The sequence below is a fragment of the Schistocerca piceifrons genome, chromosome 3 (genome assembly GCF_021461385.2).
Source record: "Schistocerca piceifrons isolate TAMUIC-IGC-003096 chromosome 3, iqSchPice1.1, whole genome shotgun sequence".
NCBI lineage: Eukaryota > Metazoa > Arthropoda > Insecta > Orthoptera > Acrididae > Schistocerca > Schistocerca piceifrons.
The window spans coordinates 850,377,787-850,521,965 of NC_060140.1; the positions used below are offsets into that span (position 1 = coordinate 850,377,787).

The 144,179-nt window shown below is 41.5% G+C and overlaps 1 protein-coding gene across 1 annotated transcript; it reads left to right on the forward strand.

Moving 5' to 3' along the window:
* Window positions 1-21,736: 21,736 nt before the first annotated feature.
* LOC124788115 (purine nucleoside phosphorylase-like) lies at window positions 21,737-85,028 on the forward strand. The gene is made up of 6 exons (XM_047255239.1): window positions 21,737-21,925; window positions 60,024-60,118; window positions 71,449-71,627; window positions 73,666-73,841; window positions 76,495-76,685; window positions 83,117-85,028. Exons 1-6 carry the CDS (start codon window positions 21,783-21,785, stop codon window positions 83,332-83,334), a joined length of 1,002 nt encoding a protein of 333 aa, XP_047111195.1. The 5' UTR covers window positions 21,737-21,782; the 3' UTR covers window positions 83,335-85,028.
* Window positions 85,029-144,179: the final 59,151 nt, after the last annotated feature.

Sequence of the window (144,179 nt, forward strand, 5' to 3'; positions counted from 1 at the left end):
TATTGTCCACAAGACTCTTCGATGGTGATTGTGCACTGGCACATTTGCAACAGATGGCTGCTGGCCGTCTCTACAAAGACTACAGTGGGTCTGCGTCTTTGCTGACTCACCAGTACCATTATTTCTATAAGGACTGCAGTGGGTCTGCGCCTCTGGTGGCCCACCAATTTCGTAATCTCTACCAGGACTACAGTGGGTCTGCTCTGTCATGACCTACCAATACTCTTCGAAACTTCGATTCACTCTGCTGTGGGTTTGCTCTGTTGTGGACCATTACTTGTCTGCACGTCAAGAGTCAGCACTGTCTTTCCATTGGAAGGACAACACTACTTCTTCAAGACAGCATGGAAATCCACTACTTCTGTGTGCATTTTCTTTTACTGTTTAGACTTTGAGTAAAACACTGCTATTTTACTGTGATGAACGATCAGGACTGTCTTTATGGACTGTGGGAAAATTTTAGCTTTTGAACAACAGTGTATCAATAAGTGTGTGCATTTGATATCTTTGTTATTGTAATTATGAAAAATTTTATCAAATCATTATTGGCCACTGCCCAAAACAATTTGTAAAATTTTTTGTGGGGAGCATGGTGGCTATGTAAGTAGGCTGTTTATGTTTTCTTATTGGCAACGTTACGTAGCGCTCTGTATGAAAATCACTGGCTGTGCTGTGTGCAGTCTGTGGCTAGTTTGCATTGTTGTCTGCCATTGTAGTGTTGGGCAGCGGCAGCTGGATGTTAACAGCGCGTAGCGTTGCGCAGTTGGAGGTGAGCCGCCAGCAGTGATGGATGTGGGGAGAGAGATGGCGGAGTTTTGAAATTTGTAAGACTGTCATGAACTGCTATATATAATATGACTATTAAGGTAAATACAGTGTTCGTTCTCTATTAAAATCTTTCATTTGCTAACTACGCCTATCAGTAGTTAGTGCCTTCCTTAGTTTGAATCTTTTATTTAGCTGGCAGTAGTGGCGCTCGCTGTATTGCAGTAGTTCGAGTAACGAAGATTTTTGTGAGGTAAGTGATTTTGGAAACGTATAGGTTAATATTAGACAGGGCCATTCTTTTGTAGGGATTATTGAAAGTCAGATTGCGTTGCGCTAAAAAATATTGTGTGTCAGTTAAAGCACAGTCTTGTATAATTCTTCAAAAAGGGGACGTTTCAGTTGTACATAAAGCACCCTCTGCCACGCACCGTTAAGTGGCTTGCGGAGTATAAGGCAGATGTAGATATTTTCGTAATACGAGCAGCCAAACTAAAAAATGTGAATTACAGACAGTACGATTTCGGTATTCACGAATGGAACCTCGATCTGAGTGATTTGGATGAAACACTTTTACAAATTTCCGTCTTATTGAAGACGTAAGTGATGGTTAACGCTTGTTTTGAGAGTAGGTAATTTCCGGCACGATTACACACAAGAAATTACCGCTTTCGGCCGTCATCTGCTCTTACAACAGAGATACAGCCAAGATGCTGGGTGCATCTGACTTTTATTGTGTTTTTGAAACTATGGCAGGTACTTCAGTTGCGATTAAAGATACTGAATACACCAGTGAGTGAGAAGCTGGTGAGGTAAACAGAGTGTGTGAAAATCACGTTGCCTGTCCAGTCACTTCCACTCTTACTAGAGCGCAGCAGCTGGTGTGGTCGAACAACGAGGCGTTACCCGCAAATCTTACGGTAGGGTTCATGGCTACCTCGATTCATGTGGAGTTTTCACTAGCTATATCATTTTGAACTACATCCCATCAGTGAACAATCGGCGGTACTAAAAAATTGACTAGTTTTTAATACCATGCAGGCAACAGACAGATCTCCTGCTTGCTGTGGCAGTTTGTTCGTTCCCGTTCTGGTGTTCATGGAAGGTTATTAACATCTTTTTTTCTTGATTGGGTTACTAGATACCATCAAGAGTTATACAGAGTGCGTCAGAACTATACCGACCAACTTTCAGAGGTTGTAAGAGGTATGCGCTGTCTGCGATATGAGAATCGCTGACCAGAGAGCAGTGTTGACTGCAGTACGAACTGTGTAACTGTAGCAGTTAGTTGTTGCTAGTCGCTAGTCTGAGGTAGTCTGCGCTTGTCAGTCCCATCTGGTGTATCATGTTGGGTGGGGCGGTCGCGGTGCAGCGATGCCGGAGCCTGAGTATTATTGTATAAGGTAAAAAGCAGCCTCGCGCATATCTAGTAATGTATCTGAACTGTCATCCAAATGTTTTAAAAAAATGTCCTAATAATAATTTTTGCAATATAAAGTAAGTTTTTTTAAAAAAAGCATTCATTTAAAAAAAAATTAGTTGCTTACTTTCACAAATCACAAATGTATAGGCCAACATTGCACGGAGCTGTGCCGGAAAAATGTTAAGTAAGAGCAGATATATTCGCCGTTTTTATTGAGGTAAGAATTTTTTCTTTTTATTCAGAATGATCTTACAGGGCCACGACGCAGCACTGCTGTCGTCCAAATTTTACCAGGTTACTGAATTTATTTACGAAGTTTAGGAATTTTTCTGTTTCGAGCTTACATTAAATGAGAAAAGAATTTTGTGGGTACATGAAATATGAAAGCATTTGTGCACGGAGGTTTTAAATGGGAACCAATTTTGTTCTGAGGTCACACAAAAAATTAGAATCATCAACCAAATAATAATAGATAAAATTTTGTGGGGAGGTTACACTTGGCGACAACCTGACAGGATCGTATTTCTTTGTGAATCTCTGAGAAGTAGTCATATAGCTGCTCTTATTTACTTAAACGTAGTTTGCATCTGCGCAACGCATTTACTAATTTGTCACTCTTGCTTTCACAGATCATCAGCAATTTATTGCTCTTTGTTGTAATTGTGTTTGTTCCATTTTTGCTTTGTCTTTGTTTCATTTTGTGCTTATTTTTGATTTGTGAAAAATGCCACGAAAAACTGTTAACAGTACATCGCGATGTGCAATGAGTGAAATAGCCGACTCGAATAGCTTGACCGATAATATTTGCGACACTCAGTGTAATAGTGATAATCCACTAATTACAGATAATCAGTGCGTACCGACCACTAATAATGATTTTAATGCTAATGATGAGCAAACAAACTCAACTATGTCCACCATAAATGTAACAATTGATGACGCGGCATGTTCCGATACAATGAACGCTGTGCAGTTTGACACACACGGTTTGCAAAATTTGAATTGTGAACAGATAAATGTTTTTCACGAAGATGAACAATGTAGTCAAAATATATCAGATTTATATGATTCCGAGATAGGGACCAACAGTTCACATCCGATTGGCAAACCTTTTTGTGAATCAGAGAATGACCTAGTGGTTGCACAAAGTGTGACAAATGCAGATACACCACCACACAGCTTAGAGAAAAGAGTCGCTAATTTTGGCTTGGATCAAATTATGGCATTATTGCTACAAATTAATGAAAACAATAAAAAACAAGACAACAATTACAAACAACTTAATAAAAAAATAGACAACAATTACAAACAGTCTAAGAAAGAACAAGACGACAATTTTAAACAACCTAATGAAAATTCCAAACAGTTGAATGAAAAACACGACCACCTAAAAGAACAGAACAAACAACTTAGTGAACAGATTACAGCCGTTGCCGTGCAATGTCATGATACTAAAGAACAATTACATGAAGAAATTAAGGCTTGTGCTAGGATCAGTAGTGAAGAAATTACATCTGTGGCACAAGAATTAAGTAATACACATGCAGCCACAACTAAATTACTTAGAGACGAAATTAGTGCAGTCGCTAAACAATGCTCTGAAAACGCAAAACAGTTACACGACGAGTTTAAATTAATGTCAGCAGAACTTTCGCGCACCCTGGATGCAAAAGTAGACGCGAAATTCGACCAACAGAACAGCCAAATTGACGAACGTTTTAATCACCACCTACAAAACAGTGAAACGTGTTACCGTAAATTTATACAGGAACAGAATAAAGTAAAGCGACAAGTCATGGAAACAATTACTACACAGAGACAGGAAGATAAGCGTAAACTGTTTACGAAAGCAAAAACATACGTAGACAACAATATTGCTACAGTATCAGACGAAATTAATGCTATCAAACAGTTGAACACCGAATTACATGATGAAATCTCTGATCTTAAAACAAAAACAGACACACACACAGTAGACTTTCAGACAGTGACCGACAGACTTGAACAATTAGAACTAATACAGGATCCCGATGCCATCAAAGCAGACATTAAGAAATTGAACAAAACCACACGTAAAATACAAGAACAAATTAATGCTTGCGATATTAAAAACGATGATCAGGTAAAAATACTGACTGAAAAATATGATGAATTGGCCAGTCGTATTGATGTTATGGAAAATAATAATGACACCAAATCAGACGATACTTCACCGGTTTCGTTGAATGAAACACCTGAATTCCTAAATTTACAGCAGACAATCAGTGAGATAGGTTCTTCCAATAATACATTGCGTAGAAAATTGTCAATTTTACAGCAAGAAGTGACAGAAATGAAAAATGTTTCAGCCTTTAACACATCACAGCATACGCCACTTTGCGAACATTTGTCAGACTCACACAGCCAGTATAATTTAGGTAATTTACAGAGAGTACTTGAGTTAGATTCCGAACAGTCACAGACAAATAGATTCTCATACAATCCTGAACCTGTTCAGACATACAGAGACGATAATTTTGATTACAAGCACTTTTTATCCGTGAGAAAATTTAAAGTATTTAAAAATGACAGAACACAGATCCACCTCTTGGATTGGATACAACAATTTAGCTTTGCTTTTCCAACGACTTGGCCCTTAACACATAAACTTGAATTTATTTGCAGTTTTTTGGAAGGCGAACCGGCAACTCGTATGAGACCGATCGCGAGACAATGCTATTCGGTAGAAGAATTTCAGAATGCTTTTCTGTCAGCATATTGGTCGAAGATGACACAGAGTGGAATCAAGGATCAGTTAATTAGCTTACCGAATTATGAGAACTCAAATTTTTCCACTGTCACGCAGTTTTTTGAACACATGGTGCAACAAAACCAGTACTTAAGTGAACCATACAGTGAATCTGCACTTATCCAATTACGTATTTCTAAATTACCACGATCGTTAAGAGTATCACTTTTAACAGGTCAGCAGAAAGAAAATATTTCGGCATTCAGAGATCTGTTACAGCTTTTGGAAGTTCAGCAATCAGATTATTCCTTCATAAACAAAAATTTTTCACATAATAACCAAGGTCAACAAGGATACAGCAATTACGACCAGTCACGCTATTTCAATAGCAAAGCTAATAGACGCTTCAGGAACGACAACCACCAGAATTTTAATAACAGACAAAATTTTAATTATCAGTATCGTCAAAATTATCAGCAACAGGAACCACATTTTGGTAACAATAGACGTTTTTCACCGCAACAGCCTGAAAGCCAGCCGGTTAGCATACCTAACCAACAATGCAGTCTGCAAGGTCAACCAAACTTTAATGTTTCGCCGCCTACACGTATAGCGTCAGCTCAACAAATAGTAACGCACAGCAACAAGGAAATCAGTACGTACAGAAAACACACCATTTCAATTCCTATCGCAATGCACCGTATAGAAATGACTATCATGACAGACGTAAAAGAATTTAGCACAATTTTCAGCGTAAGTTTAATAACAGTCGGTCTTACCAGCAGCAAAATCATCCGCAACAACAAATTATCATGAATGAACCAGACAGTAGATATCATCCCGAACGTAATATGTCAGTAAGAAATAACAGAACAGTACAAATAGTGGAAATGCCACAGCATCCTCCCGAAAACAATAGCACGTCAGATAGAATTTGACTAGATACAGTACAGGTTGCATCTTCCAGCAACGCAAGCAATGCTTTTGACACGCAGAATCTTGTTCACGAAAATGTTATTACTTTTGACGACATCCGAGACACTCTTTTGCAGGAAAGACCGGTTATTCAAAAAACCATTTCACACCCTGTCATTGAAGTAAAGATTGGATCATCCAAATTTTCAGCAGTAATCGATTCTGGATCACCTATGTCAGTTATAAATGAGGAAACTTTCAACGAATGTAATAAAGAGAATACCTATCCTACGTTACCATTAGGCAAAACTAAAGTAAAAGGAGCAGTATCTGGTAAAGGAGTAGATGTAAAATTACAGACACATTTATCATTTTGTATTGCAGGTCATACATGTCACTCAAATGTTTGGATTGTTCCCTTATTGACGACAGACGTTATTTTAGGTACGAATTTTCTGGTACAACACGACGCAATTATTGACTTTCAGAACTCCTATTTAATGTTAAAGGATGAAAATGTACAACTGGCATTAGAATTTCAGCACTCTTTATCTGCAGAAGAACAAACAATTAATTGTACAGAGGTTATTTCCGCATCACTTAACATAGACTGTCATTCTACATTGTTCACAGATACGTACGTACGTAACTATAATACTGCAGTTGAAGCCGACTATGACATTATGCAAATGATTTCTGATAAAATTAAACAGAGCAATGCAAATACAGACGACGAACGCACGCAACTACGCAAAATTCTTTTACAGCAAGCTCCAGTTTTTGACAACTTCCCTGGTACTATGTCCGGTTTTATGTATGAATTTCAAGTTAAACAGCACGACACGTTTAAAGCCAAACATTATCCCATTCCGTATATTCGCAGAGAACAAGTTAAGAAAGAATTGCAAGCTATGCTTGACCAAGGAATTATTGAACCGGCAGTTAGTCCGTACATAAATCCACTCCTTATTGTTAAGAAAAAGGATGGTTCACTTCGTCTCGTACTTGATTCGCGTCACATCAACGACATTATTATTAATGAAACAGATCGCCCACAGACACTAGAAGAACTTCTACAGAAATTTCATGGTACTGCTGTTTATTCCACATTAGATTTGAAATCGGGATTTTGTCAAATTCAACTCCATCCGGACTGCAGAAAGTACACGGCTTTTCTCTGTTTTGGTGACTGTTATCAATTTTGTAAATTACCGTTCGGTTTAACTATTTCTTCAGCAGCATTTATTCGCGGTTTGAATACTATACTTCCGACAGAACTTAAAGACAGAATCACAACGTACGTTGACGACATTCTTATTGCAGAAGCTAACTAGTCTGAACACAATCTGATTCTTGAACAACTGTTACGAACTTTTAGTGCACAAGGACTCACAGTTCATGTCAGTAAATCGCACTTTGGCAAAACTTCAATAAAATTTCTTGGACATGTGATTTCAGCAGAAGGCATTGCGCCTGACCCGGAAAAACTTCAAGCTTTACGTGACATTACTGTTCCTACGGCGAAGAAACAACTACGCAGCTTTTTGGGTTTAATTAACTTTTTTCGTAAATTTATTCATTACTCTGCTTTAGACACCCCTAGATTATGTCAATTGACAGGTAAAAACACTATTTGGTCCTGGGATAGGCAAGCACATTCTGAATTTATGAACCTGAAAGAAGCTTTGTTGAATGCACCACTTTTATCACATCCAAATCTTACTAGAAATATTTCCATTGCCACCGACAGTTCTAAAACCGCTTTAGGCGTACACATTTTTCAGGAAATTGAAGAAGATGGCACTACAGTCATTAAAAACATCGCCTTTGCAAGTCGCATTCTGTCACCTGCTGAACGCAATTATTCTGTTACAGAACTTGAAACATTATGTGTTGTTTGGGCATTTACGAGATTACGGCATTTTCTTTATGGAAGACACACTACCGTTTACACAGATCATAGAGCTATACAGTTTTTACTTTCCGCTAAATTAACACACGACAGATTAAGCAGATGGAAATTTTATTTACAGGAATTTAATTTTAGAATTGTTCACATTCTCGGCACACAAAATATTGTAGCAGACGCACTATCCCGTTCTCTCAGCAACAATCAGCAAGACATTGCAACCAACTTCTGCGAAGCAAATTTCAGCGTCATGTACATTCAACAAGTTGCATTTGAAAATTTCATTTCGTCGTCATTACAAGACATAGCACAAGATCAGAGTAAAGACAACATATGGAAAAAAATTAAACACCTTTGGCAAGATAGGAATAATGTTACCATTAGAAACCATTACACTGTACGGAATAATATTCTGTTTCGCCGCTCTCACCCTGACAGCAACAATTGGTTATTATGTATTCCTGACGAGCTTGTTAACAAATTAATTTGGTATACTCATTTAAGTTATGCAAATTTTGAAGCCAGAAAATGCTTTCTTATACTGAGACAAAACTGTTATTTTACCAACATGGAGAAACGTATTCGACGAGTTTTAGCGTCATGTAAAATCTGCCAGAAAGCCAAGTCAGATACGACTCCACATATTCCTCCGTTACATCCCATTGTACCTGTTAAATTGAGACACATGGCTGCTGTAGATATTTTTGGTCCGATTCCCAGAACTAATAGAGGTTTTTGCTACATCTTTGTCGCTGTTGAACTCACTTCAAAATTCGTTACCTTCACTCCGTTACGCAAAGCTACTGCTAAATCTGTTTCGAAAGCATTTGTAAAACATTTTCTATTTCATGTAGGGCATGTATTGAAAGTAAGTTCCGATAATGGTTCACAGTTTCGATCTGCTATATGGACACGTATGTTACGAGCTAGAAACATTTCTCCGATCTATATATCCAGGTACCATGCTTCTTCGAACCCTTGTGAACGACTAATGAAAGAAATTGGTAAACTATGTAGAATATACTGCCATGAAAAACATATTGATTGGGACTCACACATACTCTCATTCCAAGATGTAATTAACTCCATACCAAATGAATCTACTACGCTATCTCCGACTGTTATACTGAAAAATGTTGAATCACCTAACAAAATTAAAGAATTAGTAACCTTTTCTACATCTCGTCGACTACGACACCATGAAATAATTGACGTTGCGCTGAACAACATCGAACGTGCCGCAGAGCGCCGGAGAAGACAGCAAAAAAAGGTTTGTACACACCGTGACTTTCACATTGGACAGAAGATATTAGTACGTACACACTATTTATCCAACAGTGGAAAGAATAGGTGTAGTAAATTTGAGCTTCTATACGCAGGTCCATATCGAATTCGCAGCATTCCTCACCCCAATGTAGTACACGTCGAAACTTTGAGAACCAGGAAAAGCAAATGCAATCACCATGTCTCCAATATTAGAACCTTTATTAAATGAATATACTTTATGATTTATCACACTGTAATGCCATTTCCTGATTTTTATATGACCAATGATGCAATTACATTTATGTGACTACTTACTGATGATTATCGTATTTTTTCTTGGCAAGTGCCCGGCAAGGTGAGGTTAGCAGGTCGCTTTTCTTGTCGTTACACATCAGACCGTGCACATTTCTCCAGATAAACTTACATATTTTATGACTACTTATGCAATTATATTTATATGAACACTTACTGATGATTATCGTATTTTTTCTTGGCAAGTGCCCGGCAAGGTAAGGTTAGCAGGTCGCTTTTCTTGTCGTTACACATCAGACCGTGCACATTTTCCATTCTTCACGTATGTATGATTGTTTTCCTGTTTTGTTTGTATGCACTATGAAATATTTAAGATATAACAAACACCAGTTAACTTTGACATTTTGCCTTATGATATCTCAACATCGTGACTATTTTGCATTTTTTTAGCTGGTACATTATGATACTCTGTGCACATTTTTGCACCTGCACACTGTCTGTGTTTTTGACATAATATGTTTTCTGTCATGCTATGCTGTATGCTCAATTATATCACTAGAAACCAGTTTTTATTTGATGGGTATATGATTTAAATGCAAGACATTAATCATTGTTCAACATTTTCAGAAAGCAATAACGTGTAAAAGAAATAAATTAAACAAACCACAGTGGATTACTATGAAATGGGAATTTCACCTTCGGAATGAACGAAAGAAGATGCAATACCTCGTCACGAAGAGTAAATGGATCAGAATTAACAAGCATTAACAAGAATCGCGCGCCAAAACCAAGACAACCAATCAGAGACTGTGCTCGACATCTATTGAGCAGCCCACAGAGCATCCCAGGGTGCCCCAGAGAGCATCCCAGAGTGCCCCAGGGTGCTAAAACACCAAGAAGAATCGCTTCTCGGCTTTTGGCAAGATCAATGTGTAGTATTTGTGGCCCTTAAAAGGGCCGATTTGAGAACTGCTTTCAATGATTATATAAAGTACAATCACCCACAATACGACAATCTTCCAAAGAAGCAGGACCACTAGCCTTCACCCATAAGTGAATACTACAATCGGAATTTATCTTACAACGTCTACGACAAGACAAAGACAAACTCCCGTGCGGTAAAAGGTAGGAACCCTCACTATACACATCGTATGATAGCAGTCTTAACTAATTTTTTCTTTCAGAATACGAGGCGATTGATGCAGGCTGTCAGACAGAACTGCACATCTTAGTTTTAGTGATGAAATATGCTAGAAATAAGAAACTCTATACTGTGAATAGTTGTTTGAAGTAAATGGTAATATGAATACTGAATAATGAAGTGTCCTTTTGCAGATGATAATGAATGGTGATGAATAGTGATGAAGGATATGGTAATATGAATAATGAAGTTTTTCTTTGTAGGTGATGATAATAATGAAGTTATGGTGATATGAATAATGAAGTTTTTGTTTACAGGTGATGATAGTGACAAATTTTATATGGCCACTAAACGCACCATTTTTAAGTTTTTCTTTGCAGATGAGGATAATGATGTTTATATATTTACTGTTAGTTAAGAAATGCTATGTAGTTATTTAAGTATTTGTTGCAGTTCGTTTTGACAGTATGTCTTATGTCGCATGGTATGATGACTGAAGGTTTTGGAAAGGACAGCTAGAGAACATATATATTTAATACACATTTCATTACCTGTTAATTCGAAGTTCACTACTTTTCAGCATATGCGTTTCTTCTTTCAGCTTAATAGTCCATTTTGTATTTTTTTTTCCAGGAGAAGCTATTCATGAAATTAATGTGCTATAAGCAGTTGGTCATTAAACCTGTTCTAGTACTTGCATTTTTTTACCCATTTGTGTGTGTTATTCATGAATATGATCACATATACTCTATTTGTTTCATAACCTTGCTACAGCTGACTCATGACGAATGACGTTACCTATCCTCATTTGCAGCAATAAGTCAAGATTAAATATTTTTATGTCCCAGCAATTAATTATCGATCCCAACGCAATGCATTGCTAGCATAATTAAAAAAAAATCTGTTACCAGTCCCAAATAATGCTACCAGTTTAAGAGAGTTCTGAGTAATACTGAATGATGTTTTCTAATCACAAACCTTGAGTAATAGTTACAGTGTATTACATTTTAAATATGTCGTATGTCGCTTGAATGCCCGTTTGAATGATGACTTCTGATGATTTGTAACTGGCCAATGAGTGCCAATAATTACGTAAATATGTCGTATGTCACTTGAATGATGAAAAATGTTTTGTAATATTCAATACTTGCTGCATGTTTAGTAACTGGCCAATGAATGCCACTGTTTCTTATATTTGTATTATGTCACTTACATGCTATATATATGAATACTAGTAGCTTGATGCTACACTCTTTAGCTCCTGTTTTGAAGGATGACTTCTGATGTTTTGTAACTGGCCAATGAGTGCCAATGATTACTATAACTAGCTGAATTATGTAAATAGTATGCCATTAATTAACTCTTGTTGAATGATCACTTTTGAATAATGCATAAAATGGTTTGTAACTGGGCAATGAGTGCCAATGTTCACTATAATCAGATGACTTATGAACATTATTCTGTAATACTTCATACATAGTACAGAAACGTTCAGTAACTAGGCGATGAGTGCCACCAATTACTCAAATCAGTTGATAGACTAGTGTAATTCTCAATGATGACTGGCATAAGACTTAATGTCCTTCACCTTCTGACCTAATTACATCAAATTACTGCAATATCCGTTTGTCCTGTGTATCCTCATGATCATGGAGCACTATATTTGGTTTTTGCACTAATTCTACGTTGGTGTACCTTACAAGAACGTGGTGTTGACACGACATGCTGTCCACCACCTTGAGCGATGGAGATGTTATTATGGTCCCACTGTTTGGTGTACCTAATGTACTACCAAAATGATAACATTGAATATTAATACAACATTTCAGTGTCTTGGCTACAATGATTAATACTTTGGGGAAGAGAACTTCAGATTGTCTCCCTTGGTGTTGCGCTTCTGTAGAAAGATATGGACTTTCAGTGGAGCTACGTGCAACCTACTGTGCTACAACCATGATGCAATCCTTCTCTTTCCTATCCTAGTTCTTGTAAAATGGTAAAAAAATACTACAGTGCGTATGCACTTTATGTCATTTATTAATATGTTTTGTACTCATTGCGTATACATTTTGTCATTACCTGATATGTTCGGTACTACAGTGCGTGTGCACTTTATGTCATTTGTTAATATGATTTGTACTCATTGTGTATACATTTTGTGATTTCTTGATATGTTCTGTACTCAGTGCATGTGCACTATATTTTATTTCATGTTCTGCACTTATATATATATGTATATATTCTGTGACTGTAAACTTAGTTAATTAAGAAAAATTTGTTGCTCATGGCAAGTCCAGTTGACTCACCATCGCTGCCAAATTTTTGCCCCCCCCCCCCCCAAGTGGAGGGTTATGTAAGAGGTATGCACTGTCTGCGATATGAGAATCGCTGACCAGAGAGCAGTGTTGACTGCAGTACGAACTGTGTAACTGTAGCAGTTAGTTGCTGCTAGTCGCTTGTCTGAGGTGGTCTGCGCTTGTCAGTCCCGTCTGGTGTATCATGTTGGGTGGGGCGGTCGCAGTGCACCGATGCCGGAGCCTGAGTATTATTGTATAAGGTAAAAAGCAGCCTCGCGCATATCTAGTAATGTATCTGAACTGTCATCCAAATGTTTTAAAAAATGTCCTAATAATAATTTTTGCAATATTAAGTAATTTTTTTTAAAAAAAGCATTCATTTAAAAAAAATTGGTTGCTTCCTTTCACAAATCACAAATGTATGGGCCAACATTGCACGGAGCTGTGCCGGAAAAATGTTAAGTAAGAGCAGATATATTCGCCGTTTTTATTGAGGTAAGAATTTTTGCTTTTTATTCAGAATGATCTTACAGGGCCACGACGCAGCACTGCTGTCGTCCAAATTTTACCAGGTTACTGAATTTATTTACGAAGTTTAGGAATTTTTCTGTTTCGAGCTTACATTAAATGAGAAAAGAATTTTGTGGGTACATTAAATGTGAATGCATTTGTGCACGGAGGTTTTAAATGGGAACCAATTTTATTCCTAGGTCACACAAAAAATTAGAATCATCAACCAAATAATAATAGATAAAATTTTGTGGGAAGGTTACAAGGTTCTGTAACGGACCAAAACAGGAAAAAAGTGTAGTAAACACGGACTCTAAAATGCTCATCTTGAGAGCTACACTATCAGCACTTGTTCATTTTTGCTACTCTGAGAGACATCATATTTTGGGACATGGTACTATGGGACAAAAAAAGGTAAACGTCGGCTCTAAACTGCATGCCCTAAGTACTATGAACTAGTTGTACGTCTTTGCCATTGTGAAACACATGTCTTATTCTGAAGAAGTGCTCATTCATTTTAGAGCTCGGGGTTACTGAGAATATTTTTTTCAGGATTTGGTCCATACTACAACTTCTGGACGGTTATCGGTCGAGTTTTGGTTCTTCCTACACAAGGAAATGTTTCACAAAACTGTTCGCTGATCAACGTTCGGTGTTGTATCAGGATAACCTGCGATTTCTTACGGCTATGTCTACCACACAAGCTTTGTGCCAGTCATGATACTGAACAGAGTTCGTCATTCATACCTGTACCGCCGAGGCAATGTCCTTAGGCCTGGCACTGCAGCTAAATGCCTTCAGAATATAAGTGATAGTTATCGTCGCTGTGGTCTTCAGTCCGAAGACTGTTCTGATGCAGCTCTCCAAGTTACTCCATCCTCTCCATCTCCGAATAACTATTACAACCTACACCTTTCCAAACCTGCTTACTGTATTCATCACTTGATCTACAATTTATTCCCCCACACACCTCTCTCCACCACTAAGTTGATGATCCCTTGACGTCTCTGAACGTGTCTTGTCAACCACTGCCACCTTTTAGTCAAGTTATACCACAAACTTCTTTTCTTCCCAGTTCTATTCAGTACTTCTTGGTTAGTTACGCAATCTATCCCTCTAATCTTCAGCATTCCTCTACAGCACCATATTGTATTTCAAAGCCTTGTAGCCGGCCGCACCGAGCGGTTCTAGGCGCTTCAGTCAAGAACCACGCGCCCGCTACGGTCGCAGATTCGAATCCTGCTTCGGGCATGGATGTGTGTGATGCCCTTAGGTTAGTTAGGTTTAAATAGTTCTAAGTTCTAGGGGACTAATAACCTGAGATGTAAAGTCCCATAGTGCTCAGGCCATTTGAACCACTTAAAAGCCTTGTATTCTCTTATTGTGTGAACTGCTTATCATCCACATTACACTTCAGTACACCGCTACACTTCGGAAAAACACCTTCTGAAAAGACTTCCTAGCACTTAAATCTATATTCGATGCTAACAGATTTCTCTTCTTCAGCAACGCTTTTCTTGCCGTTGCCAGTCTACATTTTACATTCTCTCCACTTTGGGCATCATCATTTATTTTACTAGCCAAAGAGCAAAATTCGTCTACTACTTTTAGTGTCTCGTTTCCTAATCCAATTTCCTCAGCATCACCTGATTTAACTAGACCACGTAACGTTACAATTGTTTTGCTTGTGTTGATGTTCATCTTACGTCCTCTTTCTAGACGCTGTTAATTCCGTTCAACACTTCATCCAAATCCTCTGCCGTCATCGACAAACCTCAAATTTTTTATTTCTTCTCCCTGAGCTTTAATTTCTTCACCAAATTTTTGTTTAGTTTGGCTTCCCTTTTTTGCTCCTCGACTTCATAACTGCCGTCTGGTTTCTCTACAAGCTGTAAATGGCCTTTTGCTCCCTGTTCTTTACCCCTGCTACCTTCAGAATTTAAAAGTGATAGTTATGGGAACGTAATACAGAGGGAATAAACTGAGGTGACAGAGGTCATGCGATAGCGATAGGCACATATACAGATGGCGGCAGTATCGCGTACACAAGTTATAAAAGGGCGGTGCGTTGGTAGAACTGTCATTTGTATTCAGGTGACTCACGTGAATGGGTTTCCGACGTGATTAAGGCCGCACGACGAAAATTAGCAGACTCTGAACGCGGAATGGTAGTTGCAGCTAGACGCATGGGACATTCCACTTCGGAGATCGTTAAGGAATTCAATATTCCGAGACGCACTATGTCAAGAATGTGCAGAGAATACCGAATTTCAGTTATTACTCCCGCCACGGACTATGCAGTGTCCAACGGACTTCACTTAACGACCGACAGCAGCTGCGTTTGCTTAGAGTTGTCAGTGCTAACAGACAAGCAACACTGCGGTGAAATAACCACATGTCAAAGAAAAAATGGTTCAAATGGCTCTGAGCACTATGGGACTTAACTACTGTGGTCATCAGTCCCCTAGAACTTAGAACTACTTAAACCTAACTAACCTAAGGACATCACACACATCCATGCCCGAGGCAGGATTCGAACCTGCGACCGTAGCAGTCGCGCGGTTCCGGACTGCGCGCCTAGAACCGCTAGACCACCGTGGCCGGCCAGGTCAAAGAACGTATCCGTTAGGACGGTGCGGCGAAATTTGGAATTAATGGGCTATGGCAGCAGACGACCGATGCTAGTGCCTTTGCTAACAGCAGGACATCGCCTGTATCGCCTGCCCTGGACTCTTGACCATATCGGTTGGACCCTAGACTACTGGAAAACGGAGGCCTGGTCAGATGCGTCCCCATTTCAGCTGGTAAAAGCTGATGGAAGTGTGGCACATACCCCCCCTCCCCCCTCCCGAAACGAAGTTGTCACGTAGTGGTGAGGGGTGTGTTTACATGAAATGGACTGGGTCCTCTGGTCCAACGGTGCCGATGATTGACTGGAAATGGTTATGTTCGGCTACTTGGAGACGATTTGCTGGCAGCCATTCATGGACTTAATGTTTCCACGACAATGCACCATGTCACCGGCCCAAAGTTGTCTGCAATTGGTCTGAAGAACATTCTGGACAATTCGAACGAACGATCGCCCGACTTGAATCCCATCGAACATTTATTTGATATAATCGAGAGGTCAGTTCGTGCACATACTCCTTCACCGGCAACACTTTTGCAGTTATTGATGGATATAGAAACGGAATGGCTCAGTATTTCTGCAGGGGATTTCCAATGACTTGTTGAGTGCGTGTCACGTCGAGTTGTTGCACTAGGCCGGGCAACAAGAGGTCCGACAGGGCGTTAGGAGGTATTCCAGCACTTTTGTCACGTTAGTGTGCAGTATTGTTGATGGGGTAGGGAGAAAAGCAGCGGACCGAGAACGGAGCCCTGAGGGACTCGACAACGCACATGTTTCCTTGACTGCTTCTCTGATCCACAGACAAATGCATTGATATCTGTTTTCAAGATAGCTACCTAATGATGGCATTGTACTGTCTGACAAATTCTACTTGTTCCTTCTTCGTAAGCGATATATTGAAAGCTTCAGTACCGAAAAAGCAGAATCAGAATTGTCATTTAATTCTGTCAATATGTTTTTTACCAGCGTCTCAGGGACTTTGGTTAATAATTTTGTATAACATTGTTGGAGAACAGCTATCTTATTGTGATAAAATTATTTAAAAGAAGTCTTGATCGCGACCGATGTTAACGTCTGACCGGTCTCCGCCTTTTAATTACGAGCTATCATCAGAGTTTGCACTGTCATATTAAAAGTAACAGTGCTATGCTACATAGATAAGACAATTAAGTGAAAGTATACTCTAAAACAATGCATCACTATCCATCTGGATGACGGCGATGGCGCCTGACCGCTGTGGATGCCTAAGTCACTGTAACTGATGCTAATACCTTACCAGCCGCGAGTTATAAATAGGGTAGTGAGAGGGCGCTCTAGAGCATAAGGCATCGCCGTCAGCCAATGCGGAACGACTTACATACCGTTTGAGTTTTCATTCTTAAACATTTATCTTTTAAATTTAACTAATCAAGAAACGAGTTTATATTCATTTATGGTTCATAACTTATATTACAGCCAGCCTCATAAAATGCATGACAATCTGGTGTAAATCGTTAACTGAGGTCCAGAGCGTCGTTTGCATGAAATAAGTAGCACTATAAGATCTTTAGTTCTATAGCTGCTGCTGTTTATTCGTAATGAAACCAAATGTATGGCGTATTAATATCAAAATTATACATATTGACTTATTTGTATTAGTAGTCAGTTATTTAAAGTCTTAAAAGACACTAGAAATAACTAAACGCATCGTTGTTTATGTCAGCCATCTCTTCGTTCCTGTAATAACGTATTAGGACCCCGTTTCCATGGAGACATACAGGTTGATATGTCTGTCAGTTATCAAAGATATACTTGACGCTTGTATAACTCTGGAGGTCGGTGGTCTATCACTCACCAAAGATAAAAGGGGCGTTGTTTACGGAAGTGGCGCCAGTTTAGACACATAATGTTATTGTGGATAATCTGTGATACATCACTGTTCACAAGAGGAAACGATTTGTTACAAGTAATTTAGAAACACTTGGAGCTTAGAATAAAAATATGTCTTAAGAAGAGCAGTAAAAATGTGGAAATTATGTACACATTTCATTTGCGAAATCGTTGACGTTACTGGTATTATAAATTAACATTTCTGCGACTGTCCCGTGTTTTATACAAGGAGGTATTCACAACTATTAAAATAACGAGGTAAATTTGAAAGATTTGTTGTCTATTTGATGCCTTATATAGGGAAAGTACAGCCAACTTGCCAATGGCCGCCATGTTGGGGCCCTGCGCCGCTGGTGATACGCTGACTTCTGCAGCATTATTAAAGAAGTGCACTCAGCCGTCTAATGCACTGCTAAAACTGATCAGTGGCTTCAAACTGAACATGTCGGGTACTTAACAACAAAAAATCTCAACAAATTTAAGCTAAACGAGTTGTAAAGCACTTGTTGTGGTGAGCATGAAACACAGTTTCTTAGGATAGGTTAGGTTAGGTTAGCCCTGCTATCCTTTATCAATAGCGAAAGCAGATTTCGCAGTTCTTGTTGCGGTATCGAGTTTTAACACCTGTTGTTGTAATTAGCGTTGAACTGGATTGTTCAATTTTCAGCAGGACAAGAGGGAACCAATATTAGTTAACAAGTGCAAGGAAAAATACATCACTAATTTAAAGCTCTATATCGACTTACTTCTTGTTCCTGCTACTCGGTATTACGAAAATTAGCCCAATGGCTCTTTTGTTATTCGAAATAAAGCATTGTAATCAGATATATATGGGCGGTACCTTAGTAAACAGAATTGATAAAAGTGCGTATATGGTTACACATGCTTTATCTTTTTGTCAGATTTATTCCATAGCTGTGGCGCTGTAGTCACGGACTGTGCGGCTGGTCTCGGCAGAGGTTCGAGTCCTCCCTCGGGCATGATTGTGTGTGTTTGTCCTTAGGATAATTTTGGTTAAGTAGTGTGTAAGCTTAGGGACATGACCTTAGCAGTTAAATCCCATAAGATTTCACACACATTTGAACATTTTTTTTTCTATTCCATAAAATTTTGTCTGCAAATTGTTCTATGACATTAGAAGAATGATTTCGAAAGTACAATAGAATACAATATTTTTGAAATGTGTTCAAATAAAACTAGGCCTACGATCAAATGTAGGCCGTAGGAAACAGTAACAACTGTACTGATATTACTATACTGTGGGTAAGCGGACAGGTTGCAACAGTAATAATAGTTTGCTGGTAACATTTATGGTTACTGAATGAAAGGTCGTAGATTCGGTACTTTAATAGTGCAATTTTTTTCTTTTTGCACATTATATTGTGTGGAACAAAGTACAATTTATTATTGTGAGCATCCTAAATATAAGTTTAAACCATACTGTACAGTTAAGCTGTACCGTCTTCCTCCATTTTCGCCTCGAAACGAACAGCCAAAAATACAGCATTGAGGCATTATTCTACTTAAAACTTCTAAAATTTACAACAGTTCGTAGCGCTTGGGCCCACAATGGCTGCTAATGTTACGTGACGCGGTTACAGCCACTCCTGAACTGAGGACGGCGCCAGGGGACTAGGATGGCCATACTTTCCTTTTGTACAGAGCTTTAATGCCTTAGGCTCTGGAGCGCCCTCTCTCTACCCAATATATATGCCGTGGCTGCTTAGCCATCACAGCCGATGCGGATCATGGGAGGCCCCACTACATGGACTCTCACCGCGAAGTACCTCGGGGTCCCCCTGGACAGCACCTCACGTGGGGGCCACACATAAGGGATATTAGGGGTAAAGCCTATGGCAGATTGAGAGCACTGTACCCAACCTTGAACCCGAAGACAACCCTACCCACACGCTGCGGTATTACGCTGTTTCTCGCCCTTATAAGGCCGGTAATGGGATATGCGGCAGTAGTGTGGGGCAGCGCGACAGACTGCCACATCTGAAGATTGCAAGGCCTCCACGGTAGAATACTTAGGATGGCCCGACATGCTAAGGCACAGCAATGATTATTAACCACCATAAAATGCTCATCACACAATAGGACCAACACAAACAATAGGCCTGCCTAAAAAAACACATTAGGAAGCGCAGGAATAGTGCAAAGCACTTAACTTGCACAACTATCCAATTAGGTAAAGAGAGAGCCATCAGCATCAGTTAACAGTGGCTGAGGCATCCACAGGGGTTCAGGCGTCGTCGCCCTCATACAGTGGGTAGTGGTACATCGTTTTAGAGTGTACTTTTACATCATTAGCTTCTCTATGTAGTATAGCACTGTTACTTTTGTTAGTACACTCAGATGATGGCCCGTAATTGAAAGGCGGAAGCCTGTCAGAAGTTAACGTCGGCTGAGATCTAGACTGCTTTTAAATAACTTTGGTTAATGTGGTCGGTTAGCTATGGTCTACGGTAGTACCTGAATACAATGAGCACGCCATTAAGGGCGGCAGGATGTCAAACGGGCCGATTTGGAGAAGGGAGGCACCACAGGACATTTTAATTTCCACTGTTTATACTTTTACAAATAAATTCATAAAACTTTGTCAGCGCGACCAGGAAGGATTCAGGATTCATACTCATGGCAATGGAAGTACAAAAACATAATAAAATAATTATTTTTTACATGTGAAATTCCATCATTTGTTTCACTTACTATTGGCTGCGTTGTTTGCTATAGATACACTTTTCTTCATAACTAAGAGAGATTCTTCGATGAATTTTGGACAGCATAAAAGCCATACTTACAAGTGTATGAAACTCTAGAGTTTATTTAATTTATGAAAAAATGAATGAGCTGTTACATTTTAAACTTCATGTTTAGAAAAAACTTACAGTTAATTATTTCAATTTTCACTACAGTTTATAATAGACTTGGAAATTTGTAGAGTTTTGCATTAAGGAGTTTGTGTTTGATAAGCATACCAAGTTTGAAAGTAATAGGATATTTTCTTTGGGTGTTACATGTAACTAAGTACAGAAATTTGTGTTTTGCGGAAAATTGCCGTAAAAGTTTCTGCTTGCATTTGGAATGCTCTTAGAACTCTCCAGCACCATAAGTGTGTTCTTTTTCATTTTCTAAATCAGTTTTCTTCTTTTCACATTCCCATGATGCACTCTTCTTGATTTTATCACCTCCAAAAATGATTTATCTGCTTTCTCTACACGCTCTCTGTCTATCACATATGAAGCTTTGATGCGGTTCATTCTGGGCTTGGTTCCCATTTTGTCTGAAACATATTTCCTGTGTTGCACACCATCACTAAAATATGAAACTGCGTCATAAACGTCAATAGCAAGTGCATTTCTTCCCACAAAAATGGTTTTTGGCAATCTTTCCCATACACATTGGTTAAAACTTTCATTTGTATTTTCGTCGATAGCAGCAGAGAAAGTATCGATATCAACAGTCCTTTGTTTCGCGTATGACAATCTCTGGCGCAAATATAAACATTCTAATTCTACAGAGCAAAATGCACTTACATATGAGAGAAGAATGTTGTGCAAAGGAGTGTGGCACTGCATCTTGGCGCACTTAAAACCAAACAACGTGCCTTATTATCGCTCAAATATTTATGTTTTATACATCAAACGATTCAGGAAGATGTGCACTACAAAATAGGCATATTTTAGAAAAATCGAATTTTTTAAAATTTTTGACGTCCTGCCCCTCTTAATTGAGGCGATAACCGATAGTTATATTCGGCCGTTTCCGTGGCACGCTGGTAAAATTCGTGACATCTGCCCGGTGACGTGAGCAGCCAAGCAGAGTTCAGGGACTGCACAGTCGCCCGATGGGAGGGAGGTCTGGTCGTATCTCCCGTCCAGCTGAGACCGATTACGTAACAGCCCGCACTTATCAGGCAGATAGGCAGGCAGCCGCTGGGGACTTCGCGCTTCCGTAGTTGGCAGCGCTGCGGCGCGGTCAGCCCGAGTTTATATATAAACGCCGGCTGGCCCTCCATGTGGCCAGTTGGCTCTGCGATCAGCCCGCTAGCACCACTTCAGCAAAAGAGAAAGACATGAGCGGCGCGGTGGGCAACGGCGTGGTCGCCAACGGCTGCGACACGTGCAAGGCGAGAAAAGCCCGGACCCAGCTGCAGAACGGACACGGCAAGCACGACGCCATCAACGGCGGGCCCTACAACACGGACGAGAGGGAGAGGTGAGCAGCGTACCATAGCGTAGCTTAGTACCCGTTCACCCCATAACCTCTCTGCTTCGAGGAATCACGTGCACAATTACCGAAGAAATACCGCAATTTTCTGTACACTGACGTGTTTTAGAGGACTCGTCCGTAATACTGATTCGCGCAAAAGCCAGGAAAGTTAACATCTTTTAAATTTACTTCCTAAACGAATATAATACAGCGAAATGCCACAGTGCTTCGTCACGCAAGTTAGTTAGATGTTTCGTACAACAATTAAGCGATTTTTTTTCGACATACGTGAAACAAGTCACCTTACAGAATATGTACACGTCATACATGTCAACATCAGTCTACTTATTTTTTAGCCCTAATCTTGTAACTACCCTTAAAAATTATTTTCCTTTTTTACGGGCTAAATGTTTTTAAATAAAAATTCTTCCGTGGTATAGGAGTTGTCTGAGAGAAATGATCTTGCGTTGGAGTCATTTTGCTACCTGTCATTTTGTGGTACTGGGCAAAACATGATAAATTTTTGTTGCTCCCTGTTGAACTCCTTTCTGAACCACTGACAACTGAAACAATGGGTACTAAAGGTCCATTTCTTTTCCCTTTAGTGTTATAGCTAGACGCCTATCAATTAGGGGTGGATTATTTGTGACGAACTTCATTAGTGAATATGTCAATTGTGATGGTGCAGTTAAAATGCCTAACTTCTTGAAGAGGTTCCTATATATTACCCTTACTGCTCGCCTTCTTTCAATCAATACTTCCTTTATAAATGGTGAGTTACCCCAGAAAATCGTTCTATAGATCTGTGGGGATATGCAGAACATGTGAGGAGGTTGTCTGTCTACAGACTCATGTTCGTGTAGTGCGCCAGCTGTTTGTAAGACTGTTCGTTGTGCAGAACTGAATATAGGCTGTTTTCTAAAAATTTAGTGAGAGTACATTTTCAGAAAGACACTTAATACCTATTTTAAAAAAAAAATCGTTAAGAATCTTCTCTCATTTTCTGTAATGGGATTTATTATAACTCTAATAGCGTGTACAAAGAAGTACCGATACTTCTTGATCCATGTTAAGTGGAAGGTCATTCACGTATTAGGGAATAGGAGTGGGCCCGTAACTGAACCTTCTGGGACCGCTGATTTCTCCCGAGTTACTAAAATTTTCTCCTCACATTGTTTTGAAATATTCAAGACAGCTTTTTTTTCTTTAAGTACGATTCAAACCTGTCGTTGCAAATACGAGAACCAGAAAACAATTTTTCCTCTAAAAGCAATATGGTGTACGCAATGAAACGCCTTAGGAAAATCAAATACCAATGCGCCGTACAAGGAACGCCATTGTATATTCTGTTTCCCTGTACTCGCTTTATGCCTGCTGTGAGACAAAAGTGTGCAACGATTTTCGGGTAGAGAGGCTATGGCTGGAATGGCAAGTAGAGACGCGCTCACACGCACGCATACAGGCAGGAGAGAGCGCGACCACAGTGGGAAGACGCTGGAGTCGTACTCGAGAGAATTGGTGTCCAAATTCCCATCTGATTAAACAGATAGAAATTCTGGGATTTCCTTTGATCACTTAAGGCAAATGCCGGGATGATTCCTCTTCGAAAAGACACGTTCGCTTTCTTTGACCATCCGTCCCCTATCGGGGTTAGTGCCCGGCCTCTAATGTTCGCGTCGTCGACGTGACGTTAAAGCCTTACACTGCTTTCATCACAGCACGTTTCTGCAGGGGGGCAAAATTATTTGCAGAACTGGAGTGTACACGGTCTCGACACTTAGCTATAAGTTTGAAATTATACAAACCAGAAAGAGTAGTTGCGTGGTCGTACATCTTAATAATGTGATATCACGATGATTTCAGCTTCATTTTTGTGCACGGAAAGGGCCAACTAAACACTGTGTCGGCAGTTACACCTAAAGTTGTGACTAGAGACAGCAAATAGTGTGGCGCTGCAGTAATTTTCTGTAGAGACGGCTGGTTTTGCCAGGTGTCGCAACCTCGCAAGAACACGCGCGACCGTTACTGAAGTGTTGAAATGTCTGGAGTGTTGTAGAGCCCCTATTAATATGTATTGAAACTTCCTGGCAGATTAAAAAGGTTTACAGGTCTGGTACTCAAACCCCGGGCTTTTGCCTTTTGTGTCAACGTGTTTAACCGACTGACGTGTCCAAAGTAGACTCAGAAACAGACCTCGCAACTTTACTTTCTCCGACACCTCTCCTCCTACCTTCCAACTCCACAGAAATCCTCTTGCACACCTTGAGGGGCTAGCACTCTAGGTTGTGGATGAGTCGTTTCTGCACAATCTCGTTCCTTTTAGGAGTGCTAGTCGCACAAGTATGTTGGAGAATTCCTGTGATGTTTGGAAGGTAGGAAACGAGGTACTGGCGGAAGTAAGGCTGTGAGATCGGGTCGTGAGTCGTGCTCGGACACCTCAGTCCGTACACCACTCAAAGGCAATAGGTCTCAGTCCTGCTCCGACACCCTATTCCAAATCGGCGCACACTCCATTGCAGTCCGCCCCGATAGCTGAGCGGTCAGCGTGACGAATTGCCGTCCTACTGGCCCGGGTTCGATTCCCGGCTGGGTCGGAGATTTTCTCTGCTCAGAGACTGGGTGTTGTGCTGTCTTCATCATCATTTCATCCCCATCCGGCTCGCAGGTCGCCCAGTGTGGCGTCGAATGTAATAAGACCTGCACCAAGGCGGCCTGACTTGCCCCGCAAGGGGCTTCCCGCCAATGACCCCAAACGCTCATTTCCATTTTCACTCAACTGCAGAATGAAAAATTCATTCTGCCATACTGATATCATTTGAGACTGAGTTCTACATCAGTAGAAAGACGAGAGGGAAGAGACTGGGCCAAAGAACCGTCACAACATTTTCCGAAGCGATTTAGAGGAATCACACAACACTTGACGATAAGGATAATCAAGGGAGCGGAGTGGACTGGATCTCACACTGCCGAAAGAGAGACCGATACCTTAATCATTACGTCGTTTCGTCGAGTCGTCATCCTGAGATCTTCGGAACTATTCCTACGGAGGTAAATTAAAATTTACACGTTTGACTTCAGAATTGTGTGTTGTAACCTCCTTTATAATTTACAGCGCAAATGAAGCCCTTACTTCCGAATTACGTGCCAACTAAAAAGCTCTTACAATTAATTTCAAATCAGTTTTTGCATATATCTGTCTGACAATTGTATACAGGCATTCCCCACCCATTTAAGGTTCTCCTGTTACGTCCTTAACCTGTTTGCGAAGGACATCATAAGATCTTCTCCCAGTGGGAACAAGTTACATAAGGAACAGGTATCTTGCGTAACTAGGGACAGGGGCCTGTACAGGAACAGTTACTGGTTAACCAACATTAGCTCCACTTATCGACATTATCCCCGATTCTCGCACAGTTATCGTCGTGTGTCCAGTACATAAGTCTACTGCTCAGCAAAATAACTAAAGATTTTGCTGTTTGTCAAACTGCCTTTGTGTTACTGGAATACACATAAAAGTTTTAGAGATCATATATTAGAAGGTTGCAGTTCTGTTTGGAATACTGAAACGGAGAAAAGTTTTAGTTTAGAATGTATTTACTGATGTGTCACTTACCTGTTCGTATTTTGTTCTGCGTGTTCCCATGCCTTACTGCGATCAGATATGTATTAGGTAACACTACCTTTGCGTCTCCGCTACAACTTATTCATTTTTCCCTTTAAATAACTTCATTGCTTCACAAGCTTCCGGGTATATACGTATTATGCAATTGCTCAGCCGTGAAAGACTTGTTCGGGGGCGTATGATATCAAAGACAGAAACGATAAAAGGAAAATTTCCGACTTGGGAGAATAGACAGATCTCTATACTGCTCAGTCGTAACCATATAATTCTGCAGGTTTCCCTACGGGGCAGTTTAAGATGTAGCAGATATCATAAACCTAGCTGTACGAAAGGGACATTCAAAACGAAAATTTGCTGGAGAAATCCTACAACAGTGTAATTCATACAGGTTCTTATCACGTTAGAGTGCATGCAAAAGATTCAGAGAAGAGCTGCAAGATTCATTAGTGTCTTGTTTAGTCGGTGTGGGAGCCTCACAGAAATGCCCAACAATCCTTAGTGGGGTTACACCCATCCCTAAATTACATCTCGCGAAATAACCATAACGATAACAGAGATAGATTCATGCTTGAGGAAAGCTTCTCGGAATATGGGCCGAATAACAGAGTCGTCTCTTGATATAACGTTTTGACAGATCTCCGTTTTTCTCATGACGATGACGAGTAGAAAACTTGCGGAAAGGTTGCATTGAGTCATCTGTTTTATTCCGTTGATAATCCGAGAAGGTTTCATCAATGGAAGCAGAGAAAGCCTGCATTTAATTCGGGCATGTGCTAAGAGTCTGTACTGAGAGCTTATTTCGGTCTTTCCGAGCACCAGTCGCGAACGTAACAGAAAAAAGTGTGGAGGGGTAGAGAGGGAACTATACTGATACAGCGTAGCCTCGTCGAGACACCAGTGCATAGGCGTTAAGGTTAATATATCGTCGGTTGCCATCAGCCGTAACCACTAGCTGGCGAAGACTTGCCGTATCATTTCGCGAACTACATCCGTTTCCCCGAAAAGCGGTAACTTCCATATTTGGCGTGCAGGTTTCGCATTTTCGTGCTCTGCGCTTCACACAACATGACATCGCGCAGTTGACCGTTGACTCTTTAGAACTATTCAAGCATAGCAACCTTTAGGGTGTAGCCCATGTCGGCTAACTGACAAATTAGTTGTTCCCACATGAGTGACTATGACAGGACAAAGTTGAGTAATCCAAGTTTGTATGATTGTCTGCTCAAAGGAATGAAGTTGAACAGAAAAAAAGTTATAAAATGAAGTAAGAAGTGGGTTTCATATTTATCTCTTACTGCTCATTTAACCAGTGGCCCAACTTAAATCCTTTCAAAGGGACCATCCCCGCGTTTGCCTGCAGCGATTAGGGGAAATCACGGACAACTTAAAGCTGGATGGTCGGACGAGGATTTGAACCGCTTTCCTCCAGAATGCGAGTCGAGTGTGTTAACCACCACCTTAGCCACCTCGTTCGATACTGCCATTGTGGCAAACAGATTTAACGCCAGCTAGTTTCGTTACAACGTTTACTTAGAAGCAAAATGAAAGGTGCATTCCGACAGTAAAATATATTTAATTAGTAGGTTTCAACGACGTGCACGCATTTACAGCCTGTGTCGTTTCCTTTAATTTGTTAGTTCCTTGATCGATCTTAAGTCATGTCACTTCTTATATATGTATTTAACATGTGGCCGTAGTAGCCAAAATGAAATCACACATCCATTACAAGGGACAAATACAAAAGTGTCGTAACAGCTATACTTGGATTTCCTGATGGCACACGCTAGAAACTTTTCACTCATTAAACTTAAAAAGACAAGCTGCACTGGTTTTACAAATGACTTAAATATATGTGTCGGGTTTCTAAAAAAATTAGAAATGCTCATAGGGCACCACTCTCTTCTCGTAAACACATTGACATTTAGGACCTGGTGCGCTGATCCACAACTATTGTTAACCCACCTGTCGGTTGGCTAGACGCCCTTTAGGCAAGAGCAAAGCTTTCATTTACAAGGAGATTCCGAATTACTGTTGGAACATAATTTTCCAAGCGTAGCTCAGTTGTTCGTGAGAACATCATAATGTGAAAGTTCTTCTGATTCTTAAGGTTATTTTAGGCTACCAAATTTTGAGACACAATCGCGTAATCAGAAATATTCTTAATTTTTTTCCCTTACAAACGTAAATACGAGACTAAAATTAAAGCAGTGTTTTGCTGTTACACACTGACCATCTTGTCCGTCTGGAACAATGGCGCCTTGTTACTGAATGAGAAACCGTATGCTTGGAAATTTGATAACATTAAATGGAATGGCAATCGTATCAGTATGTTGACTGTTTTTTAAAGAAAATACGAACCACCTGAACGATCAACGTACTTTCCCGTCTCTTTATATCCACTTCTATAGGTGTACTCTGCAATCCACTGTGCAGAACATTATGGAGCGTACATCGTACCAGTCTTACCCCTTTTCTGTCCCATTCGCTTACTGAGCGAGCGAAAAATGCCTCCGTTCCGCTCTAATATCTGTTGTCTCATTCCCGTGATGCTTTTGCGAGGTATACGCTGGTGGCGACGGCATTGTCACGGAATATTCCTAGAATACCGGTTGTCAGATTTCACGTAACAGGCATTCGGGAGAATTGCGACGCCTTTCTTCCAGCGATTACGATTCGAGTTCGCCGATCGTCTCTGTCACACTTTAATGTGGACTATACCTACCTGATACTGCATCACGCCTCTGGTATACGTTTGATGTTACTCATCAGTCCCAGTCTGATAAGGCCTCCAATACTCGAGGACTAGGCATCTAGCGTCTTTCATCAGATTTCCTTTACAGCTTCACTCAAATTTTCCTGTATTACCACTGAATATTTAAAGTGTTTGACGTGCTCAAGACGTTCGTGTTGCGTCTTATAATCGGGTATTATTTGGCTATTTCTCACTGTTACAGATATTATCTTGCATTTATCGATATTCAAACAGATCTATCATTCATTACACAAAGTACAAACTCTGTCCACATCTTTCTGAATTTTCTTACGATCATCTTGGGACGATACTTCGAATAGGCGGTGGCAGCAGCAGCAGCATCGCCAACGAAACCTTCCTAATAAATAGTTTCTGTGCACGGGTACTATAAGAATTACAGAATCTATTGCGCTTTCTTGAGGACATCTGATGAGACGTTGTTCGTGTTGAACATTCGCCGTCATGTAGAACGTACTAGGTCCTATTAGTGAAAATTCAGAGAGCCAATATCATACACTGTATGATCATATTTCGTTACATCGGAAGACTGAACCTACCATTTACGAGGTACCCAATGGAGGAACGTAAGCGTGATCTCAATAAACCTTTTTGTGATTATGGATAAAGAGTTCGAAAGTAATTACGTTTAGACTGTGCTGTTCGGTACATACGGTGTGGCAGTGTACTCGGACACATTTTTTTCCTTACTAGAAATAGCAGCCGTAAACGGCAAGTAGAATATTCGCAACCGTCCAGTGGTAAATGTCGTCTATGGCCTCCTTGAGAGAAACCGCTCCTCACCCAATATATACTGCAAAGACGCGGTCAGCTGCCGGTTTCCACACACCAGTTGACCTTCTCTGCAGGGAACGCAGGAATTGGCTTTTTGCTACGACGCTGCCTTCAGTCGCATTGATAAAGTAATCTTAGTTATGACAGTGGTGAGCACAGTGGAAGAAAACTCTAGATTTTTTCTTTTATCTTCGGAAAAAAAGCATTCATTGTGTAAGAGTGGCTAATGCCTCCGCAAAAACTGCCATTTGGGCATTGCAAACTATCGCGAAATTTCTGTTTTCGTTTTGTTGTCATTCGACAACAGGTTTCGCGCAGAGGAAGAGTCCGGTAGTATCTAGTTACTAGTGATGAACAACAGCGAGATGCTACATCGTGTAAATACAGTGAAGAGGCAAAGAAACTGGTATACCTGCCTAATGTCGTGTAGTGTCCTCGCGAGACTAATGTCAGAAGTAGTGCTGGAGGCAATTGACACTATGAATCTTGCAGGGCTGTCCATAAATCCGTAAGAATACGGGGGACGGGGGGGGGGGGGGGGGGGGTGGAGATCTCTTCTGAAGAGCACGTTGCAAGGCATCCCAGATATGATCAATAATGTTCATGTCTGGGGAGTCTGGTCGCTAGCAGAAGTATGTAAACTCAGAAGAATGTTCCTGGAGCCACTCTGTAGCAATTCTGGACGTGTGGGGTGTCGCATTGCCCAAGTCCGTCGGAATGCACAATGGACATGAGTAGATGCAGGTGATCAGACAGGATACTAACGTACGTGTCACAGTCCTTTCTAGACGTATCAGGAGTTACATATCACTCCAACTGCACACACCCCACACCATTACAGAGCATCTACCGGCTTGAACAGTACCCTGCTGACATGCAGGGTCCATGGATTCATGAGGTTGTCTTCATACCCGTACAAGTCCGTCCGCTCAATACGACTCTAAACAAGACTCGTCCAACCAGGCAACATGTTTCCAGTCATCAACAGTCCAATATCGGTATTCACGGGCTCTGGCGAGGCGTAAAGCTTTGTGTTGCGTAGTCATCAAGGGTACGCGAGTGTTTAAAGAAGTGTTTTGCGACTGATTTTTTTTCTGTTTGTTGTTCACTTAAAGGTGAACATTCGTAAGTGTGAAACGATGTTGACGAAACATGATGGATGTGTAGAGGGGGCAAGATACTGAAATACATTTTTGTGCCCAGTTTCACTTTTAAGGATGAAACACACCCCGAAAGGTAATTTGGGATATTAGGTTTGGAGGGAATATCTTCGAAACGATGAGAAAAAAATGTTTCTCATATGAAGGTTGACATGTAAATAAAGTTATTGGCAACAATGTAATCGAATTTTCTAATAATTTGAAATTTTGCAAAACATTCCAAAACCATTAATTACTTTCGAAAAAGGAAACTTTTGTTACTTTCAAGCTACATACATCCATGTGTAATAAAGCTGGTTTCTGAAATACCATTTTTGGAAAATAAGCTGTACATAGTCTGCTGTCCGAGTATTTTCAACATACCTAATTGAAATTATCAACATTCACTATTAGTCTAATTATTTATTCTATTTATTTGTTTTACGCTTTAAATTATTTTGTGTTTTACATTTGTCTGTTATTCCTTTTTGTATTTTGTTTTTTTTAGTTTAAAATTTATACGTGTATTTTGTGTAACTAATTATTATGATAGAAAATAATTAAAATAATGATCATAGGTAAACAAATGCATAAAACATAATGTTTTATTACAATATGGACATAAAATACACGGAATTTCTTCACATGATATATACGAGAGAGAACATAAAACAAAATTCAGCAGGATTTCAAATTGTTGCGGGTGACCCTGGAAATATTCTGATTTGTGTCAGGCATATTTCAGTACATTGGTAAGCCTTGGCGAAGAGAATTGATTATGTACTAGTGACTGCAGTTTGATTACATTGTTTCTCAAGTGCTGATTGACATCCGTAATCATTCAACAGAACTAAATCTGAATATCTTCCCAGGAAGGTTTTCCAACATCTAAAGCCGTGTACATCTCACACTACTTTACCTGCCCCATCCAGCCCTTTGGGACTTTGTCTCCGCTCAGTATTCTGAGCGTAATATCTCGAAACAGCTTTTCCACGGAATTCATCATGTTCACCTTCAACGATGATTTAAGTACCTTGTGGTAATAGTGTTTCCGCATCAGAAACTGTATTCACTGTGTCTGTAGTCCACATGCTAATGTTTCCACTATCCCATTTCAACTCCATTTCACGTATTTAACAACTACATTTATCATCTGCAAATGTCTTTTCTTAAATCACCATGGGTAGTATATATATATATATATATATATATATATATATATATATATATATATATATATATATATCTTATCTGAGCCTATATATATTGTAGCCCCCCCCCTTCCCAAACACACACTTTAAAGCACTCCATTCAGATTCAGGTTATGTTCCTTGTTAAATCGCTAATGGAGGAAAACTTTCTGTTGTCTATTTTCTGGTTACGAAATGAACCTTTGTCCAGCTTTTCTAGTAAGACTGTAATGTTCCAACTTACATAAAAATGATAATAGCGGTATTTACGCTGCAAGTTATGTTGAGGCGCTCTCTGAAAACCTTTAACGACACTCCTGGCCAGTCCAATGGATGCAGTTCAACTACAGATCACTAATTTAAACTTTATCGATCACTTGTGTTTTGTAGCGTGGAATGTAGTCGCTAGCAGTGGCGTAGCTACACTAAGCGCTGCACATGTCAGTACCAGTGAAATGCCTCCAGCCGTGTGTTGCGTTTGGATGTTTCCGTTTCTCTGATAACACGTAGATTCCTATGTTTTGTAGCACTATACAGGCCGCCAGTATCTGGACATTTCGTGTAGGACCTATCTGGGCCGCAGTTACCAAGGTTAGCAGGAAACGCCAATTTGAAGCACATCCGGCGGCAAAGGTAGTGGTTAGTCACGCAACATGTGACGTCACATGGACCGCATTGAGTTCTGCGCCCGTCGCGAAGATACTGCTGCCTCGTGTCAACAGATGGCAGGTGCGTTTAGTAGGAAGGAAATGGTGCTTTTGTACATAGTTTCTTTGGTAGGAAAGTGGCGCGCTGTGCCGAAGTCATCACTTTGACAACAAATGATTGCTCGGTGTTGGTTTGTAAGCAAAGCCGCCCACGTTAACTTTGCTTTTGATGCACGGTTGTTTAGAGCTCTGTGTGCCCTCCTCTGTTGCTTCCAGATACCGTACTTCGTTGTTGTGAAAGGTTTAAGACAGTCTCTTCTATTCTGGCAATTGTTGTATAAGTGGAAGGCACACATCTGCACCTTGCTCGGATTTAGTTTGGGGCAGTTAGTATCATAAGATGTAGATAGTTTTCAACCGTTTGATAGCTTCTTGCATTAGAGACAACTGGGGTTAAAGTTCCTATCCGGTCTCGTCCAGTTTTATTTCTTCCACGGTTTTTCTAAATGTCTCAAGACGAATCCTGGGAGGGTTTCTTTGGAAGGACAAGGCTGATTTCCTTCCCCATTCCGAGCTTGTGACCCGTCTCTAATGATGCCATAGTTGTCGGGGCGTTAAATTCTGATTTTACTTCCTTCCTTTTGTCTCGAGTACCTTCCCCTTAGTCACAATTTTTTTTTCCAGCAGGGAGAGGGATGCAAGATTCTAGAATCATTTTCGATTAAGAGTTACCAGGAGTTCGACACGTGTCATGGTACAAGAAGTAGCTTCTATAGGCAACACAAAAAATGTATTACGTATTATAGAATTTAAGGTTATCCACTCAATATTTTTGGATAGATTCTGTAAGGTGGTGGTGTGACACGTCATTTTCGATGTGAATTCTGTCTTTAATTCTGGTCGTTCAAATGCGTAATGCATCTTGTGACGTACGTTCCCCAATAAGCTAAAAACAAAGTTTGTTTTGTTTCCTATGCGTGAGGATGTAACTTAGACTTCTATTTTACGCAGATTTTTTACGATAATTTGGTATACCATAGGATTGGGGCTGTTAAATAACGCTTAGACTATATGATAAGGTTACGCTGTAAGTAAGGTGAATGTACTGACGTGACAATACGTGGCACTAATTGGCATTTTTTATATTATTAATTTTGTATTTCCAGACTTGTCGACTTACTACTCTCGTTGTCTACACAATATGATTATCTTTAGCAGTCAGTGCTACTCATGATGGGTGTTACCCCGATGTGGCTCGACAAGAAAATAAGTGGTTGTGTACAGCAGCCATGGTAGATATTTTATTTAAAATGTCGTTCTACCAATCGTGGAGGCTGCGAAGCACTGCGTGTATAAGGAGTAATTAACTTGACGCTGGAAGAATCAATACAAGAGAAATATTATTGATAGAGACGAAGACTAAATTATGTAGAACAGATGTTCCAGATCTGTGTCCCGATGTGGTACTCTGTTTTAATCTGCCAGGAAGTTCCACATCAGCGAACACTCAACTGAAGAGTGAAATAGTTATACGAGTATATAATTTTGGGTGTTGCCCTAAATACAGATGAACAGATTAGCGCACTACAGCTATGGATACACAGTAGCAACAGGGAAAACTGTTAAATATTAAGAAAGAGTATTTACAAAAAGTTTGAAGTCTTGATCGTATTGCGCTAAAAACCACGTCCTTGGCAGTAATTTTCCTGTCAAAACAAACCTCGCTTCCTGAAACCCGTCCACTGCCCCTCTGCCCACACACAGGAACAGCTTCTGCCTGCATGAGCACCGGAAAAATTCTCCGCCATCCCATTAATATGCTAATTGATGCAAATAACCTCACCTGTCGGCTGTTGTTGGATCCAAGACGCTCTTAAATTTTCTGCGCAACTCGCGATGGCGTACCTCCTGGGTTCAGACTAATTTTTATTCATCGGTATCATAATCGGTCATTTTTCATACACTGCTCAGTACAGACCTGCCTTCTTATGCAAACGTCTTAACCTGGCTTCTGTACCCGCCACGCTTCCGGAACGAATATTTCACATCTCTGCAACAGTGTGTGCGCTGATTTGAAATTGCTGGCAGATCAAAACTCTGTGTCGGATTGCGACTCGAACCTGGCACCCTTTCCTTTCGCTGGCAGTGCTCTTACCGACTGAGCAGATTTTTGTTAACTAAAATTCATCTATTGTTGTGAAATACAATGAACTAAAAAGTTGTAGAAGTGCTTATGCAAAGCGTACCCACTATCAACACATCCTTTAAATTATTTACATTACGCAAGGAATTAATTAAAAAAGAATACGGAAACAGAAGAAAATATCAGTGTACGCCTATGTTTTACATCCACATGAATACGTAATTTCGTTCTCATGGCTTCACTTCCGGCAGTATCTCTTTATTTCCTGTACTTAACTGAAGTTGTCCCGCATGATATGATGAACTAGTGCTCCTGGAAGATCCTCTCGGCTGTGACTAAGCCATGTCACCCAATATCCTTCCTTAGGGGGGGGGGGGGGAGAGAGCTTGTCCAGCAAGGTGTGCAAAACAGCTTTGGTTAAGTGTAGGAAATAGGAAGGAGGTTATAAGGTTACGGCTGAACCATCGACACACTCCTGTGGATGTCACAGCGGTATATGGCAGGAGAACTTCAGTTACGTACAGGAAATACGAGGGATACTGCTGGAAGTGAAACCGTGAGAACGAAATTATATTCTAATGGATGTAAAAAGTAGGCTGATATTGTCTTCTGTTCTGTTTCCGTATTCTTTTTTAATTAACTCCTTGCTTAATGTAAATAATTTAGAGGATGTGTTGATAGTGGGTACGCTTTGCATAAGAATTTCTACAAATTTACCTGTAAACTGATCACTCCCCATACGATCACAAGAATTTCACTACAGGTGTGACGCAAATCGTAACTTAATAAACCAAGTTAAATAAACAGCGTTGGTCCCAACATGGGTGCTGTAACTGATAAAGATGACAATGACACGGAATTCAACAAACTACTGAATAAAACAATATAGAGCTCTATTTATTAAAAGTTCCTGTAGACTCCAGATTAAACACAAATACACAGACAGGGAACCGTTAAATTCATTAAATATTAACACAGGTAGCAATGGAATTAAAATATCGACACCTTGGCAAAGATGGGATAATGAGTCCGAGGTGAACACTCTGAGTCAAGACAGCATTAGGGGAACAGCTAAGTTCCGGAAGCTGCACAGTATTGCCGAATGTTAATCAAGGAGGAAAGGAGGAAGTACAGGAAGGAATACGTATGCACCTACTGTCTTGGTTGAGCACATATTGAGGTCGCGATTGCTAATAAACATGCTTGAATTAAAATATGAAAGACCTAACATCAGTCGGAAATCCTCGTGTACGTCCCATAGCTCGGTCTGTGAACGCTGCGGTTGCTCGCCATAATTGAAGCTAGCAGTGGCAGCAAGCGGCTGTGACCCAGAGCCTGGAATCGAAGTCCCTCTCTCTCGCATCGTGGCACCGAAAATGCGTTCAGAGCGCTCCCACAAGACAGAGACAGACGCTAAGACTGAGACCGAAGTTTTGTTTTGCTTCTGCAAGAGAGTGACTTATGCATGCCTCTGACCACCAACGACAGTGATTCTTCAGAGTGCCGCTCAATCAGACCCGGTCTAACAAAGCACCTATCTCCCTTCCATACTCTCAATTTTAATATAATGTCTGACAGACTTAAATTTTCCTTGAGACACTTGACGAGGATAGAAACTGCGGTAATGCATTAAAATTTGTACAAAGGCCAGGACTTGTTCCTATATTCCGACATAACTGTTGTAAGGAGTGTGACCAAAATATAACTTAAATGTTTATTTGGCACTACAGAAGTGAAACGAATCACAGCAAATAAATTTTTTTCTTGAATGTGATATAATGGGTTACTAGGCAAATGGAGCAATGTTATGTTAGCAAGTAAGTAGTGTGTTAGTCCTACATGAAAGTACGGTGAGTTTCGAGATTCTTTTTTCGAAACACAGTAAAATTATGTGCTGCATTCTATATGGAAGCTTGCTATGCTTGATACACTTAGGACTTGTGAATTTATATCAGCCATACGACCGTTATGTCGTCACAGCAGAACACTTTGCAAGAATTCTTGGCAATTTTTACCCTGGTGTAGTTTTTAGCTATTCTACATTAGGACATGGAATGAACATTTTGCAAGCATGGACATAACTTATAGTGACTTGGTTGTGCCACCATTGCCTCGGTTGCCTGGTCTCATTATTTGTCGTAATTTTTGTAAGATGTATGGTCATATTCCCATTATATATGCTCCAACTCATGGTTTACATTTGAAAATGACGACGTAGTTCGTCGAAAGTAATGTAACCCACCTTTTTTTTCTTTTTTTAATAACAATTTATGTACTGTGACTATGGCTTCACTATTGTAGTGTCAAATAAACATTTAAGCCAGGAATTGTGGTGGTTAGCACATGTGCCTCATAAGCAGACGACCTTGGTTCAAGTCCTAGCCTGACACAAATTTTAATTCCTTGCTTCAGCTTCTGTCCTTATCGAAGACAGTCGAGACTCATACGTCTCCAGGAAAACGTAATTCAATCAGATCAGTAAGTCACCTATGCCTGATGTACAGGCAGGATTTGCGCCTTACATTTAGGTGGGGTGCTATTTAAGTATAAGAGAGCCTCGGCAGTACTAAAGATTTAAGTCTGGGAAAACCGGCTGAAGGTGAAAACTGAAGTTTGTGTTAGGGAGGAAATTGGATTAGATCATCCGTGCAGGTTTCGTAACCAAAACGCCACAGTGGTGAAGTGGTTAGCACATCAGACCAGTAACCAGGAGACCTGGGTTCAATTCCCAGCCGGCCGAAGTGGCCGTGCGGTTAAAGGCGCTGCAGTCTGGAACCGCAAGACCGCTACGGTCGCAGGTTCGAATCCTGCCTCGGGCATGGATGTTTGTGATGTCCTTGGGTTGGTTAGGTTTAACTAGTTCTAAGTTCTAGGGGACTAATGACCTCAGCAGTTGAGTCCCATAGTGCTCAGAGCCATTTGAACCATTTTTTTCAATTCCCAGACTCGGCACAGATTTTAATTCATTACTTCAGCTTCTGTCTTTAATATAATTAACCAGCCGTGGGGATTTTTAGTGCTGGAGCTCAGAAACAGGCAATCTCTGACTCCCACTATCTGTCCAGTTTCGCGTTTCAGCTAATAAGGCCTTCTCCGTGTAAACACGAGCGAGTTTTGCGCTCCAACTCCAGAATTTATTTACATCAGTCAACGATAGCTGCTCTTATTGTTTCTTAGCAGAGCCAACAACCTGACAGCTGCGAATTCCATGCTGAAAAGCTCGAGAGCCGAATGGCCTCTTCACACTGTCCCGTGCCCAGAGGTGGTCAGAATAGGGACTTCTTCAGCGGAGTGGTGCATTACAATAAGTCACGCACTGTCGGGTCGATCTGGGACACAGTATCAGCGGTAGGTGAGCAAAGGGCAGCCTAAGATTCGTTGGTGGGATGCTGGTTATGAGCAGTTTACCCCCAAAAATGACTGTGTACAAAACACTTAGGTGACCAATTCTGAAATAAGACTCTTGTGTCCGGGATCTAGGTTAAACCAGATTAAAAGGAAACGTCCGGAGTATACCTAGAATAGCGGCGTGAGTAATCATAGACTTGTTGGATGACAAAAACTCTGACAAACCTTAACTGGCAGAAAACCGAAAAATGAGAACTTCCTTGGAAAATTTTACGAACCTTAGTTCAAGGCGGCAAATGGAATATTCATACACATCGTTAGGATGAAACTGATCTGATATTAGCTCACATAGATGCGTACACGCAGCCCCCCCCCCCCCCCTCCCTGCACCCATGAAGAGAACAGCGAGAAGGATGGAAGGGTGGAGTGAGACAGTATTCGGTAATAAAGGTAGGAGACGAGGTACTGGCAGAAGTAAAGCTGTGAGTACCGGGCGTGAGCCGTGCTTCGGTAGCTCAGTTGGTAGAGCACTTGCCCGCGAAAGGCAAAGGTCCCGAGTTCGAGTCTCGCTCGGGCACACAGTTTTAATCTGCCAGGAAGTTTCATATCAGCGCACACTACGCTGCAGAGTGAAAATCTCATTCTGGAAACATCCCCCAGGCTGTGGCTAAGCCATGTCTCCGCAATATCCTTTCTTTCAGGAGTGCTAGTTCTGCAAGGTTCGCAGGAGAGCTTCTGTAAAGTTTGGAAGGTAGGAGACGAGGTACTGGCAGAAGTAAAGCTGTGAGTACCGGGCGTGAGCCGTGCTTCGGTAGCTCAGTTGGTAGAGCACTTGCCCGCGAAAGGCAAAGGTCCCGAGTTCGAGTCTCGGTAGGGCACACAGTTTTAATCTGCCAGGAAGTTTCATATCAGCGCACACTCCGCTGCAGAGTGAAAGTCTCATTCTGGAAACATCCCCCAGGCTGTGGCTAAGCCATGTCTCCGCAATATCCTTTCTTTCAGGAGTGCTAGTTCTGCAAGGTCGCAGGAGAGCTTCTGTAAAGTTTGGAAGGTAGGAGACGAGGTACTGGCAGAAGTAAAGCTGTGAGTACCGGGCGTGAGTCGTGCTTCGGTTGCTCAGTTGGTAGAGCACTTGCCCGCGAAAGGCAAAGGTCCCGAGTTCGAGTCTCGGTCGGGCACACAGTTTTAATCTGCCAGGAAGTTTCATATCAGCGCACACTCCGCTGCAGAGTGAAAGTCTCATTCTGGAAACATCCCCCAGGCTGTGGCTAAGCCATGTCTCCGCAATATCCTTTCTTTCAGGAGTGCTAGTTCTGCAAGGTCGCAGGAGAGCTTCTGTAAAGTTTGGAAGGTAGGAGACGAGGTACTGGCAGAAGTAAAGCTGTGAGTACCGGGCGTGAGTCGTGCTTCGGTTGCTCAGTTGGTAGAGCACTTGCCCGCGAAAGGCAAAGGTCCCGAGTTCGAGTCTCGGTCGGGCACACAGTTTTAATCTGCCAGGAAGTTTCATATCAGCGCACACTCCGCTGCAGAGTGAAAATCTGATTCTGGAAACATCCCCCAGGCTGTGGCTAAGCCATGTCTCCGCAATATCCTTTCTTTCAGGAGTGCTAGTTCTGCAAGCCGCAGGAGAGCTTCTGTAAAGTTTGGAAGGTAGGAGACGAGGTACTGGCAGAAGTAAAGCTGTGAGTACCGGGCGTGAGTCGTGCTTCGGTTGCTCAGTTGGTAGAGCACTTGCCCGCGAAAGGCAAAGGTCCCGAGTTCGAGTCTCGGTCGGGCACACAGTTTTAATCTGCCAGGAAGTTTCATATCAGCGCACACTCCGCTGCAGAGTGAAAATCTCATTCTGGAAGTATTCGGTAATAATTAAGATATTTCAGGGAAATCACGGAAAACCTAAATCCGGATGGGCACTGGAGGATTTTAACCCATGTCCTTACGGATTCGAGTCCATATCAACCGCAGCACTACTATATTTCCTAAAATAAGTGTGAAATTTAGGATTCAAAATAAATTCCATTGTTGTTGAACCTTTGCAGAAAATCCGACAGTCATTCGTGCGTCTGCCTTGGCGACACGTCTTCGTCCATTTGACATGCGACATTCAGTGCGACTTATTGCGCTCATGCGTTATGGTAAACAGTTCAATCTCCGAGCCAGCGCGGCGGTATGAATGTGACACCAATCTATTCCCATCGACCCCGTCTGGCGGTTTCAAATTCTATTTGTCAGTCGCAAGAGCAATGGTGCATTGACGTAAGCGCGGGTCACATGTCTTCGCTCCATTGCTTGCAAACCCACTCGCAGCTGCGAGATATATTGCGCATTTGCACAACCCGACAACTCACTTCTAATTTAGAGGAAAAGAGTTGTCGTATAACTTTATACGAAGCCTGTTAAGCAAAGAAGCAATCTTTACGAGATGTTGAGCTACGCTCTCTTCGTACCGGTCACCAGGGCTCATCTACATACATACACGACAAGCCCCTGTACAGGAAACAAATTCGTGACAATGATTTTCCAATTTAATAACAGACAGAGGTCGCCTGTAGATGAATACGTTATGAAACTACCTGGTTGACTGAAATTTCTGAGCCGGAAAGTCGGCCTTTACCGGCTGTGATCTTGGCAGCTTCATTTTTTGACAAACTTCTTTATTAATTCTAGTCTTAGAAAAAGGCAGTTACGATTTTTATAGGCTGTTCTTATGAGTAATTGTTTGAATAATATTACATTAATATTTTTACAGAATACAATAACAAAAAGTACCTGTTGGTTACAGTGGGAAGGCACGTACAAGGAATTTGATAATTACAGTCGGTAGCTGTAGCAGTCATAGAACGACCTATTTACAATTTTCAAAAACATGGAATGAAATTTATATGTACTTCTTCTGCTGTAACTGGCAGATATCTTCACCATCACTCTTTGAGTAGTAGCATTTCCGTATTCCGCATTGTAGTGACCTCCTTCGTGAGTACCCAGAAGCTAATGAAACAGTGTGCATTTGTTGGTGCTTTCCTCTGTGATCTGTCTGCAGTAATTGCCTCTAATGGCAATTTTCAGTCTTCTCTTTCTTACCCGCTTCAGCCTCTGTAGTCGCCTTCCCAATACACATATGAATCGGATTTCCCTCCCTGTTTTCAGTGGTATGTTTTATTCCTTTTTATTTTTTTGGATTATCAACACTTTCGTACTTCTGACACTGAAAAAATATGAGCTGAAATAAATGGTGAGCAGCGACTGAAGTCAACTGTTCTACGCAACGTAAACTTCAGCTGAAGTTGCTGTCTGAAGATGGCCAAGTATAGTCCGAAACCGGCCATTTTAATAAAGTACCAATCACGATATAGGCTGTTTTTTCACTGATTTTAACGCTGATTCGCGAAGATAATAGTACATATTTAAGAGCGGAATGATAAATAAAGCAGAACGCCATGGAATCTAACTTTTTTCGCTCATGTTTTATAATTTTTTTGCTCGTTTTCCGGTAAGAAATTAATGAACAAAAACCAGCTCTTAATTAAGGATTTAATTATGAAATAAGTGTTCGTAATTAAGTACATACCTTCTGGAATAACTTCCATTTAAAAACAAATTCGGCCTAATTTCGATGAGCAAAAATATTTCATCCGAACGAAATTCGAGCTTAGGAAGAAACAGCTGACCGATTCCAAGACCGGGATTCAAGAGTCGCATCATTACTCTAGCCAATCTATTAAACGAGAATTCTTCACCCTCGACTTTTTATATGTTTATGGCCACTTTTTTCGGGATTCTGAACCAATGTGGGCTGTACTTGTTGTGACGCAGAGAATTCTGCTGGATATATCCAACTGCCGCCCAAGGAGTACCTAAAACAAATGTTTACACTTCCACGTAATATAATTAGGTAGAAAAATGCGTAACTCAAGTGTATATTATTTAAAATGCGTATACAGTAATGTAACGTTAATTAACAACTCGTTTACTCATTTACAGACGACGAGGGTAAAGAAAACTTCGCACCGCTAACTTCTTAGGGAAAAATCCCGAATGTAATTCCGCAAAAATTCTGTACTCTCACACTACAAAAATGCTGGGATATACGAGTATTCAAAACCTATGTCCCACTTGGAACAGAAAAACCTTCTCCACGGAAATTAGTATTGGTCTCAAAAATACCAGTTATGCGAAACTGAACTCCCGCTGATCACAAATGATTTCTTCAGAGGGTGGACGTAGCCAGGTTGATTCGGCGTTGCTGGACTTCCAAAAAGCTTTCGATCCAATAATACATCGACGATTTCTAAAAGAAACACGTTCCTACTTAATGTTTACTCAGGTCTGCGAGTCGATCAAAACTACTCTTACAGGCAGGACGAACATGTTATATTGTGTAGTGTCATTTTCAGTGTGATCTAGTGATACTAACGTGCAGTCCCAGGCGCCTGTAATAGGACCGTCCTGTTCACATTATACAGACATGACTTGGCTAGTGACATTAGTTGCGCAATCTCTGGCCTTTCACAGATACTGCACTGATTTACAAGGAAATTCTACAGGCGAGAATTGCAGTAATTCCCGGTGAGGCCTTGTTAAAATGTGTGCTTTTCACAAAGAATGACAACATCCGAATGCAGAGAAAGGCAGACTTGTATAGTACGCAAAGCGTAACACCACGGTATCTGCGGGCTACCGAACTTGACTAAAAATGGTCAGAACACAACACATCGTGGGATCGGCGGTGTATAGAGGAACGATGTGGAGCCAGCACAAGGACTCTGTCGTTTTCGTCATCTTTGCCGCCGCCTTTAGAACAAAGACCGATTTGATGCAGATTATCACGGTGCCCTATCCTGTGAACACCTCTCCATCTCTTCATAACTGCAACCTCCACCGATTTGAATCTGCGTACTGTATCCAAGCCTTGTCTCAGTGGCGGTTGTGAGTAGCAGAAAGGTTCAGAAACTTTCCCTTTTGGCCACATGTCGCGAGAAGCTTGTTACAAAACATCAAGCGCTGTTTTTCGGGGTAGAAACTATGAATATTTTCGGGAAACAAACTACGTAATTACTCAGAAGAGATCGTGCAGATAAAATCAGGTAAATATCAGCGCAGAGGCGTAACTGGCGTCTCGCCAGCGGTGTCTCATGTCCGACACCATGAAGTCGCAATGGAGACGTAAGGTGTCAGGTGTCCTCCAGAACTCGGTATGTCAATGACGTGTCTTTAGTTTTGTTGTAAATACACGTGTCCTGAGGACATCCAGTTGTATCTAAGAGCAAAACTGATAAATATGGAGACAGTTAACGAGAATCTCAGTTCCGACCTACGTGGACTATTAAAATGGGCGCAGGATACAGTGGTAAAGCTCAACCCATCCAAAACCCAAGCGGTACTCGTTGGTCGTAGAAGGCCCCTTAGCGAGAAATACTGCGAGTCGTTGCCATCTTTAATCCTAAATGGGACAAATATCAATTTTTCTCGGTCAGCAAAAAGTCTGATAGTAATAACACATGACAAGCTAACCTGGGCTCCGTGCACAGATGCAATGTGCATCAAGGTAGCAGCATCTCCCCATGGCCTATAAAAATATAAAAAGCTCTTCCTTTTCGATCTGAAAAAGCAACTTGCGCAAACGCTTATACTTCCAACAGTTGAGTTCAACGATGTTATCCTGCAAGACCTTTCTCAGCTCACGGCGCATAGGACTGGTTGTGAATGCCTGTGTTAGTCATATCTCTGATCGACTCTTGGACCATATGCACAGCTATCCTGGCTGCGTGCAGACTACCACAGAGATTTCCATAGCCTCTGTCTTCTTTATTGTCTTATCAACACACACTGTCCCCCATATGTCTCCTCTCCCATAACACTCTTTCTGGACAACACGGCAGAAACACCTGTTCCCATTAGAGCAACAGCCTGCCTGTCCTTCATATGTGAACTCAATAACATCGCTAGCATCGAAAGACAGTTAATTACGTATTTGCTGAAACAACAATAATTATAAATTTGTCCCTGTGCGCACTCGTTGCCGCAATGCATTCTTCTTTCCAACCAGATCTCCCTCTCTTTCCCAGTGGTCTTACGTGGTGCAGTCTACCTAACTTTTCCTCCATCACAACTCGCTTCATCAGAAAGTATCACTTATTATTATTATTATTGGCAGCAACACCAGTAACAACAGAAATACTGTTCGTAAGGCTGTTAACTTCGTACGTTTTAGTTAGTATCGTTATTTCTTAAATAACTGATGTAAAGAAAGTACTTATGTGCCAGAAACTGCTCCGATGTAAGAGAAGGCCTAGAGGGTCCAATCTGATCAGGATAAATAAATGATTGTTCCAACGCTCCATTCGCAAAGGGAACGGAAATCAGCTTTAACGTACGATACAGTAAAAATACACTACTGGCCATTAAAATTGCTACACCAAGAAGAAATGCAGATGATAAACGAGTATTCATTGGACAAATATATTATACTAGAACTGACATATGATTACATTATCGCGCAATTTGGGTGCATAGATCCTGAGAAAGCAGTACCCAGAACAACCACTTCTGGCCGTAAAAACGGCATTGATACGCCTGGGCATTGAGTCAAACAGAGCTTGGATGGCGTGTACAGGTACAGCTGCCCATGCAGCTTCAACACGATACCACAGTTCATCAAGAGTAGTGACTGGCGTATTGTGACGAACCAGTTGCTCGGTCACCATTGACCAGACGTTTTCAGTTGGTGAGAGATCTGGAGAATATGCTGGCCAGGGCAGCAGTCGAACATTTTCTGTATCCAGAAAGACCCGTACAGGACCTGCAACATGCGGTCGTGCATTATTCTGCTGAGATGTAGGGTTTCGCAGGGATCGACTGAAGGGTAGAGCCTCGGGTCGTAACACATCTGAAATGTAACGTCCACTGTTCAAAGTGCCGTCAATGCGAACAAGAGGTGACCGAGGTGTGTAACCAATGGCACCCCATACCATAACGCCGGATGATACGCCAGTAAGGCGATGACGAATACACGCTTCCAATGTGCGTTCACCGCGATGTCGCCAAACACGGATGCGACCATCATGATGCTGTAAACAGAAGCTAGATACAACCGAAACAATCACGTTTTGCCATTCGTGCACCCAGGTTCGTCGTTGAGTACACCATCGCAGGCGCTCCTGTCTGTGATGCAGCGTCAAGGGTAACCGCAGCCATGGTCTCCGAGCTGATAGGCCATGCTGCTGCAAACGTCGCCGAACTGTTCGTGCAGATGGTTGTTGTCTTGCAAACGTCCCCATCTGTTGACTCAGGTATCGAGACGTGGCTGCACGATCCGTTACAGCCATGCGGATAAGATGCCTGTCATCTCCACTGCCAGTGATACGAGACCGTTGGGATCCAGCATGGCGTTCCGTATTACCCTCCTGAACCCACCGATTCCATATTCTGCTAACAGTCATTGGATCTCGACCAACGCGAACAGCAATGTCGCAATACGATAAACCGCAATCTCGATAGGTTACAATCCGACCTTTATCAAAGTCGTAAACGTGATGGTACGCATTTCTCTTCCTTACACGAGGCTTCACAACGTTTCACCAGGCAACACCGGTCAACTGCTGTTTGTGTATGAGAAATCGGCTGGAAACTTTCCTCATGTCAGCAAGTTGTAGGTGTCGCCACCGGCGCCAACTTTGTGTGAATGCTTTGGAAAGTTACTCATTTACATACCACAGCATCTTCTTCCTCTCGGTTGAATTTCGCGTCTGTACCACGTCATCTTCGTGGTGTAGCAATTTTAATGGCCAGTAGTGTACCATAAATTCTGCACGGGATGGCAGTGGGTGCGAAGCGTTATGGAGAGGCTACCCAGTGTCCACTTTCTGGAGAGAGGATCTTGTTGCATTCACATGCAGCAAAAACGTTTACCACAGACGTTGAACATACCGTCTTCTAAACAATTTAGTGAACCGTAGTCGGTGGATGCAGATTTTGTAATTGTGTCCGCTACGGAATGTTGTTCGAGGTCTCGGAAGATACTATTTAGCTACTGTCCACACATCTTCGAATGCCACACTGTGTTGTATTGCGAGTAAGCTGTTTTGTATTCGCTACGAAAGTAATAACAGAAGCCGAGAGTTATCTGTTTCAGTATTACGTATGAGTACTTTCCTAGAGAAAACAGGGACCAGTTATCTCGCTACAGCTGTTTAAACACGACAGCGCTGAGTATACGAGAGTTTGGCAGCTGTGGCGGGCGAGTCGGTGGAAAAGTTGTGGTAGTCTTCTGCTCTGCTCTCTTCCTTCCTCGTGCCGTCGTTAACTGCTGACCGACTGTCTCCAAGCCGCGAGCACGCAATGCTCTGCCGCTACGCCATTGCCGACATATTTGTCGGCGAGAGAGGCGCATATTAAAATTGTTCATTATTTCGCACTGTCTGAGCTGCACAAAATTTTATGGTGATTGCTAATTTCGGTCTATCGTCACCATCTCCACGCATACAGTTTTGGACTGGCTGCACAGGTAACTAACTACACCGCTAAATGTTGTAATTATACTACACTATTTTTCTGCCTATTGTCAGCGTATGTAATGGTGTTCGCATACCAAAATTAGTAATCAGAATAAAAAATGTGGAACTGAGAAGGTGGAAAACCAAAGGGTAATTTTAATGACTCTTTTAAGTTTACACTGGAGGAGTGTGATGACGTGATGTCACTTGCACATGTCATTTTTTCAACATCTACAAACGGAAAAACAAAACGTAAAACCTGTAAACGAAGCACCAGAAATCCTCTTTATTACTCAGAAGGGAGCACTCGTGAACGTTCTTGAGGAAACGGAGAAATATTCACGTGCATACAGAAACCCTACAAATTTACTGAACGAACAAACCGGACTAAAGCACAAGAACTACATAGAAAACATTATTCACATTATAAATCAAGAGAACGGGTGAAGTGATAAATCAGGACGCTAAATAACAAATATCCACAGTAACAGCGATAACAACATGGAGACTATAAAACAGACATAACACCAACCTAAATCAAAGGCATTAACAAAATTATTACGAAAAAAATAAAAGAAATATAAAATAGAAATGTAACGAAATTAGAACCAAATCTATACAAATAATGAAAAACAACTGAATTTCCACAAAGTCATTTATTTATAATGGTAACTATGTAAACATGTAATATCGCTGATCCACTGTCATCCAAGCTGTCAAGAGAAAAATTGCATTAGTAAAAGCTAACTAAAACCAGATACACATCTCCATTGTACATCTAAGGAGAAACTAATAATTCTAAAGAAGACAGGACATGGCAGCAACGATATTCATATAAGGTACAAACACCTAACGATGTATTTTAACTTTTCTGTTGATAGTTATAGACCATTATATTAAGACCACGGCTTGATTACGTATTTACGGAACACCTGATGGTGGCAATATTCCGAAATGGGCTCATCGTGTATAATTTATAAAATAAAAACCATTTAAAGAGCAGTGTAGCTATCTGCTATTCGTAAGAAAGGCCGTAAGACAGATCCACGCAATTATAGACCTTCGTTGACGTCAATCTGTTGTAGAATTATGGAACATGTTTTATGCTCAAGAATTATGACTTTTAGGAAAATGAACATCTCCTCTATAAAAATCAACATGGATTCCCCAAACAGAGATCCAGCGAAACTAAGCTCGATCTGTTCCTCCATGAGATCCACAGCGCAGTGGACAACGGCGCTCAGGTTGATGCGGTGTTCCTTGATTTCTGTAAGGCATTTGACACTGCACTGCCGTTAAAAAAATAAAAAAATAAAAAAAAAAACGAACTTACGGACTATCGGAGCAGACCTGCGATTGGATTCAAGACTTTCTTGCAGACAGAACTCAACACGTCGCTCTTAACGGAACTAAATCGACAGATGTAAAGGTAATATCTGGAGTGCCACAGGGAGGTGTGATAGGACCGTTGCAGTTTACAATATATGTAAATGATCTAGTAGAAACCGTCGGTTGCTCTTTAAGGCTATTCGCAGATGATGCAGTTGTGCATACCAAAGTAGCACCGCCAGAAGGTAGTAAGAATTTGCAGAATGACCTGCAGAGAACTGATGAATGGTGCAGGCTCTGGCAGTTGACCCTGAACGTAAATAAATGTAACATATTGCGCATACATAGGAAAAGACATCCACTACTGTACAGGTACACTACTGATGACAAACAAAAAAATGGCTCTGAGCACTATGGAACTCAACTGCTGTGGTTATCAGTCCCCTAGAACTTAGAACTACTTAAACCTAACTAACCTAAGGACATCACACACATCCATGCCCGAGGCAGGATTCGAACCTGCGACCGTAGCAGTCGCACGGTTCCGGACTGCGCGCCTAGAACCGCGAGACCACCGCGGCCGGCCCTGATGACAAACAGCTGGAGACAGTGTCTGCCGTAAATATCTAGGCGTAACTATCCAGAGCGACCTTAAGTGGAATGACCATATAAAACCGATAGTGTGAAAAGCAGACGCAAGACCCAGATTCATCGGAAGAATCTTATGGAAATGTCACTCATCCACGAAGGAAGTGGCTTATAAGGCGCTTGTTCGCCCGACTCTTGATAATTGTTCATGTACGTGGGATCCTCATCAGATAGGACTGGCAGAGGAGATAGAGAAGATGCAACGAAGAGCGGCGCGTTTCGTTACAGGATCGTTTAGCTGGCGAGAGAGCGTTCCGGAGATGCTAAACAAACTTAACTGGCAGACGTTGCAAGAGAGGCGTTGTGCATCACAGAGAGATTTAATATTGAAATTTCGGGACAGAACTTTTCAGGAGGAGTCGGACAACATATTACTTCTCCCCTTCCCCCACCACATACATCTCACGTATTGACCACGAGGAGAAAATTCGAGAAATTAGTGCCAATACAGAGGCTTACCATCAATCATTGTTCCCACGCACTATTCACGAGTGGAACAGGGATGGAGGGATCAGATAGTGGTACCGAAAGTCCCCTTCACAAAACACCACTAGGTGGCTTGCGGAGTATGATGCAGACGTAGACGTGGATGCAGATGAATCATGTCATGAGGCGAGTACCAACACCCCTGTAATGGACTGGCCTGCACAGAGTCCTGACGTGAATCCTATAGAACACCTTTAGGATGTTTTGCAACGCCGTCTTCGTGCCAGGTCTCACCGACCGCCATCGATACCTCTCCTCAGTGCAGCACTCAGTGAAGAATGGGCTGCCATTCCCCAAGAAACCTTCCAGCACCTGATTGTTGAACTCATGCCTGCGAGAGTGGAAGCTGTCATCAAGGCTAAGGGTGGGCCAACACCATTTTGAATTCCAGCATTACCGATGGAGGTCGCCACAAACTTGTAAGTCATTTTCAACCAGGTGTCCGGATACTTTTGATCACATAGTGTATATCACCTGGTAGATAAGGTCGAAGGTTCCATGAGGCTCTTCGTGGATGATACCGTTGTGCACCCAGAAATAGTGTCGCTAGAAAATTTCAGCAAAATGCGGAAAGACCTGCAGACGATCGACGGCTGGCGCAGGGAGTGGAAATTGACCGCCAACATAAACAAATGTAACATTTTCGAACACATAGACAGAAAGAGCCCTTACTGTACGATTACAAAATTGCACAGCAGTGACTGAAACCAGCTGCTTCCGTAAAATATTTATGTGCGTGAGGAGCGATTTGAAGTGGAGTGGCCGGCCGGTGTGGCCGTGCGGTTCTAGGCGCTTCAGTTTGGAGCCGCGTGACCGCTACGGTCGCAGGTTCGAATCCTGCCTCGGGCATGGTTGTATGTGATGTCTTTAGGTTAGTTAGGTTTAAGTAGTTCTAAGTTCTAGGGGACTGATGACCACAGATGTTAAGTCCCATAGTGCTCAGAGCCATTTGAACCATTTTGAAGTGGAGTGACCCCACAAAATTAATCACGAGTACCGCAATGCCAGACTGATATTCAGTGGAAGAACCCTGATGAAATGAACTCCGTCAATAAAGGAAATATATTACAAAACCCTCTTTTGACCAGTATTTAAATATTACTCGTCAGTATGCGATCCGTACCAGATTTCACTGACAGAGGAAATGGGGAATATCCAAAGAAGAGCAGCCTGTTTCGTTACAGGTTCATTTAGTAAGCGCGAAAGCGTCAGAGATAGTCAACCAACTCCAGTGGCAGACGGTATAAGAGAGACGTTCTGCATCACCGAGCGGTTTATTGTTAAAGTTTCGAGACTGTACGTTCCTAGAACAGAAACCGATAAATTGTCTCCTCCTGCGTATTCCTCGCGAAGATAAAACTAGAGAGATTCGGGCGCACATGGGTACTTAACGGGAATCTTTCTTCCCGCGAACCATTCGCGACTGGAACAGGAAAAGAAGTGACAGTGGTACAGAAATTACCCTCCGCCACACACCGCAAAGTGACATGCGGATTATAGACGTAAATGTAGATTCTTAACGATGGTAACCAGAAACGAAATTACACTTCCTAATGCCCTGGCATTTAACACTTCGGTTACACGATAAATCAGTCAAATCTAAAGGCCGTAAATTCAACTAAATGCCTTATATTTACAAACAACTTAAATTGGAAGGAACACACAGAAAATGCTGTGGGGAAGGCTAACCAAAGACTGCGTTTTATTGGTAGGACATTTAGAAAGTGTAACAGATCTATTAAGGAGACTGCCAACACTACGCTTGTCCGTCCTCTAGTACTGCGCGGTGTGAGATCCTTACCAGACAGGACTGACGGAGTACGTCGAGAAAGTTCAAAGATGGGCAGCATGTTTTGTATTATCGCGAAATAAAATAAAGGTGTTTCTCGTTGCGGAGGAATCTTCTCACGAAATTCCAATCACCAACTTCCTCCTCCGATTTCGAAAATATTTTGTTGACGTCGGCCTACGTAGAGAGAAACGATCACCATGACAAAATAAGGGAAATCAGAGCTCTCACGGAAAAATATAGGTGTTCGTTGTTTACGCGCATTATCCTAGACTGGAATAATACAGAACTGTGACTGTAGTTCGATGAATCCTCTTCCAGGCACTTAAGTCTGATTTGCAGAGTATCGACGTAGATGTAAAAAGTGGTTCAAATGGCTCTGAGCACTATGGGACTCATCGGAGGTCATCAGTCCCCTAGAACTTAGAACTACTTAAACCTAACTAACCTAAGGACATCACACACATTCATGACCGAGGCAGGATTCGAACCTACGACCGTAGCGGTCGCGCGGTTCCAGACTGAAGCGCCTAGAACCGCTCGGCCACTCCGGCCGGCGATGTAGATGTAGACTTACAAGGAGAGGTACCTCGCGGTGCGATCGACTTTTGGAAACTATCTATACAGTGTTGTAGGTTAAGGTCCCAGGTATAGCACACTGCAGCCATTCACCCTGGTGGGCCCCCGTTTGCGACTAATTGACGAAAGAAAAATTCGGAATTTCGCGTGTGGCACGCAATAGAGTTAAAAAAAAAGGTCTATTGAGTAGTCTGGTTGCGTGGAGTAATGGAGACATGCAAGAGATTGTCAGTTCGAATGTCGTCAGGAACACAATGTTTTTATCTTTAAATCATTATCTAAGTTACTTCGATCATCATTTTTATTCAATTAATTGATTTGAATGTAATTTTTAATTCACTTCCTTTGTCACATAATTTTAATCATAATATCTTCTTCATTTGCTCTCATTCTTCTTCTAACATTCTTACTCCGCTTGAAACCTTGGTTCCTGTGTATTTAATTAGTTTTATGTATTAGTTTCGATTTAATTTACTTTCTCACCGTGTGTTTTCGTTCACATTATTGCGTTCATTATATGTGTTTCTCATCTTGCTTGAATTTCGTTTTACTTATAAATCCGTCTTTCATTTAAATTTTCATCTGCTTTATTTTGTCCATAGTGCAATAGATATTTAGGTTATGTTTTCCATGTTTGTATGAAGATTACAATAAAAAAAATACACATTGGTAACAAAAATACATTTTCCACACGATTGCACAAATATAGATATGTTACTTCGTCTTTTGTTTTCAACTGATAGATCGGAATTTTCAAGTAATTGAATTTTATTATAGATAATTATAAATATATTTATAGTCACAAAAATTCGTATTGAAAAAAAGAATCATATAAATGAAAATGAAACAAATGAAAAACTTCATAGTCCGCAGCTCGTGGTCGTGCGGTAGCGTTCTCGCTTCCCGCGCCCGGGTTCCCGGGTTCGATTCCCGGCGGGGTCAGGGATTTTCTCTGCCTCGTGATGACTGGGTGTTGTGTGATGTCCTTAGGTTAGTTAGGTTTAAGTAGTTCTAAGTTCTAGGGGACTGATGTCCATAGATGTTAAGTCCCATAGTGCTCAGAGCCATTTTTTTGAAACACTTCATACGGCGATTAAAATGATGTTACAAATGAACAGAAATAAATTAACTGAATAAGAATAATGACCGAAGTAATTTCGATAAAGATTTAAAAATAAAAAACACGCCCCTGACAAGTTTTGAACTGACAACCTCCAGAACAAGAACTTGTTATTCTATGCATTACACCACGCAATTTCAATACAGTATAATAATTTTTTTAAGATTGTCAAGGGTCACACAAAATTCAGAGTTATTTTTAGTCAGTTTCTTGCAAAGGGGGACATACCAGGATGAACGGCTGCATCACTGTATAGATAGATATACATACATCACTGTATATATGCTTTCAAAAAGTCGATCGCACTGCTGAGGACCTCTCCTTATTAGCGTAACATAATATTGTATACAAATATTGTAATCCAGAAAGATTTTTTGTGTAGCATTCAAAAGAGGCCTGGAAAATTTGTTTTAGCACGGTTATTTTAAATCGTTGACGAATTTGGAATGCTGTTCTCGCTCTCGATTACTGCAACAGCGATTACGTGTTACAATAACAGATGTGCATTTGTATGCACCATCAAAGGGTGATGGTGTAAAAATTACGATTGTAAGAGTACGCACCTGAAAATGGCAACCGGCCCAAATCAGCTGATCGTAGCGTAAATGACAGTGATTTTATAACAGTAGGGGTGGATAATGGAGTTGTCCTTTAGTGGTCCAGCGTGTAACGATAGTCCATCTCTTTGGATCAAAGTATCCAGAGTTCCTTGGCCGGGGAGTGTCTCTATAATTATGGGGAACGGACGACAGGCGATGACCGCTGCGGTGAATTGTTACGCAACCGTTATCTGTCGCGCGGCGCCTTTAGGAAATGTTTGTTGTGCAAAGTGCGTCATGGCCGCGTTTCGTCAGCAACAGCACCTCCGCAGGGGGCGCCTCCGATAAGATACGCCAGCAGGAGAGGCACAAGTCAGCGCCCTGCCCAGGGGTCGGGCCCTCTGCTCCAGAGATTGCGTAAGCCCACACATACGCCCATCATGCGAGCGTTTGCCGATTCGCTCTCAGCGAATTCCGAGATACCGAGTCTCGGCGTTATCAACACCTCCTGACGGCGCTTCGATTAATTAGAAGTGACAGTTGCGATATAACAGCCCATCGATACCGAAGTCATTATGTTTACTCCTATACGCCTCAACGAATTTTACGGCGTGTGGCGGAGGGTAGCACAGGTCCCACAATTATTTCTCCCGAGTTTTCGCCGTGACTGATTAACCGTGTGCTCCCGAGCGTTCATCCGTGTTGCTCTTTTCAACTCCCGAAAGCATTTTATTAATTGTCCCCCCTTTTCCTTTTCCATTCGCAAACAAGTCTGTCTGTAAGGCTCTGTACGAACTCCATCTCTGATTGTCCCGTCGTGGTCTTCCCGCGAGACGAATGTGGCACAAAGTAATATGACGTACGCTCGCAGAATGAAAACAGTAAATCTCTCCATGATGCACAACGCCTCTCTTCGTTGGATCAAATTTGACTCCTCTATTTGAATAACCTGTAAGGTTGCTGTCACAGTGCTACCGACATAGTTTCCTTTTCTTTTTTCTTTTTTTTTTTTCGCCGGTGACCGACATAGGTCGTAGGCGACCGATCTTCTCAAATTAGTACTCCGTTGCGCGCATTGTTTCGGTGCAACCGATCTCAACGGTCTAACATACATGCTTCAAAAGACGGTCGGCGAATTCAAATCAGTTTTTCTTCGGTAGAAGTTCTCACACGCCAAACACAGATTGTGAGGGATTGTGGCGTCGTGATGACGATAAATATAACATGGACTTCGGCATCTATTGTTTCAAATCGTTACTTTATTCGAAACGAAATTTCAAACAACTTAAAAAATTTAGTAATTATTAACTAATTGTTACTTTATTACTGCGACGACCCGACGCTGTGATTAAAAGTATTAGTTCGGCTGAGAGGAGCCGGCCGGAGTGGCCGTGCGGTTCTGGGCGCTACAGTCTGGAGCCGAGCGACCGCTACGGTCGCAGGTTCGAATCCTGCCTCGGGCATGGATGTGTGTGATGTCCTTAGGTTAGTTAGGTTTAATTAGTTCTAAGTTCTAGGCGACTGATGACCTCAGAAGTTAAGTCGCATAGTGCTCAGAACCAGCCTTGTTAGTTCACGTCCGGAGATCCGAATAGGGTACTATTTTATTTCCACAATAAATTACTCAAGAGGATGCCATCATCATTCAACCATACTGTAGAGCTGCATGGCATCGGTAAAAAAAAAAAAAAAAAAAGTTCAGTTTCCCCTTGATTTCAGCCGCTCCGCGTACCAGCACAGCAAGCCCACTTTGATTGATTTTAAAAGGCCGGATCTGTCAATCATACAGACCGTCGCCCCTGCAACTGCTGAAAAGGCTTCAGGAACAACACATTGGTCTGACCTCTCTACAGATTCCCCTGCACCTACGGTACTGCTACCTGTATCGCTGAGGCATGCAAGCCACCCCGCCAATGGCAAGGTCCATGGTATATTGGGGGGCTGATTTCACTATTATCTAATAATGAAATAGGGTTCATTTCAAATTTAAAATAGAAAGCAGCTTCTTACAGGAAAGTATATTCACTTAAAAATATTTTGATTCTGATATGATTAAACAGTCATCTGGGAATAGTACGTTCGTCTTTTGTAGCTCAATCTATTATTTCAGAAGCTAAGTTTTTTTTAAAGTAACGAATGGCTTGACTTACATGTGAAAGTTACATAATGTCGGTGATAGAGGAGACACCCTTGTGTGACACGGTGTACAGTTAATGAGGGCGCAGAATTTCCAGTGGCCCGGGGGCGCACAATGAGGATACGCATGCCTGAGCAGGAAGGGGTAGAGGGCGATGTGAACGAGATTCATCCGCCGAGCTCCGCCTGCCGCTAATTGACCGGCTCGCGGTTTGGCGGCGCTGCAGTCACCCGCCGCCTGCCCCGTCTAATTGCGCGAGAGCGCGCTCCGCTCTCCCTCCCCCTCCCCCTCCCCCCACCTTCTCCCCCTCCCCAGCCGTCACTCGGCGCCGGCGGCTGTGGAGGCGCCTGGCTCCGTATAAGCCGACTCACTGCCATTCCGTCAGACACACAACTCTCATATTTTTTCCGCCCCTTCAAATTACCGTACCTACCTCGCAGCGGCGCGGATTCCCGCAGTTTGGTACACTGCGCGGCTGTTTCCATTAACGCTCTTTAAAACGCGGCGTCATCAGGTAGGCCAGCTAGCGTCCCTGTCGCTCGCAGTAGACAGGCTCATCAGCTGCTCTGTGTGTGTGTGTGTGTGTGTGTGTGTGTGTGTGTGTGTGTGTTCGCCGCCTGCCGTTTCCCGATTCCTAATACTCCTAGCCTATCCAGACTCATTTCGCCCGAGGCCGCAAAACCATAAGAACCGCCGCGGCATTGTTCTCAAACTGTGCAGTGACGCGGCATGTTCGTCCCTCTCGCATCGACGTTCAAGTATTCTGATAAGCCAGCTAGCTGTCAACTGCAATCGCCGACTGACGCGCACTAGCGCCGTGCAGAGGCGGGTGACAACTTACTAGCCGGGGTCAGCTGATCGCTGTAGGTTTGTAACCCCGTCCCCTTACCTTTCTCCCCTAACCCAACGTATTTTCCTGCGGGAAAAATATTAATTCTAAACTATCCGTAGTCCGTGTGACTATAGTGAGGTATAACAGTGATCCGTCCTAATCTCAGAATGCTGCTCAAGGATGTGGGACCCATACCCGATAGGAATAACAGAGGATACTGAATCTATAATAACAAGGGCAGCACGTATGATAATAGGTTTGTGTCATTAATGTTTGATTGTATGATTAACGGAATTACACAATGGAAGAAACTTCAAAATGGTTCAAATGGCTCTAAACACTATGGGACTTAACATCTGAGGTCATCAGTCCCCTAGAACTTAGAACTACTTAAACCTAACTAACCTAAGGACATCAGACACATCCATGCCCGAGGCGGGATTCGAACCTGCGACAGTAGCAGCAGCGCGGTTCCGGACTGAAGCGCCTAGAGCCACTCGGCCACAACGACGAGCGAAGAAACTTCATTCACAGTAGAAATAAAAATGTATGTTTTGCAACCAGTGGAAATAACAAAGCAAGAGAAGGAGAAAATCTCAATATGCAGGTTCTATCAAAAAGAATCATCCGATTAAAAAAATCATAACTATCATGTTATTTGAGATATATGCGTCAACACCGCACTGTTGGAAAGAGCAAACTCCCTAATTTTAAATGGTTCCCGCTAGGTAGCAGCAGTGTGCGCCCACTTGAGTTCTAGTAAAAATGGTGTCGGGACAATGGTAAGCGTTATGTGTTCTACGTTTTGCGCAGTGGTGATCAGTAATAACTGTTCGGCGTGACTTTCGTACTGTAATGGTGTAGATCCTCCTCCTACAGTGGATAGGGGATGAAAGGCTTTGTTAAAATTTATATCTATTAGGGCAATTTTGAAGCTAGAATTACGAAAATTGGCATTTGGTTTCTCAGTCAGAAATAAAGATATAAGACTCTCATCATTTTTGGAAATTTCATCCCTACTGGGGTGAAACAGAGGGTGAAAGTTTTTTGAAAATAAATCATTATTAAAGAACTACCAAAATATTTTTAAAGCTATATCTATGAAAACGGGTATTTCACTTCTCGTTACATATAAAGAATTGTGTTAGTGGATGAAAGTTTCTAAGGAAATATCACTACAAGAACCCAGAAGGCGTGATTAACACAAACGTTGGACTGAAGCTACTAGAATCGCTTTTTGGTCAGAAGCAGAGTCGGAAAAGACAATGCTTGTACGGCTTTAAGTAGCGCGAAAAGTTTAGCAAGTGTTGCAATTTGTGACTAACATAAAAATTCGATTAAAGAAATAAAAGTCGGTATAGGTCTGCACGAGCGACGCAGCGGGCGCTAAGATAATTAACTACAGTCATCGATGTTTACAATTTAAGACTCCATTGCGTATTTCGTGTCTCAACAGAATATTACACGCGGGTATTTGTATGTAAGTCTCATTGTCTTCAAAAGATACCATTGCTATGCATTTTGTAAAGTGAACAATTTTAAAATTCTCATCATTCGAAGTAAGGTAACATTAAATTCTGGTTCTTCTGAAAGTTTGGTTTCTTCCGCTAAATCAGAGTTTCACCAACGGAAATAGTTCGTGAACAGTGCGAAGCATACTGTGATTATGTCGCCCCTCTCCTCCCCAATAGCCTAACGAACACGCCATTTCTAGAGTGTTCAAATCAACGTTCAAGATGGTACAAATATACTTTTTATTTAAGAAAATTATTAAATTCATACGATTATACCATAATATGGAGTAGGCTGCACATGCAACATGTTTGACTAGCATGCGAGACAATGTATCCTTGTACAAATGTCAGCCAGGTAACACTTTCAGCGACCGCCGATATTTCGGCGGGAGAACACCCCGCCATTTTCAAGGAACTGCAACAGACAGGCGATGTACATGCAAATTTAAAACCTCGGTTTTCGGACTGATGGAGGGAAGATAACACACACACACACACACACACACACACACACACACACACACACACACACACTAGCGCCACCAAAGATGACCAAGTCATAGCTATCGATAGTGAGACTACGAACTCGCAGGTGAGGTAGGGAGAGAGCCGGATTCCAAACAGAGTTTAAACAAATACCTCCATCCCTGTTAACGAGGTTGCTTGCTAATTTAATCTCAACTGCTTCCTTAATAACGCTGTCCCAATAGCTGGACGTGCATGCCAATATATCGGTGTTATAATGTAATATGGGGTGACCAGTATCCAGGCAATGTTCCGCAATAACAGATCTACTTGGCTGCTGTAGTCGTGCGTGCCGTTTATGCTCAGCACATCGGTCCTCCACGGTCCTGATAGTATGACCAATATAGCCGGCCGAAGTGGCCGTGCGGTTAAAGGCGCTGCAGTCTGGAACCGCAAGACCGCTACGGTCGCAGGTTCGAATCCTGCCTCGGGCATGGATGTTTGTGATGTCCTTAGGTTAGTTAGGTTTAACTAGTTCTAAGTTCTAGGGGACTAATGACCTCAGCAGTTGAGTCCCATAGTGCTCAGAGCCATTTGAACCATTTGACCAATATATGCCGTACCGCAGCTACAAGGAATGCGATATACACCCGCCTTACGCAAACCAAGATCATCCTTAACAGAACTCAAAAGAACTCTAATTTTAGCTGGAGGTCGAAAAACACATTTCACATCGTATTTCCGTAAAATACGGCCGATCTTGTTGGAAGTAAGGCAAAAATGCAGTAGACTTAGGTGTCGACTCAGAATTATCATCAATCACCCGATGTACAGCTGGTCGATAGCGCAACGCACGTTCAATCTGTCTATCGCTATAACCATTTTGACGAAACGTAACTTCCAGATGGGACATCTCAGCTGGCAAAGTCGCAACGTCGGAGATTTTGCCAGAGATATACCTTTCACAGACATGTGATCTCTTTTCGCATTAGGGTAAAAGGCTTTTGTTTTGATATTTCAAATCAAGGCGACTTTCATAAGAGCGAATATAACTTTCGCCAGTTGGCGCTTGATGTGTTTGTAGGGCCCCACGAGCGATTTATCATTTGCAATTGGTCGCTCGCTTGGACTCTGGACACACGAGCGGTTTACCGAGTACTTTTAACGTCACTTTGTCGAAAGTTTGTTATGGAAAGTGAATTACTGTGTTCGGTAGCACTGGAAATTCATTTCCGTACGTGTACCAATAGTTGGGAAAAAATCTAAAAGAATTGTAATTAAAATTTATTAAAGTACTTTCAAAGCGCTTTTCTTGGAAACAGTAGGCTTTGTTACAGAATACATTATATTTTTCATTGACACTAAATGTGTTGTGTGCATCATTGTAGTGTGTATTTCGCAAATAAAACTTAATTGTCAATTCCTTTTTCATTTATTAGTCTTGCAGTTTATCCGCAAGAATTTATGCAATGTTTTCGTGATTTCGATGTGTGTATAGTGATACAGTAGCATAGAGAGCTGCATCAAACTAGTCTTTGCACTAAGGCCACAACACCGACAATTGGGATGTTATCAGGATCAGCAGTGGCTTTCATAATTCTTATAAACTGTTTGAGGGAGAATTAGGTTATATTATATGGCAAGAGACTTGTGATGCAGAATAGGTATACACTAAACATTTCTGTTAAAATGCCCACTTATTATACCTCATTCTGTTAAGAAGTTTAAAAAACGTGTAATTTCATCAATGACGAAAAAGTCGGCAGATGGAAGAATGTTTCTTGACTTGGTAAGAAGTTCCCAAGAATATGTGCTTCCGCAGGACAAGCTTCAACATGTTAATCACTGCAAAATCTGGGGGTGTCGATGTTATGTATTTTTTAGTTTCAGTATTAATTTAAGCGGCAACTCGGGGTTCAACATCAATTCTCAGAGTGCTCTCTGGCCCCTGATCAACCGTAATTTCTAACTTGAAGTTCTTACCCCCACGTGTGCATAGCGATACGAAACAAAGCCACGCAACTACGCTCAATAACATGACAAGCGAAGCGCAGCTAGTTAGCCATACTATCGCACATCGCATGCGATTTATCAGATTTGTTGGGAATACAGAAGTGGTCGTTGCGATCTGCGATTTGGTCACACATGCGCAATCTATAAACAGATTGTGCGAGCTTGCGAGCTGGCGACGGATAGCTGCTATCCGTTCCTGTTTGGAGCCCGTAAGACAGGTCGCCATGATTGGTGCGAAGACCATTTGACAACTGACGATTGCTTAATAAGCCTGTACATTGTTGATGCACTCGGTCATGGCTGGGAGCCTTATGCAAGTTTGCATAATTGAAAACTTGCCAACCAAAATGATAATTCAGACGCTCAAGCGCACTTGCACACATTGCTTGGTCGTGCACGCTTGTCAAGCGTGTAGTTTCGTGTACCGCCGCTTTTCCACAAGGTCTGCTTGCTATATAGGAGTGTAGATTAGTCACGTACGAGCTCTTTCCTTCTGAATTGTTCGTAACCTGTGATTTTTCTGTTTTTCAGCTACACCTATGAATCCGTTATGGAGATAGCGCAGTTCCTGCTCAACAGAACGACAATCCGGCCGAAGATTGGCATCATCTGCGGTTCGGGACTTGGTAAGTCGGTGATGGCACCCTCTTTCTGATAACTTATTCAAACAAATATTATAACGTTTCTGCCTGTATTCACTGGAAATATCATAATCATTGTCGATAATCAGAGGTTTGTGCGGTTAAAAGTACCGTTGTGAAATACGCATCCCCAGGTCTTTCTCATCCGCATTAACGGATAATGGAACTTTATAAGCGATTAGCTTTTTGTCCGGGTACGGAAATGTCACTTATATTTTACACACACACAGAAGTATGTATTTCACATGCATTTAACGTATTTCACACACATTTCATCTGTATCGTTAGCTAATTTCAAGCTGCAATTTCATTTGCATTCTGAAGAAACTTAAAATTCGACGGCAGTTGATGGGCGTATCGGCAGTTGACAGGCGTATAGAGAAAAAAAGACTATCGCTGGGAACAGTACGATTGTCCGCTGTGATACCCACAATCTAACATAACAAATGCGACTGTCTTTTATTACGCACTGCGATTGCAGCGCGCCAAGCTGTCAGTAATCGACACTTCTGAATGCAATATGGCGTGAGTGCGAATACTATCGTTTATATCGATTTGTAACGTAGTGTATACAGTAGGAAACGTATGCAATGCAACAAATATCGACAATAGCTAAAAAAAATGAGCACGTTTGTATTTCTTTAGCTTCCTAGGAATCCTGGTAAGTATGAAATGGCATATACAGGACAGTTTATTTCCGATTATTTTTAACGTACAGATATTTAATGAAGAATGTCGTTCTCCTTTAATAACAAAAAATTGCCAATAAACACCAGACGACCTGACCTTTTGCGGAAAGACGTCATATATCTATCCAACGACGCGAAGTTTTGTTCGCTACACTTTCATCCAAAGCAGTGAATGTGGAACGTAGGAAACTTGTACGGAATGTAATACCTACATTACGTAACGTACAAAATAAGCCACCACGCATGTAGCTGGAGGGAACGCCACACAGACGTGGCAATAAACGTCAAAGGAAATAAAACGGTTTCCCAATAAAGAAAACAAAATTCCACAATGTAAATGTGTACGTTCTTTCGAACGTGTCTGAAACAACAGACGCCATATGTATATAACTAAGGCGAGGACGGCCAATGACCTTTTCAGTGCAGATGCACACCAGGCTCGAAGTCTTCTGGAATCGGCGGAATGTCATGAGTAATAAGGACTGTAGATAGCATGAGAATTTTGGTCTAACAGGAGGCGTCCTAGGATAGCCCGTGCAGTTGCAATGACCACTGTGTCGAGCCAGTGCAGTCGTCAGTGAATCTGTCTACTAAGGTGCAGACCTGGGTTCGAATCCCGCCCCGGCATAAATTTTCAACTTTCCCCAGTGATTTCAGTCACTACTCACTCGCAGCTAATGTCTGTAATCCCTATATGTCTTAATTCCACAATAGTTGCTACATCAGAACCACAAATGATCAGAATCTTAAGCATATTGGCTTTTGAAGCAAAATTATTTACATTTACTGGAATATTCATCTACCGTATTAGAAAGCAGAAGGAAGTGTATGAATGGACGAATCATTAGACTTCATAAAACATTTTTTATGTGTCAAGGAAAGTCCCTATCGTAATAAGAACAGAGAAAATAAAAATATATATTGCTTAAGCATGAAATATGTGTTTATATTATCTTGCTTACAGTGGAGTAAGCTGCAATTGTAGAGAGACTAGAAAGTATCTCCTCATGCTGTGTTTGTCATTGAGTTAGTGATATTTGGCGGTTTTACATTTGTTTCACAATAATTTGTGTCTTGGTGATTTACTAATGTATGGAACGCAAAAGTATAACAACTATTTCGTTAACTAAATAGAGAAATAATTAACAAGAAACACTGCCCTAACGGCTCAGGTAACTGTCTGCTCTCTCCCCCCTTGAAGCGCTAGTGTCACTCCAGTTGTCAAACGAAAACAACTTTCGCACCAGAATATTTCGGGACTGTATGTATTAGACTTTGGTTATACCTTGCGACTCTGGAGGAGACGTTTAATGTATGCGCAGGGCGTATACGCCCCGGGACAACCGGGAAATCCGAGAAAACGCGGGGATTTTTTAGAATTCTGGTAGTTTTTCATCGTTTTAGTTTTCATTTAAATTGTTGTAATTTTGACTGGTAAGAACTGATACTCTGACAAAGAATGTTACTGTGTCCTACCACACTGCAGAAAAATACTGCGGCCATAAAACATAAACGAGACAAGAAAATCAAAATAAAACTTAAACAAGAGAAAAAACCAAAATAAAACTTAAGTTGAAAAGAAAATGTCCATTTACAACAGCGAAACACAGTGCTCACACAAGCGTCTGCCAAAAGCAAAACGGGTCAAAGGTTTTAGGACGAAGACTAAGCAATTCTTCATAACAACGAACTGCTTCCGATGAGCGTGACGTCACAATAGTATGAATATATACAATACGTCATTTGTTTCTATTAAAAAATTCGTCAATGGAGTAGAAGGAGTTGGCCACTAGTAAGTCTTTCAGGCTCCTTTTAAACTGATCTTTATTTGTAACTAAATTTTTTATATTTGCTGGCAAATTATTGAAGATGAGTGTTCCTGAGTAGTGGACCCCTTTTTGAACTAAAGTAAGTGCTTTTAAGTCATTTTGCAGATCATTTTTGTTCCTTGTATGGTATGTGTGAACTGAGCTGTTTGTTGGAAAAAGAGATATATTATTTAGGACAAATTTCATTAAGGAGTAAATATACTGAGAGGCAGTAGTTAGTATACCCAGTTCTTTGAAGAGGTTTCTACAGGACGTCCGTGAATTTACTCCACAAATAATACGTATTACACGCTTTTGGACTTTGAAAACTTTTGACTTGAAGAGTTACCCCAAAATATTATGCCATATGACATTATGGAATGAAAGTAGGCAAAGTATGCAAGCTTTTTCATTTTTATGTCCCCTATGTCCGCTAACACTCGAATTGCAAATACAGATTTGTTAAGGCGTTTCTGCAGTTCTGTGGTGTGCTCCTCCCAACTGAGTTTATTATCAAGTTGTAATCCCAGGAATTTAAGACGGTTAACCTCTTCTATCTGCTCTTCTCCATACTTTATGCATATGCTAGGTGGAAACCTCTTACAGGTTCTGAATTGCATATAATGCAGTCTTTTCGAAGTGGGGAGGGAGAGTAGTTTTCACGTGACCAGTTTTTACTTTTAGTGATTTTACTGTTTCTTCATCGTTTACAACTCTCACGTCAAATCAAAACAAAATAGAATTCTGTGACCGGGAGCTATCAAGTGAATTGAAATACATTCACATAATTACAGAAGGCTAAAATAAGTTGTTAGTTTCAGTTTTCTAATTTTATTTTATTTTCACGTTTTTGGCAATCAAGCATTAATCGCCTTGCGGAACAATGAATTTATTTCTGCCGATTTGCTAAAGAAATTTGCCTTTTATTAGTCTTTTCCGCAGAGGCAGTTAATTTATTAGAAACTAAGTGTTTCATTCCACTCTATTGACTAGTTTCAACTGTTTGCTGAATTTCAAATGCACGTTTGCATCTTCCGGCACGTATGGCATTATGCCATAATAAGGAACCAAACATGAGATAATACAGTACTGGTACTCCAGGAAAGTTTGCATCCCAAAAACCACACTGAAAAGCTTAATATCAGGTTGGGGCATACATTTTCGTGAATCTGGACATACAAATGTGCACTTTGAGCCGCATTAAGTGTTTTAGTATGATTTACGAAATTCCGATCTTCTCTGATGTTCTCCTCAGTTTATGACGTAGGGTAAAATCTCTTAATGCTATGTAAGATCTCCTAATGCTATAAAAGAACGAACATACGGGCTTCGTACGTCATCGCAGTTGTGCTCGCGCAGTACCGCCTGTTTTCTGGTGCTCTGACAGATGGTGAAATGAATTCTAACAGGTCGCGCGAAAATATTGCGAATGTGGTATGAAAAGCATTATTTTCAAAGTAAATTTAATTTTACGTGAGATGAATTATGTTACGTGCGAGAAAGTCCTTTGAATTTCTTAAAACACAGAGCGTTTGACTCTCATTTAAAGCTTAACACTTTGAAGGCCAGCCACTTAGAAGAATTTCAAGCCCAGAAGACCAGACATTTACGTCATTATTTAAAATTTTACTGGCACATTTGCGTGATGTATCATAATGTGTAACGCACGGAAAAAAGACCAACATTATATGTGAAAGCTTAGCTTTTCTTGCAGCTACACTATGTTAATTTTAACATGAACTTTCGTTATTTGTGTGTTCACGCTCCTTAACAGTGATGTTGCTATTTGTTGATTACATCACGTGTCCTATGCTCTGAAGATCTGCTATAATCGCCTGGCGAGAGCACGTGACATGAGCTATGACTGGCTTATTAAAAGCGCATCGCAATCTCGATTTCAGTGTTTCGGAAACTAACGTGCTGTGTTTAATGGTACTCGAATATATACTTTCGTAGTACGAAAATACGCAGCGTACATGTTGCTGCACGTCGAAGATCTTTCCAAAACGCGTTTTATTTTTTTTCGCGGAGCGGGGTACGTTCGTTTTCTAAAGTGCCTCGAAGTTTCACTTAAGAACGGAAAAATTGTATTTTAACGAGGGAAAAAAAAATATTTTTAACCTGAAAAAATCCAGGTTTTTGTTCGCGTATATACACCCTGTGCAAGTTACTAAGCCGTGTGACGTGATCTTTGGCCCCGAAACACGCTGACAAAATTATTGGCTGCTGCGGTGCTCATTGTCACGATATGATTGATGCACTGACAACGCAAATAAGAGATTGTATTTTAACGAGGGAAAAAAAATATTTTTAACCTGAAAAAATCCAGGTTTTTGTTCGCGTATATACACCCTGTGCAAGTTACTAAGCCGTGTGACGTGATCTTTGGCCCCGAAACACGCTGACAAAATTATTGGCTGCTGCGGTGCTCATTGTCACGATATGATTGATGCACTGACAACGCAAATAAGAGATAGATAGCGCTCCATGCTTTTAAACAATTTAAGGTGAATTAATCACTGGAAAAAAATATCAGTAGGTGGTGTTGGACGTTTCTACATGTCACCCCTTCCCATTCTCAACCTCACTCAAAGCGGTAGTAAGGCTATCTTATTCTCACAGAATCTTTTATACAAATAATTGCTCCAGGCATTCCTGAGTCATGATTTTATGTCAAGTCTTTCCATCTCAAAACGCTAAGCCATGTAAGGGTGTCTTAGTGTCGCAGTAATTTTTTTCAGATTTTATGTGATACGTGTATTAGTTGTGGTACGTATTAGATCAGGCATTTCAGAGATATACACTGATATGCCGTTGCCGTTGCGTGTCAAATAATGTATATACGGAATTTGCTTGAAATTTCACCAGATATTACGGAGTTAAGATTCCATTTGCCTCCCCCCCCCCCCTTTCACCATCACCCTACTGGTGTTAGGTGGCCCTTACCCCTGCAGGAACTTTGGCGGACGTGCGCACAACTTACTAAAGTTTCATCGTCATCAAATGACTGCTGCAGGAACGCATAGAAGACGAACAAACGAATACTCACTTTAATATTTTACACTACAATTAATTGGGAATACTGATGCTTTGACGATGGGATTGCCCTTGTTCTAAATTTTCGTCTGCTGTAGCCTCATCTTGGCATTTAATTCCATTGACTAAGAATGTAGAAGACGATCATGACCATATTATAGCACATGATAGCCTGAATTTTCTTGATACGTTTCGCAACTTACAACATTCTATCCTTATCAGTGAAACAGATTTTGTGATATTATTTTGCAGAATATTTTCGAAACATTGGGAAGTCAAATGGAGCCTTGTTAAAAGTTGTCACATATTCCATGCTGTTAGTTATACAGTCCATTTATCAAATATTCGTTAATTGACCATAAAGTTATATAATGTTAAATTCCTACAGTTCTCAGTGCACTAAGCGTTACTTTGTGTACGTGTAAATATACACACACATCAAAAAAAGTTTTGCATTACCTCTGTTTCGACAGTTCCGGAACCTGTACAGAAAACTGGAATAGAGATCAACATTAACATCATTTCCGCATTTCTTATTGCTCATGAAAACCACACATTGCATGTTGTACTACACTACAGCGAGACCTTCAGAGGTGGTGGTCCACATTGCTGTTCACACCGTTACCTCTAATACCCAGTAGCACGTGCTCTTTCATTGATGCATGCCTGTATTCGTCGTGGTATACTACCAACAAGTTCATCAAGGCACTGTTGGCCCAGATTGCCCCCACTCGTCAACGGCGATTGGGCGTAGATCCCTCACGGTGGTTGGTGGGTCACGTCGTCCATAAACAGCCCTTTTCAATCTATCCCAGGCATGTTCGATAAGGTTCATGTCTGGAGAACGTGCTGGCCACTCTAGTCGAGCGATGTAGTTACCCTGAAGGAAGTCATTCACAAGATGTGCACGATGGGGGCACGAATTGTCGTTCATGAAGGCGAATACCTCGCCAATATGCTGCCGATAATGGTTGCACTATTGGTCGGAGGATTGCATTCACGCATCGTACAGCCGTTACGGCGCCTTCCAAGACCACCAGCGGCGTACGTCGGCCCCACATAATGCCACCCCAAAACAGGAGGGGTGCACTCGCTGGACAGTGTGTCTAAGGCGTTCAGCCTGACCGGATTGCCTCCAAACACGTCTCCGACGATTGTCTGGTTGAAGGAATATGCGACACTCATAGGTGAGGGGATCGTGATGCCAGTCTTGAGCAGTCCATTCGGCATGTTGTTGGGCCTATCTGTACCGCGCTGCGTGGTGCCGTGGTTGCAAGATGGAACTCGCCATGGACGGCGGGAGTGAAGTTGCGCATCATGCAGCTTATTGCGCACAATTTGAGTCGTAACACGACGTCCTGTGGCTGCACGAAAAGCATTATCCAACACGGTGGCGTCGCTGTCAGGGTTCCTCCGAGCCATAAACCATGGGTAGCGGTCATCCAATGCAGTAGTAGCTCTTGGGCGGCCTGAGCGAGGCATTTCATCGACAGTTCCTGTCTCTCTGTATCTCCTCCATGTCTGAAGAACATTGCTTTGGTTCACTCCGAGACGCCTGGACACTTCCCTTATTGAGAATCCTTCCTGACACAAAGTAACAATGCGGACGCGGTCGAACCGCGGTGTTGACCATTTAGTCATGGTTGTACTACACACAACACTAGCCATGTACCTCCTTCCTGGTGGAATGACTGGAACTGATCGGCTGTCGGACCCTCTCCGTCTAATAGGCGCTGCTCATGCATGGTTGTTTCATCTTTGGGCGGGTTTAGTGACATCTCTGAAAAGTCAATGGGACTGTGTCTTTGATACAATATCCACAGTCAACGTCTATCTTCAGGAGTTCTGGGAATTGGGGTGATTAAAAACTTTTTTTTGATGTGTGTATTTAAGAGGAACGTTGGTAAATTCACCAATTTCATACCGAACATTATATGTGACTTGTTTGATGCACAAATAATAATCGGATCATGAAGTGAAATGTTGAATCGACAGTGTCCTAGGAGAGTTTCGTGTAGCTTGGTGTCAGCGGTCGGTAATACTCAGAATTGACCTCCGTTACTGCAAACCAGACTTGAGGAAGCGATCTGTTTGTGCGGCCACAACCAGGAAGGAGGATCTTGCAGTTGTCAATAATACATCTACGCTTTTCAGGACACTGCGCATTTAAGCTAATATAGTGGCACCGCGTCGCAAATGATTGATAAAACTGCCTTAAAACAACAATTGTCACCCCTCTGGTGGGGCAAATAGACGAAAATATCGACACTGTCAGTAAACTTTTAACCACAAAGTAATTATAAAGCCGATATCTGCAGATACAAACCCATCAGCGTAGACCTCTACGCATAGTACAAAAAGTTAAGTTACCTGGCGTGGCCAACTTGGTAGAAACTTTAGTTACCTGAGTCTACAACCCATACATACTCCGCTTGCCACTGTGAAGTGCGAAGAACACGTGTGTTATAGGAAAGGAGGTAAATGGGTTGGAATGTGGAGGGGGGGGGGGTAATGCTTATTGAGCTGGTCTCTTTGCCAAGTACGATATGGGTCACGAGGACGATGTAGGAGATGGTGATAAATAAAGAAGTGATTGCCCGTTCACTGAACTTCGACGCGCCCAATGGTAATTCGCCGATTTCTCACTCCTTACTGAGCTGCTGTTTTACTAGGACTGGCAGACTTCTCTATTTTCGAGAAGTGCACATGAAAATCGCAGCCGGAGGAGGTGAAAATTACGTATGATATTTTCTGTTAACAATGGCGTTGTATGACATACATAACGAGGTGACTCCATATATTCACCGTAAAAACTAAATTACATTAATCTGCCGAAGCACCAGAACGGATCTTAGGAGTCAGCACTAACAATAACTGCCCATCTTGTGTCACATAATGCCATTGTCAACAGGTAACGTTGGTCTGTTTGTTGTTACAAACGAGATGACTTCTTAAAGTGTAATTTTACGTGCTCTTTCCATAGTGTAAAGCGAAATTGTTCTAGTGCAATGCTTGGTGTAACGATTTATGTTAATAGGAACAACAAAACACGAAAAAAGGCAGTAATCACATAACGATTGAGTGATGTTGCCGCAGGCAATAGAATGTCCTCTTCCATGCCAGCCAGCGTCGACTTTGAAAACATCTATCAGTGTGAAACACACTTTTCTCGCATGACGTCCCGAAAACCATGGGGCAAGGCACTCAGGTAGATTACCGAAAAGCATTTTACTCGGTACCACATCAATGCTTATTAACTAAATTACGACAGTATGCGGTATCAAGCGATATCTGTTACTGGAGTTTGTTTGGGTTGTTCTGGGGGAAGAGACCAAACTGCGAGATCATTTGTCTCATCGGATTTGCGAAGAATGGGGAAGGAAGTCGGTCGTGTCCTTTCAAAGGGCATTCGCCTGGAGCGATTTAGGGAAATCACGGAAAACCTAAATCAGGATGGCCGGACGCGGGATTGAACCGTCGTTCTCCCAAATGCGAGTCCGGTGTGCTAACTACTGCGCCACCTCGCTCGTTTTTTGTCACTATTAGTGGTAACCTCAGACTGTGTGGAGATGATGCAGTTATCTATTAATGAAATTAAATGATCGTATGGCATTTATTGGCTGGGATATCTCCTTCGGGGTTCAGCCGGTGTATTGCAAGTCTTTTTAGTTGATGCCACTTCGGCGACTTGTGTGTCAATGATGATGGACACACAACACGCAGTCCCCTGCCGGGAATTGAACCCAGCCCCCCATGCGTGGTAGGCGGTAACGCTGCCACTATGCTACGGAGGCGGACTAGTTATCTATAATAAAGTACTGTCTGAAAGAAGCGACACAAATGATAAGATTTCAAAGTAGTGTGAAGACAGGCAAGTTGTTTTGAATGATCAGAAATTCTTGTCTAAATCTGTATATTTCACAAGAGGATGAAACATTGTATCCTAAGACTATAATGTCAGCAGGTCATAGTTGGAATCAGGTGTGCCTGTGCAAATACCTAGGTCTAACAATTTGGAGGTATATGAAATGGAATTATGATGTAACCACAGTCGTGGGTGAAGCAGGTAGCAGACCTAGGTTTATTGGTAGAATGCTAGGGAAAGCAATCAGTCTACAAAGGAGACAGTGTACAAAACACTTGAGTGGCCTATCATGGAGTATTGCTAAGGTATATGGGAACTGTGCCAAACAGGACTAACAGGGGATATTGAATGGATACGGAGAAGAGCAGCATGAATGGTCACAGGTTTGTCAGCTCATGGAAGAATGTCACAGAGATACTGGAAAACCTGAACTGGCAGACACTTGAAGATAAAAGCAAACTGTCCCATGAAAACCTACTTAGTAAGTTTTCTAAAACCAACACACTGCCAGTAAACTTTTAACCACAAAGTAAATATAAAGCAGATATCTGCAGATACAAACCGATCAGCGTAAGTAATGAATCTAAGAATAGGTTACAACCTCCTATGTGTTATTCCCATAGAGACTGTGGATACAGTCTTAGTCTAATTGCAATGTGCACAGAGGCATTTAAGCAGTCATTCTTCCCGTGCTCTGTACCTGAACAGAATGGACAAAAATGCCTACAGTAGGATGCACCTCGTGCCATGCACTTGACAGTATTTTCAGAGTGTGGATGTAGATGTGGATGAGATGGGGCAAGTGGGTGAAACGCCAGGCCGTTCCATGAAAAGTTGCTGAAAGTAGTACTGTTCTAAGATGTATTTATACAGTGTGTATGTAGTTCATTCTCAATCAGTCAATAAGAAAAGATCAGTAACAGTTTGTTTGCTAAGTCTTACTTCTCCTTGTCATCTGTACTGTGCTGTCTCCTTTTGCCATCCAGCAATGTGTCTCTCAGTGGTCTTCCTATTTTTCTGCCCTTTTAGCACAAATTGTGAAACAAAGATCATACAAGAGTAATGTGGGATTGCTCAGACGACTGGATACATATTATTTCACAACAGTAAACTAAAATTGCACTTCTTAATGCTGTTCATCGTTATGCTACTTAAATTTGATAAAGTAAATTAGAAGGCAAGCTGCTAATGTGGAAAAAACTTGTCGCATCAGTTATGTTAAATAGCTACTGTTTTTCTCCTGATGGTAGTTAATATTTATGTGTTTACAATGGTACTTTTCGAAGATTTTTTTTTATCAGCATTGGTAGAAACTTGTCACATTTACACTACTTACTACTTTCCATGCAACTTTTCATGTTTCATTTCACACAAATCATTTTACATATATTTACTCAATCAGCTGCAAAATTACTATTAAAATTTTCACTTTTGGTGTCCTTTTTCTAATCTTTGATAGTGAGAAGTGCCTTTTATTCATAGTAAGATTATCAATTTTTTGGCTGGACAGCTTCCATGGGCTAATCTGATTATAAACCCTGCAGCACCACATGGTTTTAGATACTTCATGGAAACCATAAGTCTGAAAACATAACCTAAGTTTGTGGGAGTGTTAAACTCTATTAGAATGGAGGCGACTAATTTATTGGTAAATGAGCTTATCGACATAGAGCAGATTATTCAAAAGAAAGTTTTGGTGTTCACTTTACCTCCAGACAAGAATAATTAAGGCAGAGTGAGTATCTTTAATGACAACCAAACCCACATTTCTTGTAATATGAGATCATGTCATTTCATCACAGCATGATCCAAAATGTTAGATACAGTTCTTTTGCTGGATCAGACTCACCTGTGAAGCAGTATTTCACTGTAACAAGATTTTGTGTACATCTGTAATATTGGTGTTATTTTCTCCAGGTGAACTGGCAAACACACTTACAAAGCGGCAGGCGTTTCCTTACTCGGACATCCCCGGCTTCCCCCACTCGACAGTTGCTGGCCATGCTGGCCAACTTGTATTTGGATTTCTTGAAGGTGTCGAAGTCATGTGCATGCAGGGGCGTTTCCATGCCTATGAGGGATACCCAATTTGGAAGGTAATCGATGATAAAATATATGTAAAGAATATCTTCCTTAACTTTAGACTAAAAGTTTTCACTATAGTGAAACAAGTGTCTGAGGTGTTACGAATTGTTTTAATGTGGCTTTTAGTGACCAAGACTCTTGTATATGAATTCAGGATGACATGCTGCCCAGATGTTCACTGCACAGCTGTAGCCAGTAATATCACTACGTAATGTTTATGCAAGTCGTGATGGATACAAAAGTAAACTTCCTGGCAGCACATCATTCAAATGGCCACAATAATAGCAAAAAGTTCCCATATTCATTGTATTTTTACTTCCTGATTTCTTGTCAGACCTAGAAGAGAGTTATATCACTCAGTTTCTCATTGATATATTCTAGTCTGGCACAAAAAAAAAGTTCTACTTGAAGAAAGTTTATACCTGTATCACAGTGATGTCTGAAGTTATATGAAAATGCATTGGTCTTCATTATGGTCCCTGCTTTTCTCTATCTAGGTGAAATGATAACAAACATCTTTGAGTGAAAAATTATTTGAGATGAAAAAGTTAGATGCCTCATCCTATCTGTTATCAGCAAGTGTTACAGTATCAGCAAAGACTAGTTCCACCAGTGGTCTTGTTGATTTGTTTGACATCTGGTGAACATAAACAGGTTCCAAACAAGTTAAAATTGTATTGTGGAATGTGGCTGAGGCCATAGCCTATTTATTTTGTTTGTGGCATCTTAACAGCTGAAGTATTGGGAAATATGTTGTAAAACCTGTAGTGGATGAAGCAGTGTGGCTTGTGCAGAAAATGCTTATATTCATAAATACCCACAAAGGTCATTGTCCTTCTGTTGCAGTCCAGTATGGATTAAGTAATAAAGCATTCAGAAGACTGGCCTGTAAAAGACCAGTTACAAAACTCAGTTTCACAAAATGGAAACAGCCTGTACACTTAAAAAAATTAACAAGAAAAAACTTCAAAAAACATAAAATTGAGACATGATACCACAGCCATCAAACCAGTGTGTCCTTGTGCAGATGAATCTTCTTTCTAAACAGAGGTACAGTGAAGAGAAATCCAGAAGAAGAATGAAAAGTAACAAGGAAAATTTTAGGTTCAAATTATATTGAAGAAAGACTAAGAATAATTAAGGAATTAAAGTATACCAACATCTGCCTTGGTAGCTATACGGTAAGCATGGGGGGTTGCTCGGAGACTTTTCCTCTGCTCGGGGACTGGGTGTTGTGTTTCTCTTGCTTTCATATCACCATAACTAACATTACTATTGAGATGGCTGAGTGGGCACGGCCTTAAAGCCTATAAACTGAAGGAAAAAAGTGTACAAACATTATTCAGGTATTAAAAAATGTAGGCTATAATCTATGACCATACAAAAGAATGGAACCAACCAAATCAACTAGACAGATTGTGGAATTCTATCGTAATAGCAGTAAGAATAAAACTGAAATAATTAAATGTGATAGTGTAGCAAACGACGACCTGCAGTGTGCAGGAATAACACAACTTGGTATGCAAAACAGAAAAATGTTTAGCCATAAAATTGATGACTTGGCAGAAAAACCCCTTAAAACCAGAGCCTTGGTTGGATGAGTTGAAAAGAGCTGATTCTGGAGGATGAAAGTAATATGGACACTGAGAAAGGCTGATACCATGTTGCATCCTTTGAATAAAAGCCATGGCATTTTGTTTAAATTTAAGATAAATATTTCTGGAAAAATTTACATTTTATCAGTGGAGAAGAGTGACATGTTATACACTCCCTTTTGTTTTAGAAACTATTTCAAACTGATTACTATCATAACCATCTTCAGCCATTCATTAGCTCTTTCAGAATCTACAATAGGAAAAGGAATCATAGGCTAAATCAAAATCTTGAAATTTAATATTGTAGATTCTGAAGATGGCCAAAACTAATAACAGTTGTAATGCTCTGTTATTGTATCTAAACGAGAGAGATTGCTGATCATTATTCCAAGTGTGTAACTGCTGATATTGATGACTCAAATGGTAGCTTAAAGACAGATTTTGATCTGCGCAGTGTGCCATGCCTGTGAGGGTCATGAAGCTGATAGGGGTGACCCACCTGATTGCCACCAATGCTGCTGGAGGCATCAATGATGACCTGAATGTTGGTGACATCATGCTAATCAAGGACCACATCAGTCTGATGGGATTTGCTGGAAATGGCCCTCTTATTGGTCCAAATGATGAAAGGTGAGTGCTATCAAGGAGAGTGATTTCCTTTTGCCTATTTGTTTCTTATGGAATATGCTTTAGAGACATATATGCAGTTTGGCTTGTATGCAATACCTGCAGCAGTTATTCCTTGGTGAGTTTGACAGGTACAGATTGACCTTTGCTTTCCTCTGTCTGTTGCCCTTCCTGAATCTGCAACTAACATTGTGCATTTTTAATGTCATCCGGGATTCCTCTCCCTCTCCTGCTCCCTCTTCTTTGGAATCTTTCTTCCAGTACCTCTTTGTTGTGTGCAATTTCTTTGGGATATGAACCAGACATTATGTTTTCCCTATTCTTTTCCTGTAGTTTTCTTCCCTCTTTGGTTCTAAGATGACTACTTTCCTCACTCACTTTCCATTTCACCTAAAGCATTTTGTCCAAAACGACATTTCAGAACTATAAAAGTATTTTCCCTTTATCTTTTTGATTGCAAATTGTACAGTGCCATATATTACCATACTCCAGACAAAGCACTTTATGTATCTCTCTTAGTTCTACAATATAGGAAAAAGATAGGTTACTAATTACCATAAAGAAGACACATTAAGCTGCAGACAGGCATAATTAAGACACTTACGTTAAGCTTTCGGCCACAGCCCTTATCAGCAAAAGAGAAACACACACATTTCATACATATAAGTATGCACACTTCACTCATGCATGACCGCCAACTCTGGCAGTTCTGTCAGAATTCTTTCTGTTGTTAACAGACCTCCCAGCTTCTCAAAAGATCTTTCACCCATAGCTACACTATTTCTTATTTTCTCCACAGTTTCCATTTTCTACCACTCACCTTCCTAAGTATTTTAAAGATTTTATTTGTTCAACATTCTTGCCTTCAAATGCCTTTTTGTTTTCAGATTCTGTTCAATTTTGTCCTTCTTGTATTTATCCTCATCCCATATTCTTTCCCAGTTTTACAAGTTTCTCGACCATAAATTTTAATTCATATGATTCTGTCAACTATGTCCGTATGTATGTTTACACATAATTGTTTTTCTCCTTTTTGCTCATTGCCAGTCCTCAATACCATTTCCTTTCTCAATCATTTGTCCTTCAGTAGTGTCAAGCAGTTATATCCTTACATTTAATACACAATGAGGCAAACTTAGTTGGTAACAGCAGTATTTTAACTAATCACAATAGATGTACAGCTATAAGAAAACAAATACTGACCACAATTTTGAAGGCATAATTGAATAGTATCCTACTAGTGGATACTCTTCTCAAAAAGGCATGTTTTGTGTTCTTATGAAGAGTGATAAATTTGTTACATTGCTAAGAGTAAGTTATGTACATTATCCAGGCACATACATGTGGCCACCGCCTTGACATAAATATGCAATAACTAGTCAGATGGCAAATAGCAGCACTAGCAGTGAAGGGTATTGAAGTGTTTTGCAGGTGTGGAAAACAGAGCAGTCATTCTTGTAAAGTGGAACCAGAGTAATTTATCTGAAAGGGCATTGTCATTGGCTTTTGGCCAAGGGTGGAAGCATTTCCAAAAGTTTGCTAACTGTTTGCATGCTGCTGTGGGTAAAGTATACAGTGTGTGGCAAAATGGCACTGTCCAAAACTGCACTGAGCCAGTTGTGCATCATGGGCCATAGATAATAGGGGGTGAATGACAGCTGTGGAGATGTGTACAAGCAAATAGATGTGAAACTGATGAGTCACTGACCATCCAGATGAACCTGTGGCTACCAATACTGTCTCCTCAATGACTGTTCAGTGAATGTTGTTGTGCATTGGCCTCCACAGCAGGCGCCTAGCTCATGCACCTGTGCTGACTGCTGTTCATTGGCAACAGAGGCTGGAATTTGATCATCATTACTACAGTTGGATGTCCACTAAGGGCAACAGTTAACCTTTTCATATGAATCACATTTCATTCTACACTGACATGGAATGCCTGAAAGTAAAAATCCTGCAACAAACATCGAAGTGTCCAGGCCAGAGGAGGGAATGTTATGATCTGGGGAATGTTTTTGTGACATTTCCTAGGTGATCTTGTCATTCTGGAAGGCACAGTGGATCAATACAAGTATGTGCTTATCCTTGTGGACCATGTCCAACCCTGCACGTAGTTTATTTTCCTGGGCAGGATGGCATGCAATGTGTCGCACAACGCGCAGTGTACATGTGTGGTTTGAAGAGCACCGGATAAGTTAATCATGCTCCCCGGGCCATCAAACTCCCCAGATTTAATCCCACTCGAGAATCTGTGGGTACATCTCAGTCAGGCTGTTTGCGCCATGGATCCACAGTAGAGAAACTTAGCATTGCTGGGCATTGCACTGGAATCGGCGGGGCTCCACATCCCTGTCAGTACCTTCAGAACATGACTGTCTCCCTGCACATCTCGGAGCAGTACTGCAGGTGGTTATTCAGACTCCTGACAGGTGGTTACATTAATGTTGCTGGACAGTGTAGTACTTTGAAAATCATTGGATATACATATTTGTGAACAGGCTATAATGTTCATCTTCCTAAGAAAGCTGTGCTCAATTTTTTTGTAAACTGCATAGATCTTGTTTCTGTTTTTGTAGGGAGGGCAAATGGGATGACAAGTCCAGAAAACAAAAAGTTATGAATCCTTAGTAAAGCAATATCCATTTAATGTTCACAGGTTTGGACCACGCTTTGTGTCAATGAACAAAGCATATAATGTAAATCTCCGCAAGAAAGCCCATGAAGTGGCCAAACAGATGGGTATTTCAGATGTTGTGAAGGAAGGCATTTACTGCTGCATAGGTGGACCAAACTATGAAACTGTTGCAGAAAACAGATGCCTCAAATTGATGGGAGTGGATGCTATTGGTAAGAAATATTATTCAGCTTACAGAAACTTGACTTTCTCAGTTTTATTCTGTGAATTTCTGGACTGTATGACAGTGAGTGATGAAATGTAAATAGTAGAAATCATAGAATGTGAAACTACATCATAAAGAGATGCTTGAAAAGGATTTGTTGTTTCCAGAATAAGATTTTCACTCTGCAGCGAGTGTGCGCTGATATGAAACTTCCTGGCAGATTAAAACTGCGTGCCGGACCGAGACTCGAACTCGGGACCTTTGCCTTTTGTGGGCAAGTGCTCTACCATCTGAGCTACCCAAGCATGACTTGCACCCTGTCTTCACAGCTTCAGGTACTGGCGGAAGTGAAGCTGTGAGGATAGGCCATGAGTCGTGCTTGGGTAGCTCAGATGGTAGAGGACTTGCCTGCAAATGGCAAAGGTCCTGAGTTAGAGTATTGGTGCGGCACACAGTTTCAATCTGCCAGGAAGTTTCAGGATTTGTTGTTATCTACAGCTGCTATGAACAGCAAATGTCAGGTCATTCTTGCTAATGATCAGTTTGTAAAGTCAGGGCTTCCTTATGACATGATATGCTTCTGCTTATGTCAGCAACGGATTGCACACTGATTTGACACTGATCACTGGAACATATTGTGACATAACATTAAGATGTTCAGAAAATTTTTGTGGGTTTCTTGTTGTGTGGCATACATGCCTTCCATCTTCTGGCCAGAAGATGAAAAACTGAGAATATTTTGTTACATTGATAGGCCATGAAAACAATAATTTATATGTTCTTAAAATGTTCACCATTTTCTGCATCTGTAAGCATCAGTCATTTAATCAAACTAATACTACATTTTAAATAGACAGATAAAAAAATCTACTCACTAAGTGGCAGCAGGGCAACATGCATGCAAAAGGATTGAACTTTCACAAGGTTCTGTAGCCAGTGGCTCTTCTTCTGGTGGAAGAGTTGAGGGGAAGGAAGAGGGTTGAAGGAAAAGGACTGGAGAGGTTTAGGGAAAGGGTACAGTTTAGAAAAGTCACCCAGAACCCCGGGTCAGAGGAGGTGGATGGGATGAGAAGGTCTTTCTTTCTCATACCATCCAGTTAGTCTTCCTGGCAGATTGAAACTGTGTGACAGAATGAGACTTGAACTTGGGGCTTTTGCCTTTCATGGGCAAGTGCTCTGCTGACTGAGCTATCCAAGTATGACTCATGACCCATCCTCACAACTTCAGTTCTGCCAGTACCTCATCTCCTACCTTCCAAACTTCGAAGAAGCTCCTCTGTGAACCTTGCAGAATTAGCACTCCTGGAAGAAAGGACATTGTGGAGACATGGCTCAGGCCACAGCCTGGGGGGATGTTTCCAAAATGAGATTTTCACTCTGCAGTGGAGTGGTGCTAGGTCTGTAAGGTTCGCAGAAGAGCTTCTGTGAAGCTTGGAAGGTAGGAGATGAGGTACTGGCAGAACTGAAGCTGTGAGGAGAGGTTGTGTGTTGTGCTTTGGTAGCTCAGTTGGTAGAGCACTTGCCTGCGAAAGGCAAAGGTCCCGGTCCGGCACACAGTTTTAATCTGCCAGGAAGTTTCATATGTAATTGTACTTCAAATATATTTTTACAGATGCAGTTATCTATAATGATTTATTATCTGAATGAAATAAAATAAAATAAAATAAATAAAAATAAATAAAAAAACACCTCTACAGATATCAGTCAGATCCTGAGTAGATTTGAAAGTGGTGTGAAGAGTGGCGACTTGCTTAAAATGTTCAGAAATGTAAACCTGTGCAGTTCACTTAACAAAATGCAAAAATTTAGTGTACTGTGAACTACAGTAACAATGAGTAACAGTTAGAAACAGACAACTCATACAAATACCTGGGTGTAACAGTTTGTGGAGAAAATGGCACTATTGCACAGGCTATGTCGTGGGGAAGGCTAGGGTTAGATGTCAGTTTCTTGGTAGAATACTGGGAGAATGCAGTCTACAAAGTACACTGCACACAAATGACTTGTGCATTTGATCTTAGAATATTGATGAAATGTGTGAGAACCATACCAAGTAGGGCTAACAGGGGATTTTGAAAATATTAGATGAAGGTCACCACAAATGATCACAAGTTTAACTAACAGGAGTGCCGTAAGAATTTTGAAAAATTAGTACTGGCAGACACACAAGGATAGATACAAATTATCCTGAAAAAGTCTACTTGAAGTATCAAGAACCAGTATCAAATGAAGAACTGAGGAATATACTGCACCTGCTATAAATCACTGCTTCAGGGTCCACGATGACAATGTAGGACTAATTACAGTGAGCACAGAGGCATTTAAGCAGCTATACTTCATCCACTCCATGCACAATTAGAACGAGAAAAACCATAACATGTGGTGCAATGCTAAGAACACACAGTTATGCCATTTAACAGTGGTTTACAGAGTTCTTATAAGCATGCAGAAAGAGAACAAACTTTACACAGGCTGCAGTAAACCCTGGTGCTGCTTCTGGGCCTGTCAGTGTAAAGAAGTTGCTCTCTCATTCCACAGCGGTGGCTGTAAGGCTACCTGACTAACACTAGAGTGCTGCAGCTATAGTCAGAACAGTGTTGGACCCAAGTGCACAAGGCACCACCGACACTGCATAAGGTGGCACTGTGCACAGCCCTCATGAGATAGGTACACGTTTTGTTTGATGTCCATAACATGAAGATCAGAAACACTGCAGTGTCTTCCAGCACATAGGGGACATAGCACATTTTGTGGTCTGTGTGCATTAGAAACTAGCATATGGGTAGTTTGTTGCTAGGAGTATCACAGAGTTCATTTTTCTACAGGATGAAGTGAATTCACACTGCTGTATGGTAGTCTGCACCAGTTTCAGAGGTTATCTCAATACCTTAGGCGTATCAGTCAAACCAGCTTGGTTCCTGTAAGGTGGTGCAAGGATTCATTGGTCATATACATGTGTGGATGGATATGTGTGTGTGTGCGCGAGTGTATACCCGTCCTTTTTTCCCCCTAAGGTAAGTCTTTCCGCTCCCGGGATTGGAATGACTCCTTACCCTCTCCCTTAAAACCCACATCCTTTCGTCTTTCCCTCTCCTTCCCTCTTTCCTGATGAGGCAACAGTTTGTTGCGAAAGCTTGAATTTTGTGTGTTTGTTTGTGTGTCTGTCGACCTGCCAGCACTTTCATTTGGTAAGTCACATCATTATATTTGGACACCTTGGCTGCAAATACTGTATAGTATCTGACAGGGACTCCATTGGGCCCTGCAAATTTGTTTAGTTTTAATGATTTCAGCTGTTTCTCAATACCACTGACACTAATATCTGTATCATGAGATGATTAAATTGGGGCAGTACTTCTATCTTTCTGTTTGTAAAAAAAAATTTGAAAAAGGAGTTCAGCATTTCTGATTTTGCTTTGCTACCCTCAATTTCGGTTCCTACATCATCCAGGAGTGTTAGCACACGTGAACGCTCTGAATAGTCTCAAGTCTAGCATGCAGAATTCAATAGAGGCCCTCTTAATTGTTTGTCTCACTTCAGGTGATATTAGGGAACAGTTGTAGGTCAGATAAAAGGCACTCACTGTACAAATTACAAGATTTTTACTGTTACAGGTAGATGTGTTCTTTCATAACATCATGAAAGATCGTCTCCCTAGTACTATTGATGTTGGTGTGCTTTACCAAATGGGTAGCACCATGAAGCACTGAAGAGATATACTTGCTAACATTTGCAGCATGTCATGATCCCAAAACATACACCTCATGTCTTTATCACAAAGAGGGTTCACAGGTTTCCGTATTTGGTGCTCTGCTTCCTTATTTAAACTCTTCTGCAGAATATGGGGGAAAGTGATGAGATGCCAGACTTGATTCACCTAGACAGTGGCTCAAAACCCTGTCTGTCCAATGAGGTGTAGAATTACTAATAAAACCATCATAATTGAAGAATTGCCACTTACAGATGTAAACTGAGAATCTTACATTAAAGACGAGAATCAGCAGAGGCAATCACCACCCATGTTTCTAAAAGAGTAGTGAGCTGGCCGTATCATGATAGGTGAGTGTACGTCCTGGGCACTGCAAGGCAACTTCTGTACCTCAGGTGCTAACCGACTTGGCTTGGTACTCATGAGTGTTTTAGTGCTAAAAACAACATAGTTTTTTGGTGTTGTCAGATAGACCTCTTAGCATTAAGTTTCCTCTGGTTAACTGTAAAATGCATTCATATCTAACTCGATAATGTGACCACATGGTCCTGGTTTTCCAGCATGACTTGCAGCATGTGATACTGGCTCTGGCTTTCACATAATGGACACTCAGCAAGCTTGACAAGTACTGGTACTGTGAGCCCTTTCTAGAAACCTGGCAATGCAAAATAAAAGTTCCCTTCACATGGCTATCTCCAAGTAACCACATAAAATTGTGTATGTGTTCACAATAACTCACCTCTCGAAGTAAGATATTTAATCAATATCAGCATCTCTTTAAATTTCGAAAAGGTTTCTCCTCAGAACATGCCATTTTTCAATCTACGAATCAAATTATACAGAACTTAAATGAAATACTGGTAACTGTTTTTCTCTATGACTTGTCAAAATCGCTTCATTTTGTAGTTCACAGTATTCTCTTAGAGAAACACTAATATTGTGGTATCAGAGATATTAACAGAACTGGTTTTCATCTTTCCTGTCTGAAAGGCCGTAGGGTATTGCATTAAGGAAGCCAGGGAGTGTACACAATGAAACACACCTTCACCATGGGAAACAATCACTAAGTGGATGTCACAGATCAATATTGGGTCTGCATTTGTATATAAATAATATGCCTTCATATATCCAAGAGTCAGAAATAGTGCTGTTCGCTTATGGTACAAGCTTTATAAGCAAGCCTAATGGAGTAACATCAACATGTGAAAATGTAAATTTGTCTTGAAAATTAATTACTGGTTCTCTGAAAATGGACAGTCACTGAATTGAGATAAAACACAATACATAAAATTCAGCAGGCCTACAGTGCAAGTTCTCGCCACACCATTAGAAGTAATGCAGGAGGATAAATAAATTAATGAACCAGAATACTCTCAATTGTTAGGTGTTTACGGAACTGGAAGTCATAATGTTACAGACCTTCTTAAATGTCTAAGCTCTGCAGATTTTGTGTTAGAGACAGTATCAGACTTTGAAGCTGAAAATGTCAAATGTAGACTTGCTTTATCTGTTTTAATTTATCTTCTTGTGGCATCATGTTCTGGGAAATATGTTTCTCGCATGGAAGCAGGGTAATACAACCTCTCCACTCTTACAACTTCTTGTAAACCTCTCACTGAAAAGCACACCTATGCCTGTATATGAAGACAGCTGGAAACAGTATGTCAGTTCTGCATTTTGGGAGGTGGACTAAGCCAGTGTGGGAGTTGTCAGGTGTCATTGTGTGGGTAGAGGGTGTGTGTGAGAGGTGGGAGGCAGGAAGAAGAGTGGGGGGGGGGGTGGCAGCTCAGAGGGAGGCAGCAGGTTTGCTGGCTAGGAATGTGAGGGGGAGGTGAGGCAGGTGCACAGACTAGATATGTGACGCATGAGTATCAGAGCCAGTGGGGAGCAGCACATGCTGAATGTGACATGGAGATGTTAATTGGGAGGGGGTAATCCTGTCACTCCCTCACAATTCGTGTTCCCACATCACCTTTAGAGTGTGCCACTTTCCACCAGTTGACACCTATATGCTTCTGCTTTCCAGTGATTGGTCTCCTTTACTCGTGAAATATTTATATTCTACCAGAAATTTCCTACAAAATCTTTAAGCAGTTGGGCATACTGAGAACAGCCTCACAATAAAATTATTCTGTTGTGAAGTTTATTGATGTTGCTTTCAAACTGCGACTGATTGGAAACATTAATGAATTTAATACTAGAAGCAGAAATGATTTACGTAATTAATGACTCAGCCTTTGTGTTGTACATAAAGGAGTGAAGTAATGAACTGTAAAAATCTTTGACCACCAACCCAGTGATGGAAAAAGTCTAGGTTTCAAATACATTTGTATTAACTGAAGTGTGTGGCAACTCATAACCACACATTCACGGTTACCTCACAAACAGCTCATCCACAAACTCTTGATCACTGGAGGATTTTTCCTTCCTTTTATTGTATACTTTCATCCACAGTTTTTGCTGTTAATTATCAACATGCATGATGTTTTGTGCACCATGAGAGCTGTCTACAGACTAATAAAAACAAAACAAAACAAAATAAAATAAAGAAAACAAAATGAAATAAACAAATGCTGATCACCTCCAAGATTGATTTTAATGACTGTCACCATTTACTTGCTTTTACGTTGTGAAAACTTCATATTCATTTTAATACAACCTGTTATTAATATTCTGTAGCTTCATTGTGTAATAATATGAATTTAACAAAATACTCTTGTTTTGTTAGGAATGAGCACAGTCCACGAAGTTATTGTGGCACGCCACTGCGGGATGGAGGTGTTTGCCCTCAGCCTGATCACCAACAAGTGTGCCCTCAACTACGACGGTGACCAGGAGGTGTGCCACGAGGAGGTCATCGAGGTCGGCAGGGTGAGGGCCAGGGTCCTGCAGCAGCTTGTCTCTAACCTGGTCCCACTCATGATTGCAGCGACAGCCTCAAAATGAAGTTGTGAATCTAAACTGAGAAAATGCTTTACTCTGCAGAGTGCTGCTGTTGTAAATGGTGCCTTATAGTATGGCACTTCCTGATAGGAAAGGAGGACTAGTTTTTCAGTGTCTGGGAGTTTCGTCAAATACATATTATGTTCTGACCAATCCACAGAGAATATATAGTGATAAAGCGTATGAAATGAGGCTGTTCATGAGAAGGAATAAACATAGCATGTGAGCTACACAAAATTTGAAATTTTGTATGGAACAGAGTATTGCTTTCGGTTTGTGAGCATATGGAAGCTCAGGGTGCAAGACATGTTTTATATATTTGTTTGGTATGAATAAACTCTAAGTTGTTAGTGCCCGCTAGATCAGGATTCAATTCCTGTTGTGCACCATTGATATGGTTTTCCAGCTTTAATGTAAATATGTCTTCCCCTTATTTTGAATTTCGTACTAAATTTCTAATAGTGTTTTTACAATGTTATCACTTCTGCTTTAAAGCATGTGAAAAATTATAAGAGTTTTATGCATGAGACCAATATTGTAAAGATATGTAATGGTTCATTTAATTGGATTCAGTGCTCTTTCTTATACAACTGCTCAGCAGAAAAAGAGATAAATGCTTGTAACTGTTTCAGTAACTGATATCCTCTTTTTATACACTTCAAATTTGTATCCACACTTACGCTACAGAAGACAAAACATGGCTTGTTTTATTTTGTCTGCTATATTTTACATTGTAGTAAAGTTTCTTAACATGTTCTGTAATACTCTGAAATTTAGATTACCTCTGTGGAATGAGAAAATCTTACTACACATTTTTGGGGATAAAATTAATATGTACCTGAGTCAGTATGACTTTTTACATCATTCCTTTGTTCTTTTCTTCTTAGCAGTATCAATAATTTGTACATGTATTAAAGTAATCTTATCTTTGTTTTGTATTTCCTTCACAAATTTGCATAAGACTGAATGATCTGGTTTGCAGCTATAAATATGGAGAAAGAAGGAAAAGTAACTTGTATTTATTTTATAATATTGTACAGTACTATGTTATAGGAAAATTGTTGATTGTGGCAGTGGCAGCAATATCGGTCTTCCTACAGAATTTGCAGCCATTCTTGAAACTGCATTGACACAGTGGCCTTTCAGATAGTTTGGTGAACGAAAAGCAGACCACACAACTGCAATTTGACTTGTGTTCATAGGTGATAAAGTGGACTGATATCACTGGCTGTTTAATCTCCAGAAAATGAACAAGGCCACCAACAATCTTGTGTGTGTCACAATCAATGGTTGCTGTTTTATCATGGACAGTGTTACTGTTTTCAAGAATTGAAAGGCTATTGTAAGCATTGCTAAAAATACTAGAAACAGAGACAGTGAGTTTTAAAAATTCTGAACTGTATATTTTTCGATAGGTTAAGATGTTTATGCTGTGTATCTAAGGCAACATTTTAAATGTTTCTTTTATACAATGTGTTGTTTAAGACTAGGTAGAAGACTATACTGTTATTTCATTATATGAAGATAATGTACTATGTTTGAAATGCTGAAACATTAGTGATAGAGTACAAATTATGCTAAAAATTACAATGTGCATTAAAATTGTTCAGTATTTCAAATACAGAAAAGTGTTATCATCTTTGCCCAATTTTTATAACATCGAAAATTTCCAGAAATAAAATGTTCTTGGACTGTAATGGATTTATTTAATGTATTTTGTGTGTTCATCTCTGTTTAAGAATATTATCACGAGTAATTTAAAACAGATTTTACATTTTTCCTGACATGTTGAAAAGTGTGGTTACATTTTGTGTAGTAGCCTACAACAACACATTGTTAACTAAAATACAGGCAATAAAATAACAGAAGCAGATTGTTTCTAAACAATTTCATGATGTGCCTGTGAAAATAATGAACAAAACAGCTTTATACGTAGGATATATTTGCTATGCTGTTTTCTTAAGCTTTGTTGTTGTCACATTTTTATTGCCTCCAATCACAAATCCTTCCCATTTGTGTGACAGATTTCATACATTTAAATATTATTCCATAGAGTGAAAGCAGTGTTGCTCCAAATATTATTGTTCAAAAGTTTTGACATTAGTATCTGCTATTGTTTTCAGGAAGATTGTTATAAAGATTAACTGAAAAGTACATTCCTGACACAGAAGTAATGATCTGTGTAAAAATTAAGTTTTCATTTTGTCTGGTATAGGGGTCATGAATATAAGGAGGTTCTTTCCCCTTCGCTGTACTGTCTTTAACTATTACATTTTTAAATGATTATAAGTTTTCATCATGTTCAACATGTAAATGCATGATAGAGGTGGAGTATCACAGATCTTAAACAGTGTTTTACATGAGTCTCTAGGTTTGCATCCAGTCATGATTATAATGACATTTTTCACAGTTTGAATGTGATGATGGCTGCTTTGGAGTTTTTGAAAATGTGACCCCATATTTAAGATGAGAACAAAAATAGGCATGACAGACACTACTTACTGTTTTCTCACTGCAGAAGAATTTTAGTGAGCAAAGAGGTAGTAGTACAAATACTCAATTTTAAATTGCTTCACAACCATAAGGATTTGGTTGCTGTCTGTTCACAATTTGTTTATTATTGACAGACAAATGGGATGTACGGATCTTTGTTGAGAAAACTGTACCAATCCCATGTTATCGGTGATGCAGGTCATAGCCTGTTGCTTCTACCTGCTGGGTTGTTTGCTCCATGGCTTTGTGAGGGAAAGATGTGGAGTGCACATGACCTTCATGATGATAAAGAAATCATCGCAGCGTTGATATACTGTTTTTATTCTACTACTTTTCCGAGTCTCATGTGAGGTCGATGCATGACAACATCTGGCTGGAATGTAATGCGTGTGTAGTCGATTCACTAAGAGAAGTTCAAGAGTTGTATATTGTAGGAAATACATTGAGTTCAGCTTCTTTGTGTGTTACTCCACTGGAACAAATTTCTCTTTCTGCATCTTCGACACAATGGATCAAAGACCATGGAGGGATAAGCTGTCTAGGTTCAAGGGTACTGAATAGCATGAACCTTGTAGCATTGGTACTGTATGGTGACAATGAAGAAAAAAAAGCAAGAAAAAAACAAAGCCTAGCAACAGACAGAATTTATGGATCGACAACTGGACTGTTTCAGTGGTGTACTCCTAATACCACCGTTAGGGAAATCAAGATCAAGGAAACATTCCATTAGATGGTCTCAAAATCATAAAGTGCAAAAATTTTGTGATGTGCTATAAAAACTCTTCTTGACTAGAAACAACACACACACACACACACACACACACACACACACACACACACACACACACACACACACACACACACCTTGATTCCTTGTGTTGTTGCATCATCTAGTTTGGGGCCTACATTGCATGTTTTGCTGTACTTTCGTTACTGATTATGTTATGAACTTGTCGAACTCTTGCTACGACTGTTTTTGCTAAATGGTCAACTGGAACACATCAGATCTTCAGGAATAACATCAGGTGTTGACACTTCAACTGGCCAGTCCAGACACTGCTTGTCAGTCACTGAGGTTCGACCTTTCTGAACTGTTCTACCCATTTATAAAAATTTCCGTGGTTCATACAAGTTTCACCATGCTGTAAAATCAAAAGATTTTAGCTGGTCTTTCGCCTTCAGAAAGAAAAACATGCATCACTGCAAGTTGTTCAACTAATCTGGAAACTTCAGGTGGTCAGAATAATAGCTGGAGCCCACCCAAGATCACCTTGCAGACATTTATTTAAGGAACTCGGGATATTCACAGTAGCTTTGCAATACATACATGCACTTAATTTTGTCATTAATAACCCATCCCAATTCAAGAATAACAGTGAAGTGCATAACTACAACACTAGAAGAAAGGATGATATCCGCTATTCTGGATTAAATCTCACTTTGGCACAGAAAGGGGTGAATTATGCTGCCACAAAAGTCTTTGGTCATTTACCAAATAGTATTAAAAGTCTGACAGAGAGCCAACCAACCTTTAAAAGCAAATTAAAAGAATTTCAGAATGACAACTCCTTCTACTCAATAGATGAATTCTTAGATATGAAGTAGTAACTGTAAAAAAATTAATTAATTAATTATTTTGTATAAAGAAAACTTAAGTTAAAGTGACACATTCCAAATCATTACGAAATGTCGTATTCATGATCTATGGAACAAAGATTAATGTATGTAATTATGTCATGTCATTGTTAAATGCAATGCTGAGGATATACACTGGTGTCCAAAATTAAAGCAACAAGCCACTGTTTCCCCGCCCTGTCTCTAATGCACGATATAATCATCCAAACTGTCCGTACGATCGCGTTCTGCACGGAATATAGCATTACGGTCAACGAACGACCACGCCAATGATGACGTCAGGGCAACTATCAAACGGGGTGGTATTTGCCGGGTAATGCAAATCCACAGTCGCTGTGTACACTGTCATAGACGGTGCAGTGCGGCATAGAGAAAATGCCTACAGACTCTCTATGGAGGAGGGCCATAGCAAGAATGGAAGGAGGACAGTCGCAAACATGTGGCCCCATGGCTTAATGTGAATATTTCTGTTGCTTCTCAGATGTGGCGACAGTTTATAGAGACCGGAACTGTAGCCTGAAGACCAGGACGGGGCCGACCACGTGTGACACCAGAAAGAGAGGACCGTTATTTGGCTGTAAAGGAACGATGCTACCACCTTAGTACTGCATGGCAACTGGCACATGACCTCGCAGCATCCACCGGACCTGTTTTCTTGAGGCAAACGGTGTACAGAAGGCTTCTGCAGAGTGGCCTTTATTGCCGAAAACTTGCTGTATGTGTACTTCTGATGCGTCTTCACAGAAGGTAACGTCTGGAGCGGAGTCGTCAACATGCCACCTGGACGGTCGAATGGTGGGCCAATGTTCTTTCCACAGATGAGTCCCGATTTGGTCTGGAGAGTGATTATTGGCAGATTCGCACCTGGAGGGAACGTAAAACCCGATTTCAGGACATAAACACTGAGGAAACAGACCGACAGCGAGGAGGGTCCCTAATGATGTGAACAGGGATTATATTGACCACTCGAACACTTTTTCATGAACTTATAAGGTTGAATCAGCAAGGTTTAACAGTTTTCAAGTATCGAGACCGGATCTTGAGACCTCATGTGGGGTTTTTGCGAGGTGCTGTGGGCCCAGATTTCCCACTGATGGACGATAGTGCTCGACCTCATAGAGTACAGGTGGTTGATATTTTCTTGGGAACGGTAGAATTTGCATGCATGGCTTTGCCTGCTCGCTCTCCCGCTTTGAATCCCATAGAGCATGTCTGATATACACTAGGGATACGGGTTGCATCACGTTAGCATGCACCAACCACTCTCCAAGAATTACGAGCAGCTCTGCAAGTAGAATGGGCGTTATTGGCTCAACATGAGATTGATGACATCATTTAAAGAATGCCCCATCGTTGTCAGGCCTGTACTGATGGTAGAGCTGGTCACATCCATACTGAGCACATTAACCAGTTGTCAAAATGTGTCGAGATCCGCTTCAATTGGAAAAAACAAAGAACATATTTGTATACAGTTACGCATGTTGCAGTTGTTTACGTTCTGTTTCATTTACATGGTTTCTACTTTACAATCACCTATCGATACTACATACAACAAAAAAAGTTTTGCATCATCCCAGTTCCCAGAATTCCTCAAGACAGACGTTGTCTCTGGATATTGTATCACAGACACAGTCCCTTTGACTGTTCAGAGATGTCACTAACCCGCCCAAAGATGTAAACAACCAGGCAAGAGGAGCGCCTATTAGACGGTGCGGGTCCGACAGCCGATCAGTTCCAGTCATTCCACCAGGAAGGAGGTACATGCCTAGAGTTGTCTGTAGTTCAACCATGCCTAGACGGGCCAATACCGCGGTTCGAAAGCGTCCGCATTGTTACTTTGTGGCAGGAAGGGCTCTCAACAAGGGAAGTGTCCTGGCGTCTCGGTGTCAACCAAAGCGATAGTGTTCGGACATGGAGGAGATACAGAGAGACAGGAACTCTCAATGACATGCCTCATTCAGGCCGCCCAAGGGGCACTATTGCAATGGATGATCGCTACCTACGGATTACGGCTCGGAGGAACCCTGAAAGAAACGCCACCATGTTGGATAATGCTTTTCGTGCAGCCACAGGACGTCGTTTACGACTCAAGTTGTGTGCAATAGGCTGCATGATGCGCAACTTCACTCCCGACGTCCATGATGAGGTCCATCTTTGCAATCACGACACCATGCAGCCCGTTACAGATGGACCCAACAACATGCCGAATGGACCGCTAAGGATTAGCGTCACGTTCTCTTCACCGATGAGTGTCGCATATGCCTTCAACCACGGAGACGTGTTTGGAGGCAATCCGGTCAGGCTGAACGCCTTAGACACACTGTCCAGCGAGTGCAGCAAGGTGGAGGATCCCTGCTGTTTCGGGGTGGCATTAAGTGGGGCCGACGTTCGCCGCTGGTGATCATGGGAGGCGCCGTAACGGCTGTACGATACGTTAATGTCATTCTCTGACCGATAGTGCAACAATATCGGCAGCATATTGGTGAGGCATTCGTCTTCATAGATAACAATTCGCGCCCCCATCGTGCAGATCTTGTGAATGACTTCCTTCAGGATAACAACATCGCTCGACTAGAGTGGCCAGCATGTTCTCCAGACATGAACCCTATCGCACATACCTGGGATAGATTGAAAAGGGCTGTTTATGGACGACGTGAACCCCCAAACTGTGTGAAGGATCTACGTTCAATCGCCGTTGAGGAGTGGGACAAACTTGTGGATAGTATGCCACGACGAATACAGACATACATCAATACAAGAGGACGTGCTACTTGGAATTAGAGATACCGGTGTGTACAGAAATCTGGACCACCTCCTCTGAAGGTCTCGCTGTACGCTGGTACAACATGCAATGTGAGCAATAAAAGGGGCGGAAATGATGTTCTCTGTTCCAATTTTCTGTACAGCTTCCGGAACTCTCGGAACCGAGGTGATGCAAGACTTTCTTTGATGTGCGTATTTTGTGGCAAAATAAACGGAACTTTGCAAAATATCCGTTTGTTGCTTTAATTGTGGATACCAGTGTCAACAAAACAAGTTTTATTCGTCAGCCTTCACACCTCATCTCAATTATGCCAACCTTAAGTCACATGAAAGTACAAAACGCCTGTTGTAAATGTTTCATTTCTTCATTAATTTGTCTTTTTAATGATCAAAGACTGTCTCATTTCTATATTAATTTGTCTCTTTAATTATTAAAGAGACAGATTAATGTAGAAATGGAACAATTTGCAAGAGGCGCCAATTTTAGTTACACCAGTGGGTGAGCCGAAACGCTAACCATCTGCATATGCAAGCTTGTGGTACGCTTCACACAAATTTCAGGTTTGTTGTATAATATCTTCATAGAGGTCCAGTTTTAATAATCAGCAGTATAGACAATTCATATCTGATTAATAAAGAAAAAGTGACGTATGTAAGGGATAAAATCAATGTTAGAGGCGCCAAATATTGCCGACCACTTGCTAATTTTTCATCGTTTGTGCCTACTCCCATTACAGATTTTTAAGCAAAAACGTAGAATCATCATGTCGTGTCTACAGGAGCTCGGTGATGATATCCCATACATACAGTTATATAGTTAAGAGAGGTAATTGTCTTCTTTATACTTGACTCCATGGGCGGTCTTATTTGAATAAAATATTTTATTTGTCACTATGGGTGAATTTCAATCACATGGTCGTTAACATCTGTCATGTGCATCTGATTATACACTACTGGCCATTCAAATTGCTACACCACGAAGATGACGTGCTACAGACGGGAAATTTAACCGACAGGAAGAAGATACTGTGATATGCAAATGATTAGCTTTTCAGAGCATCGACACAAGGTTGGCGCCGGTGGCGACACCTGCAACGTGCTGACATGAGGAAAGTTTCCAACCGATTTCCCATACACAAACAGCAGTTGACCGGCGTTGCCTGGTGAAACGTTGTTGTGATGCCTCGTGTAAGGAGGATAAATGCGTACCATCACGTTTCCGACTTTGATAAAGGTCGGATTGTAGCCCATCGCGATTGCGGTTTATCGTATCGCGACATTGCTGCTCGCATTGGTCGAGATCCAATGACTGTTAGCAGAATATGGAATCGGTGGGTTCAGGAGGGTAATACGGAATGCCATGCTGGATCCCAACGGCCTCGTATCACTAGCAGTCGAGATGACAGGCATCTTATCCGCATGGTTGTAACGGATCGTGCAGCCACGTCTCGATCCCTGAGTCAACAGATGGGGACGTTTGCAAGACAACAACCATTTTTACGAACAGTTCGACGACGTTTGCAGCAGCATTGACTATCAGCTCGTAAACTACGGCTGCGGTTACCCTCGACGCTGCATCACAGACAGGGGCACCTGGGTGCACGAATTGCAAAACGTCATTTTTTAGAATGAATCCAGGTTCTGTTTACAGTATCATGATGGTCGCATCCGTGTTTGGCGACATCGCGGTGAACGCACATTGGAAGCGTGTATTCGTCATCTGCATACTGGCGTATCATCCGGCGTGATGGTATGGGGTGCCATTGCTTACACGCCTCGGTCACCTCTTGTTCACATTGACCGCACTTCGAACAGAGGACGTTACATTTCAGATATGCTACGACCTGTGGCTCTGCCCTTCATTCGATCCCTGCGAAACCCTACATTTCAGCAGGATAATGCACGACCGCATGTTGCAGGTCCTGTACGGGCCTTTCTGGATACAGAAAATGTTCGACTGCTGCCCTTTCACCAATTGAAAACGTCTGGTCAATGGTGGCTGAGCAACTGGCTCGTCACAATACGCCAGTCACTACTCTTGATGAACTGTGGTATCGTGTTGAAGTTGCATGGGCAGCTGTTCCTGTACACGGCATCCAAGCTCTGTTTGACTCAATGCCCAGGCGCATCAAGGCCGTTATTACGCCCAGAGGTGGTTGTTCTGGGTACTGATTTCTCACGATCTATGCACCCAAATTGCGTGAAAATGTAATCGTATGTCAGTTCTAGTATAATATATTTGTTTAACGAATACCCGTTTATCATCTGCATTTCTTCTTGGTGTAGCAATTTTAATGGCCAGTGGTGTATATACACGATCTACCTGAAATTTCTGTAGAAAATAAGAGGGCTGGTTGAGTGGGTGATGAGAAGCATATTTCACACAGCAACCCATGTCCGCATCCCTTAGCGTTAGACGTTGTTGGACAGCGTCGCGCACCGCCAAGACGGTAGACACACAATGTGCCATCCGAGCCGTCATGGTGGCAGGCCTGCAGGGCAACGATTTCAGTGTATTTGTGACATCAAGGTAAATGAGACGACGGGTTGAAGCTTCGTGACCTCTATTTGCAAACGCTGTAGTCGACATAGTTGCGGATATACCAGGTGGGACAACACTTCGTATTTTTCACCTTTTGCTGGGACGTGGACGTGTCGATTTTGGCTGCGCAAATGCCTGTTCCATACGTGTTGCACAGAGGGCAGCACCTGTTCACGCTGCGGAGTCTTGCTCGCCCTGCGTCAGTTTGTCATCAAACGGGGAAACTCTTGTGTTTGTTACTATGTGGGCAGGACAGGAAATGGAGTGTTATTCTTGGGAGGAAAGGGCTTACGGGGAGGCGGATATACAGGGCTATTACAAATGATTGAAGCGATTTCATAAATTCACTGTAGCTCCATTCATTGACATATGGTCACGACACACTACAGATACGTAGAAAAACTCATAAAGTTTTGTTCGGCTGAAGCCGCACTTCAGGTTTCTGCCGCCAGAGCGCTCGAGAGCGCAGTGAGACAAAATGGCGACAGGAGCCGAGAAAGCGTATGTCGTGCTTGAAATGCACTCACATCAGTCAGTCATAACAGTGCAACGACACTTTAGGACGAAGTTCAACAAAGATCCACCGACTGCTAACTCCATTCGGCGATGGTATGCGCAGTTTAAAGCTTCTGGATGCCTCTGTAAGGGGAAATCAACAGGTCGCCCTGCAGTGAGTGAAGAAACGGTTGAACGCGTGCGGGCAAGTTTCACGCGTAGCCCGCGGAAGTCGACGAATAAAGCAAGCAGGGAGCTAAACGTACCACAGCCGACGGTTTGGAAAATCTTACGGAAAAGGCTAAAGCAGAAGCCTTACCGTTTACAATTGCTACAAGCCCTGACACCCGATGACAAAGCTAAATGCTTTGAATTTTCGGCGCGGTTGCAACAGCTCATGGAAGAGGATGCGTTCAGTGCGAAACTTGTTTTCAGTGATGAAGCAACATTTTTTCTTAATGGTGAAGTGAACAGACACAATGTGCGAATCTGGGCGGTAGAGAACCCTCACGCATTCGTGCAGCAAATTCCCAATTCACCAAAAGTTGACGTGTTTTGTGCAATCTCACAGTTTAAAGTTTACGGCCCCTTTTTCTTCTGCGAAAAAACGTTACAGGACACGTGTATCTGGACATGCTGGAAAATTGGCTCATGCCATAACTGGAGACCGACAGCGCCGACTTCATCTTTCAACAGGATGGTGCTCCACCGCACTTCCATCATGATGTTCGGCATTTCTTAAACAGGAGATTGGAAAACCGATGGATCGGTCGTGGTGGAGATCATGATCAGCAATTCATGTCATGGCCTCCACGCTCTCCTGACTTAACCCCATGCGATTTCTTTCTGTGGGGTTATGTGAAAGATTCAGCGTTTAAACCTCCTCTACCAAGAAACGTGCCAGAATTGCGAGCTCGCATCAACGATGCTTTCGAACTCATTGATTGGGACACGCTGCGCTGAGTGTGGCAGGAACTTGATTATTGGCTTGATGTCTGCTGAATCACTAAAGGGGCACATATCGAACATTTGTGAATGCCTAAAAAAAACTTTTTGAGTTTTTGTATGTGTGTGCAAAGCATTGTGAAAATATCTCAAATAATAAAGATATTGTAGAGCTGTGAAATCGCTTCAATCATTTGTAATAACCCTGTAAATGCTCTTTCGGCCCAACGTTTGTACGTTCGGCGATTTCCGAATTGTTGAGTGCCAGAACCACGCACATTTACTGCCATCCACAGGCTCCTACTAGAGACCGGTTCGCCTGAGGTACGTTTTCCACTGGTACGTTCTCGTAATGGCGCATGTGCGTTTAAGGCCTACTTTGCAACCGGTGTGTTCATTTTGTGTTATAGATGCGAAGTCCTGACGGACGCGGTCGCCAACGCACAGTGCGGACTCCAGGGCTTGAAGAGGTGTTAGCACTGCTGGAAAACACACGCTCAACAAGTCAGTGGCGTGTTTCACGAAAAATGGGTGTGAGCCATTCCACAGCTTGGCGTGTGTGGCATGAAGAAGATTTGCATGCCTACCGCCTTCCGAAGGTTCAGGCTCTTAACCCAGACGATTTTCCACATCTAACTGAATGCTGTTCTTTGCTAAGGTGTTCCATTCAACAGGACTTTCCGAACCGTGTACTTTTCACGGGTGAGGTACGCTTTACGCGAGAGATATGTTCAACAGTCACTACCAACAAGTGTGGGCACTGAAAATGAACACGCCGCCTTTGTTCGTCGTCGCCAAGGTCGCTTCGCTGTGAACATTTGGGCCAGCTTGGTAGACGATAATCCTGTCGGTCCATGTTTCCCCGGCGAATGAACGCAAACAGATGCTCAATCTCTTTACGAGAAACTCTGCTGGAGGTGTCTACACGTGCGACAGCGAGTATGGTACCAACACGATGGTGCAGCTGTGCATTTCGCACATGCATTGCGACTGCATCTGGATGAAACCTTCACTGAGAACTGTATAGGGCGCGGGGGTCGGTGACGTGGCCTGCACGTTCCTCCGACTTGGCTGTTCACTGATTTTTTCTTCTGGGGCCACCTGAAGTCTGTTGTCTATCAAACACCTACTGTGGTGTGCGTACTGTAAGACCTTCGGTACACACACCATCAGATTATTTGACTTGTCGCTCTAGTGAAGTAGGCGAGTGTCAGCAATATGTCTCGTGGTCTTATCGTGGCGCGTTTATCTTCTGCCGTTAGGTCAGACAATAGAAATGCCACTTGCACGCTTAGAGTAACAGATTGGCGGTGACCAACTTTAAACAGAACTTTATTAATTTTCACACACATTTATTAAAATAGTAAAAATCATAGACATTACGTAACTTGATTCTGGATGCTGTTTACAATTGACAATCTGAAGTTTCTTTGGTCTTGGTATGTTAATCTTATTCTAACATATCTCTGATACTTGAAAAAGTGTCTAGTCATTTATCTTCATGGCTATGTACAGGAATATGGTAATCTTATTAGGCGCAAACTGAAACTTGACTATAGACTAACGCAGACTAATGCAGACTGACTAATCGGAGGTCTGTACTCTCTTTATAATACCTCGAGCGTTCAGGTATCACTGGCGAGTGTGATCCGCGAGGAGAAAAGGTTCTACGTTAGCAGCAATCTCATTGGCTACGTGACATATTAATACGCAGATCAGCGGAAGCAGAATTTGGTCTGTCTCTAAGACAGCGCCATCTCGTAGTGCGGAGACAGACGAGCGCTGTGCCTGCGCTGTTGTGCTTAGCGGGGCGCGCTCTAGTGGGAAAGTTGTGTACGCGCTGACTACGCGGAACTATGTACACAACACCTACTGAGACTGATGAAGAGCTGAAACAGCCTCCGATGCAATTTCCACCGTGCCAGGAGCGTTTGAAAGAATGTGACAGTCTCTCCAGGGTCGTTGTACGTCGTGGATTGAAGCAGAAGGGTGTAATTTCAAGTGCTTTTTGCAACTGTTTTTATATAAAGGTTATAAAACTTCACTCCGACTTCTCGTTTATTTTAATGCCACGAATACATTGACATTGTTGCCCTGCAGACCTGCTAGCATCACGGCTCAGATGGCACGTTAAGTGCCCATCCTCATGGCTGCGATCGACACTGTTCAAGAACGCCCAGCGCCGTACGCTAAGGGACGCGGACATGGGTTGCCATGTGAAATATGTTCGTTAAGACCCACTCTACCAGTCAGCCCTCTCATTTTCTACGTTCATTTCAGATACATATGCTAACAGTAGACCCTATAGGCAGTCACGAAAAAGAAATAAACAAGAAGTAATGTTGAGGTTTCATTTGTGACTGCTCATATATTTTTCTTTTTATTTATCAAAGCAATTTAAACGTCCTGTTATGCGCAATTTATATATACTGCAAGGTTTCCGGCCGAATAAAAAGACACAAACTGTGGCAAATATTAGAAAATTATCAAGTTTAAAGTAATTTAGTCAATGCAATAAAGAGGTTACACCAACGTAAACACATCAAAATTAAATTTGGTGGTATGAATTACACCAAAACCATAGTAATAAATCGGAGTCCTAGGGGCGCATGTGACCAATCAGCACTGTTATTTATTAGCTGTATGGACTAAATAACACAAGAATGGAAACAAACAAACCCATCTGGCGTAAAAAATGATCAAAACGCATTGCTCCGAACATAATTATAAGTTAAATGGAATGCGGGTCGAAACTTTGACAAACAAATGAGGCAACAACCAAAAACCAGATTTCACAGTGCGATATAAAAACGGGCGCTTCTATATAGGACTGAATGTTGAGCTCTTCGCCAAAATGATAAAGGCAGGACGGACGGCACAAAAGTGAGATTCTTATGTTCCCTAAGCGGTTTAGCTTTGACATACAAGGTGGGAGTCAAAAGTATAAGAAAAAAATTGCGTGTACAAAAAATGGTAAATGATGTGAAGACGTGGAAATCAGAATGGCACCACTAGGTTATAGTTTGGATCCTGACAATGAGGTTAGACGTAAAGTGTTCCAACATAAACCTCGAGGTAGGAGATACCTTGCAGGGCCATAACTTATATTTTGTTGTGCCCTACGGTGTGTTTACTTTTTCTGAGAAAATTTATTTCAGAAAGGAACATGATATTTGAAATATCATAACACCATATACTCAAAAAATTTTGAGCACGCTAATAAACTTTCGCTAGGACACTGACCTGGATTCATTTAAAGTACCAAGCTTTCTGATTTTTGACGTATGTTTGATATTATGTAACATGCAGTACTTTGGAAGTATTTTTAGTTTAAAGGTATCATTGCTTACATAAAACATAACAATGAGCACTGTTTAAATGCCACCTCAAAAAAAGTAGAATCTGTTTAATTAATATTTAAAAAGTCGTGTAAATTATTTTGAGGTTCTAGCAAATCCTTCTTAATAATTTCAAGATTTTAAACATGGCTGAAACAGCAACTGTTGAAATTCTTCACGGCAGATTATGACAGCCAAAACAGTTGCAGGATAAAGATTTATTAAAATTCTTGACCAAGGTTTCGGTATATAGAAATATACCTTCATCAGAAGTAAAAAATCCTGAACAGGAAGACACTTTCATTAGCAAAAACTTAGCATCGCAAATGAGAAAGAAAAAATTTATTCAGTAATGTTCCAGTGGATATCACTCTTAAGATTATTGAAGATAACATTCGACAACATAGAACTTTAAGTGAGTTGCAAATGTCGGAACTTATGTCACTACTGCAGGTCGTACTAGATTACAATTACTTTCAGTTTAATGCAAAATGTATGAACAACCATTCGGTTTAGACATGGGTTGCCCGTTAGCTGGTATCTTAGCTGACATCTTTGTGAATGTGTTAGAAGAAAATTTTTTCAAAAATAATCCTGTGTTGGGTAATATGATTTCTTTCTATGCTCGTTATGTTGATGATATACTCATAATATTTCAAGGGAGTCACCAAGATCTACAACAACTGTTTCATGGTTTTAACAGTTTTCACGAGAAAATGAATTTCACAAAAGAGATACAAAACAATGAGAGAGAACTCCATTTTCTTGACTTGAAACTTCAGTTATCTGATAACACTATTAGCTTCGACATTTTTCGTAAAGAAACTTATTCTGATAATATTATCCCAGTAGATTCTTGTCATTTTAAACTCACAAAATCGCCTTCTTTCATTCTGCAGTTAATCGTGCTGTGAGCACACCTTTAGAACAGAATTGTTTAGAAAATGAAATATCTTTATTAAAATCAATAGCTACTAACAATGGATACGACCCTAAATTAACTGACCAAATTGTTAAGAAACAAACAGCTGTAAAATATTGAACCTTAGGAGATAACAGGGCGAAAAAGAATGAGGGTAATAACTTTATTTCTATTCCATTTTTGGGGAACGTATCTTATAAGATAAGAACACTTCTACAGAAACAATACGGTTACAGAGTTGCCAGCCTGAAACAAAGTATGATTCATACTATTGGAGCACGGGAAGAACTTTACACTAAATCCGGAGTTTACAAAATTACTTATAACGATTGCCCAAACTATTACATTGGACAGACAGGTAGACCCATTAAAGTAAGGTATAAAGAACACATGCTAGGTAAAAATGGGGAAAACTACATAATTTCACGTTTGCTGAACATCTATGGCTCTTAAAGCATACGCCACGGAAACTGGATGACGTGGAATTGCTTCATGAAGCGAGTAAGGGTTACAAACTGGACCTGCTCGAAGAATTAGAGATTTTCAAGCATCTGTCTCTAAAAGATGGTTTTGTTTTTAATGAACAGGTGCAGCTTTGAAACAAAAATTTTTTATTAGACAGTTGCAAACCCCTCCTTGCCTTAATGTAATATAGTCTGGCTGACTAGAAGTTAGTTTTCTTGCCTGTTTTGCCGGTGAAATGCGCTGTTCCTGTATTGTTGGGATTTTACGTATTTCTTATGTTTGCTGTTTGTGATTTTCGATGTGTATGTGTGGTTGATTGACTAGTACGTTTTTATTCACAACGACAGATGGTTTCGTTTTACTGTAACATTTTGGTTGTTTTCGCTAGTATGTATTTTACCGCTTACGTTACGCGAGATTCTCGCGCATTACACTAGTGCCCTCTCTCGTTAGGTGTGTTCCATAGCGCAAGCTTCATCTGTTTGACACTAGGACACGGGTAAATCGGATCCATATTTTCAATTTTACATAGATGTTTTTAAATGGTCTGATATATTTTATTTATTAAGAGAGAAGGTTTGAATTAGCACAAATTTTAATAATTTTGATGCGTTTGTGTATGTATCCATGGATTTTAATATGAGCGAGTGTCTGGAACATACCATAAGTGCTCTCTCTCGCCGGAACCATCTGCCCTAATGCTTTCACACTCTCGTCAGGATAGTTCATAGGCGAAGTACTGGTGCTAAACTGTGTTGGCATTGACCCTGTTGTCCATAATCATGTTGTACAAATGGAGATGATGTCTTAACTATTGACGGCGCCTTGGCACAGTTTTATTAACCTCCATTGCAGGATGTAATTTTAGTAAGTAACTGTTAGATTTTGTACCTGTATTAGTCTGCTAATTTCACGGTTACTTAAGCTTTAGTGTTTTTCTTTCTCATATCCGATGCTAAGATTTTGCTAATGAAAGTGTCTTCCTATTCAGGATTTTTTACTTCTGATGAAGGTATATTTATATATACCGAAAACTTGGTCAAGAATTTTAATAAATGTTTATCCTGCAACTGTTTTGGCTGTCATCATTTACCTTGAAGCTTCTTAATAATGTTATTATCTGAAACTTTGCCAATATAATTTGTATTAAAACAATCACAAACAAGACTAAAATAGTGGTAATAGATACGAGTAAATGTAGCAGAATCAAAGGAAACATTAAGATAGGAAATGCACTGACGGAGAAAAAGTTGCAACACCAAGAAGCAGCTGTGTGACATAAACGAAAGTTGACAGGCGTGGCTCAAATGGCTCTCAGCACTATGGGACTTAACTTCTGAGGTCATCAGTCCCCTAGAACTTAGAACTACTTAAACCTAACTAACCTAAGGACATCACACACATTAATGCCCGAGGCAGGATTCGAACCTGCGACCGTAGCGGTCGCGCGGCTCCAGACTGAAGCGCCTAGAACCGCTCGGCCACACCGGCCGGCTGACAGGCGTGTTTCTACATCTGAAAGGCGACGTCTATTCAGACTTCACGCCAGTCGCATAAGTGACACTACTAGCGCCACTATGAGGATGCAAATCGGGTTTGCTTTAAATACACGCAGCAACGGACGTGAGCGTTAGGTACCTCTGAGGCTGGACGTTGTGAGTTGATGTTAGTCAAGAATACCTCTGAGCCCACAAAGACGCCATAATCAGCACCTCACTGAGTTTGAGCGAGATCGTGTAAGAAGGGTATGACAAGCTCAATGTTTCCTCTGCGATATTGCAGAATGAGTTAGTTGGAATGTAGCCAATCTACATGATTTCTGGAAGCTATGGTCACGGGAATATACCGTCGCAAGAAGACAGGGCACGAGACATTAGCGAGAGGGAAGACCATCCTGTACGTTACATGGCTCTGGAGCATCGTACTGCATCAGCAGTAGCAACGTAAACAGCAGCTGTCACCTCAGTGACACAACGAACTGTTGCAAATCGGCTTCTTCAAGGACAACTCCGAGCCACCCGCCCTGTAGTGTGCGTTCCACTGATACTAAACCACCGCCACTTGCGATTTCAGTGGCGTCAAGCGAGAGCTCTCTGGACGGCAGGGCGGAAGTCTGTTGGTTTATCTGATGAAAGCTGGTTTTGCCTCGGTGCCAGAGAAGAGCGTCTGTTGGTTGGGAGGAGGCCAATTGAGAGCCTGCAACTAACCTGTCTGCGTGCTAGATAACCTGGACCCACACCTGGAATTATGGTCTGGGGTACGATTTCGTGTGAGAGCAGGAACACTCTCGTTGTTACCCCCGCGCACTCTGACTGCAAATTTGTACGTCAGTCTGCTGATTCGACCTGTTATACTGCCATTCATGAACAGAATTCCAGGGGGTGTTTTCCAACAGGATAACGCTCTTCCACACATCTCTATTGTAACCCACCATGTTCTACAGTTCGACAGAGTGACTACATGTTGCCTTGGCCGGCTGTATCAGCAGATCTGTCTCCAGTCGGGCACAAATGGGACATCATGGGGCGACAACTGCAGCATCATTCACAACCAGCATTAACCGTCCCTGTGCTGACCGATCAAGTGCATCAGGCATGGAACTCCATCCCACGAACTGACGTCTGGCATCAGTACAACGCAACGCATGCACACTTGCATGCTTGAATTCAGCGTTCTGGCGCCTACACCAGTTATTAAGGTACCAGAGTTTCACATTTGCAATGGCTTATATTGCGCTTACATTATCCTGTTATCTTGCGATGTTAATCACTTAAACATGTTGCCTAGACAAATGTATTCCAGAAATTTCATTACTCTACATTAATTACTTTTTGGTGTTTCGATTTTTTCTCGTAAGTACAGAATACTAATGCATGTAAGTGAATTTTGGTATCTTGGGAAGCACAATTATCACGTCACAACAGAAGTATAATGGATATTAAAAAGAATAATTGTAATGAATAAACAAATCTTCAGAAATGAGAATAATTAATCGTCAAACAAACTCCATAATATAGACACACGAAAGAAATTCATCGAGACATTCATTTGGAGCTACGACTGTGAAAGGTGGACTCTGGGGAAATAAAAAAAGAAAAAGAAGCAATAGACATGCGAATGTATAGAAAAGACACGGAAACATCCTGGACTCAAAGAAAATCTAATGAACAAATACTAAAAGTAAAATAAAGGCAGTAAGGCATTCATTAACACCCTACCGAGCAGGAAAATTAAATTAACTGGAGACTTAATTCGACACAACAGCTTCGTAAAAGTGCTTTAGGAGGAAAAATGGCGGTAGAAAAAAGAAAACCGCTCAGAGCATCGGTGTTCAAGAACTGCAACAGCGGTACAGAGGCGGGGGACAGAGAAGGGTGCCTACATCAACAGGGCGTCGCGTTTAGTTTCTGACGATGACAGCATTGCAGTGAGTCCAATCAAATAATTTTTGAAGCACTAGTATTTACCTACATAGAGTACACGGGGCGACTTTGCGATTTGTATGGGGAAATAAATGAAGCACAGATAATGTTGAACAAAACCTAAAAGTTAGGCGCCTGCTTTGACGCAAAACAATACATACAGAGCTCATTGCTTTTTTCTAGCTCATAAATGACAAAAGAGGTTAACTCATACGTAAAATTATCACATTAACCCTAGGATGCATGGTGCCGAAAACACACATGAATGCATATGCAGGGCCTCCAAGGCCCTGCCCTAATTTAAAATTTTTCTCTTTTCATATAATCATTCTTTGGAGTTAAACTTATTTCTGTCAAATTTGTTGCCATATTGAAAGATTCCTAAGATACAGTAACAGGATCTGGTGGGCCTAATCAACATTTTATTAATTTTTTTTTAAAAACTCTAAGATTGAATTTTTATTAGTTACATCTATTTACATAGAACATATACAAATAATTTTATTTATTCACGTATAAGTTGCAGTTTACATTTTGTAACATTTATTTCAACCAATTTCTTCAATTAAAACATACTCATTATTCACAACATTATGTATATAGGCAATATTTTGACAAAAAGTTATTATTCATTGTTCACATAAAATTGCATTTTTCTTAGTTTTCAACATGTGATAGACAAGAAGCACAAAGAACGCCACTATGTTCCTTACAAATGTTGGTTTTACGTTTAATGCATGTCATAGCACTTTTCCTGTGTTTATTATACAGACAATAATTGCATCTTCTTTTTCCTGAAACAGGTAGTTGGTTCGGCAATATGACATCTTTTTGAGCACCACATCTTTGCATGGCATCAACGATTTTCTTTGGAACATTAGGGATCTGAATACAAAGTTCCATTAGTGGTCTTACCACTTTCTCTGCTAAATCTCTTAGGAACAAACTCCTTTTATCACTTCTTCCACTATGGTATGTCAGATGTTGGGCGGAAAATAAAATTTCACTGTTCATTGCTGCGACGTCCATCATATTCATCCATAATGCAAATGGCCATCTTCTTGTTTGTCTCTTGCAAGTGTAGTAACGAATTTTCTGGTCCATTTGATCTACTCGACCCTTCGTAGAGTTATAGAACTTTATTATATCTGGTTTCTTTTTTGCATGAGTTTCATCAATGTTTCTGTCGTGATGCATTGTGGTAATGAGAATTACAGACTTTTTCTTTTTGGGAACATAACTCACCATTGTAAAGTCACCTCTAAATGCAAACAAAGAGGAATGAATCGCTCTTGAGGCAGATGGTTTCATCTCATTAGGAATTTCTGGTTTATTTTGTTTGATTGTTCCCACCACTGTAATTTGCTTCTGAAGCATCTCTTCTGCCAGCTGCACACTAGTAAAGAAGTTGTCAACAGGAATATTTTTTGATGATCCTTCAATGCTTTCAGCAAGATCTTTCACCACATTCAATCCAAGATTTTTCTGAATAGTTTCATGGGGCTTTCTTCCCGTCTTCCCGTCTTCCGTCTAAAGCATATGCAGATGTAGTATCACATAACCAAAATATTTGCATGCCATACTTGGCTGGTTTAGAGGGCATATACTGGTTGAAGCTGCACCTTCCACGGAATGGGACTAGCTGCTCATCAACTGTGAGCGAATCATTGGGAATCATTATATTTCTACACTTGTCAAGAAATAGTTCCCGTACATAGCGAACAGCTGCAAGTTTATCATCTGCAGATCGAGCTTCACGGGTACGCCTGTCATCAAATCTAATCATTCTCCTTATATCCTCGAATCTATTTACTGACATGGTGGCCTTATATGTAGGATTTGCCTTTTCATCCAAGAATAATCCTCTAATAGGGACATTCCAACTCTTCTCAACATCAGAAAGCAGTAAAAGACCAAGAAAACCCTCCATTTCAGCAAACGATACGTTTTTCCACATTTTACCACGCAAAGCAGCCACTCTTCTGCCTTCAATATTCGTACAGTTGATGATTTCCTCTTGTATTACCTTGGAGATGAAATAGTCCCAGGCATCCTTAGGTTTACAGGTTTTCAAACCACGGGTTGGACCAGGTGCCTTCTCTACGATATTATGGACAGGCGTACATAAAGTTGCAGGAAGATCTAATTTCCAAATCGTTCCATTCCGACTAATGTATGTGTGGTCTTCTATACCTTTTTGTGGTGGTTCTTCATTTTCAGACTCTGATGAAGTAATATTATCGGAAGGACTGTCATCTGCCTCAATATTCACATCTGCAGGTTCATTGGCTGACTTTTCACTACTTGCATCTTCCAAAAATATTTCCTTCCTCGCAAGAATCATCTTCTTCAAACCACTGAGCCACAACACTTTCAAAATTAGCTGCATTTGCACGTACTGACTCTCTTACTTTACGTGTCGAAGCCATAGCAAAAGGCGTGTCTTTCGAACAGCAGCTTGTGCAGCACCAAACGAGTCATACTCGTAGCAATATGGGCCTTGCAGCAACAAACTAACTACAGTAACAATGAGGCTGACAAGAGCAGCACAGGATAACAATACTATGCAATAATAAAAGTTTTGATAGCAAAAAGATCAATAATACACCGACATCGCAATATGTGAAAGTAGTGTGTATTATTTTTTAGTTATACTATTACTACTACAGCTGCTGCTGCTGTTGGCACTCCTGTTGCTGGAAATACCACTACAGTTATTGTTGAATTAATAACTGCTCCCAAACAAGTGTTGAAGACAATATAGGCTAAAGAACATTTATAAATGTGTGAGGGCTTCTGAAGCCCTGCTTATGCATTCACTGTGTATGGGTAAACGTATTGAATTAAACAAAAAACTTAAAAAGGTATCTCATTCAGACTTGATAGGAGGAATGTCACAGTGTTAGTGAAAGAGTACTGGAAAGCAGTTTGAAATCAAACAAAAAATTGCATAATTTTTTAAAAAATGAAGACATACAAGGACCTCGGAGGCCCTGTATATGCATCCTAGGGTTAAAAAGATTTCATGAAGCTGTTTCACCTAAGCCAACCACGCTGCTGACAAGTGCAGGTGAACCAAATGAAAGAATGTCGTTACTACGGAAACGCCGTACTTGCTCTGGGCTTGGGTGGTAGCGCTACTTCCCAGGAGAGTTTAGCGTAGCTTCCTTTGTATGTATCCACTGCGTGCTGTCTACACAAATAGAAAGTCTCTCGGACCCATCGCGTGTTGTCTACACAAACCAGGAAGCCTCCAGCATCCACCGTGTATTTTCTACACAAACCAGGATGCGTGCCACACAGCTGCTTGTTCCAACATTCGAAATCAGCTGACTGTTTAGCCACGGGTGGTGGGTTATGGACAAAAATGTTTGACAGTTTTTGACTAAACCTTTGAGCAAATCAAAAAAATGGAACAGGATTTTTCGTCAGCAGATTGTCCCTATTTTCTGCAGTTAATGTTTTTGTACGCTTCAAAAAATCGCCCTGTTTTCAGGCCCTAGAGGAAAGGTGAAGAGGGACTTGTTGTACAGTACGAGGGTGGTTTGATAAGTTTGGTAAATTTCCATGAAACAATGGAACATTTTTGTTGTCCCCCTGTCGGAGGTTCGAGTCCTCCCTCGGGGATGGGTGTGAGTGTTGTCCTTAGCGTAAGTCAGTTTAAGTTAGATTAAGTAGTGTGTAAGCTTAGGGACCGATGACCTCAACAGTTTGGACCCATAAGACCTTACCACAAATTTCCAGTTTTTGTTGTGCCTTCATGGTGGGTAAGTTTGATTATTCAAAGGGTTGTATAAGGAATTTCAACAATGTTCAGCGTACTGTTCACTGTTGACATCTATCTGAATTGGTCAGTGTGTCAACTGTGATTTAAAATGGAGAAAACCGAGTTTAATGCCGTTAATAAACATTTTCATTTGAAGGTCTGGACTGCCGCTCAAATCAAAACAGAACTGAATGAAGTTCACGCGGGCTCTGCACCGTCATTGAAGACCATTTATTTTTGGGTCAATAAATTTGATCGCCGTAAGCTTATTGACACCAGTGCTTACTAATTTAAGTTATATATTACAGCACTGAAGATGGTCACTAAGTGACCGAAAATCGATTTTGCGATAATAAACAAAAATATACGACCAATGCTGTCTCTCCTTTCAAGTATACCCATTATCTGGTCGTAGTGCACAGGACACTATGGAGTCGCCAATCAATAAATTTAAACCTGGTGGGATAAGCACCGAAGCCGTCCAATTGAGGTTACCACAAAGGAAACCATTGACAAAATCTGTGGTATGGTAGTCCAAGACCGCCACATGAAAATTATTGAGATTGCTGAGACTTTAGGCATCTCGACTGAGCGAGTGCATAATATCCTGTACAGAGCATTGGCTATGACGAATCTGTTTCGACGTGCGTGCGCGATTGCTCACAGTCGACCAAAGGCGCATCCGGCACGACATTTCTACACAATGTATGGCGATGTTTAGTTGAAATCAGCAAGACTTTCTGCTCCGATTTGTGACTGTTGGTGAAACCTGGCTACATTATACATGACCAGAGCCAAAACTGCTGTCAAAATAATGGACAAAGTGCACCGAAGAAGGCAAAGACTAGTTTGTCAGCTGGTAAGATGATGACCATTATTTTTTGGGATTCAAAAAGAATAATCCTCATAGATTATTTGGGAAAAGGCAAAATCTTAACTGGGCTCTGATATGTTTCACTGTTGGATCGTTTGAAACTTGCATTGGCTGTTAGAAGACCAAGGTTGGCACGCAAAAAAAGTGCTCTTTCGCCAGGATAATGCACTATCCCACACATCAGCGATATCAATGGCGAAAGTGCACGAATTTCATTGAATTGGTTCCTCATCAACCCTGTTCACCAGACTTAGCTCCAAGTCACTTCTTCCTACTCCATAACTAGGAACTTAGTCTTCCTGGGAAGAAGTTTTCATCAAATGAGAAAGTGATCGTTGCAGTTAATAAATATTTTGCTGAGTTTTACGGAACTTATTATTTCCGATGGGATGAAAAAGTTGGAGGATGGCTGCGCCAAGTGTTTATCTCTCAGGGGAGATTTTGTCGAGAAGTAAGGTGAGTTGTTTACGAAAGAAACATTTTTTCTTGCTTTTTTACCAGACTTATCAAACCGCACTCGCATTGTTAGTAGTAACAAGTAGGGAGCTAGAGCGTAGCGTTTCGGACTACGGATAGCATTGGTCATTCAGTGAAGTGTAATTCGTTAAGGCCCTGTAAAAGCGTTTCTGATGTCTTCGGCAGCAGAATTCTGCATAGGAACCGTGCGAGGTGCTGGGGGAGAAGAGTTTTAAACTCTTTAATTTTGGAGAATTTTGCATGATTACTGGACACGCACTCGACCCCCTCCTTGCCACCCAATTGATTATGTGCACAACGGTAATGAAAGCAATTGATAGTGGACCCTGCTAGTTGGTAAAATAAGGAGTGCACACTCCCAACAATTTAATAAAAATCATTATGTACTCAGTAAAGAAAAAGGGTTCAATGGCTCTGAGCACCATGGGACTTAGCATATGAGGTCATCAGCCCCTAGAACTTAGAACTACTTAAACCTAACTAACCTAAGGACATCACACACATCCATGCCTGAGGCAGGATTCGAACCTGCGACCGTAGCAGTGGCGCGGTTCCAGACTGAAACGCATAGAACCGCATAAAGAAAAAGGGAATTTTATCATAATAAACGACAGGAAGTGGGATTCTACATCTGTCTATCAAACGATTTGTGGATTAAATATTACAGTGTGATTTATTATAAATCCGGACACAAAGGTACTTGACTGTCAATACAAACTGTAGGCTAAAGGGTAGGTCATGTTGAACTATTATGAGAATAAGAGTTGGCTCGGGAACAAGGGGCTCCTACTCTCTGTGATGCAACAGACTGACGATAATGACTGGAGGTCCTAATGAATCAAACATTTCTCCACCGACTATATTGCAGTATCGCGATTAGTAGTGAGAGTTCAGATGGGATCACATGGGGAAACAAGCAAGGTGGACTTGTAGAAAAGCGAGCGCACGTGCTGCTGAAGGCTTCAGTATAAAATTGATAGGTCCTACAATGCTGGAGCAGCAAAATACTTTACCAGTCCTGAAACCAGCAGCACGTTGTCGATAGGCAGTGTTTTGATGATTTAGGCGCCGACTTCTGCTGCGCAGCAACTCTACATCTACATCTACATCTACATGGATACTCTGCAAATCACATTCAAGTGCCTGGCAGAGGGTTCATCGAACCACCTTCACAATACTCTATTATTGCAATCTCGTATAGCGCGCGGAAAGAATGAACACCTATATCTTTCCGTACGAGCTCTGATTTCCCTTATTTTGTCGTGGTGATCATTCCTCCCTATGTAGGTCGGTGTCAAAAAAATATTTTCACATTCGGAGGAGGAAGTTGGTGACTGGAATTTCGTGAAAAGATTCCGTCGCAACGAAAAACGCCTTTCTTTTAACGACGTCCAACCCAAATCCTGTATCATTTCTGTGACACTATCTCTCATATTTTGCGATAATACAAAACATGCTGCCTTTCTTTGAACTTTTTCGATGTATTGCGTCAGTCCTATCTGGCAAGCATCCCACACTGCGCAGCAGTATTCTAAAAGAGGACGGACAAGCGTAGTGTAGGCAGTCTCCTTAGTAGGTCTGTTACATTTTCTAAGTGTCCTACCTATAAAACGTAGTCTTTGGTTAGCCTTCCCCACAACATTTTCTATGTGTTACTTCCAATTTAAGTTGTTCGTAATTGTAATACCTAGGAATTTAAGTGAATTTACGGCTTTTAGATTAGACTGATTTATCGTGTAACCGAAGTTTAACGAGTTCCTTTTAGCACTCATGTGGATGACCTCAGACTTTTCGTTATTTACGGTCAACTGCCACATTTCGCACCATTCAGATTGTAAGTAGGCTGTTTAGGTTTTCTTATTGGTAACGCCACGTAGCGCTCTGTATGAAAAATCACTGGCTGTGCTGTGTGCAGTCTGTGGCTAGTTTGCATTGTTGTCTGCCATTGCAGTGTTGGGCAGCTGGATGTGAACAGCGCGTAGCGTTGCGCAGTTGGAGGTGAGCCGCCAGCAGTGGTGGATGTGGGGAGAGAAATGGCGGAGTTTTGAAATTTGTAAGACTGGATGTCATGAACTGCTATGTATATTATGATTTTTCAACACTATTAAGGTAAATACATTGTTTGTTCTCTATCAAAATATTTCATTTGCTAACTATGCCTATCAGTAGGTACTGCCTTCAGTAGCTTGAATCTTTTATTTAGCTGGCAGTAGTGGCGCTCGCTGTATTGCAGTAGTTCGAGTAACGACGATTTTGGTGAGGTAAGTGATTTGTGAAAGGTATAGGTTAACGATAGTCAGGGCCATTCTTTTGTAGGGATTTTTGAAAGTCAGATTGCGTTGCGCTAAAAATATTGTGTGTCACTTTAGTGAATGTTTTAGTACATTCACTTTTGCTCAGCTGTTTGAAAAGCAAATAATGTAAGGGGTTTATCAGCTCAGTAATTCAGAAATTTTTCCAAGGGGACGTTACATATGGCGACCTGCCAGGATACCTCACTGGATTCTTCTGATTTTTTCTTGTAGTTTCTGTAATTAGTGTAGCTATTGTTTATTGCTAGCACGTAATTGTAGAGAGAATCTCCTTTGTAGTTGCAGTCTTTCAATGTTGAGGCATGCATGTAGATTTGCACCAAGTATTTCGCAGCTGCAATCAACTAGATATTATTTTCAGTGTTATGTTAATGTGTTTTCTTATTTTGCTCTTCAAATTGTGCTTTTCTGTGTTGTCGTGTGAAATATTGTGACAATAATGGCGTGTGAAAAAAGTAATACTAGGCTCCAAAGTAAACTGAGAAATGACAGTGAAGACGAAAGCAGTGTGTTAGCGCCACCGTGTAATGAATTAACTAATGTCCAAACTAGTAATTTGGTAATTGTGCATAGGGAAATGGAGCGGGCGGCAAATAATGGCGTAGACACTGAAACAATTAGTGAACAGGGAAGCATTATCGATCGATCGGTCGGCAACACTCGCCTCAGGAATCCGAAATGACAGGACAAAATCTCGCAAATACTGTAGATTCAGGTTTTGGGTCCTCACTGTTTTCTCAGATAAGTCAAGACACATTTTCTGCTTGTCAAAATGTGAATGTTGCCGGTGCAAATTCACTGCCGAAAAGCAGTGAGGAACATGTTTCAGTCACCAGTGCATTGTTATTACAATTAATGCAACAAATGGGACAAAGGCTACAAAAGTTAGACACAACGCTTGAACAAAATCAGAAACAAAGGGGACAAAATTTTCAAAAGTTAGACACAATGGAACAAAATCTTCAAAAGTTAGACACAATGGAACAAAATGTTCGGAAGTTAGACACCACGCTTGAAGAAACTCGTGAAGATTTAACTACTGCGTTACATAACATTGCATCGAAATGTCAAAAAGTCTGTAATGACGTAAAAACACAAATTTGTGAGCATTTTCAACCTATTTTTTCGCGGCATGAAAATGCGTTACAGAATCACAAATCAGCCATAAAAGAACTGCAAACTACTGTTCATGAAAATCATGAGACCTTACAAGCTAAAATTGACTCAGTTGCATCTACCGATTCGGTTACACAACTTGCAAAAACTCAGGAAAACTTAAAGGACACAGTAGATACTCTGAAAATTGGTTCAGAAAGACACATAGAGGAAATTAGTTCATTATCAGAGAAAGTAGTTGAACTTTCGGATCAGCTAAATAATTTATCTATGAAGGTAGATGATAATCTGAATGACACAAAACCGGTAGTCTTTAATGACACAGAAGAGTGCAAACAAATTAGGAAATTCAAACAAAATCAGAATCAAATTAATACGCAACACCAAAGAGAAATCCGGGAAGTACAAGATCAGCTGACAGAGGTAATACAAGAATTACGTATTTCAGAGGACACTCGTGCTCCAACACGGGAAGAGGGACTTAGAAATACGGAAAATCCACAAAATAATAACACAGGGCATTTCGGAAATTATGAAAGAAATTGGCAAGGTGCACCGAATTTTGAGATGGAACCGCCGACACGAAGTATCAATGAGCAATGTGCGACTCGCCGACACGATGATTTTGACTATAAGCTGTTCACTACTACACGTAAATTTAAAACATTTAAGAATTCTGGCAACGACATTCATCCACAAGCGTGGTTCCATCAATTCTCTCATTGTTTTCCTACCAACTGGTCATTAGAGCACAGATCAGAATTTATGTGTGGCTATTTAGAGAATCAACCAGCTGTAAGAATGCGATCGGTCATTCACGATTGCCATAGTGAAGGAGAATTTTATCATGCCTTCCTCTCAGCATATTGGTCTCAAGCCGCACAAGACCGAGTAAAACATAGTATCATAATGATGAAACGTTTCGAACAATCTGAATTTTACAGTCTTGTGAAATATTTCGAAGACATGTTACATAAGAATCAGTATCTTTCAAACCCATACAGCCCCTCAGAACTCATCCGCATTTGCTTAATCAAATTGCCTGAACATTTACGACATATTATTTTGGCAGGACGTTGCAAAGACGACACTAAAATTTTTCAGGGACTCTTACAAGTATTGGAAGTCGACACTGACAATCGCGGGACGCGAAAACAGGAGCACAACACTTACAAGTCACATCCGTCACAATTCCGCGACAAAAGAAATAACTGGACATGACAAGGCTATTCTTACAACGCAAATTGTGAACAAGACAGACACCACCCATATGACAACCACTGGCAGAGTAATAATAGTTACAGAGAAAGATCGCATTTCCATAGTAGTGAATATGACACAGACAACCATAGAAACAGACAATATGGGAACAAAAACAATTATTATCAAGGGAGACAGAATAACTTCAGACGCAACAGTTCAGCGCGCAGTTACGAATCAGGGAGAAATTCTCCACCACGTGACCGACAAGAAAGAAACTGTGGAATCTACCGACATGACGACAGACGATATGATCGTAACGACAGACCTGAATTGCATCAAAACTGGCGAGATTCAAACAGAGCAGTGCACTCTCGACAAGGTGAATTTGTAGAAGTTAGGTCTCCTAATCCCAATAACGACACGCGCCAACAAAGAGACAGACAATGACTTGCACCGCAGGCAGCCATGTGCGCCGGCTGGCTCGGAGAAAAATAACATAGACGCTAACCTTGAGAAAAATTTTAGCATTCCTTACCGACGTATACCGCGTGATAATTGCGTTCAAGTTGAACCTCTGCACACTAGGAAGAGTAAAGGATTGCACCACATTTCACATGTAAAACCGTTTATTGAGAGATAATCTGCTTTTTAATTTAGTCTTTGCTATAAAATTTTTCACTTCATGTTACTAGTACTCTTTGTCACATTTAGAAACTGTTAACATGCTACAATGTTTTGAAGTTAAATATCCAGTCAAGGACCAAGGTGGTGGTGGTGGTGGTGGTGGTGGTGGTGGTGGTTAGTGTTTAACGTCCCGCCGACAACGAGGTCATTAGAGACGGAGCGCAAGCTCGGGTTAGGGAAGGATTGGGAAGGAAATCGGCAGTGCCCTTTCAAAGGAACCATCCCGGCATTTGCCTGAAACGATTTAGGGAAATCACGGAAAACCTAAATCAGGATGGCTGGAGACGGGATTGAACCGTCGTCCTCCCGAATGCGAGTCCAGTGTGCTAACCACTGCGCCACCTCGCTCGGTCAAGGACCAAGAGAACTTATTTAAACAGAAATTACGAATGCATTGTTATTGTGAACAGACGACACAGTGTTATTGTCTGTGTACATTCTTGCTTGTTAGTTGCACGATTACGTAACGACTATAAGGCTCACATACTTAGAACATTTACCAGTACTGCTAATGAGATTTTAATGCAACATTTTGGTTTACTTGAAAATACATTCTAGATTTTAAGTACTTTCTGTGAGATACCAGATGACACAGTGGTTAGTTTATGTGACAGCTACACGATTTTATCACGACGCTACTAATGAGTGACAATTTACAATGTTGCTTTTGCGGTGTATCTGTTTTATATCTGCACGGTTTTTCTAAATTCTTCTGGAAAGAAAACATGTTTTAGTAGTGACTTTTGTGGTATAGCTACAAGGAGACAGCCTTTTCCATAGCACAACAATAAGTTACAGCACAGTACTTTCTTCATCACGGCAACAAGCGTAATAACTGAAATATCTATACGCAAAGCATTTCACTTTTGTTTATCATGAGGTAAGTACATTGACTTCTGCAGAACTTAGCTTTTGGAGGACGATAACTACGACACTTCCACAGAATTATCTTATAGCAAGACGCACATTTAGCGCTAAAGGACACGTATTTGAGTGATTAATTTTGTACTTAACACATTTATTTTTAAAGATTTTTGAATTACAATTATACAAAGGTTTTCCCTGATACATTTCATTCCATTGCTGTAATCTGTAACACCTGAGGGTATAATTACATTAATCCTCAGGGGGGTACACACCTACTTTGTGTACCATGTGTGTGGCAAGCACAAGGAGCCCTAGCTAATATGGTATTTGCTTATACAACTTTACACATCGGTACCATATTTCTCTAACACACAAATTACACAGCTGTCTGATCATTTAACTGAGAGATAAAAATTTTTTTTACTACATCAGTGACACATGTTTACACAATTACACAGTTGGGTAACTTCACACTTATGAAATTGTATTTTGTCTATACTTTGTGAACTATTCATATTTTTTGGAACCATTGTGATATTATGAGAGCTTTGAATGATGTATTTGGTAAGGGAGCATGATTTTAAAGTACGTTTGACGTAGATGACACTATTGAAATGAGCAGAGAATTTTTTTTAGGTTTTGACATTATTGCAGAAAGCTAAGACGTTTTTGAGATTTGACTAAGGTGTTATGATGTTATTTTTATGACGACGATGTGTATTATGCTGTTAGGGTATGTTTATGATCAATAAGCTGATGTTATATGAGGAATTTGATTATGCTACATATTTATTAATATGAAATATTGAAGAAGTGTCGACGAATATGTATATCTGTAGTAAGGTAAGGAATAATGAGTAGTGGTTAGGGACTCTGACATGTGAAAAAGGATGTTGGAAACCAAGAATCGTACTTTAAGAGTTATGAAATGTGTGTAAATGCGTGACTGTATCACAATGCAGGCGAAAATTTTTTGCACACTGTTATATTCATAGGATTTTGTTTCTACACATTTGCAACGCAAATTCTCGACCTGTGAAATTTTATATGTAAGACTGTCACTGTAATGCAAACTGGTGTCATAAATATTTCAATAAAAGGTAAGTGACCACCTTCACGTAATGAGTCGTGGGCACCCAGCTGTGTGACAGTCGCCTGGAAAAAAGCCATTAGTGTGTGCCTTTCAGAGGCACAGGTGGAAAAAAAAGGGGCCATTATCCTCGCTATTGACATTCCTTTGTAGAAAGCATCGCAAATACGACACGCTCAAACTTGAAAACATATGATTACACTGTGGAACCTTTAATTTATGATACTTACTAAAATGCCTAATGAAATGATGAGAAACATTTTACATCTATTGTCTTTCTAGTTGAGAGATTTTTTTTTTGCCTTTGGAGACGCCATTTGCCTAGTGAATGACGTTTCATATGTTGCTTTATATATATATTTTCTCATTTTGTTTAATATCAAGTTTCTAGCTGCACTGCAGCATTGGTTAAAATAAAATTTAATAGATGTACTAAAATCACTATTTTCTGTCTACAGACCCAGTAAAGAATACGTTTATGATGTACTTTCTTAGAAAAAAAGAGCACAAATAATCATTTCCCTTCACAGGATTTGCATACATAATTTTCTTTTCAACTACTTGGTAATATTTCTCGTAGAATAAGTTGTGGGCACCACTTTATTTACATAGACATTAAGATGTGAATATACATTTCACTTGTCTGCATTGTTGTCTTGAGTGTAATATTTTTTTCTGCTTGAGCTATGTCATGTTTAGATATAAGTTATAGCATTTGCTACTGCTGTTTGCCAGGCATAGTGATACTAAATTTCACTTTACATTACTCTGCTAAGCCAGTTTTACTACTGATTTATTTTTCTTGTTTGCTGCTCATTGCCTTATATTAGTTGTAATATTGCTGCTTGCTTTGCCAGTTTCCATGTTTTTGTCATTGCTGTTCGTGTTAATTGTTTTGTGCTGCTGCATTGCCTCGACCCTTAGTTTAGCATCTGAGCTCAGCAGATTTAAGTTAGCTTAAGATGGGGTAGGCCATATAACAGAACGAGTTGTGATGAATTGGAAGAAATGCATTGAGAAGCTATAAGAAAATAGTTTGGCCAAAAAAGTATTTTGAAAGAGGATATGAACAAAAAAGTGGGGTTTAGGGACAACAGGTTTAGGTAGGATTTTCTTGGAAATAAATGATGAGGTAAGATAATGGAAAATAAATAATGAGGCGGGAAATGTGTGAACATATAAATACAGAAAGCATGCTTGGATAGAATTTTTTTGGTGGAAACAAATGTTGAAATAAGAGGAAAGATATATGGAATGATGTTTTGGGGTGGACTGCAGTACCAAATGTCACACTGAAAACAAACCCTGTCCTGTATTTCTGTGTTATTACACTATGTGAATTTGTGTTTTTCCTATCTTAATGTGTTTAGCTAATAAGAGTTATGTTGTAGAATTTTTCTGATATGTTATTTTCTTTGTAAAGATGTTTAGACATTATTTATTCTGTTCTGTTTTAATGCTCATGTGTGAAGTTGATGTTTCGAAAGTTATTCTGATCTTTTATGTATGTACTCATGTCATAATTTCTGTAACACTGATGTATATGTTCTTTCGATTCTTTTGTAAAGCTTGTTCTACAAATGTTATCTGTATTGTTATGTTCTTTAATGATGTATTTTGTACCTTTGTAATTGTATTCTTACGCTATAAAATTGTAATTGATACCAATTCATCATATTATTAACTTGTAAGTTCCATTTCACTGCACACGTTTCTGTTGGTCATAGTATATGGACAATATGTGAGAAGTAGGGACTGTTAGTGTTTGCACGTGTGTTAATAATTCAGCAAGGGACTGGATAACAGCATTGCTGATTCTAAGGACAATTCCAAAAACTTTGTGAGTGAGCAAGTGGTGGGTATGGACTTGCTATATTGTCCGCAAGACTCTTTGATGGTGATTGTGCATCTGCACAGTCGCAGCAGATGGCTGCTGGCCATCTCTACAAGGACTACAGTGGGTCTACACCTTTGATGATCCATGAATACCATTATTTCTACAAGGACTGCAGTGGGTCTACACCTTTGGTGGCCCACCAATACCATACTCTCTACCAAGACTACAGTGGGTCTGCTCTGTGATGACCTTTTTTTTTTTTGGTCATCAGTCTACTGGCTGGTTTGATGTGGCCCGCCACGAATTCCTTTCCTGTGCTAACCTCTTCATCTCAGAGTAGCACTTGCAACCTACATCCTCAATTATTTGCTTGACGTATTCCAATCTCTGTCTTCCTCTACAGTTTTTGCCCTCTACAGCTCCCTCTAGTACCATGGAAGTCATTCCCTCATGTCTTAGCAGATGTCCTATCATCCTGTCCCTTCTCCTTGTCAGTGTTTTCCACATATTCTTTTCCTCTCCGATTCCGCATAGAACCTCCTCATTCCTTACCTTATCAGTTCACCAAATTTTCAACATTCGTCTATAGCACCACATCTCAAATGCTTCGATTCTCTTCTGTTCCGGTTTTCCCACAGTCCATTTTTCACTACCATACAATGCTGTACTCCAGACGTACATCGTCAGAAATGTCTTCCTCAAATTAAGGCCGGTATTTGATATTAGTAGACTTCTCTTGGCCAGAAATGCCTTTTTTGCCATAGCGAGTCTGCTTTTGATGTCCTCCTTGCTCCGTCCGTCATTGGTTATTTTACTGCCTAGGTAGCAGAATTCCTTAACTTCATTGACTTCGTGACCATCAATCCTAATGTTAAGTTTCTCGCTGTTCTCATTTCTACTACTTTTCATTACCTTCGTCTTTCTCCGATTTACTCTCAAACCATACTGTGTACTCATTAGACTGTTCATTCCGTTCAACAGATCATTTAATTCTTCTTCACTTTCACTCAGGATAGCAATGTCATCAGCGAATCGTATCATTGATATCCTTTCACCTGAACCTTTCTTTTATTTCCATCATTGCTTCCTCGATGTACAGATTGAAGAGTAGGGGCGAAAGGCTACAGACTTGTCTTACACCCTTCTTAATACGAGCACTTCGTTCTTGATCGTCCACTCTTATTATTCCCTTTTGGTTGTTGTACATATTGTATATGACCCGTCTCTCCCTATAGATTACCCCTACTTTTTTGCAGAATCTCGAACAGCTTGCACCATTTTATATTGTCGAACGCTTTTTCCAGGTCGACAAATCCTATGAAAGTGTCTTGATTTTTCTTTAGCCTTGCTTCCATTATTAGTCGTAACGTCAGAATTGCCTCTCTCGTCCCTTTACTTTTCCTAAAGCCAAACTGATCGTCACCTAGCGCATTCTCAATTTTCTTTTCCATTCTTCTGTATATTATTCTTGTAAGCAGCTTCGATGCATGAGCTGTTAAGCTGATTGTGCGATAATTCTCGCACTTGTCAGCTCTTGCCATCTTCGGAATTGTGTGGATGATGCTTTTCCGAAAGTCAGATAGTATATCGCCAGACTCATATATTCTACACACCAACGTGAATAGTAGTTTTGTTGCCACTTCCCCCAATGATTTTAGAAATTCTGATGGAATGTTATCTATCCCTTCTGCCTTATTTGACCGTAAGTCCTCCAAAGCTCTTTTAAATTCCGATTCTAATACTGGATCCCCTATCTCTTCTAAATCGACTCCTGTTTCTTCTTCTATCACATCAGACAAATCTTCACCCTCATAGAGGCTTTCAATGTATTCTTTCCACCTATCTGCTCTCTCCTCTGCAATTAACAGTGGAATTCCCGTTGCACTCTTAATGTTACCACCGTTGCTTTTAATGTCACCAAAGGTTGTTTTGACTTTCCTGTATGCTGAGTCTGTCCTTCCGACAATCATACCTTTCTCGATGTCTTCACATTTTTCCTGCAGCCATTTCGTCTTAGCTTCCCTGCACTTCCTATTTATTTCATTCCTCAGCGACTTGTACTTCTGTATTCCCGATTTTCCCGGAACATGTTTGTACTTCCTCCATTCATCAATCAACTGAAGTATTTCTTCTGTTACCCATGGTTTCTTCGCAGCTACCTTCTTTGTACCTATGTTTTCCTTCCCAACTTCTGTGATGGCCCTTTTTAGAGATGTCCATTCCTCTTCAATTGTACTGCCTACTGCGCTATTCCTTATTGCTGTATCTATAGCGTTAGAGAACTTCAAACGTATCTCATCATTCCTTAGTACTACCTACCAATATTCTTCCAAACTTCGACTGACTCTGCGGTGGGTTTGCTCTGTTGTGGCCCATTACCTGTCTGCATGTCAAGAGTCAGCACTGTCTTTCCGTTGGAAGGACAACACTACTTCTTCAAGACTGCATGGAAATCCACTCCTTCCGTGTGCATTGTCTTTTACTCCTCAGACTTTGAGAAAAGAAACGGCAGTTTTACTGTACTGTCTTCATGGACTGTGAGAAAATTTTAGCTTTTGACCAACATTGTATTAATAAGTGTGTGCATTTGATATCTTTCTTACTGTAATTATGAAAATTTTTTTCAAATCTGTATTGGCCAGTGCCCAAAACAATTTGTAAAATTTTTTGTGGGGAGCATGAGGGCTATGTAAGTAGGCTGTTTAGGTTTTCTTATTGGTAACACCACGTAGCGCTCTTAATGAAAAATCACTGGCTGTGCTGTGTGCAGTCTGTAGCTAGTTTGCATTATTGTCTGCCATTGTAGTGTTGGGCAGCTGGATGTGAACAGCGCGTAGCGTTGCACAGTTGGAGGTGAGCCGCCAGCAGTGGTGGATGTGGGGAGAGAAATAGCAGAGTTCTGAAATTTGTAAGACTGGATGTCATGAACTGCTATGTATATTATGATTTTTCAACACTATTAAGGTAAATACATTGTTTGTTCTCTATCAAAATATTTTATTTGCTAACTATGCCTATCAGTAGTTACTGCCTTCAGTAGTTTGAATCTTTTATTTAGCTGGCAGAAGTGGCGCTCGCTGTATTGCAGTAGTTCGAGTAACGAAGATTTTGGTGAGGTAAGTGATTTGTGAAAGGTATAGGTTAATGTTAGTCAGGGCCATTCTTTTGTAGGGATTTTTGAAAGTCAGATTGCGTTGCGCTAAAAATATTGTGTGTCACTTAAGTGAATGTTTGAGTACGTTCAGATTTGCTCAGCTGTTTGAAAAGCAAATAATGTAAGAGGTTTATCAGCACAGTAATTCAGAAATTTTTCTAAGGGGACGTTACAAGATATCTTTTCTAAATCGTTTTGCAGTTTGTTTTGATCTTCTGATGACTTTATTTGTCGATAAACGACAGCGTCATCTGCAAACAACCGAAGACGGCTGCTCAGATTGTCTCCCAAATCGTTTGTATAGATAAAGAACAGTAAAGGGCCTATAACATTACCTTGGGGAACGCCAGAAATCACTTCTGTTTTACTCGATGACTTTCCGTCAGTTACTACGAACTGCGACCTCTCTGACAGGAAATCATAAATCCAGCCACATAACTGAGACGATATTCCGTAAGCACGCAATTTCACTACGAGCTGCTTGTGTGGTACCGTGTCAAAAGCTTTCCGGAAATCCAGAAATACGGGATCAATCTGTAATCCCTTGTCAGTAGCACTCAACACTTCATGTGAATAAAGAGCTAATTGTGTTTCACAGGAACGATGTTTTCTAAACCCATGTTGACTGTGTGTCAATAGACAGTTTCCTTCGAGGTGATTCATAATGTTCAAACACAATATGTGTTCCAAAATCCTGCTGCATACCGACGTTAACTATATGGGCCTGTAAGTTAGTAGATTACTCCTACCACCTTTCTTGAATATTGGTGTGACCTGTGCAACTTTCCAGTCTTTGGGTACGGATCTTTCGTCGATCGAACGGTTCTGTATGATTGTTAAGTGTGGAGCTAATGCATCAGCATACTCCGAAAGGAACTTAATTGGTATACAGTCTGGACCAGAAGACTTGCTTTCATTAAATGATTTAAGTTACTTCACACTCTGTTTCGACCCCTGGCCTTGAAGGCTGCCTGAGAATTCTAAGTTCTGCCGAAAAAGTCGACTATGCCCCAAGGCCGTCCAACTACGATGAAGATCGGATCACGAATGCCCTGGGCCCAGGCAAGAGTGAAGCCACATTACTCAACTCCCCACTATCCTCGAAAAACCGCGAATCAACATTCAGTGCTGATTCCAAAATTCCTCCACACTATCTCAGAACATCATTCGCGCCAATAGCGACCATTCCCTCCAATTTCGAGCAGAGCTTTATGAAGTCAACTGGTCTCAGTTTAAGTTGACGAATCATGCCCCTGCTGTAGAGCTCGAGGCACTGAACTTGCCTTTTGACCGGCTCCGAAAACAACATGTATAGACCAATGGCCATCCGGCGCCAGACAGTCACACCCAGCAGGGCACGGTCCACAAGTATTCTCAGAATCATGAGGACAATGCAGTCAGTTGGCGCCAGTAGTCTTCGTTCCAGACGCACTGGAATGGTAAACACACAAACTGCGGCGACACTCAGATGGCTCGCACGTCGTTTCGTCGTGCATACAATAAGCGAAAATCGACCAAGGTCAGTCGTCCTGCCAGGCACTCAAGCCCATTGATGCACGATCCTCTCAGTATTCGCAGAAGTTCAGCCTCCCTCCCCCCCCCCCCCCCCCCTACCGGTAATGCAGTTTTCCCCATCCTCCGGTGCTTACCTCGCAACAGGCCACCTAGGGAATTAACAGAGGAAACTGAAAGCAAGACCACATAGTTCTCAAAATGCATAGAAATCAAGTGAAAAGTACTTTGAGCTCTCAGTACAAATACTCTCATTAGAATAACCTTACTTGGCCTGTTACCATCCTACAATGACATAAAACATTAATAGATTTGATGAAAATGAGATGCGACATGCAAACGAGGGTATTGAGCCACTCAACCAAGTGGCAACAGTCTGATATTCTGTGTGGACTACAGTGGCAGAAGTGCAAAGTGTGAGACCACACACACGCCTTGACCGCGAGCTACCATACTGATACCCCGGTATTTACATGCAGGCAACATCTGTCTATAAAAATTTAATTCTTATGCGAATTTCTTTTCACTATTTTCAGCACAGGAAAAAGCCGTTGACTTAGAGGAAGAATTGTGTGAGTACGTGACGCTATTGGGTGTGTCTAACGTTCAGGTGGACAGCGGAAGCCAGCGTCGGGCGTGCTGTTGCAGATAATCAACATCTTTAGGACTCTGGAAAAGGTCGAATTACTGATACGAGGGACACTGGAGCACCATACCGACACATCGCACAGGTTGTCGGCAGTAGCGCGATGACTCCACGGACTGAAGGGTGCTGTGTGGAAAGGAGATGAGGCACGGGTCTCTCCACAAGGACTACATCACGATAAGATTGAGCAGGTTGTTCGACTGGCTGTGGAGAGTGGACGGGTGAAGGTGGTATGATGCACACCAGGGTGGGCTCTCGTAAACAGTGTACAACAAGTTTATTAAGTACTAGCGGAGAAATGCGGCGCAGCACAGGTATTTATGTATAGCATGTGTGGACGCCAATATCATGCAGCGTCTTTTATGACGTGATATCTCCTAAACTACGCGTTGTACCATCGTATAATTTTGTAGCTACATTCAGCGGCGTATGTGAAATGTATTGTCTCCAAACTGTGTTGCGAATGGAGTTAGTAGCAACGAAGTAGTGCATTTAAATGTCATGCACTATGTGGCAGTTTTTCATGCATCTAATTGTTTATGATATCATACGTCCTAAACTACATGTCGCACAGTGAGATATGTAGAGTCTTGTACTGTAAGGAAGCAAGGGAGAGGATGATGTTATGAGTGGCGGTATCCTCTTCCTACAACAAAATTGCACACGTGGATTAATATGGTTCTTTGTTACATGAACGTTTACGTAACTGGAATAGAGTCCATGTTCGTAGTACAAGCTCATCAGTAATAGTCCTCTTGCACGCAATATCGTTAATCTTGCTATTACAAACTTTAGTCTCACTATTAGTCCCGCTATGGTCACTAATCTGGTCGCTGTGTAGTGTCGTAGCCTGCGTGTAAACTGACAGGCGCCAAACTGGAATAGTGAGTCAGTGCGGCCGGTCAGCGATGGCGGCTTAAATACGTGCTGTCGAGAGGGCGTAGGCGGCGTGTTGCTTGTCGGTGTGTCTCCGGCCTCTCTCGTGATAGGCGCCCTTGATCCAGCGCCTACTGTGGATGTTCGCGCTGCATCTCTGTCGACCGCTGTGCTGGCGGCACATTCAGTGGCATATATGGACATTGTCTGCCTCATTTAATGCGAGCAGAGCTAGTAGCAAAGATGATGATGATTGCTTTGTGGGGCGCTCAACTGCGCGGTTATCAGCGCCCGTACAAATTCCCAACCTTTGCTCAGTCCAATCTCGCCACATTCATGAATGATGGTGAAATGATGAGGACAACACAAACACCCAGTCATCTCGAGGCAGGTGAAAAGCCCTGACTCCACCGGGAATCGAACCCAGGACCTCTTGCTTGGGATGCGAGATGTTTCTCGAGCAACGCATGGTGCTGACGTTTGGTGCGTGGAATAGTGTCTCCGTGAATATAAAAGTTTGAACGTTTCTCTATCCATTGACATGAGCAACGTGCTTTTATTTTTCACAGTTTGTCTGCAATAAGCAACTGAAATCTGTTCCTTCTTTTTGAATCATGCGCTACTTGCAGGCGGAAGATGCCTAAAGCTTCGCCACCCGCGAGGTACGAGCGTGTTGCAGGTTGCCAACTTGTAGGAGGGACAGCATCAACAGGCGAAGCCGACTAGAAGTTACCAAGAACCGTCGACAAGAGATTGCTGGAACTACTGCAAGTGGGGTCGAGATCTCCAGTTTGCATCCGTCTCTTATACCGGTGAGATCATACGACGGACGACAGGGGCTCGCACGGTGTAGAGGCAGAGCCAACTGGGACACTGATCGGTGTTCAGCGGTGAGTCTTGCTTCTGTCTGTCGCGGTCAAATTGACCGCGACGTGACTGTAGAGGACCTGTTGAAAAGTCACAGAACACGCACACCTCTCCGGCTCCTGGAATTGTGGTGTGGGGAGCTATTCCAAACAACAACAGCATGACGGCTACTGAGTGTTCGGCAATATGTGGCAAGAATGGTAAGCCCTTCATAGACAGAGTATTAAATCGCAAATTCCAGCAGGATAATGCAACACCCCACACCGCAGTTCACACGACAAACGCCTCGAGGAATCTATGAATTCTTAACAGGCCTGGCACGTTATCCGACAGGTGACCCATAGTGCAAATCTGGGATGCGATGGAAGATAAAAACCTCATACCAGTCTCCAGCTACGAATCTTCATGAAGTGACACAGCACCAGTTTCAGGAATGGCAAGAAATTTCTCTATATGACAGTTGGACACTGTTTGCTTTGATGCCACAACCAATAGGAGAGTCTATTCGTGACTGTGGGGGTCAAACATATTGATGTCAAATTCCGGTAGAATGAAAGTTTATTCTCTTAAAATCCGTTATGTGATGAAAATCTCGACGAAGTTTGATAAATATGGGACTATTGCATCATTGTGTAACAGTTTCATTTCCCTCAGCAGATAACTGTTCCAGTACGTTAGGTTTTAGACATCGATCACCGAAGTGCTCATCAAGGAATAAATACACAAAGGAATTAAAGAGACTAGCTGCTAGTGGGCATAGGTTTATGCCAATGGGATAAGTTGAAAATTTATGCCGGACAGGGATTCAAACCCATGTCTTCTGCTTACTAGCCAGATGGACTGCTACTGCCCCATCCAGACACAGTGGTCTCTGTAACTACGAGGGTTGGAACTAAAATAGTGGCAACTATTTATTAATAACCGATACAAAAGAGTTACGTGTTTGCACCTGTTACTGTCCTTCAAAGTAGTCACCAGCATTGTGTAGAACCCGTTACCAGCGACGTGGAAGGCGTAGTATACCGTTAGTAGAGCCTGTTCTGTTGATGGTGCGCATGGAGCGGTCTATTACCTGTCGAATCTCTGGAACAGCTCTGAAGCGAATGCTTCAGCGGTGAGTCTTGCATCTGTCTGTCGCGGAAGTGGTTCCTTCATCTTCGGAATCAAATCAAAGTCACAAGGACTTAAGTCCAGGGAGTATGGTGGATGGTACAGTACTTCCCAGTCCCATCGACATAACAGAGCAGCTACAGCTTGCGCTGTAAGCACCCGCTCATTGTCGTGCAAAATGATGGGTGGGTTGCGTAGAAAGTGTCGCCGCTTCTTTCACAAAGCTGGTCTCAGGTGATACTCCAAAAGCTAACAGTAATACTGTGCATTGACTGTCTGCCGTGGTCTCCGTTTTTCCTGTTTCGAAAACATAGTGACACCGTTACTTTAGACCGCTCGCTCACAAGTAACTGTTTCCCTCGATTGTGCGCACGCCGGCGACGTGGGACGGGCGAGTCCATTTGCTCGGAGGTAAGGTAGATACGTCAACAACGTGTGCTATCAGCGACACTAGTAGATTCTACTGCATAGTGTATACACAGCAGTGTTGACACTATTTAAGTTCCAACCTACGTACGCGCATTACCCTATCACGCCTCCCGACGGACCCAAATTCTCAACCTATACCCCACACTATCTATGAAGTGCCCTTGCTCATTCGAATACCGGTATGGCACAAATGTTCAACATACCCCATTGGTATAAATCAATGCCCACTGGCAGCCAACGTCTTTAATTCCCTTGTGTATTGATTCATAGTGACTGCAGGATCAAAATTACGGAATAAATGTTGTGAACCACCTCCTGCCGATGGGTTCTGATTTATCCAGGATGGTTAGGTCGCAGCCCATACGAACTTGGATGCACCTACTCAAACCATCGATCCAACTAGACGCTACACAAAGAAGGCTAAAAATACACATCCCCTAGTCATTTGCTAATTATGTACGTTGACTAGCGCTAGACATTCTTTCCAATTATCTGATTGCGCCCTCAGTATGGTGAGAAATTGGAAACATCCCGACTACTAAATTCTTAACTTCCGCAGAGTCTATAGCTCCTTCTAAGAGTAAACAAACTGTTACTTTCACGTAAATATTTTTTCGCACAATAAGGAATGCAGCCGATCGGTATAAACTTCAAAACAATCAACACCGTGATAAACACACTTCAGTAGAGTCCAACTATCAATCACAAGTCGATAGATGCTGTAAATCAATGGTGTTATGTTATTCTTCTTTTTTAAAGACGCTGTGCCAATGTCTCACTGTCTATCATGAATCACTATTATTTCAATTCTATTCCTATCACGCGAATCTGACCTGATGCATACTAGACTTGATGCGCGGCAACGCAATACAAGACTCGATAATACAAAAATACCGCATAAACTCTCCGATAATGGGCGGCTATCACAGTAACGACAGCGTAGACCGACTCATTACAGTATTCTGAAACAGTGTCAGTGATGACTGGGTGTTGTGTGGTGTCCTTAGGTTAGTTAGGTTTAAGTAGTTCTAAGTTCTAGGGGACTGATGACCATAGATGTTTAGTCCCATAGTGCTCAGAGCCATTTTGAAACAGTGTCAATACGTTTAAATCTGGAACCCTAAAAGGGGGGAAATGTTACGTTGTTACTAAATCACCGTAAATTTACTACTCTGCATTTTATTCAAAGGAAGTCACAATTTAATGTTTTGCACACGTTTATTGCAATTACAGTGACTCCAATGGTATGTCACGTACAACATAAGTACAAAATGTTCTGTTTTACACCCTAAACTGACACTAGCAGATTGGCGGGTACCGCCTGTTAGTACCAACCGCAATCTAAAATTTTTTGACGGTTTAGCAGTGTACGGTTACCACACAGAAATTCCCTCATACTGATCGATCGTCGCGTTATTAAAAACCTGAGAACTATATCGCCTATTCAAGTATTAAAACTAAATTGTGGTTGTCGACGTAGGCGATCCGTCACATAGTAAAGGGCAAATGTCGCTGAACTTTATTTTTCTTCATTTACGAAAACATTTATCGTGAAATGCGAAATTTATTGAAACGATGAAATTGCAGCAGTGTCGGATCAGTGAACTTGAGAACATTATTAGGTTGGGACATAACAAACTTAGTATAAAGCCTAAATCTTACTCTGACGTCTGCTACCCAAGGCATACTAAGGCATACACATGGATAGGCGCTTCAGTTGGACGCTATACCTTATAGTGAAATCTGGATATAGCTGCACTCTTCCAGAACTACGGTTCGGTAGTTTTGGTAGACTACATAAGCAACGTAGCAAATGGTAGGATTACCGAAAGTATTGATAGCATTGCTGGGGAAGCAAACATAAATGAATAAGTAAGAGAGAAACAGGGAGTCGACGATATTTATTTGTCTTTTTTTGTTTGTTTTGTACATAATTACAACCACAAATCATTTGGTGTTACTCCATTGTGTATTTCATATCCTTACAGAACATAAATTGCATTTTATAACTAATAAAAATTAGTTGTTAGTTTAAATTCTGCGCTTTTATGTAATCAAAGCAATTACTTTTGATGAAAGTATAGTTTACATGCACAAACATAAAAAATATATAAAATTATAGTTGTTATTTTGTGCTTAATAGAACGCTCTTCACCATCATCAAAGGTAAGACTTCCCTGTCATTATTGATAAATGCGAAAGTTGTTTATCGATAACAGAAACATGTTTTGTATAAGTTCGACGATGAATTGAAGCGATGTTTGCCACATTTTTGTTCTGTGGTTTCTTTTTAATTTTACTTTTTTTGTTGTGGAAACTGAGATTTCCAGCGCTATGTGATACAGGGTGACAATTATTGAACTATATGAAATAAAATCGTCATAACTTCTGAACTGTTTGCGTTAGGACTTAAAACTACACGGCTGGCCTTGGGGCATGATGGGAATTAGTATGCCCACGCACCTTGTTACTGTCGGCCATTTGCACGTGAAAATGTCACGGTACTGAGTGCATAGCACTTGTGAAGCGCTAGTATGCGAGCAATAACAGCTCAACTCTGAGTGAAAGGAAGTTTGCGACCGACTTCAAGCTGAAGAGCCGGAGACAACAGATCCAAGTGTGCTAACAATCAAGAATTTGATTCGCAAGTTTGAAGAACAGGTAGTGTTCATGATAACAGTGTTGGCAATGTCGGTCGTCCAAAAAGGGTGAAAACGCCTGAAAACATCGAGAAGACAGTAGATGTGTTTCAAACCAGCCCCAGGAAATAGATCAGACGAGCTGCACAACAGGTGGGAATCAGCTGGGAGACACTGCAACAAATTGTCGTTGAAAACCTGCATCTATTCCCATGCAAAATTCAAACCCATCAGCCATTAAGCCCTAGGGCCATGGAACAGCGATTGTGTTTCGTCAACACTATCGTCCACAGAATTGATGAACAGGACTTTGAAGCGAATATGGTTTGGCTTAGTGACGAAGCCCACTTTCATTTGGATGGGTTCGTTAATAAGCAAAATTGGCGGATTTGGGGAACTGAGAATCCGCATTTCGGGATCGAGAAGTCTCTTCACCCTCAACGAGGGTGGTGTCAATATCCAGTCATGGAATAATCGGTGCAATATTCATTGATGGCACAGTGACTACCGGACGGTAGGTGAAGGTTTTGGAAGATGTTTTCATCCCTATTATCCAAAGTGACCCTGATTTCCACAAGATGTGGTACTTGCAAGACGGAGCTCGACCCCATCGAAGCAGGAGAGTGTTTGATATCCTAGAGGAGCACTTTGGGGAGCGCATTTTGGCTCTGGGATACCCAGAGGACACTGGCACGGGCCTCGATTGGCCGCCATGTTCTCCAGATCTGACCACATGCAACTTCTTTCTGTGCTGCTGTATTAAAGACAAGGTGCACAGCAATAGCCCCAAAACCGATGCTGAGCTGAAAACAGCCATTCAGGAGGTCATCGACAGCATGTATGTTCCGACACTTCAGCGAGTCATGCAGGATTTCGCTATTGGCCTGGCCGCATCAGTGATGTCAGGCGTATCGAACATGTCGTAACCTAAACCTGAATATCTGTAGTGACGTTTGTATGTTGAAAAAAAAAAAGTGTGTACGCCGTAGTTTGTAAGTAATTTACGTTTTTACATATATAGTAATTCGATAACTTTTACCCCGTAAATCTGTATCGTTTTCTTTATTTTTACTACCATATGTATCTGTTCTACGTAAAAAAATCAACTGTTTTCGAATAAAACTAAGTTAAACATGTGAAAGTTCAATTTTGCAATAAATATTGTGTATTTTTAGGTAACAGACAGAAGAATAAGTACGAAAACTGTTCTGCAGGTTACACGGCCCTTTATATATCCTCAGATTTTAGACGTTCTACTGCTTCTGGTTTTTAGAGGAATCTAGTAACACGCTGATCGCATATGTAAAGAAAGCTAGCGTTACGAGGTAACGCCTGATAGGTATGCTACATACATAACGTACAGGTAATGCGGGCAGGACCTTCACTGACCAAAGCTATCAGGAAAACTACCATAATCTACGCTTGCTTACACTAGCAATTGCCTACTGTAGTTTCACAACTCTAATACTGGAGTGTCGATTAAACTGGAAGCGCGGTTGACAGAAAGGAAGCTGGAAGCAGCGTTCTGGAACTCAGGCGCGCGTGCTCGATTCACGAACGGCCACACGAGTGAGGGACAACGGGAAGCCCGCTCCACAGGTATCCGGAGGCTGCTCATGCGTGCAGCTGGCGACGTTAATGGAGTCAATGAGCACAAACTCCCGACCTCCGACCACGGGCCGCCTGTGGAGCGGTCACTGACCCTGCCTGCGCCTGGTCCAGTGTCGGCAAGGCCGGCCGCCTCCTCCTCACGGCTACCAACACACCGACACACGACGCGCCTGACCGTGGCGGTAGACGTGAACGATGCTTCTCAGTCGTCCACTTACTCATATATGGCTGCAAGCTGGTACACTAGTTGTTGTTGTTGTGGTCTTCAGTCCTGAGACTGGTTTGATGCAGCTCTCCATGCTACTCTATCCTGTGCAAGCTTTTTCATCTCCCCGTGCCTACTGCAACCTACATCCTTCTGAATCTGCTTAGTGTATTCATCTCTTGGTCTCCCTCTACGATTTTTACCCTCCACGCTGCCCTACAATACTAAATTGGTGATCCCTTGATGCCTCAGAACATGTCCTACCAACCGATCCCTTCTTCTGGTCAAGTTGTGCCACAAACTTCTCTTCTCCCCAATCCTATTCAATATTTCCTCATTAGTTATGTAATCTACCCATCTAATCTTCAGCATTCTTCTGTAGCACCACATTTCGAAAGCTTCTATTCTCTTCTTGTCCAAACTATTTATCGTCCATGTTTCACTTCCATACGAATACTTTCAGAAATGACTTCCTGACACTTAAATCAATACTGGATGTTAACAAATTTCTCTTCTTCAGAAACGATTTCCTTGCCATTGCCAGCCTACATTTTATATCCTCTCTACTTCGACCATCATCAGTTATTTTGCTCCCCAAATAGCAAAACTCCTTTACTACTTTAAGTGTCTCATTTCCTAATCTAATTCCCTCAGCATCACCCGACGTAATTAGACTACATTCCATTATCCTTGTTTTGCTTTTGTTGATATTCATCTTATATCCTCCTTTCAAGACACTGTCCATTCCATTCAACTGCTCTTCCAAGTCCTTTGCTGTCTCTGACAGAATTACAATGTCATCGGCGAACCTCAAAGTTTTTATTTCTTCTCCATGAATTTTAATACCTACTCCGAATTTTTCTTTTGTTTCCTTTACTGCTTGCTCAATATACAGATTGAACAACATCGGGGAGAGGCTACAACCCTGTCTTACTCCCTTCCCAACCACTGCTTCCCTTTCATGTCCCTCGACTCTTATAACTGCCATCTGGTTTCTGTACAAATTGTAAATAGCCTTTCGCTCCCTGTATTTTACTCCTGCCACCTTTAGAATTTGAAAGAGAGTATTCCAGTCAACATGGTACACTAGTGTAACCCAGAAAAAGTACACGACAATACAAAGTTGACGATGTTTGCAGGCTTCAGAAAAATAAGTTTACGCTACTTTTGGTTAGTTAGTTACATCATTCGAACGATTCTTTTATCGATGAGGCTCGAGTCCGTTTACAGGAACAATTGTGACTCCTTTTTTTAGGCCATCAACTTTTAAATGTTAACTACACTCGCTATTTAGACTGACATTAGTAACTTCGTGGAGGAGGTTTGGACTCCAAAACAAAAACCATCTGATACTTATTTACTTTTGTGTTTCTATAAACTGTTGTTAAAGAATCAACAAAAGAAAGACCTGTATTTGTGAAAAATCAATCTTTGTTAAAAAAGACAACATGATCTTACCAACAATTAAATCTTAAACAGAGTTTTTGGAATTAACATAATAAAACCAAGAAAGGCTGCACGTCAACAACGTTCACAGATATGTTTTGAGATGAAGTAGCGATTAATTAAGTAAACTCTAAAAAAAAATACAATGACTTTCAATACAAAAAATGACAGTACATCTACATACACATCATACTCCGCAAGCCCCTAATGGTGTGTGGCGGAGGGTACTTTCGGTACCACTATGCTGGCCGTTGTGGCCGAGCGGTTCTAGGCGCTTCAGTCCGGAACCACGCGGCTACTACGGTCGCAGGTTCGAATCCTGCCTCGGGCATGGATGTGTGTGATGTCCTTAGGTTAGTTAGGTTTAAGTAGTTCTAAGTCTAGGGGATTGATGACCTCAGATGTTAAGTACCATAGTGCTTAGAGCCATTTGAACCATTTTTGGTACCACTATCTGATCCTTCCAACCCTGTTCCACTCGCGAATAGTGCGTAGGAAAAATGATTGTCGGTAAGCCTCTGTATTGGCTCTAATTTCTCCTCGTGATGAATGTACGAGATGTATGTGAGGGGAAGCAATATGTTGTCCGACTCCTCCTGAAAAGTACTGTCCCAAAAGTTCAATAGCAAATCTCTTCGTGGTGCACAGTGCCTCTTTTGTAACGTCTGCCAGTGGAGTTTGTTTATCATCTCCGTAACGCTCTCTCGCCAGCTAAACGATCCCGTGACGAAAAGTGCTGCTCTTCGTTGGATCTTCTTGTACAGCAGGTACATGAACATCTCAAATAAATACATATTGTCGTTCACCACAGTTAAGAGATAACTTTTTGGTAACAGACCGCATTTTGCACACGTATTTTCGACATTTAGAACATGTCTTGGTAGTTATTGTCACTTTAAGGCGTGGACATACGTGACATCGTGACACCTTTGGCTTCTTTGTCTGACTCGGTCTCACTTGCACTTGCACTGCAGATTCGTTGACTCTGATATTATTTGCAAAATTTTTGATAAAAAATTTGTCCATTGCAGCTGGCAAGTCTCTAGGAAAATTTCTGCCATTCATTTTCCTCACTTTGATATTTCCTTTGATCAATCTCATGGCGAGTTGTTTTACCAAATATCGATGCACCATCTTGCGACTCTTATTTATAACGGATCCTTTCATAAAAGTATGGGAGTTTGTATGGGCGCTGATGACCGCGCAGTTGAGAGCCCCACAAACCAACCATGATCATCATACATAAAAGTACATAGATTGTCTTGACATTTCTTGATTTTCTTTGTGAATACGCTCCTCTTCTGCCTCTTCATCGTCCTCTATTTCAATGTCGGTTTCATGATCGGATATTTCTGTTTCATTGTCACTGATCTCGGCTTCACCTTGAAAAGTATTCGGTGTATCCAATGAGTCAGCAGTCTTCACTAGCTAAAAATAACTGCAAAATCTGATCATCACTCACATGTCACTCCAGTCTTTCTAAAACGTTTAAAAATAATTTGCGACGACAAATTAGCAAAGTAACGTTTACAACTTCGTGAGGCAGATTCCGACTCCAAGTGATACATACCTACGGAAATAATGGTCACTGGTTGGCACGTACCTGCACAATGCAAAAGCACAGCAAGTACTAAGGTTGCATGTAAGCGGAGTGGCAACTTTGCTATAGGAAAATAACTGTTAACAAAAGACTGATGCGTGCAGTAATTACGCCACGAGTGTAGTTAAGGGTTAGATAGCGGTTCAGCCATGGAATAGAGTTGCGCAGGGGAAATGATTTCAGGTTATATTATGCCCAAGACTTCATACATTTGGAATTTATTTTTTACTTAAAAAGCTTCTTTGTATACAAAGTTTGAAGTAGTACAATTGGGGACATGAACGAAGAGCATGTTTTCTTCACTGACATGGGAGAGAGCCATGTAGAACCAGCCATGCGAAAAGGATATGGCATTAAGGTCTGTGCCTGCAACTCGCAGCATCTAGCCTTGAGCTTTGTTTATGGCCATGCAATAACATAAGCTCAGTGGGAACTGACGTTGAAGAGGAGTAACTTTAAGCCTCTGTGAGTGCAGGGTTCTGAGGAGAGAGATAACGCGCGACGCCTTCGATTAGAGATACATCTCGTCTCGCTTTCGGAAGGAGTTTCCAGGGAGCGAGTTAAAGCTAATGTTCTCGAACTGCAGAAAGTCTCACCTAATTATCTTCTTTGGATTAATAAGGTCACATTCTCCACAGTCTTTTTGCTGTTCTGGTGTATTCAGAAAAGTTCGGCCATTCTCTAGGCATTTTTATTCATAAACAAAGAGACATCAAAACGTAATGAGTATGCACCCAAATCACAGAGAAAGCTTAAATTCGTTTTTCCTAGCAAAGAATATAAACAAAACCTGTGGAAAGAAGCAAATCAATTTCGTTAAATTTTTGATACTCAAATAGAAATCAATAAATCTGTATATCCTAGTCAAGTAAATTCAGGGTTAGTGTGGTGCTCAATTCTGCCACTGACATAAACTTTCGAAAACACTTCTGTCATTGAGTTAAACAAAAGTAACAACGCCATCTGTGGTTCTTTGGTGTACTACGAAACTAACAGTGTCGGGTATTGGGTCTTTGGTGTACTACGCCTGATGATTAAACATCCCAGCTACTAAGCAGAGCAGACGTCCTAGAAGAAACTCTAAATTGTGATTTTTTTCGTGTCCCGATTTTGACGAAATAAAGCCTTTATGTTGACCCAAACTACGCTCAAATTGCCTGTGAAAACTCGATGAAAATCCGTTTGGTAGTTTTGGAGACACTGACAGCTTTAATGATGAATAATAAAGATAATTTTTTCCTCTAGTGTTCTGGGTGTGGAGACCACCATTCTTCTGAAATTGTGATGAATTATTTGTGGTGAATTTCATTAGAGAATATGTGTATTGTGATGCTGCATTAGAAAGCTCATCTCCTTCAAGAGATGTGTACATGGAGAGCACAAGTGAACACCACAGTTTTTTGTGATTTCTAAGTGATGAGCTACCCCACAATTTTATCCTGTAAGTCATTATTGAGTGGAAAAATACAAAATATATCAGGAGGCTGATTCATTTATTTCCAAGACTGTCAGTTATACGAAGAACAAAAGAAACTGAACTTAATTGTTTCAGAAGTTCAGTAATATGCTTCTTTCAGTTCAAGTTTGCATCAATATGAAAGCCCAAAAATTTGGAGTATTATACCCTATTGACTAGCTCCTGTTCAGTTGCCACATCCGTTGCTGTTATGACGCTGTTTGTTGTACAGAACTGAATTTCGTGTTTTCTCAAAATTAAGGGAGAGTCCATTTTTAGAGAATAATTCAATAATTCTTTGAAAAACATCATAAACAGTTTCTTCTATTGCTTTCCCTCTAATGGGATTTAATATGAGACTAGTATCGTCTGCAAAAAGGACCAATTCTGCTTGATGAATGTTGAGTGGAAGGTCATTCAGATTTATAAGGAATAGAGGTAGACACAAAATTGAACCTTGTGGGACTCAGTTCATGGTTCGTCCCCCCTCACTAAACTTTCATGCCTTTCCAACAATGAATAATTCAGCACAACTTTTTTTATTCTGTTTCTTAACTGTGATTCAAACCAGTTGTATGTAAAGCCATCAGTTAGATGAAACTTGGCTTTTTCTGACAGTGTACACACGATCTGCACAATCAAACGCCTTGTAAAGGTCAGAAAAAATGCCAACTAGCGACATTTATTATTTAAGACATGTAATATCATGGGGGTGAATATATAAATAGCATTCAGTCACGTAAGAATTCTGGAATCCAAACTGTGATACATTAAGTAAACTGTTTCTCCTACAATGTGAGGCTATTCTCGAATACATTACTTTTTCGAATATTTTGGAAGATCTCACTGAAGAAATTGGACGATAATTCTTTAAGTCTCTCTTGACAATTGTCTTATTAAGAGGTTTAACAATTGCATATTTTCAGCTTCTTGAATAATTCCCTGTGCCAGTACTGCATTCCAGACATCACTAAGTACATTACTTATTATGTTAGAACAACTTTTCATATCTCTGTCTGAAATTTTTTATTTTTTAGAATTTTCATAATTCTGTTAATGTCAGTAAAGGTTGCTTAAATTTTCGTGGACTGACATTTTAAATATATTCTCTTTCTTCTTCAACTGAACCATTTATCCTATTTTTTCTGCAACAGTTAGGAAGTGATTGTTAAAAGTACATGCAGTTTAGAAACTATCGGTCACAACATTGACATTTAGTTTAATTATTATGGACTCTTGTACACTGACTGTCTGTCGTGTCTCCCATTTGAAAATGTCACATATACTTTTAATCTTATCATCTGCATTATTTATTTCTGACAGGACATACACACTGCTCGACATATTACTGACTTTCCGTAAGATACTACAGCATTCTTTGTAGTATGCAAGTAATATGAGATCTTGACTTACTCTGGACTTTACACATATTTTCCTCTTCCTCTTTCATGAGATTTTAACCCTTTTACTGATTCACAGATTACTTGCTTTTTCCATAGATATTTTTCGGTAACTTTTTAGGAAAGTACCCTTCAAATACTGACACTCCCTTACTACACAATAAACTGAATCTGACGTTAACATCTCTTTCTATATACACACATCAAAAAAAGTTTGCCGTCTCCTCGGTTCCGAGAGTTCCGGAACCTATACAGAAAATTGGGATAGAGATCAACGTAAGCATCATTTCCGCCCTTTTTATTGCTCAATGAAAACCACACATTGCATGTTGTGCCATCATACGGCGAGACCTTCAGAGGTGATCATCGAGATTGCTGTACACACCGGTACCTCTAATACCTAGTAGCACGTCCTCTTGTATTGATGCATGCCTGTATTCGTCGTGGCATACTATCCACAAGCTCATCAAAGCACTGTTGGTCCGGTGATTGGGCGTAGATCCCTCACACTGATGGGTGGATCACATCGTCCATAAACAGCCCTTTTCAATCCATCCCAGGCATGTTCATAGAGTTCACGTCTGGAGAACACGCTGGCCACTCTAGTCAAACGATGTCGTTATCCTGAAGGAAATCATTCACAAGATGTGCACGACGGGGGCGCGAATTATCGTCCATGAAGACGAATGCTTCCCCAATATGCTGCTGATATTGTTGCATTATCGGTCTGAGGATGGCATTCACGTATCGTACAGCCGTTTACGGTGTCTTCCATGACCACCCCACATGCTGTCCCTCAAAACAGCAGGGAGCCTCCACCTTGCTGCAATCGCTGGGCAGTGTGTCAAAGGCGTTCAGCCTGACTGGGTTGCCTCCAAACACGTCTCCGACGATTGTCTGGTTGAAGGAATATGCGACAGTCATTGGTGAAGAGAACGTGACGCCAATCCTGAGCGGTCGATTTGGCCTTGTTGTTGGAGCCATCTGTACCGCACTGCATGGTGTCGTAGCTGCAAAGATGGACCTCGCCTTGGACGTCGGGAGTGAAGTTGCGCAGCATGCAGCGTATTGCACACAGCTTGAGTCGCAACATGACGTCCTGTGGCTGCAGGAAAAGCATTATTCAACATGGGGTCGTTGCTGTCAGGGTTCCTCCGAGCCATAATCCGTAGGTAGCGGTCATCCATTGCAGTAGGAGCCCTTGGGCGGCCTGAGCGAGGCATGTCATCGAAAGTTCGTGTCTCTCTGTATCTCCTCCATGTCCGAACAACATCCCATTGGTTCACTCCGATACGCCTGGACATTTGCCTTGTTGAGAGCCCTTCCTGGCACAAAGTAACAGTGTGGATGCTATCGAACCGCGGTATTGTCCGACTAGGCATGGTTGAACTACAGACAACACGAGCCGTGTACCTCCTTCCCGGTGGAATGACTGGAACAGATGGGCTATCGGACACACTGCGCCTCATAGGCGTTGCTCATGCATGGTTGTTTACATATTTGTGCGGGTTTACTGACATCTCTGAACAGTCAAAGGGACTGCATCTGTGATATAATATCCACAGTCAACGCCCATCTTCAGGAGTTCTCGTAACTGGGGTGGTGCAAAACTTTTTTTGATGTGTGTATATCTCAACCCATACCGCCCCTTTTAACTTACCCTTAAAACACTGTATTCTTTTCTCTTTAATAAACCTCATTGGTTTGTATGAACCTACCTGAGGATATCAAGGTGCCATAGTGTTTATTTTCATTAACTGCACATCATAATCAGCTAGTCAGTTAAGAATTGGGTACACATGAAATGTTTCAGCTTGAACAGGGACGATTCTAGAAGTCGGTGAAGGGGAGGGGGTCTAATTGGGGGAGGGGATTTGGAGAAATGTAATATCGCTTAACAAAAGGAGAGTTGGGGTCTTCCACCGACAAACCGGCAAAATTTGGTTTTGCTAGAAGTAGGTTTTGCTAACTGTTTTGGAGTTCAGTGTAAAAAATGTATATTAATAAATAATCAGACGTCCATTTTAAGCTAAATGATATTTACTGGATTAGATAGTAAGCTGTTTGCCGCTCTTATTCTTTTGTTAAAATGTGTTTGAAATAAATTGCAACCTATATCGCTACATAATTATATAAAAAAAGATTGAATCTTTTGGAGTAATATATTCGCTGATTTCTGAAGTCATTTTATACAGTGTAATATGACACTCCATTGGGGAGGGGGCTATAGTCCCCATAGCCCCACTCTCCCCCACTGCCACCGCCCCTGAGCCTGAGCACTGTTTGTAAATATGTTATCAGTCATGGTTCCACTACCTTGCTGCATACGAGTTGGGAAAGCAGTGAGTGACAGTCTCATAGTAAATACCCTCTGGCGCCTAGTTAAATGTATTCGTTAGTTTCGAGATGTGCATTAACGTTTGCATTATTTTAGTCTTGGCATACTCTGCGGCAACAAAAGTCATGGGATACCTCCTAACTTTGTGTCGGACCTCCTTTTTCCCGGCATAGTGCAGGAACTCGGCGTGGTATGGACTCAAGGCGTTGGAAGCCCCTGCAGAAATATTGAGCCATGATGTCTCTGTAGTCATCCGTAATTACAAAAGTGTTGCCGGTGCAGGATTTTGTGCACCAACTGACCTGTCGATTATGTCTCATAAATCTTCGATGGGATTCGCGTCGGGCGATCTGGGTGGCCAAACCATTAACTGATCTGTCCGGAATGTTCTCCGGACAAATCACAAACAGATCTGGCCCGGTGACATTGCGCAATTTCATACATAAGAATTCCATCGTTCAGTGGCTGCAAATGGTCTCCACGCAGCGAAACATGTCCAGTCAATGATCTGTTCAGATGGACCAGAGGATCCAGTCCATTCCATATAAACGTAGCTCACACCATTATGGAGCCACCACCAGCTTGCACTGCACCTTGTTGTCAACCTAGGTCGACGGCTTCGCGAGGTCTGCGCCAACCTCGAACCCTGACACCCGCTCCTACCAACTGAAATTGGGACTCATCTGATCTGTAGTCTAGGCTCCAATCGTTAGGGCCACGAGCCCAGGGGAGGTGCTGCGGGCGATGTCGTGCTGTTAGCAAAGGCACTCGCGTCGGTCGTCTGCTGCTATAGCCCAATAAAGACAAATTTCGCCGCAATGTCCTAACGTCATTCGTCCCGTATTGATTTCTCCGGTTATCTCTCTGAGTGTTGTTTGTCTGTTAGCACTAAGAACTCTGCGCAAACACCGCTGCTATCGGTTGTTAATTGAAGGCTGTCGGCCACTGCGTTGTGCGTGGTGAGAGGTAATGCTTGAAATTTGGTATTTTCGGCACACACTTGACACTGTGGATCGCGGAATACTGAATTTGCTAACGATTTCCGAAATGGTATGCCCCATACGTATAGTTCGTTAATTCCTGTCGTGCGGTCATAATCACGTCGAGAACCTTTTCACATGAATCACCAGGGTACGAATGACAGCTCCGTCAAGGCACTGTGCTTTTGTACTTCGTGCACACAATATTACTGCCGTCTGTATACGTACAGGGCTATTACAAATGATTGAAGCGATTTCATAAATTCACTGTAGCTCCATTCATTGACATATGGCCACGACACACTACAGATACGTAGAAAAACTCATAAAGTTTTGTTCGGCTGAAGCCGCACTTCAGGTTTCTGCCGCCAGAGCGCTCGAGAGCGCAGTGAGACAAAATGGCGACAGGAGCCGAGAAAGCGTATGTCGTGCTTGAAATGCACTCACATCAGTCAGTCATAAAAGTGCAACGACACTTCAGGACGAAGTTCAACAAAGATCCACCGACTGCTAACTCCATTCGGCGATGGTATGCGCAGTTTAAAGCTTCTGGATGCCTCTGTAAGGGGAAATCAACGGGTCGGCCTGCAGTGCGCGAAGAAACGGTTGAACGCGTGCGGGCAAGTTACACGCGCAGCCCGCGGAAGTCGACGAATAAAGCAAGCAGGGAGCTAAACGTACCACAGCCGACGGTTTGGAAAATCTTACGGAAAAGGCTAAAGCAGAAGCCTTACCGTTTACAATTGCTACAAGCCCTGACACCCGATGACAAAGTCAAACGCTTTGAATTTTCGGCGCGGTTGCAACAGCTCATGGAAGAGGATGCGTTCAGTGCGAAACTTGTTTTCGGTGATGAAGCAACATTTTTTTCTTAATGGTGAAGTGAACAGACACAATGTGCGAATCTGGGCGGTAGAGAATCCTCACGCATTCGTGCAGCAAATTCGCAATTCACCAAATGTTAACGTGTTTTGTGCAATCTCACGGTTTAAAGTGTACGGCCCCTTTTTCTTCTGCGAAAAAAACGTTACAGGACATGTGTATCTGGACATGGTGGAAAATTGGCTCATGCCACAACTGGAGACCGACAGCGCCGACTTCATCTTTCAACAGCATGGTGCTCCTCCGCACTTCCATCATGATGTTCGGCATTTCTTAAACAGGAGATTGGAAAACCGATGGATCGGTCGTGGTGGAGATCATGATCGGCAATTCGTGTCATGGCCTCCACGCTCTCCCGACTTAACCCCATGCGATTTCTTTCTGTGGGGTTATGTGAAAGATTCAGTGTTTAAACCTCCTCTACCAAGAAACGTGCCAGATCTGCGAGCTCGCATCGAAGATACTTTCGAACTCATTGATGGGGACATGCTGCGCCGAGTGTGGGAGGAACTTGATTATCGGCTTGATGTCTGCCGAATCACTAAAGGGGCACATATCGAACATTTGTGAATGCCTAAAAAGACTTTTTGAGTTTTTGTATGTGTGTGCAAAGCATTGTGAAAATATCGCAAATAATAAAGTTATTGTAGAGCTGTGAAATCGCTTCAATCATTTGTAATAACCCTGTACATATCGGTACCCCATGACTGATGTCACCTCACTTCAGTGTAAGTTCACCGAACAATATGTAAGGCACCCCTGAGAAAAGCACAGTGGCCGCTTTGAGGCGCTGTTGATGGTGAAACACGAGTGGCATCCGGCGATCACCACTGACGTGCGTCATGGAAGTTGAAGGAGCGTGTCTGAGACAGTCGGTTGTATGGAATCAACGCAGTAAGAGGGGGCTACGTGGAGACGAAACAGAACTTCACAAAGAAGTCATGATGTTAGGATGTGCCTATGACCAAACGGTGAACGAAACTGCCCAACTTAATAGTGTGTTAGTGAGGAGCGTCCAGCGTGTTTACAACGAGTGATGTACCACTCTCTCGTGTTGTCAGTCACCTTCAAACCTGATGGCTACGGCTGTTGTCAGTAAATTCACGTCCATCTCCATCAGTTTCCTAGTGTACATTCGAAGGAATCTGCATGAAATGGACGCTTGGGGTGAGATACCTTGGGAAAGGCCATCTTCACACTGACACATAAACCGCTGGTGGAGTACGTCTTCAAGGGGCTAAATATCGCAGAAAATGGATAACAGTGCACTGCAGGCATGTAGGGTACACCGGCGAGTTGCGGATGCAAGGCGTCGGGATGACTGAGGTGACGAAGTGAAGCGTTGTACACACAGTGCATGGAGGTGGTCCTTTGATATTAAGGGAGCATTTCTCCTACTGTGGTTTGGGACCACTCATTCCAATTACCGTGAACATGAAGCAGTATTTTTATTTTAACATTCTCATTGACCAACAGATGTGCTTTCTTCTGTACCTTCTTCATGAGTCCAAGTCACACCAGGCGACTCGTTTCTATAGCTCCACCGTCCAATATCGACGATCTTGCGCCTACTGCAATCATAACTGATGATTCACAAGCTCCGACAAGGTCGCGAATAGAACAGTGATTCAGAATGAGTAGAATAAATTTATTTATTTACGTCTATGATCACATAATTGTTAAGTCCTTAGACTAGCGGTTTCACTCAGCAATAACCATCTTCAGATCTGTTTTAAAAACACGTCCTAATACAGGGTGAGGCAGCTAAGTCATACACTCGTTGTATCTCCCCAACCGTTATACACTCCTGGAAATGGAAAAAAGAACACATTGACACCGGTGTGTCAGACCCACCATACTTGCTCCGGACACTGCGAGAGGGCTGTACAAGCAATGGTCACACGCACGGCACAGCGGACACACCAGGAACCGCGGTGTTGGCCGTCGAATGGCGCTAGCTGCGCAGCATTTGTGCACCGCCGCCGTCAGTGTCAGCCAGTTTGCCGTGGCATACGGAGCTCCATCGCAGTCTTTAACACTGGTAGCATGCCGTGACAGCGTGGACGTGAACCGTATGTGCAGTTGACGGACTTTGAGCGAGGGCGTATAGTGGGCATGCGGGAGGCCGGGTGGACGTACCGCCGAATTGCTCAACACGTGGGGCGTGAGGTCTCCACAGTACATCGATGTTGTCGCCAGTGGTCGGCGGAAGGTGCACGTGCCCGTCGACCTGGGACCGGACCGCAGCGACGCACGGATGCGCGCCAAGACCGTAGGATCCTACGCAGTGCCGTAGGGGACCGCACCGCCACTTCCCAGCAAATTAGGGACACTGTTGCTCCTGGGGTATCGGCGAGGACCATTCGCAACCGTCTCCATGAAGCTGGGCTACGGTCCCGCACACCGTTAGGCCGTCTTCCGCTCACGTCCCAACATCGTGCAGCCCGCCTCCAGTGGTGTCGCGACAGGCGTGAATGGAGGGACGAATGGAGACGTGTCGTCTTCAGCGATGAGAGTCGCTTCTGCCTTGGTGCCAATGATGGTCGTATGCGTGTTTGGCGCCGTGCAGGTGAGCGCCACAATCAGGACTGCATACGACCGAGGCACACAGGGCCAACACCCGGCATCATGGTGTGGGGAGCGATCTCCTACAGTGGCCGTACACCACTGGTGATCGTCGAGGGGACACTGAATAGTGCACGGTACATCCAAACCGTCATCGAACCCATCGTTCTACCATTCCTAGACCGGCAAGGGAACTTGCTGTTCCAACAGGACAATGCACGTCCGCATGTATCCCGTGCCACCCAACGTGCTCTAGAAGGTGTAAGTCAACTACCCTGGCCAGCAAGATCTCCGGATCTGTCCCCCATTGAGCATGTTTGGGACTGGATGAAGCGTCGTCTCACGCGGTCTGCACGTCCAGCACGAACGCTGGTCCAACTGAGGCGCCAGGTGGAAATGGCATGGCAAGCCGTTCCACAGGACTACATCCAGCATCTCTACGATCGTCTCCATGGGAGAATAGCAGCCTGCATTGCTGCGAAAGGTGGATATACACTGTACTAGTGCCGACATTGTGCATGCTCTGTTGCCTGTGTCTATGTGCCTGTGGTTCTGTCAGTGTGATCATGTGATGTATCTGACCCCAGGAATGTGTCAATAAAGTTTCCCCTTCCTGGGACAATGAATTCACGGTGTTCTTATTTCAATTTCCAGGAGTGTAGATACAAAGATGCCGTTTGGACAGTGAATTGTGGGGATATGGGCTACTTGAATACATCACATTTCATGTTTGTGCTATTTTTTATTACAAAGAGATGAGGACATCTTTGGTATTTTTTAAAATGGAACCATATGTTAAATTTTAGCGTAACATAATGAGATTAAAAAGACGGTTTCAAGTATGTGTATATCATAATATTTAGGCGAATAGTTTTTGAGACACAGATATGTTCTCGTATCGTGTTCGTCCTTCGAAGCGGCGTCTTCCAATGCGACCTGTCCTGTTGTGTAGAGCACATGGTAAACGTCGCGAGTCCGTCCTTACACAAACACGCCCATTTACCCGACAATAGTAATACATACTGCGATATTTTGCGCAAAAATTAACTGATGATGTCGAGCAAACATTATTCAGTTATTTGACAATTGTGATACCAAAATAGTAGACTACATACAGTATTAAAATACTACAAGATGTTAATACATTTTAAATAACAGAAATACAAATGTAAAGGAGGAGGCCCTTATTGGTCACAATTATTTCGTACGTATTTATGTTTTATTTGAAAATATTTACTATTGATCACAATACGAAGCAAATACACACAAAGATGAAAAATACATACTGTACATGATACAAAACTTTACTGAAGCATGTGCTCAAAATGCTTCCCCTCTGCTGCAATGCACATTTGTAATCGCCGTTCGAACGATTTGTGAACGACTGCGAGGGTGTCGCGTGAGCTATCAGCGCACGCTTCGATGATACGTTGCTTCATATCGTTTGGGGTAGTTGGTATTTGAGCATACACTTTATGTTTGATTGCTCCCCACAGAAAAAAAATAAAGAGGGGTCAAATCAGGAGACCGGGATGGCCACTTCACTTCAGCACGTCATCCTATCCAACAATCCAGGAACTTTTCATTTAACAGCTCTGTAGCCACACAGGAAGAGTGAGCAGGACAGCCGTCATGTTGGAACCACATGCACTGACGCGTAGTTAGTGGTATCTCTTCCAGCAAAATGGGCAGAACGTTTCGCAGGAACTGTGCATAGTTCTTGCCATTTAGTACACCCGGAATGACGTACGGTTGGTTGGTTTGTGGGACTGAAGGGACCAGACTTCTAGGGCCATCGGTCCCTTGGAATGATGTACGGCCCCACAATATTTCAGACGATGCCGCACCACACGTTAACACTTCACGGTTGTTGATGCTGTACCTGT

Bases quoted from the DNA above. Each gene is read 5' to 3' on its own strand.
- LOC124788115 (XM_047255239.1), top strand. From the start codon at position 21,783: ATGAGCGGCGCGGTGGGCAACGGCGTGGTCGCCAACGGCTGCGACACG. The intron at 21,926-60,023 runs GTGAGCAGCGTA...TCTGTTTTTCAG, and splicing joins AACACGGACGAGAGGGAGAG to CTACACCTATGAATCCGTTA. The intron at 71,628-73,665 runs GTAATCGATGAT...TGATCTGCGCAG, and splicing joins AGGGATACCCAATTTGGAAG to TGTGCCATGCCTGTGAGGGT.